At 45.2% G+C, this 123637-nt stretch overlaps 1 protein-coding gene across 1 annotated transcript; it reads left to right on the top strand.

Moving 5' to 3' along the window:
* Window positions 1-261: 261 nt before the first annotated feature.
* On the top strand, window positions 262-86290 carry mmp17a (matrix metallopeptidase 17a). Its single transcript, XM_068055534.1, has 10 exons — window positions 262-546; window positions 35945-36077; window positions 45298-45427; window positions 49088-49371; window positions 55974-56150; window positions 58840-58939; window positions 62140-62222; window positions 78757-78909; window positions 82934-83191; window positions 85426-86290. Exons 1-10 carry the CDS (start codon window positions 463-465, stop codon window positions 85743-85745), a joined length of 1722 nt encoding a protein of 573 aa, XP_067911635.1. The 5' UTR covers window positions 262-462; the 3' UTR covers window positions 85746-86290.
* Window positions 86291-123637: the final 37347 nt, after the last annotated feature.

A 123637-nucleotide genomic window follows, 5' to 3' on the forward strand; every position in this document is an offset into this window, starting at 1 on the left:
TGCAGCACCGCTAACGGGGTTTCCTCATTCGATGCTCCACTCCACACCAACCCAGTCGTGTTGTTAATTCAATTTGCTCCTAATCTAATGAGTGAGTGGCATTGTGTTCAGCCCCTGGCCGGTGACATCGCTTTGGGTCTGTGTGCAGTTTACAAAGGATTTGTACAGCCGCTGGCCAGCAGACTGCATGGAGGGAGAATAGAAACTAAAGTTTATTTGCCTATTTTTTTTTTCAGATGCAATGGGTTTATTTAGGGGTTTTTTTTTGCATGAAATCTAGTGGACTTTGCTGGCTGTGAGAAGGTCGGAGATTGAATCGTGGAATTTTGCAGCTGGCCGTTAATTTGGGAGAGGAAGAGGTTTCAACATCTGGGGAAATGAGCAGACACTGAGAAAACAGCAGCCGGGGACAGCATCGCCTTTCCAGCCCGGAGACCTGTTGGATTTTTACTGGCGTTGGACATGTTGCTCATGATTGTGCTAACGCTTTATTTACCTGGAGGGGACTCGGTGCCAGTGTCCAGAGAAGAAATAAACAGTGGAATTGTAAGTATCGCTTTACAAAGGTGGGGAAAAGACGGGATACAGGTTAGCAAACAAAAAACATCCGCTTACAGTTGCGCTTTGACAATGTACGAGTGGGATTATTACCGAGAGACATCTGCTCAGTCAGATGTTTTCCACAACCCTTTGTGGTTTCATGCGTTTTCTGATGCAGAAATAACTGGTGAAAATACAACAATGCAATGCCCAATCCTCAATAGAGAGGCTGAATGGAAAGGGATTTTAAAACAAACTTAATTGAGATTTGTCAGATCCAGGCAGGCTGTATCCGATCTGATTCACTGCAAACCCCCCTCCCCTCCTTCCCCCCGCTTTATTGAAAATGCAACATGCACCGATTTGCTGTGCCAACTTTTAGATTTATAGATATATAACTCAGGCTCCTGGATTAAATTGACTCGGTGTATTTACTGCGGGAGGGTCAATGCGAACAGCTGCTGTCAAATCTCTCTGCTGAAAGCGGCATGTTTCAGGGACTCAAACCTCCCCCCTTGCCCCACTGCCCTGTTCTGTGTCTGTGCTGAGAATCTGCAGTTACCCCGGGAGCTGGAATGAAGTGTTCCTTTTCTGGAGAGCTGGCAGGTTGGCAACACAAACACACACACACACACACACCGAGGTAGCAATAAACTGGGCTTCTCGCCATCTAATCACTCAGTGCCTTTTGAAGATGCAGGGGTGATGGGGAGTTGGGAAGGAAGATCTGCTCCAAGTGACAGCTTGGGGCGTGCTATTAGTTAATTCTCCCCACCCCAGTATTTGCATGAATTGGAATATTTCTGGTACCTATTTGGAAAACCATAATTTGAAAATGCAACCTCTGTTTTTAAAAAGAAAGCACTTGAGCCTTTTTCAAAAACCACAACTAAAAAAGAGTTCTGAAAATACAAGGGCATCCAAAGAGAGTGTGAAACACCTTCTAAATGACAAGCCCACCCACCCAAGCTACTCTTCATCATTTGGGACAGAACATCCCTCCATATAAACAAACCTCCTTCATTATTGTTTTATTTTTCTGACCCATTTTGAAAGATGCTTTCTTTAAAGCTGAAGGTATTAGTGTGTGTAAAAGTGGTCCAAATGTTAGCAGCAGCTGGTGACAAGAATAAGAAGGACCTTAAAAACACGAACAGTTATAAGGAAACATCTGTAACTGGCACAAATAACTGCTGTCTGTCATCATGTTTATTAAAAATGAATATATCTGATATCTCTTTCCACAGAAGCGTAATTATTTTTAATCAATCCAAGAAGATTGTTGGAGGGCTCCCCCTGATGGCTCCTTGTCTAATGGTAATAGTGGACTTCACCTGAACAGCACAGACCCCCTACACCCCCCACTCCTGCCCTCCCCAGAGTCTGTGAATTGCAGTGAGGTTGTTACACTGGCCAGTACGTCACCAGCGATGGAACATTTGGCCGTCCCTCGTCAAACAGCCAGCTGACACTTATTGTTGTGACATACAGGGGGCTCCTAGTATCCATGAAACTGCAGCCTAGTGAATTGGTGTCTTTGAGATGGAGGGAGGGAAGGTTAGAAAACTTAAGGGAGAATGGATTATACATATATAGTATATAGTCTTTATGGGCTATACATATGTAATATAGACTTTATAAATAAAACCCCTTCAGAATTTAGGAAGCTCGTTGCTATTCATTGAGTTTCTCGGTGACTTGCTCTTAGAGTTCAGCTTCTTAGTTCCAATAAAATGTGCATTCGCTTTTATTTGGACTTTGATCACCTACAAATATAGACAGAATATTTAATGTATTAGATGTAGTGTTAAATCTTTTTGGAAGTTGCCGCAATGACTGGGTGTGTAGGTGATCAATCCATGAGTTTGTCATGCTTCAGAATGTCAGGGCTTCCATTTTCAATTTAGCCTGATCCATTTTGGAAATGAGACAGCAGTTAAATTACCATAAGCTGTGTCCCAATGAGTCTTTCTTCTGAGTCGGGAGGTTATGAGTCCAGGCCCCACTCCAGAAACTTGAACACATAATCGAGGCTGGCACTCCCAGTGTAATACTGAGGGAGTGCTGCACTGTCAGAGATGACACATATTGAATAGACATTAAACCGAGGCCCTGTCTGCCCTCTCAGGTGGATATGAAAGATCCCATGGCGACTATATGAAAAAGAGTGGGGGAGTTCTCTCTGGTGTCCAAGCAAATATTTGTCCCTCAAGCAGCATATCTTTTTAAAAAATCAGATTATCCAGGCATTTCTCTCATTGGTGTTTATGGGATCTTGCTGTTCACAATTTGGCTGCTGCATTTTCTACAACAGTGACTACAGTAAAAGTGCATCATTGGTTGTAAGGGGTTTGGCACATCCTGCGTTTGTGAATGGTGCTGTATAAATACAAATTCTTTCCTTCCCTAATTTAAATAGGTAACATCAAAACTTATTTTAACTTATAAAGTCGTGCGTTTCAAACCATAACTGTCTCTTCTACTGATTTACTGCTTCTTCAAACCCTCAATGCTGTTGTACCATCCCCTGTGGCTCACTGCCCCCATGTACTGCATGTAAACTGTACATTTTGGGAAAATGCACTCTCAGGTTTATTAACTGCGAAAATTATGCTTCAATAGCACCTCCCAGTGGCAACAGAGAAATAACAGCAAACCACTTGCATATTTTTACAATGCTGTTCTGAGACAGTGTTCTTTAGATGTGGCAGTGTGGTAATATTGGTTAAATGGACCTTTCACATGCACCTAAACAGGTAGATGGGCTGTGGTTTGACGTCTCATCTGAAAACAGTATCTCCAACAGTGCACTCAGTACTGCACTGGGAGGATCAGGTTAGAGTATGCCCTCAATTCTCTGGAGTGAATCTTGAACACAGACCCAGAGGTGAGTCCTTCCCAGTGAGCCAAGCTGACAGAAATAAGTGATTTGCGCTAAAAGAAAAGCTTAATGAATTTCCCTTTCTTGCAAATACTTTAATACATCAGCTTGCTCTTCAATACAATAAAGAATAAAATGATTAAGCTTGCTGCTTTCGAGACCTAAACATAAATCTGCCATCGACGGGGTAAAGCAGGGCAGAGGAGTAAATAATTGTATTATTGTGTTCTGAAGCCAGTCCCTGATGCAAGATCCAAAGTTGGAAGTCTAACGTTACTACGTTACATGACACTGGTGATAAAGACTATTCTTACCAGTGTTTCTTGATGTTACTTTAATCTTAAGAGTGATTTTGTACTTAATGTCACCCAGAGATTTAGTTCATAAGTACTACAGACATCTGGCTCAATCAACAGGGCAGACTGTTGTGTTCCATTTCTGTAACTGTGCAGCACTCCTCTTCCTTCCAAAAGCTCACTGGAGTTTGTGAGGAACTTTGAACACATATTGCTGTGCTTCATATTGAAGTTTTTTTTTCTGACTGCGCTCCACTCGATCAATAATTGTGAATGATGTGCAAGGGAGATTTGGAAAATTGAACAGCATTTTCAAACTGCAGAAATATGATCTCAATCTAATTAATTAGGAAACCTGAACTGCGCAAACTAGTACTGCAGCCCCAACTTCACCCTCACTCCTGTCGAGTTCCGAAAAGGATGGTTTGTATCCCTGCTTTCTATTACAACACATGGATTATGCTGCTGCTAAACCTTAAGCAGCTTCTGAGCAGACAAATGCAAAGCCAGTGCAAAACTCTGTAGACCCTTGCAAACAGCTGGATCTCAACTATTTTGAAGGAGATTGTGAGAAAAACCCCTGGATCTGTGAATCACTGCAGCCTTTAAACAAAGTGTTACACCTATGATTGTATCCAAATATAGAAGTATTGTTTCATGAGCATAAACAGGATGGTTTTCAATCCTGGAGAGAATTGTTCATTGCTCAACAAGGACACGTTCCTGCCACTGGTATCTTTTCATTAAAATTTTGTCTCATTCCTTCCCTCAATCCATCTATCCATCACCGTCTTCAGTAGGAGAGCTTGATGCTACAGCCTACAGACCTCCATCTATGCTGATCCTTAGTTGATCCCCGTGGGCTGGACAGCGATTGGTTTCCTCTCTCTCATCCTCCTTGACCGAGTATATTGAAAGGTTGGCCTTTCTTCATTTTAAAGTAAGGTTACGCCTTGTCCACACCTCAGGTGATCAGACTGCTTTGTCTTGGCTGATTTATCGAAAAAAGGTGAGCAAAGTTCCCGAGGAATTTCCCAGAGGTTTTCCTTGATTAATCGTAGTTTTTACTCTCTTACCTCTTCCTGGGAGGTGGATGGCAGTGTGCCAGTTTACACCATTTGACTAGATTGAGAGGTGCTTACTGGTCCAGTTGTCAGCTGTGGCTCAGTCTCCCGCCTCTGAGTCGGAAGGTCATGGCTTAAGTCCCACTCCAGAGATTTCAGCACACAATCCAGGCTGACATTCCCTGTGAGGGAGTGCTGTATTGTTGGAGGTGCCACCTTTCAGATGTGATGTTAAACTGAGACCCTCTCAGATAGGTGTAAACGATCCCATGGCACTATTCAGGGCAGTTCTCCCTGGTGTCCTGGCCAATATTTATCCATGAACTGGCATTACTTTAAAAAAAAGGAACATCTGGCCATTGTCACATTGCTGTTTGTGGGAGCTTGCTGTGTGCAAATCTGCTGTGTTTGCTACATTAGAACAGTGACTACACCTCAAAGGCACTTCATTGGCTGTGAAGCACTTTGAGATGTCCTGAGGTTGTGAAAGGTGCTATATAAATGCAAGTCTTTCTTCTGGTCATATCTCACTCTATCTGTTACGGCTTTTTCTCCTCTTCAAAATTGTCGCATTCTCTTTATCTGTAAGTTTGTTGACGCTTCTTCATTTACTCTGCAGTTCCTGCTTAATATCAGTTGGCAATGCAACAGATAATCTTACTTTTTTTAGTATGTTTCTAACTCATCACAAGACCATAATCTCTCAGCACGAGGGATTAAAGGACATCGCTTATTAATCTTCCAATCTCTCTTTTAATCTGTAATCACATCTGACTGATTAGAGCCAGTATTTTCACTTCAAACAGACCCGGAAAGTGTTGCAGTTTAATGTGTGTGCATGTGTGTGTTGCTGTTGCCATCTGTATAACTTCCTCCAGCCCTACAACCCTCCAAGATTTCTGTGCACCCCTGATCCTGGCCTGTTGTGCATCACTGATTTCCTTCGCTCCACCATTGGCGGCTGTGCTTTCTGTTGCCTGGGCCCTAAGCTCTGGAATTCCCTCCCTAAACCTCTCCGCCTCTCTACCTCTCTCTCCTCCTTTAAGATGCTCCTTAAAACATTTGACCAAGCTTTTGGTCACCTGTTGTAACATCGTCTTATGTAGCTCAGTGTCAAATTTTTGTTGACACTCCTGTGAAGTACCTTGGGATGCTTTGCTATATTTAAGGCACTATATAAATGAAAGTTGTTGTTGCCATTGGTGTATTCAAGATAAACAATTTCTTTCACAGTGAGGTGTGGGGGAGGAGATTCTTCCCACTTTTATAGCTAGTTGTTGATTGGTTTGCACATGAATCACACTATTCCCATGATGGACTTACAAAAATAGAATGAATGCAATGTCTCACTCAGCAGCCCCTGGTCCCTGTTGAATGGACTGGGTAATGTGAGACTTGGATGGTGATTTATTGGACTATCTGTGTAATAGATGCAATCAAACAGCTTGGGTGTGAAGTGCTGTCTTAAATGTCTGAGACCTAGATAAACCAACTCTGCCCTTTGACAATCATTCAGTTACTTGATTTTTTTTCCTCCCCTGAAAGGTTAATTTCGTTTTGCTTCAGGTCCCAACCTATTTCCCCAGTCATCTGTTAGCACACAGAGAAGATGCATGAGCGTGGCTCAGGATTGGCTTACCCTGAGGATTCATGTATATAGTGTAGAAAATGGATAATAGGTGTTCTTCACTATGGGGAATGCCCAGTCACATTGACTTACTGTGTGGGGAAATATTCACTTCTGTTTAACACCGCAACAACAACAACTTGAATTTAGATAGTGCCTTCAGCACGGTAGGTGAGAGGCTAGAAACTGTGGAGGAGCAAAGGGATTTAGGTGCAAAAATCAATCAAAACGGCTGATGGAATGTTGACCTTTACCTTACGGAGCCCGGAATGCAAAGGGGACTAAGTTATGCTTCAGCTGCACGGAGCCTTGGTCAGACCCCATCTGGTGTTCAGTTCTGGGCACCACATCTCAGGAAGGAGATATTGGCCTTGGAGTGGGTGCAGTGCAGATTCACCAGAATGATACTGGGGTTTAGAGGGTTAAATTCTGAGGACTGGTTGCATTGAGTTGTATTCTCTTCAGTTTAGAAGATTGAGGATGTGTTCTGATCAAAGTGTTCCATTACCCTGCTGAATCTTTGTTGGTTAAAGGTATCAAGGAACATGGAGCCACTGTGGGTAAATGGAGGTACAGATCAGCCATAATCTAATTGAATGATAGAACAGGCTTGAAGGGCTGAATGGCCTCCTACTGTTCCAATGTCCCATGGGGCTTCAGTCCTCTAATTTCCTGTTCTATGATTTGCTTTAGAAAATGTTTCGTTTCTCCTTCCTCCAAAGTCATTCATTTTGAGTTTCCCACACATCTTGTCATTCCTGTCTCTCCTGCCACCCCCTCAGTTGTCTAACTGGAGGGCACTGAGCCAGGCTGTGTTACAGTTTTATAAGTCTGGTACCACATTCATCATTTGTGATCATATCACTGCACACTTTGCAACACGAGTCACTAGATAGCTTATGAGCCAGATTGTGACTTACTCTGTTAACTGTCGCAGGCCTACTCCGATAGGCCGAGATCTGTTAACAGTGCAAAATATTGACAAAATCTGAGACATTTTCAGATTGACACAGCTCAGGTGGTGCTTTTGAAGACTTAAATGTTTTCTAACAGACTATTGAGAAGAATTAAACCATCATATTTGTCCTCTTTGATGGTCTCTGTTCCCAATTTAATATTGACTGAATCTTTTGTGAATTGAGCTCCTTTCTACTGATAACTCGACTGTGACCATTCTGAACATTCAGCTTCAGGCTGGGGCTGTAATCTGACCTTCACCTATCCATTAGCTGAAACCATCTTTAATGGCTCTAATATTCTTAAACCTAATTAACCACTTAACTTTAACAAGTATGCTAATTGGTTGAATTACAAATTTTGAATTAATTTCTCCCCTGCCCCGATTCTTCATGAACTAATTAACCAATTGCTCTGCCTAACCACATCCTGTGGCCAGGCTACTGTTCAGCTGTGTAAAGGGAGCGAGAGGTCAGTATGTGTCTAGATGTCAGCTGTGGTTCAGTGGGTAGCATGTCTAATTTCTAAGGCAAGAGGTTGTGGGTTCACAGTTCCAATCAGAGTCAAGACCTCATACATCTAGACTGATATTCCCATTGTCGGCGTGCTGCACTGTTGGAGATGAGATCATGAAGTGAGGTTACCCTCGCCCTCTCAGGTGGTTGTAAAAGATCCCATGCAGCTATTTGAAGAAGAGCAGGGGTGTTCTTCCCCTATGTCCTAGCCAATATCTATCTCTCATTCAATGTCACTAAACCAGATTATCTGGCCGCTATCAAATTGCTGTTTGTGGGAGCTTGCTGTGCACAAATTGGCTGTCATGTTTTCCCACATTTCAACAGCAACTAGACTTCAAAACATACTTTGTTGGCTGTAAAATGCTTCAGGATGTCCTGAGGTTGTGGAAGGCATTATAGAAATTCAAGTCTTTCATCTGGGGAGACCAAACATAGATTGGGTGACCACTTTGTGGAACACCTCCATTCAGTCCACAAGCATGACCCCGAGCTTCTGGTTGCTTGCATTTTAATTCACCACCCTGCTCTCACGCCCACATTTGTGTCCTCGGCCTGCCGCAGCATTACAGTGAAGCTCAACGCAAGCTTGAGGAACAGCATCTCATCTTCTGATTAGGCACTATACAACCCTCTGGACTCAACATTGAGTTCAACAACTTCAGAGCATGACTGCCATTTTGATGGGGTTTTTTAACCATGTGCCTGTCTTAAACTTGTTTTACACGTTTTTGCTTTTGGACAGAGCCGTTCATTATTCTGCCATTAACACTCTGGTGAAATGTTTTGTCTTTTACAACAACTGTTAGCACTCCCTTTGCCTTTTGTTCCATTACAACTTTGTCATTTAATTTCTCCCACCCTCTGCCCTATCACACATCTTCCCTTTTGTTCTCCCCCCCCCACCCCCCACCACCACGTCACGCCTATGACATTTCTAATCTTGGCCAGTTCTGATGAAGGGTCACAGACCTGAAAGGTTAACTCTGTTTCTCTCTCCACAGATGCTGCCAGACCTGCTGAGTATTTCCAGCACTTTCTGTTTTATTTCAGATTTCCAACATCCTCAGTATTTTTCTTGACTATCAGTAGATGTTTGTTGGGTAAGGAGGGTATTGAGGGATATGGGGCTAAGGTGGGTAAATGGAGTTGAGGTGCGGATCAGCCATGATCTCATTGCATGGCAGTACAGATTTGAAGGGTTGAATGGCCTCCTGCTGTTGCAGTGTTCCTGGAATTCACCAGGCTCTTGAAATTTATCTTGTTGAGTTTGTCCCTTCAGTGTTAGACTGGCCAGTATTGAGTCTTTGTTTGGCCAGATATCAGCTTCTTTGTTATCTGTTAATCAAGTTCTCAATTATTGTCTCTATCCCTGAATAAGTGTGTCTTAATTGGTTGAAATGAAAGAAAAATTGATTGGAAAAAGAGCTTCTCTCAGAACTTTTAATGGGCATAGAGTCTAGGTTTCACATAAAAGCCTTGGGAAAACTGATTGTATTGCTCTTAGAACAGCATCAATCTGTCAAAGGAAACCTTTTTAAATTGGTACTTCCGTGCGTTATTACATACTAAGCTTCAAATAAAAGGAATTGTATTGTAAGAAAATAAGGCATCAAATCTCTGAGTACACTATAAATTTGCATTCATATCAATGGCCAGGCATTATATTCAGGGCAGATTTGGATTATAGAACTCAGTCTTGACTAGCTGCGTGTTCTGAATTTTCAAGGTTTTGGATGCTAACGTTAATGTTGATTTTTCCAGCATTCATGAGTCCCATCGCTGTGCTTTACTGCTAACCCATTCAGTTCCTCTCCTGCTATAGGAACATGGGAACAGGAGATGGGTTGACGACATTTTGCTTCTTGAAGCTGTTCTGCTGTTCAGTTAGATCATGGATGATCTGTACCTCATCTTCATTTATCCACATTGTCCATGATGCCTGACCCAACAAGAATGTATCTGTCTTGAACATTTCCATTGCCCCTCAGTACCCACAGACTCTTGTGAGAGCTGATAACCATTACGCCTTCCTCTTTAATGATGCTTTTGCCTGCCCACAGCTGCTACACTGCACACCTTTTGCAACTTTTCTGACTGTTGGGACCAACTGCATTCAAGCAATCAAGCTCACTGATCTATGGTTTCTCCGGGAACATGGATGCAATCTCCTGGCCATCTACTCGACTACCATCTTCCATAAATTTCAGCTCATCCACAACTCTGCTGCCTGTACCCTAACTCGTACCAAGTCCCGTTCCCCTATCACCCCTGTGCTCATTCACCTACACTGGCTCCCGGTCGGGCAACGCCTCGATTTTAAAATTCTCATCCTTGTTTTCAAATCCCTCCATGGCCTTGTCCCTCCCTATCTCTGTAACCTCTTCCAGTCCCCTACAACCCTCCCTATCTCTGTAATCTCCTCCAGCCCTACAACCCTCCCTATCTCTGTAATCTCCTCCAGCCCACAACCCTCCCTATCTCTTTAACCTCCTCCAGCCCTACAACCCTCCATATCTCTGTACCTCCTCCAGCCCTACAACCCTCCCTATCTCTATAATCTCCTCCAGCCCCTACACCCCTCCCTATCTCTTTAACCTCCTCCAGTCCCTACAACCCTCCCTATCTCTGTAATCTCCTCCAGCCCTACATCCCTCCCTATCTCTGTAACCTCCTCCAGCCCCTACAACCCTCCCTATCTCTGCAATCTCCTCCAGCCCCTACAACCCTCCCTATCTCTGTAATCTCTCCAGCCCCTACAACACTCCCTATCTCTGTAATCTCCTCCAGCCCCTACAACCCTCCCTATCTCTGTATCCTCCTCCAGCCCCTACAACCCTCCCTATCTCTGTAATCTCCTCCAGCCCTACAACTCTCCCTATCTCTGTAACCTCCTTCAGCCCCTACAACCCTCCCTATCTCTGTAATCTCCTCCAGCCCCTACACCCCTCCCTATCTCTTTAACCTCCTCCAGTCCCTATCACCCTCCCCATCTCTGTAATTTCCTCCAGCCCTACAACCCTCCCTATCTCTGTAACCTCCTCCAGCCCCTACAACCCTCCCTATCTCTGCAATCTCCTCCAGCCCCTACATCCCTCCCTATCTCTGTAATATCTCCAGCCCCTACAACCCTCCCTATCTCTGTAATCTCCTCCAGCCCGACAACCCTCCCTATCTCTGTAATCTCCCCCAGCCCCACAACCCTCCCTATCTCTGTAATCTCCTCCAGCCCTACAACCCTCCCTATCTCTGTACCTCCTCCAGCCCCTACAACCCTCCCTATCTCTGCAATCTCCTCCAGCCCCTACACCCCTCCCTATCTCTTTAACCTCCTCCAGTCCCTACAACCCTCCCTATCTCTGTAATCTCCTCCAGCCCCTACAACCCTCCCTATCTCTGCAATCTCCTCCAGTCCCTACAACCCTCCCTATCTCTGCAATCTCCTCCAGCCCTACAACCCTCCCTATCTCTGTAATCTCCTCCAGCCCTACAACCCTCTGAGATCTCTGTGCTCCTTCAATTCTGGCCTCTTGTGCATCCCTGATTTTAATCACTCCACCATTGGCAGCCATGCCTTCAGCTACCTGGACCCTAAGCTCTGGAATTCCCTCCCTAAACCTCTCCGACTGTTTACCTCTCTCCTCCTTCAATATTGTCTTTCAAACCTACCTCTTTGGCCAGGCTTTTGGTCACTAGTCCCAATATCGCGATGTGGCTTTGATGTCAAATGCTGCCAGATAACACTTCTGTGAGGCACCTTGGGATGTTTCATTGCATTAAAGGCGCTAAATAAATGCAAATTGTTGCAGTTGTAGTAGTTGTTCAATCCATTAGACACTGGTTTAAAAATCGCAGAACATCATGAAATAAAAATCGAATCTTGCCTCCTTCAGTCAACAGTGACCCTAGCCCATGACCTATTGTATGTGTGTGTTAGTTTAGTTTGATTGTGTCTGAGTGAGAAGTTTGTGGGGTTTGAGTCATACTGTGATCTTGGGTGCATAATCAAGGCTGACACTTCAGTGTGTGACTGGGATAGGATTGCCAATGCGCTTTAAAGTAATCCTGGAAGATTCATCACATGACCTCCTGCCTTCAGCCTCCCTGCCCAGTCAAATCACTTTCTTTTGCCATCTCCACATTCATAGCCCTATGATTTTTGTCCCTGTTGTTGGTAACAACAGTGACCTGAAAATTAATCTGTAGTTCCTGGAGACTCTGGATCAAACCTGAGGGTGAACTGAGGGAGTGAGGGAGTGCTGCACTGCCAAAGATGCTGTTTCTCAGAGGAGATATTAAGCTGAGACCCCATCAGCCCTCTCAGGTGGACATTAATAATCCCACTATTCAAAGAATTATGCAGCACAGAAGGAGGCCATTTGCTCCCTGTGTCTGTGCTGGCTCTTTGAAAGAGCTATCCAATTAGACCAACAGCTCAGCTCTTTCCCCAGAGCTCTTCCTTTTCAAGAAGAGCTCCCCTTGTGTCCTGATCAATACTGATCCCTCAACCAACACCCCAGAAATCTAATCCTTCCTTCTTCTCAGGCAGTCCCTCGGGAACGAGGATGACTTTCTTCCACTCCAGGGTTGTGGGTCCTTAGGTGACTGAATATCCAATTCTGGATCCTCACACTCTGCCACAGGTGGTGTTTGGTGAGGCAAGTGAATGGGATGCTTGAAATTCCGAACGCTCCTTCCACTGTTTGCACTTGGTCGCTGCGTGGGCATGTCGGCGTTGTTCGAACTGGCTGGCACCTTCGCGGATGTTTCTTCTCCATTTTGGGAAGTCTCGGGCAAGAGATTCCCACGAATCGGTGGAGATGTCACATTTTTTCAGGGAGGCTTTAAGGACATTCTTGGAGCATTTCCTCTGTCCTCCTGGTAGCCTCTTGCCGTGACGGAGCTCGGAGTAGAAAGCTTGTTTTGGGAGTCTTGTGCCAGGCATGCGGACGATGTCGCACACCCAAAGTAACTGACTAACCATGACCAGTGTCTCGACACTGGGGGATGTTGGCCTGACAGAGGACACTGATATTGGAGTGCCTGTCCTGCCACTGAATTTGCAGGATCTTGTGGAGGCACTGCTGATGATATTTCTCCAGGGTTTTGAGATGTCTGCTGTCCAGTGTCCATGTTTCCGACGCATACAGGAGGGCAGATAATTCTGCGGCCCTGTAGACCATGAGCTTGGTGCCAGGTTTGAGGTCTTTGTTGTTGAACACTCTTTTCCTCAGATGACCGAAGGCTGTGCTGACACACTGGAGGCGATGCTGAGTTTCATCATTGATGTCTGCCTTTGCTGAGAGGAGGCTCCCAACGTATGAGAAGTGATTCACTGGTTCGCTGTGGATCTTGATAGTCGGGGTTAGTGTTGCACTGCAGGAGCAGACTGGTAGAGGACCTTTGTCTTCTGGACATTCAGCTTAAGGCCCATTCTTTCATGCGCCTCCGTAAAAGCATCAACGAGGGTTTGAAGCTCGGCCTGTGACTATGCGCATGCACAAGCGTCATCAGCATACTGCAGCTCAATGACAGAGATTGGAGTGGCCTTGGTTCTGGACTGGAGGCGACGTAGGTTAAATAGTTTGCCGCTCAACCTGTAGAGTAGATCTACTCCGGTAGGGAACTTCATGGAGATGAGCTGGGGGGTGGAGTGTTGCAGCGAGGAAGATGAAAAAGAGCATTGGTGCGATGACACAGCCTTGCTTGACCCCAGTTTGCACTTGGATTGGGTCAGTGGCAGATCCGTTGGCAAGTATTACAGCTTGCATGTCGTCATGCAGCAGAAGGAGGATGGTGACGACTTTCTCCAGGCAGCCAAATTTGAGGAGGATGTTCCGTAATCCCTCCCGGTTGATAGAATCGAAGGCCTTGTGAGGTCAAAGAAGGTCATGTATAAAGGTTGCTGCTGCTCCCTACATTTTTCTTGGAGTTGTCTTGCTGTGAAGATCATGTCCACTGTGCCCCTTGATAGACGGAATCCACACTGTGATTCCAGTAGGAGCTCTTCAGCCACTGGAGGGAGGCAGTTGAGAAGGACTCTTGCGATGACCTTCCCTGTGGCGGACAGTAGGGATACTGATTGGTCTTGTCGCCTTTTTTGAATATGGTCATTTGCTGAGTGTCGATACCTGCTTTGCACGTACTAGCGGAAATGTTTGCCAGGTGACTGCACTTGAAGTGTAATTATTGGTCATGAGGTTCCTTGGGTTATCCTGACGATATGATAACATGCTATATAAATGCAAGCTCTTTCAATTAGTATTTTTCCCTACGAATATCCTTTGTGCTTGAAAATGTTGAAGACATTCCAACGTGTCGTTTTATTATAGCAGATCAAAAATGTGCTTATCTTTTTTTCTGTGCAGTTTCTGTTCCACAAGTCTCTCGTGATTTATTACAAAGGAGCATTAAACGTACAAACAGAACGCAGAAAGCTTTCTCAGGTCATAATTTCATACCATGCATATAGACATCCTTGAGTGTTTATTTGGCAATCTCAAGAGTGTAATCATAAATATTCATAGTAATAATAAATGAACAGTTTGACTAAACTATTGGTTCCTCTCGGGAATAAACATTTGCTGCTTTTTAAGTCTTGGGGGTGATGTTGTGAAGGATATAATCATTTAAAGCTTTGTACAGCACTGTGAAATGAACTCTTCTGTCCTTAAATCTTACTCCCAGTTCTGTATTGTGTAATTATAACTGGAGGTTTTTAGTAAGTCTTTAAAATATTTGAATTTTATAAAAGAAAGAACTTGTATTTCTAATTGCACCTTTTCTAACTTCAGGACATCCCAAAGCGCTTTACAGCTAATGAAGTACTTTTGGAGTGCAGTTACTGTTGCAATGTAGGAAACGCGGCAGCCAATTTGCACAGCAAGCTCCCACAATCAGCATTGTGACAATGACCAAATAATTTGTTAGTTGAGGGCTAAATATCTCCAGGCGCGTATCCATTGTCTCTCGAGATAAGGAGGCCCAAAAGAAAGAAGAAAGAAGAAGAAATATTGGCTCCAGGAGACTGGGGAGAGCTCCCTGCTGTTCTTTGAAATAGTGTCATGAAATTGTTTGCATCCATCTGAGAGGGCAGATAGGGCATCGGTTTACTGATTCATCTGAAAGACGGCACCTCTGACAGTGCAGCACTCCCTCAGTACTGCACTGGGAATGTCAGCCTAGATTCTTTGCTCAAGTCACTGAAGTGGAACTTGAACACACAACCTTCTAACTCAGAGGCAAGAATTTTACCTGCTCAGTCTCAGTGTGGAGAAATTAAAGAGCTGATTTTAAAAGCCCCACTAGCTCGGGAGTGGTTTGTGATGTGTTCCCATCTTCCACTATTATTACTTTCTTGAATTCAGGGAGCAGTGTCGCATTCCGATGACATTCCCATGGGTTCCTGATGATGACAACAGCAACAACTTTCATTTATATAGTGCCTTTAATGTAGTAAAATGTTCCAAGGGGCTTCACAAGTGCGACTATCAAACAAAACTTGACATTGATCCACATAAGGAGATATTGGGACAGGTGACCAAAACCTTGGTCAAAGAGGTAGATCTCAAGGAGCATCTTGAAGGAGATGAGTGAGGTAGAGAGTTGGAGAGACTTAGAGAGGGAATTTCAGAGCTTAGGGCTTCAGCAGATGAAGACACAGCTGCCAACCGTCAAATGATTAAAATCAGAGGTGTGCAAGAAGCCAGACTTGGAGGAGCAGATATCTCGGAGGGATGCAGGGCAGAAGGTGGTTCCAGAGATAGGTAACAGCCTGATCTCCACAGGCTTTGGTGGGAGTCAATGTTGGGACCTGTATGTGAGTTAAAAATCTCCCAGGCATGACTCACACTCACTGCTTTTTTAGTTCCCATATTTCCTGATTCCCGCCCCGAGTCAGAATAGGGCCTAAAGTTTTTTTTTGCACACACAGTCAGTGTTGAACACTTCAAGTGAGGTATTGCTCTGGCTGGAACAGCAGGAGATATATCCACTCAGCACTATTTATATCTGTGCCTAAACTGTCCTGAGAACAGCACCAATGTTGTTTTCATTCCTCTCTCTCTGTCTCCCCCCCCTCTCTCTCTCCCCTCTCTCTCTCTCTCTCTCTCTTTCTCTCTCACTCTCTCTCTCTCTCTCAGGCTTCCTGTCTGGTCTCGTACCCACTAGTTACTGAGTTGATACTGTTTACATTATTTTGTGCAGAACAATTATAGATGGCATTGCATAATATTTACAGCACAGGGATAGGCATTTCAGCTCAACTAGTCTATACTGGTGATGATGCTTCACACGAGCTTCCTCTCACTTCTTTCATCTTACCCCGTCAGCATATCACACTGTTCCTTTCTCCTCTTTTTTATTATCCGTTCCTAGGATGTGAACGTCCCTGGCTAGGACAGCATTTATTGCCCATCCCTAATTGCCCTTGAGAAGGTGGTGGTGAGCTGCTTTCTTGAACCACTGCAGTCCATGTGGGGTAGGTACACCCACAGTGCAGTTAGGAAGGGAGTTCCAGGATTTTGACCCAGCGACCGTGAAGGAACGGCGATATAGTTCCAAGTCAGGATGGTGTGTGGCTTGGAGGGGAACTTGCAGGTGGTGGTATTCCCATGCATCTGCTGCCCTGTCCTTCTAGGTGGAAGAGATTGTGAGTTTGAAAGGAGCCTTGGCAAGTTGCTGCAGTGCATCTTGTAGATGATACACACTGCTGCCACTGTGCACTGGTGGTGGAGGGAGTGAATGTTTAAGGTGGTGGATGGGGTGCCAGTCAAGCGGGCTGCTTTATCCTGGATGGTGTCGAGATTCTTGAGTTAAAACTGCATTCAGCCAGGTAAGTGGAGAGCATTCCGTACACTCCTGACTTCTGCCTTGTAGATGATGGAAAGGCATTGGGGAGACAGGAGGTGAGTTACTTGCAGTAGAATTCCCAGCCTCTGACCTACTCTTGTAGCCACAGTATTTATATGGCTGGTTCAGATAAGTTTCTGGTCAATGGTAACCCCCAGGATGTTGATGGAGGGGGGGAATTCAGCGATGGTAATGCCATTGAATGCCAAGGTGAGATGGTTAGATTCTCTCTTGTTTGAGATGGACATTGCCTGCCACTTGTGTGGTGCCAATGTTACTTGCCACTTACCAGCCCAAGCCTGAATATTGTCCAGGACTTGCTGCATGCAGGCACAGACTGCATCAGTGTATGAGGAGTTGTAAATGGTACTGAACATTGTGCAATCATCAGCGAACATCTCCACTTCTGACCTTATGATGGAGGGAAGGTCATTGATGAAGCACCTGAAGATGGTTGGACCTAGGACACAACCCTGAGGAACACCTGCAGCAATATCCTGGGGCTGAGATGATTGACCTCCAGTAACCACAACCATCTTCCTTTGTACTTTTTTTTTCCTTAAATGCATCGATACTATTTGTCTCACCCACTCCCTCTGATAATGAGTTTCACATTCATCAGTCCCTGGGTAAAGAAATTTCTTCTGAATTCCTTGTTGGATTTATTAGTGTCTATCTTATATTTATAGTCTCTAGTTCTGGTTTCCCCTACAAGTGAAAACAATTTATCTACATTTATTCTATCAAACCCTTTCATAATTTTAAAGACTTCTATCACGCCTCAGCCTTCTCTTAACCTTCAAATGCTTCATGTAATATGTACAAATGTCTTAGCTTTCATTTTTATCTTTTTTCTTTACTTGTATGTTCTCCTTGCTGTGTAAAATCTTGAGTGCCAGAAACATTCCTGACTCGTATCTTAAATCTAGTTCCATCGCTGGTCTGAGTACTGCATTAGCTTTACATGAACTGATTAATATTAAATACTACCTTTCATGGTTGTGGAGTTTTTGCAAACCCCTTGGCACGTTCTCAAGATTCATGGATGTCTCCACCGTCTAGCTGTGCTTTGCTCCCTGTTTGACTAATTTATTAGAGTGCTTTGAGGATGTAACAAGCAACAAGGATAAAGGAGAACCTGTAGATGTGGTGTACTTGGATTTCCAAAAGGCATTTGATAAGGTGCCACATCAAATAAGAGCTCATGGTGTAGAGGGTAGTATATTAGCATGGATAGAGGATTGGTTGGCTAACAGGAAGCAGAGAGTAGGGATAAATGGTTCATTTTCTGATTGACAAGCTGTAACAGGGATCAATGCTGGGGCTTCAACTATTTACAATCTATATCAATGACTTGGATGAAGGGACTGAATGTATGGTTACTAAATTTGCTGATGACATAAAGATAGGTAGGGGAGTAAGTTGTGAAGAGGAGATAAAGAGTCTGCAAAGGGATATAGATAGGTTAAGTGAATGGGCAAAAATTTGGCCAATGGAGTATAATGTGGGAAAATGAACTTGTCCACTTTGGCAGGAAGAATAGAAAAGCAGAATATTATTTAAATGGAGAAAGAGTGGAGAACTCTATGGTACAGAGGGATCTGGGTGTTCTGGTACATGAATCACAAAAAGTTAGTATGCAGGTACAGCAAGTGATTAAGAAGGCAAATGGAATGTTATTGTTTATTGCAAGGGGAATGGAATATAAAAGTAGGGATGTTTTGCTACAGTTGTACAGGGCATTGGTGAGACCACATCTGGGATACTGTGTACAGTTTCGGTCTCCTTACTTAAGAAAGGATATAATTGCATTAGAAGCAGTTCAGAGAAGGTTCACTCGACTGATTCCTGGGATGAAGGGGTTATCTTATGAGGAAAGGTTGGACAGGTTGGGCCTGTAACCATTGGAGTTTAGAAGAATGAGAGATGATCTTATTGAAACATATAAGATCCTGAGCAGACTTAACAGGTTGGATGTTGAAAGGATGTTTCCCTTTATGGCAGAGACTAGAACTAGACTAGAAACTAGTCTAGTTTAAAAATAAGGGGTCTCCCATTTAAGACTGAGATGAGGAGAAATGTTTTCTCTCACAGGGTTATTAGTCTGTGGAATTGTCTTCCCTAGAGAGCAGTGGAGGCAGGGGTATTGAATATTTTTAAGGCTGAGCTGGATAGATTCTTGATTGACAAGGGAGTCAAAGGTTATAGTTGAGGCCACCATCAGATCAGCCATGATCTTATCAAATGGCGAAGCAGGCTTGAGGGGTCAAATGGCCTGCTCCTAGTTCATAAGTTCGTATGTATGTTCCTACTCTACACCACAGATTTCGTCTGAAGCTAAGTACCTCTTACTTACAAATCATTTGGCCATAATTTGCTGTTAAATTAATGGCACTTGCCATTATTTATGTGTAAATGGCACAGGAACTCCAGGTCATGTAGAGACATGCAATTAAGTGCGGAAATCCAAAAGATGCTATCTGAGATGCTATCTTAGCTTTGTGAAAGCAGCATCTCGCTGTCTGGCTCCTGATTGAAACATTTTTTTTGTTAATTCACAGGATGTGAGTGTTGCTGGCAAGCCAATCCCAAATGGCCCCTGAGAAGGTTGTGAGCCGCCTTCCTGGACTGTTGCTGCCTGTTGTAGCAGTTTTGATACAATTGAGTGGCTTGCTAGGCCATTTCAGAGAGCATTTTAGAGCCAACCACATTGCTGTGGGCCTGGAGTTACAGGTAGGCCAAACTGGGTGAGGACAGTGGCTTTCCTTCCCTAAAGGACATTAGTGAACCAAATGGGTTTTTAACAACAATCTGGTAGTTTCATAGTTGCCATTACTGATACTAGATTTTTATTTCAGATTTAGTTTATTATTTGAACTCATGTCTCCAGTTCATTAGTCTAGATCTCCGGATTACTGATCCAGTAACATAACCATTTTACTACCATCTACCTAATGCTTTGAGTGTTGTGAATTTGCTGTATCTGTGTGGTAGATACAGACTAACTTAGCACAGAATGTAAAGGTTTGTCTATTTCAGTTTAAGTATCTTTTAATAATGTGTTAAGTTTTAGTGACTGTCAAGAATCCTCTTTGGTGCTGAAAATTATCTATTTAACTTTAACTAAGAGGTGGAGTGGAGCCTATTAGGGACAAGAAGGGTAATATATGCTTAGAGGCAGAGGGCAAGGCTAGAATACTTAATGAGTACTTTGTATCAGTATTTACTAAGGAAGAGGATGCTGACAAAATATTAGTAGAAGTGGGGATAGTAGAAGCAAAGGATAGGGTAAATATTGAGAAGAAGGAGCTACTGGAAAGGTTGGCTATGCTTAGAGTGGATAAGTCACCTGGTCCTGATGGCTTGCATCATAGGTTGCTAAAGGAAGTGGGGCTGGAGATAACGGAAGGGTTTGCCATAATCTTCCAATCTTCCCTGGATACAGGGGAGGTGCCAGAGGATTGGACAGTGGCAAATGTAACACCCTTATTCAAAAAAGGGTGTAAAGACAATCCTAGCAACTACAGGCCAGTTAGTTTAACGTCAGTGATGGAAAAGATTTTAGAAACAATAATCAGGGGAAATAATCAACAGGCATTTGGAGAAGTTTGAGTTAATTAAGGAGAACCAGAATGGATTTATAAAAGGCAGATCGTGCTTGACTAATTGAATTTTTGATGAAGTAATAGAGAAGGTTGATGAGGAGAATCTGGTGGATGTTGTCAACATGGATTTTAAGAAAGCCTTTGACAAAGTACCACAGGCTGGTTAACAAAATTGAAGCTCATAGGAGGGTCAGTGTCCAATTAGATAACAAAATTGCCTTAATGACAGAAAACAGCAAATCGTGGTAAATTGTTTTTCAGACTGGAGGATGGTAGTGGTGTTCCCCGAGGGTCAGTGCTAGGACCACTGCTTTTTTAATATACATAAATGACTTGGCTACTGGAATACAGAGTAATATATCAATATTTGCTGATGATACCAAACTTAGAGGAGTGGCAGATAGTGAGGATGATATGAATCGCCAGCAACAGGTCATAGATAGGCTAGCAGAATGGGCAGCGAGCTGGCAGATAGAATTTAGTAATGACAAGTTTGAGAAGATTTTGGCAAAAGGGATAGGGAGAGACTTAAAGGCACAGTTCTAAAGAGTGTGCAGGAACAGAGGGACCAAGGGGTGCATGTGAATCGATCTTTGAAGGTGTCCGGACATATTGAGTGAGTGGTTAGTAAAGCATATGGAATCTTAGGCTTCTTAAATAGCAGCCTTGAGTACAAAAGCAGGGAGATTATGCTGAACCTTTATAAAGCTCTGGTTAGGCTCCAACTAGAGTATTGCTTCCAGTTCTGGTCACTTTCAAAAGCCCTTTAGAAGCCCTTTAAAAATGGCGCTGGCCCCGGTGCGGTGACATCATCAGGGGGCGGGTGCTCCGCCCCTCCATGCTAATGAGCCGCCGGGTGTAATATTGTGGCAGCTCCGCGTGCACGTCTTGTGTGTGCACCGCGCACTTTTTCAAGCTCGCTGCCTATAATATAAACGAGAATGGTGGCGAGCTACTAAAATTCAGCCCCGTGAGTCCATTACAAGTATGGAGTCACATTCCTTCAGAATTTAACTGTTCGAGATTTCATAAATGTCAAATTTTAAACTAATTTAAAAAAAAATTCCTTACAGTCTTTTTTGCGCTTTCTCATAATCCAATCTTTCTTTCCCGTTTACACTACCCGCTTAGTCCTTGTGCTGTTAATTTTACAATCCTTCAATCCAATTAGTTACAGAGATACCCTGTTGGTGACCCTGTTCACTCTGGTCCGAGATGCCCTGTTTCCCTCGCTACGATGCTAGCCACTCGCACTTGCAACAACTTGCCACATAAAAAATTAAAAAGCCTAAACTTGCAAGTGCAAGCCTAATGACAGATGCTGTTAGATTTTACATCCAATTACATATAATATAAAGCACAGAAACAGGCCATTCAGCTCAACTAGGCTGTGCTGGTGTTTATAATCCACACAAGTCTCCTCCCATTCCATGTACTCAACCTTTCAGTGTATCTTTCTATCCCCTTTTCTCTCATATACTCATCTAGTTTTCTTTTGAAACCATCTAAGCTTTTTGCCTCAAACACGTCCTGTTGCGGTGAGTTCCATATTCTAACCACTCTCTGGATAAAGAAATTTCTCCATATTTCCCTATTGGATTTATTAGTAACTAACTTATATTTATGGCCCCTAGTTTTGGATTCTCCCACAAGTGGAAACGTTCTCTCCACATCTACCCTGTCCAACCCATTCAGAATTTTAAAGACCTCTATCAGGTCTCCTCTAAGTCTCTTTTCTAAAGAGGAAAGCCTCAACCTGGTCATTTTTTCTTGATAGCCTTGCCACAGTAAACTGTGTCCCATTGTATCTGGGTGCTGTGGCATGGTGTAGAGTCAAGACTTTATACAACTCTTTTTTATGGGTGCAGTATATCCCAATTCAATCTTAAATACCTTGGGAGCACACCCTCACCCAATGAAAATCTATTGAGCTCAGTCTTGAAAGCTCCAACGGCGAGCTGACTGACTAAAAGACAGAAAGCAGAGAGTGGGAGTAAAGGGTAGTTATTCTGAGTGGCAGAAGGTGGGAAGTGGTGTTCCACAAGGATCAGTGCACAGTGGTGTAGTGGTAATGTCACTGAACTAGGAATCCAGAGGCCCAGGCTAATGCCCTGGGGACATGGGTTCAAATCCCACCAAGGCAGCTGGTGGAATTTAAATTCAATTAATTAATAAAAAAATTTGGAATTGAAAGCTGGTCTCAGTAATGGTGCCATGAAACTATCATTGATTGTTGTAAAAACCCATCTGCTTCACTGGTGTCCTTTAGGGAAGGAAATCTGCCGTCCTTACCTGGTCTGGCCTACATGTGACTCCAAACCCACTGTAATCTGGTTGACTCTTAACTGCCCCCTGAAATGGCTGAGCAAGCCCTTAGTTGTCAAGGGCAATTAGGGATGGCAGCAAATGCTGACCTTGCCAGCAACGCCGACATCCCATGGTTGGCATCCTTTCATTTACAAAAGATGATGGACACGCAGCAAACAATCCATTTAGGTGGGGTGTCTTCTCTTGGTGCATCTTTGTTGATGGCTGTGAAGGCCAATCCTTGAGAGGAAGGTTCTGCCACAAGTGCTGCACGTGCAGCCACCATGTGACTCTGTGAGTTGTTGTTTTTGATGTTGGTGCCTGTTGCCAAGCTGCTGTAGCCACTGGTCATCATGCCAGTGCAATTTAACCAGTCCACAGGATGTGTTGCCATTTTCCTCTGTCACCAGCTAGTGACTCCCAGGTGCAATAGTCAACATTTAGGTCCTTCATGTCACACTTGCAAACATCCTTGAAGCGGAGCTTTGGGCACCACACTGGCCCCGGCTACCTCACCGTGCAGAAGTTCCTTGGGTATGTGACCGTCTTCCATCCTGTGGATGTGTCCAATCCACTATAGCCGTCTCTGTTTGATTAGTACCAACACACCTGGGAGCTCTGCCTTTGAGAGGACTGCCACATTTGTGATTTTGTCCTGCCGGGATATACCCATAATGCACTGCAGACAGTAAAGATGGAAATTATTGAGCTTCTTTTCCTGGTAGCTGTAAGTCACCCATGTTTCACAGCCATACAGCAAGGTGCTGAGAACACAGGCCTTATAAACCATCAGTGTGGTCCTAAGGGTCAGCTTGGTGTTATCCCGTGTGTGTTTTGTGAGTCAGCTAAAAGTGGTAGCTGCTTTCCCTATGTATGTATCGAGCTCTGCATCAAGGGACAGATTGTCACTCACCGTGGACCCAAGGTAGCAGAATTTGCTAACCACTTCCAGTGACGTGTTATTTAGTGTGATCAGAGGTGGAGATGCAACACCTTGTCCCATGACCACGGTTTTCTTGACGCTTATAGTCAAGGAGAACATGTTACATCCCATGAAAGAATAAAAAGAAGACTTGCATTTAATAGTATATCTTATCGTGACTCCAGGATGCCCCAAAATGCTTTACAATCAATGTTGTAATGTAGGAAACACAGATGCCAATTTGTGCAGTGCAAAATCAACACATGTAGAGCTTCAGATGTTGCCAAGGACAATTAAACGGTACTTGATATCACAGAAAATTTCCAGACTTAGGTTTTTAAACCTGAAATCCTGTCAGCCACAATCAGTAGCAAGCCAGATTGTAAAGCTAAAATCTTGACTTTGATCCATAGCGAAGCTACGTGGTTCCCGTTACAGTGGCTATTGTTCTTTTCACTCTGCCCCTCTCTCAGCTGCTAATGAGCCACAATTCATGGTGTCCCTGCAACCAGAACATTCTGGCCTTGGTTTATGCCTGCCTTGTCACTATCCTTCCATTCCCACGTCCTCTTATCTCACTCTCCTTATCTTGCACTCAGTACCTTCGCTCTCACGCTATCTCACTATTTCTCTTTCACCATATCTCACTCTCTGTCTGTCTGTCTCATTCTCCTTATCTCACTCTCTGTCTATCTCTCTGTCTGCTGCTTCTGTAACTGCGTTCTCTGAATACTCTGGAAAAAACTATAAGCTGCTCCTGGAACACACCTTGCATTTGGCATGAAAAACACAAACACCGATGAAGGGAGACAATATATAAGGGGACAGCCTTGTAATAGGGTTTTCACATCTGCTTAACTGAATGAATAAACCTGTAATGCAAAAATGCACATTGCTTACCAATGCCCAATTTCTAGTGAGCTTTTAAGAACCCCAGAAAGACGTGGGGAGCAGACAGAGAAGACATGGAGAAGACCAGTGTCATACAGACCCCCACCTGCCAAGAATGAGGCTTATTAATTTTGTCATATGAACATTAACTTTAAACAGTTGCTGGAGTGAAGAAATGACTTGTTAAAGAGATCACCAGACCTTTAACTGGAGTACATTTGCATACTAAGAGACGGTGGTTGTGGAGATAAAGCATTAACCCAATTAAATCCAATTAACCCAAATGGATTTTGATCACCAGACACTGAAGGTGTAAGGAAGTGCATTCCAGGGTCTGCTTAGATAATACAATCCACAAAGCCAGGACTGGTTAAACCAGCTGGTCACATGACTGATTGGCTGATCCAGGCTTTAGAACTAAACACAGGACAGTTTGAATTCAGACTGCAGAGGTTTTGCACCTGTAGCTGGAGCAAGGAAGCCTCTCTCCTGCCTGTCTCTCTCTCGCTTTCTCCCAAGCCACCAGACCCACAGAAGACACATAACCCTCAAGAGAGAAAAGACTGCTACATCAAAATAAGTTGAAGCGTGAACTGGGCCTCAATGAATGGCAAGCCTTATCGGACACCAAAGACTCCACATTGAACTGAAATTATAATCCAGATATTGCCTCAACCTTTTCGCCTTTATTCTTTTCTACTTTCTCTGTCTCTATCTGTGTGTGTGTTTATCGTGTGTGCTTGCTAGCGTGGTCGCATCGCATATTCATAGTCGTTAACCGGATTAGAGTTTAAGATTAATAAACTTCCATCTTTCTTGTTTAAATCTAAGGAAACCTGTCTGATTTCTTTGCCTTACAATTGGAGCAGTGAACAAGGATTCATTGAGGAGAAGCTAAAAACAAGGTGTTTCTAAAATTCAACCCTGTTACGGTTAAACCAGGCAAAGGCTGAGAGGGAACCCCGAGACCCCTTCTCACCTGGTCGTAACACCAGAAAGAGGGTTTTAAAATTCTGAATGGGTTGGACAGGGTAGATTTGGAGAGAATGTTTCCAGCTGTGGGAGAATCCAAAACTTGTCGGGGTCATAAATGCAAGATAGTCACTAATAAATCCAATAGAGAAATAAGGAGAAATTTCTTTATCCAAAGAGTGGTGAGAATGTGGAACTCACTACCACAGGAAGTGGTTGAGGCATATAACTTAGATGCTTTCAAAAGGAAGCTAGATGAGTATATGAGAGAAAAGGGAATAGAAAGATATGCTGAAATGAGGTAAATAGAATGGGAGGAGACTCGTGTGGATTATAAACACCAGCACAGACTAGAGTCATAGAGAGATACAGCACCAAAACAGGCCCTTCGGCCCAACGAGTCCACGCTGATCATCAACCACCTATTTGTACTAATCCAACATTAATCCTCACACATACCCACCTTCCCTCAATTCTCCTACCACCTACCTACATTTGGGGCAATTCTTACAATGGCCAATTTATCTATCAACCTGCAAGTCTTTGGCCGTGGGAGGAAACTGGAGCACCCGGCGAAAACCCACGCGGTCACAGGGAGAACTTGCAAACTCCGTACAGACAGTACCCAGAACTGAACCTGGATCGCTGGAGCTGTGAGGCTGCGGTGCAAGCCATTGTGCCACCCTACTAGTTGGGCTGATTGGCCTGTTTCTGTGCTGTTTATTCTATGTAAGCTCCTCTACTGTGCAGCAAAACTACCATAAAAAACTAGTTGCTACCACTAATTCCACCCGCAGTGCCAATGCATGTTCATTTTCTTAATAAAGATTTATGGAATATAATAAAGGCTGGTAAATTCACTTACGTCTGTGCTTGGACATTAAGTTCATTTATTTGCGTGTTTTTATTTATTTCGTTCATATTTTCTTTCATTTTCCCATTTCCTTTAACGAGTACACATTGATAAAGGAGATGACTATGACAGTGAACCATTCTGTGCTTTTATCAAGCTATTAATCTCTCATCTTTTAACAACATTTTCCTGTAAGTCGACATTATTCCCTCTGATCCAAAAGCTGCCTTTTTGTAATCTGTCGTTGTGGAGGAGAATGAGAGCTAGGCTATCTGCAGTAATTCGTGCACTAAATGATGAGACAGGATTAGGGAATATCAATTGCAGATCAGAGCATTCTCAGCCCAGGTTAACTCAATCTTATTTACAATTATATAAGGGAAAAAAGAAGCATAACACAATTCCGTTATGAACATGAGCATAAGAACAGACGTCAAATTGAGGCCCCGTCAGCCCTCTCAGGTGAATATAAAAGATCCCATGGCCCTGTTTCAAAGAAGAGCAGGGGAGTTTTTTTTGTTCATTCTTGGGATGTGGGCATTGCTGGCAAGTCCAGCATTTATTACCCATCCCTAATTGCCCTTGAGAAGGTAGTGGTGAGCTGTCTTCTTGAACCGCTGCAGTCTGTTTGGTGCAGGTACACCAACAGTGCTGTTAAGGAGGGAGTTCCTGGATTCCAGTGATAGTGAAGAAACAGCCGATTATATTTCCAAGTCAGGCTGGGTTCTCCCTGTTCTCCTGGCCAATATTTACCCCTCAGCCATCACCTATCTAGTCGCTATCACATTGCTGACTACACTGCAAAGGTATTTCATTGGCAGTAAAGAGCTTTGGGACGTGCTCAGGTTGTGAAAGGTGCTATAGAAATGCAATTTTGTTCTTTCCATGGGAAGAGCAGTTGAGATGGTTTCTTGTTGCCTTCCTCACAGTTTCTGTCTGTGGAGGACTTTTTCCTCGGTGAGCTGCACCCCAAGACTGAAGAGCACCACCTGTTTTTTTAAGATGGAGGATGGTGCATTGATTGGACACAAGACATTGGACATCAGACAGACTGGTCTGGAGTGGGGTCCTTACTAGGGGGTGGGAAGCCAGTGGTCATTCCATTCAGGAATCCCATGGGATTGCCAACCCAGCATTTAGGGACCATATTCCGGTCTCCGCTCACGGGGTTCTGTTGGGAATGGGATTCATAAAATACACTTTCTGACCCAGGAGTGCTGACTTGGGTTGCATTAGAGTGTTAATGTGGAAGTTTGGTGACTGAGGATAATTAAGGGTTAATTTTATCTTACGTCTAGTCTGTCTTTTATTTAGCAGATTAACTTAACAATTGCTGTTTGGGTTGGAGAAGGTGAGTTTTAGACCAGCTTTAAACAGAGTTCACTCAGGCTCTGCTTGCAGCTGCACCTTGTTAATTAGAGAATTGGCTTCAACCAGTTTTCAGGGGCTACAGTCAGTCAGTATAGAAGTGGGCCATCTTACAGTGCTGACCTTGTTTGCATTGGAGTGCTGACTTGGGTTGCATTAGAGTGTTAAAGTGGAAGTTTGATGACTGAGGAAGTTCGGTGAGGAGGGAGCGAGGAGCTCCTTTCATTTCCTACCTGTCCTCAGAGTGAGGGGAGCCGAGAGTTTCCAAAGAGCACAGCTGACTGGTGAGTAAGTCCTGGTGGGTATTTTTCAAAGTGGATTGAATTGTAAGTCATTGTTTTACCAGACTTAGTTGTTTTTTTAAATTATAATCTTCTAAAGTTTTAAATTTAAAGGGTTTAGTCATGGCAGGAGAGCTTGAAGCTGTGGTTTGCTCCTCTTGCTGCATGTGGGAATCAGGGAACATTTCCAGTCCCCGGGACCAGCATGTGTGCTGGAAGTGTGTCCAGCTGCAGCTCCTGGAAGCTTGGGTTTCAGAGCTGGAACGGTGGCTGGAAACACTGTGGAGCATCGGCTAGTCTGAGAGCATCGTGGATAGCACATATAGAGAGGTGGTCACACCGCAGCTGAAGGGACTTGAGGAAGGAAGGGAATGGGTGACCACCAGGCAGTCCAAGAGAATCAGGCAGGTAGTTCAGGAGCCCCCTGTGGTCCCGCTTGCAAATCGATATTTCATTTTGGAGGCTGATGAGGCTGGTTCCTCCAGGGAGTGCGGACAGAGCCAAGCTTCTGGCACCACCAGCAGCCTGTCTGCACAGGAAGGGGGAAAGAGAGGAAGAGCAATAGTAATGGGGGATTCTATTGTCAGGGGAACATATAGGCGCAACTGTGGCCGTCAACGTGACTCCAGGATGGTGTGTTGCCTCCCTGGTGCCAGGGTCCGGGATGTCACTGAACGGCTGTGGGGCACCCTGAAGGGGGAGGGTGATAAGGCAGAGGTCATGGCACATGTTGGTACCAATGACAAGGTAGAAAGAGGGATGAGGACTTGCATCAAGAATTCAGGGAGTTAGGCAATGGACTAAAAAGCAGGACCTCTCGGGTTGTAATCTCTGGATTACTCCCAGTGCCACGTGCTAGCGAGTATAGAAATAGGAGAATAGCACAGATGAATGCGTGGCTTAAGAGTTGGTGCAGGAGGGAGGATTTTAGATTCCTGGACCACTGAGACTGTTTCTGGGGAAAGTGGGACCTGTACAAGCGGGACGGTCTACATCTGAACCAGAGGGGGACTAACATCCTTGCTGGCGGGTTTGCTTGTGCTGTTGGGAGGAGTTTAAACTAATATGGCAGGGGGAGGGGACGCAGACTCCTAGCAGAATAGGGACACAGCTACACACAGGAAAACAAACAAGTCAGAGGGAATACAGCGGAAGTAGGTTTCAAGGGAGTAAGACCAGGATGGAAGACCTCTACTTTAATGCCAGGAGTATTGCAGGTAAAACGGATGAGTTAAGGGCAATGATTGACACGTGGAATTGTGATATAGTAGCCATCACGGAGACATGGTTGAGGGAGGGGCAGGATTGGCAGCTCAATATCCCGGGATATCGAATCTTCAGGCGAGACAGAGAAGGGGGCATTGCAATATTAGTTAAGGAGTCAGTTACTGCAGTAAGGAGAGATGATATCTTGGAAGGGGCATCAAATGAAGCTTTATGGGTAGAGTTTAGGAATAAAAAAGGGACAGCCACATTGCTCGCTGTTTATTATAGATCCCCAGATAGCAGGAAATTGAGCAAATATGTGCACAATTTGCAGAGGTGTGTAAAAATAATAGGGTAATTATATTAGGTGATTTCAACTTTCCCAACATTAATTGGGATAGTCATCGTGTTAAGGGCTTAGATGGAGTGGAGTTCTTAAAATGTATACAGCAGAACCTTTTAGCTCAATATGTAGAGGACCCAATAAGGGTGGGTGCAGTGCTGGACCTAATTCTGGGGAATGAAGCCGGACAGGTGGTTGATGTGTTGGTGGGGGCGCATTTTGGTGATAGCGACCACAACATGGTACAATTTAAGCTTGTCATGGAGAAAGAAATAGACAAGTTGCAAAAAAAGGTTTTGGATTGGGGGAGGGCGAATTTTAGTAAAATAAGGCAGGATCTGGCCAAGGTAGACTGGAAAGAGGTACTTGTCGGGAAATCTACAGAAGAGCAGTGGCGGGCACTCAAAAAGGAAATGGGGAGGGTACAGGCCCAACATGTTCCCTCTAGGGTAATAGGTAGGAGCAACAAGCCCAGAGAACCATGGATGACCAGAAACATTCAGGGTACGATGAGAAGGAAAAGAGAGACTTTTAGCAAATACAAGGAGAGCAAATCAACGGAAGCATTAGTGGAGTACAGAAAGTGTAGGATGGAGCTTAAGAAAGCAATTAGGAGAGCAAAGAGGGGATACGAGAAAGCTCTGGCTGGTAAAAGTAGGGAAAATCCCAAGATATTCTATAAGTATATCAATGGGAAGAGGATAACCAGGGAAAGAGTAACACCCATTAGGGACCAAGGGGGAAATTTGTGGGTGGAGCCAGAGGACATTGGTAGGGTGTTGAACGAATACTTCACATCTGTCTTCACCCAAGAGAATGAGGATGTAGATATGGAACTTAGAGAGAGAGACTGTGAGGTTCTTGAGCAAATTGTCATAGGGAGTGACAAGGTATTGGAGGTTTTGGAAGGCTTAAAAGTGGACAAATCTCCAGGTCTGGATGATTTGTGTCCCAGGATGCTGTGGGAGGCAAGGGTGGAGATTGCAGGGGCTCTGACCCTAATTTTTAATTCCTCTCTGGCCACGGGGGAGGTGCCAGAGGACTGGAGAACAGCGAATGTGGTCCCACTATTTAAGAAAGGTTGTAGAGGTAAGCCAGGGAACTACAGACCAGTGAGTCTCACGTCAGTGGTAGGGAAACTATTGGAGAAAATTCTGAAGGAGAGAATCTATCTCCACTTGGAGAGGCAAGATTTGATTAGGAATAGTCAGCATGGCTTTGTCAGAGGGAGGTCATGCCTAACAAATTTGATTGAATTTTTTGAGCATGTGACCAGGTGTGTAGATGAGGGTAGTGCAGTTGATGTAGTTTACATGGATTTCAGACAAGGTCCCACATGGGAGACTTATCACGAAAGCAAATGCACATGGGATACAAGGTAACTTGATAAGGTGGATTCAAAATTGGCTTAGCTGTAGGAGACAGAGAGTGATGACAGACGGCTGTTTTAGTGACTGGAAGCCAGTGTCCAGTGGCGTACCACCGGGATCTGTGCTGGGTCCCCTATTGTTTGTCATTTATATAAACGACATAGATGACTATGTGGGAGGCAGGATCAGTAAGTTTGCGGATGACACAAAGATTGGCCAAGTGGTTACCAGTGAGGTGGAGTGTCTTAGGTTACTGGATGATATAGACGGGATGGTCAAATGGGCAGAAAAGTGGCAGATGGAATTTAACCCTGAAAAGTGTGAGGCGATACTCTTTGAAAGGAGTAATATGACACGGAAGTATTCAATGAATGGTCTGACACTGGGAAGTTCTGAGGGGAACAAAGGGACCTTGGCGTGTTTGTCCATAGATCTCTGAAGGCAGAAGGGCAGGTTAACAGGGTGGTGAAAAAGGCATATGGGACACTTGCCTTTATCAATCGAGGCATAGATTACAAAAGCAGGGAGATCATGTTGGAGTTGTACAGAACTTTGGTAAGGCCACAGCTGGGGTACTGTGTGCAGTTCTGGTCGCCACATTATAGGAAGGATGTGATTGCATTGGAGGGGGTGCAGAGGCGATTCATCAGGATGTTTCCTGGGATGGAACATTTAAGCTATGAAGAGAGGTTGGATAGGCTTGGGCTGTTTTCACTGGAGCAGAGAAGATTGAGGGGTGACCTGATCGAGGTGTACAAGATTATGAGGGGCATGGACAGGGTGGATAGGGAGAAGCTGTTCCCCTTAGTTGAAGGGTCAGTTACGAGGGGTCACAAGTTTAAGGTGAGGGGCGGGAGGTTTAAGGGGGATTTGAAGAAGAACTTTTTTACCCAGAGGGTGGTGACGGTCTGGAATGCCCTGCCTGGGAGGGTGGTAGAGGCAGGTTGCCTCACATCCTTTAAAAAGTACCTGGATGAGCACTTGGCACGTCATAAAATTCAAGGCTATGGGCCAAGCGCTGGCAAATGGGATTAGGTAGACAGGTCAGGTGTTTTAATGCATCGACGCAGACTCGATGGGCCGAAAGGCCTCTTCTGCACTGTATTATTCAGTGATTCTGTGATTCTGTGACACGGCAGCTGCCACTGAGACTCCAGCTCCTGAATAAAATATATCGGGAAGGTTAATTTATCTTTTCAAATGATTTCTCCAGAACCACTGTGAAGGTTCTTTGTTTGGATAAGAGTTCTCAATAATTTCACGGCAATTCTTTTATTTCCTCTCTCTCTCTCTCTCACTCATAAATCTATTCTGTCATTTGGTCTGAAATCATCGCGCATGCAACGTTGATCACACATCAGAGCCTTTCTCCTAGCTCAAATCATAGAACTCAGAGATGAAGTACTGCCAATTCCTATTCTTATTCATTTAAAGGCCTTTGTAGTTGGGTTTCCAGCACACTGTACAAGATCAAACTTCCTCAATGCAATTAATAATTAAATTAGTTGCCGAGTTGAAACTTGACAAGATTATGTCCTGAAATTCTATTGCCAACTCTTTGTAGGTTTGTTTTTGTTTGAAATATAATAATCAGTTAATTAAAATGGTGCAGCTAAAATGAGAAACCTTAATTTCAACACACCAACTTTAGTTTTAAAAGGATACTCACAAAAATCTCACATTCATTGCAGCCTATCTTGTTATTTGAAGGATTGTTCAGTTGTTAGGTTGGTAGCTGTGTTGGGTACTGCTCAAGAAAACCAGGACTGCTTGTTCTGGTAATTTAATTAGACAATCCAACACTTTGAGGAATGTGGGGGGAAGATAAAAATAAAAAATACAAATTGACTATCTTTCAGCAGCTTGGACAGACAAAAATTAATTGATGTTGCTGAGGATTAGTGAGACATTAAACCAAGGCCGTGTCTGCTCTCTCAAATGGATCTAAATGATCACATAGCACTATTTTGAAGAAGAGCAGGGGAGTTTTCCCCGGTGTCCTGGCCAATATTTATTCCTCAACCAACATTACTAAAATCAATTTATCTGGTCATTAGTACAAAGCTGTTTGTGGGATCTTGCTGTGTGCAAATTGGCTGCCGCGTTTCCTACATTGCAACAGTGACTACACTTCAAAAGTATTTAATTAGCTGTAAAGCGCTTTGGGACACCCCCAATGCCATGAAAGGCGCTATATAGATGCACCTCTGTCCATCTGTCAGCTGTCTGTCTGTTTGTTTTTCCCTTTTCATTTTTTGCACACAGTTCTACATAAGAACAGATGAACATAAAATTAGGAGCAGGAGTAGGCCGTACAGCCCCTTGAGCCTGCTCCGCCATTCAATATAATCTAATCTGATCTTGGCTTCAACTCCACTATGCTGTCTGTTACACAGAACCCTTGACCCCCTCAGTTCAAAAATCTGTTGAATATATTCAATGACCCAGCCTCCACTGTTCTCTGGGGAAGAGAATTCCAAAACTTCACGACCCCCTGAGAGAAAAAATTCTTCCTCATCTCCATCTTAAATGGGCGGCTCCTTATTCTGAAACTATGCCCCCTAGTTCTAGATTCCCCAAAGAGGGGAAACATCCTCTCAGCATCTACCCTGTCAAACCCCCTCACAATCTTATACGTTTCAATAAGAATTACCTCTCATTCTTCTAAACTCCAATGAGTATAGGCCCAACCTGCTCAACCTTTCCTCATAAGACAACCCCTTCACTCCAGGAATCAACCTAGTGAACCTTCTCTGAACTGCCTCCAATGCAAGTATATCCATCCTTAAATAAGGTGACCAAAACTGTACACAGTACTCTAGGTGCAGTCTCACCAATGCCCTGTACAGTTGTAGCAAGACTTCCCTACGTTTACACTCCACCCTCCTTGCAATAAAGGCCAACATTACATTTGCCTTTCTAATTACTTGCTGTACCTGCATGCTGACTTTTTGTGATTCATATACAAAGACACCCAGGTCCCTCTGTATTGCAACATTCTACAGTCTCTTTCTGTTTAAATAATATTTTTCTTTCTATTTTTCCTACCAAAGTGGATAATCTCACATTTTCCCACATTATGCTCCATCTGCCAAATTTTTGCCCACTCACTTAACCTATCTATATCCCTATAGAGACACTTTGTTTCCTCCTCACAACTTGTTTTCCTACCTATCTTTGTATCATCAGCAAATTTGGCTACAACACACTCGGTCCCTTCATCCAAGTCAATAACATAGATCAAAAATAGTTGAGGCCCCAGCCTTGTGGCATCCCACTAGTTAGAGTTTACCAGCCTGAAACTGACCCATTTATCTCAACGCTCAGTTTCCCGTTAGTTAGCCAATCCCCCATCCATGCTAATATACCACCCACAACACCATGAGCTCTTATCTCGTGTAGTAACCTTTTATGTGGCACTTTATCAAATGCCTTTTGGAAATCCAAATAAACCTATTTACTGGCTCCCCTTTATCCACCCTGCTTGTTACATCCTCAAAGAACTCTAATAAATATGTCAAACACTATTTCCCTTCCATAAAACCATGTTAACTCTGCTTGATCGTGTAACAATTTTCTAAATTTCCTGCTACTACTTCCTTAATAATGGATTCTAGCATTTTCCCTATGACGGATGTTAGGCTAACTGGCCTATAGTTTCCTGCTTTCTGTCTCCCTCCTTTCTGTCTTCCTCCTTTCTCGAATGGCTTCTTGCAAAGTTCAATGATTTAATGATTGAGTCCGGTAATAAATTCCTTTCAAATCTGGGTGGAAAATGCCAGTTCCTGACTTAATTTTGAAGAGCTAAAGGTTGACATATTCAGAGCGGAATAATACATTTCACTCACAATACAGTTAAATGTACTCCACATGTGAGTATTTAATGAAAAACATCTACCATCATTCAGTAACGGGGGATACAGTAATCACAATGGGCTGGGTTTTCCTATCCCTTTAGAGATGGACTGGAAGGCAGGTAATATGGGGGGGGGGAAAAGGGTTGTGATGGGACCCCAATATCTAGCAATTGCCCTGGCATAATGCCAGCAGCAGGAACCTCAGCGTTGTGGCCACCGTCCAGGCGGTCAATTCAGCCACTTAAGGGCCCAGTTAAGGGCTACTTCCCATGCCAGCTTGCATTTTGCCTTCATCGGGAGGGCCCGCTGCCACACGGGGAGACTGCCAGGTAAATCCTGGCGGCCTCCCAGAGGGATTCCGGGGGGTGGGTGGGGCATCCTCCTTGATGGGCACTCCATGGCTCATGGAGGGGTTCCCCAGTGGCAATGGCCATCCCTGCACCTAAGTCGACACCACTAGAATAATTCCGCCCCCCCCCCCCGCCACCAATCACCTGGCCTGCCTGCCTGGCCCCGGCTTCCTCAACAAATCGTACATGTCATCAACGGTGTCTCAGCATTGAGACACCCTCTCCCTCATCTTGCAGTCTCAGCAGCGATGGTTCTGCCGAGGCTGCTGAGCTGTCAGCACTTTGAGCATCTCTGAGGTGGGGGCGGTGGGCTGCTGTCCTCAATTAGATGGTAAAATGCCACCCCAGGGTCTCGCTACCCACCAGAGCAGAGTCAGCTCCTGCTTTCGGCTCCAGCAACGAGACCTAATCCCCGGTGGCAAAATTCAGCCCAGTGATTACGAGACACTCACACTCACTGCGATTCTTGCCCATTTACCAACAAACTCACGGAAAGGTTAAAGGTTACACGTACACATTGAGGCCACATGACCAACGACTATGTCAATTACTCACTTTTTATTTACTGATCAGAAATATCATTCACTAAATCTGGATCCCCAGTTGAGCACATGTGGCTAGTGGCTGGTGTATTGGGACAAGCATTGGTTCAGTCTGTATGGATATTCTTGTTTCTCAAGCTTTCAGTCTTATCACACGATACTCCATGGGATACAAAATAAATGTTTGGACTGTAAGAGTAATTTTATCTCTCTGCTGCTAATGGATTTTTGCCATTTCTGACAGTGTGCTGAATGTAAAGTATTGGATGAATTGCTAATCATAACTTCAAGATAATGGAACTTCAGATCTCATTTGTATTAAATTGTCGCCTTCTTTTATTGCACAGGAATGGTTGACTAAATTTGGATACCTGCCTCCCCCAGACCCTGTTACTGGACAACTTCAAACACAAGAAGCATTAACAAAGGCCATTAAAGCCATGCAGAAATTTGGGGGCCTTGAAATTAATGGAGTAATAGGTATGTGCAATTATTTTCAAAGTGTAGAAGCCAAATTAACATTTCAAAGAGATGTTTTTTTACTTACATTTTTCAACCAGTAACGTTGACTCAGTCCCAGCAGCACACTGAGTGAGCTGTGCAGTTGAATAGCAATCACAGACTAGCCGCAGGTATGACAACAGTTACACTGTTTTAATTACATAAAATTATTTTAGCCGAAAATGCCTCACACCCAATACAGATAAATGTACTACGAACAAGCAATCCCTACCATTCAGTAATTAAGAAAGTAAAACACTCATAACAATCAAAATACACCCATCCTTTCCTTTTACCATCTTACCATCAAACACAAAAATACAGGTATAATTCTTTGTAACTTCTTTCATAGAGTGTGATCTCTGCTTTTGAAGAAATCCTGACAGTGTTTGGGCCATTAATCACTACAGAAACTCACAGAAATTATGCCTGCAACCATGGGAGGTCATTAAAACCAGACATCTAGAGAAACTGCTCTGTATAAACAGGAGAAACGTCTTCACACAGGGGTCGGGGGAATGTGGCTGTGGAATGCATTTTCCGGGTTAATGATTGAGGCAGAAACTATGGTTAGATTGGAGAGATGAATGAAGGAAAATGGTTTGAAGATTTGAAGAGATGAAGGGTGGAATTTTACTGGATCCTGTGTGGCAGGCTAGAAGGTGGTGGGGGAGTGGGGGGATGCTGGTAAAATGCCCGGAAGCTGCAACGGGAAGCTTCGCTGACATACTCCTGCCGGGGAAGTTTCCCAGCGGTGGGAATGGCAGCTCAGTTGCAGGGAAACAAACAGGGAATTCAGGAGAAACTTCTCTATCCAGAGAGTGGTGAGAATGTGGAACTCAGCTACCAAAGGGAGTAGTTGAGGTGAATAGCAGAAATACATTTAAGGGGAAGCTGGATTAACACATGAGGGAGAAAGGATTAGAAGGAGATGGTGATAGGTTGAGATGTGGAAGGATTGGAGGAGGCTCGAGTGAGGAATAAACACTGGCTTGGACTGTTTGGGGCAAATGGACTGATTCTGTGCTGTGAATTCTATATAATTCTGTGTAAATTAAATCAGGATTACTTGATTGCTTGGAGATTAAATGACAACATGGACTGGTTGGTCCGAATGGCCTGTTTCTGTGTTTAACTTTTGTGTATAATTCCTCATTCATGTGCTGATAGATAGAAATGTCTAATTTTTATTGAAGAGTATAGAGACAAAGTTCATGCAGAACAAGGCTTGAAACTAAACCCTGATGGTAGATTCAACCTGGCAAAAATCAAATCTGGGTGATAAAGATCGATGAAGACATGGGGGTAAAACCATGGAATCATTGACGATCGGGTTATAATGAGGGCCTGAAGTGTTTTTCAGTATGCGTCACCTCGGATGGAGCAAATCAGGTTTTTGTTTTAAGTTCATTCATGGGATGTGGATGTCACTGGCATTTATTGCCTTGAGAAGGTGGTGGTGAGTTGCTTCTTCATAGCCACATGGCTTGCTCGGTGATTTCTGAGACCGTTAGAGTTAACCACATGTAGGCAGACCAGGTAAAGACGGGACATTGCATTGCCTAAAGGGATGGGTTTCTACAACAATCTAATAGTTTAATGGAGCAGAATTTTGCCTCCAGGGTGGAGAAACCGACGTCGGGACTGTTTCCGGGTCCCAACCCTACCCTGGGTTTTGGTGGTGGGGAAGTTGTCACAACCAATGTTTTTTGCAGAGCTGTGCTGTTAATTGGCTGGAGAGTGAGTTGTGTGGCCAATTAGTGGTAGCAGGCGCAGGAATGGAGATGGGATTAAAGAAGTGCAGCCCCCATTTAAATACATCACGGCAGGCATTACTGTGACTGCTGTTTGCAGGAGAAGGTGCAAGCACCACGGATCAAGGAACAGGGGCAGAGGACTGGCACCCAGGGCAGGGCTGCCCCTCGATTCTCCAACACTGACCTCGAGGTCCTTCTGGAGGCAGTGAGGGAGAGGATGGAGGCCCTCTTCCCAGAAGATGGAAAGAGAAGGCAACCCTCCGAAAACAAAAGAGGCATGGATTGAGGTTGTTGAGAATGTTAGCAGACGAAGTGTGGTCTGGAGGAACAGGGTCCAGTGCTGGAAAAGGCTCAATGACCTTATTCGCTCTGGCAAGGTGAGTGTAACTCCAGACCTTGATGATAGGTCTCAGGGTATTCAACCTCCAGCAGACAGTCCAGCGGAGGAGCCTGAGGGCGCCATGCTGCTCCTGAACCTGGGAGGAATGTGTGCCCAGGGTACTTACTGGCTCTTCAGCAAGGCTCAGAGCAATAGTGCTACTGAGGACTTGGCATCATTGATACACATAGCTTCCTATGTCAATGAGCCGCTGGCATTGGGCACAGGGGCCAGCGGTAACTTATCCCTCTCTTTTGTCCTTGCAGGAGAAAAGGGCACATAATACCCGGGGAAAGGCTCTGGCAGGAGGAGGAGCAGCCCATCTCCACATAGTGACTGCCGCAGAGGAGGAAGCCATGGAGGTTGCCAGGGTAGGTCCTCCAGGAACAAGTCAGGGAAGGAGAGATGGACATTCCTGGTGGAGAAGGTGAAAAGATATTGCAATGTGTAGATAAAGGGGGTGAAGTGCACTCCTCCCCATCTGACAGCATGTCAAAGCCTCAGCTGCATTGGGAAGCTTCAGCACTGCAGAGGCTTCTAGTCTCCAAGGCCCGTTCTCATGATGTCTTCTTGTGTCTCCCACAGGTTCTGATGTGGAGGGAGAAGGACAGATTCCTGTGTCTGCACTGGACCAAGCGTTGCCAGCAGAGACATCAAAGCCTGCACTGTCACATCATAAAAGCACACCCTCCATCTGTGCAGATACAATCACATTGGTGGATCCTCACGGGTGATTAGATAGGGTGGCACTGGGTGAAGAGCATGTCACTAGTGAGCAGGAGGAGGTGAGAGAGGCAGAGGCAGATGTGGACAGTCCCTCTCGGGGGGATGGAGGACAGACGTAGCCATGATCAGCTGGGCACAGATGCAGGGCGTTGGGAGTCACAAGAAAGGGGCCTCTATTTAGAGCAGTAGCAACAGATGTGGACCCACATGAGGTGGCGCAGGGTTATGGGCTCATGTGTGCCACCATGGCTCAGGGCTTTGAATGCATGAGCTCTTCCATTGAGAGAGTGGCCAACCTCATGGAGAGCCATAAGCGGCAGCACTCGGAGTGCATGTAGGAGCTGCACACTGACATGCAGAGACAGCATGCCACACTCTGTAGCATGGACCGGTCAGTGGTACTGATCGCGCAGGGATGTTTGGAGGGGGTGCTTGGTGTTCCCTAGCTGGTGCTCCCCTCCAGCCATCTGGAGCACTAGCCTAGGGCTGAGGCAGTCACTGAGGAGGATGAGGGAGCCTCCCCTCACAGGGCACCATCATCATCATCTGCCTCCTTGGTCTCCCTGACTGAGGGAACATCTGTGCAGCAGGGCCCAGTGATGGAGGCTGCTCCTGCATTGATGCCTGTGCAGCAGTTTCTGGAGGTTCCCCCACTGACACCTCCTTGACAAGGACAACCACCAGGTGCTTCTCAACCAGATGGGCGGCACAGTGGCGCAGTGGTTAGCACCGCAGCCTCACAGCTCCAGCGACCCGGGTTCAATTCTGGGTACTGCCTGTGTGGAGTTTGCAAGTTCTCCCTGTGTCTGCGTGGGTTTCCTCCGGGTGCTCCGGTTTCCTCCCACATGCCAAAGACTTGCAGGTTAATAGGTAAATTGGACATTAGCAATTGCCCCTAGTATAGGTAGGTGGTAGGGAAATATAGGGACAGGTGGGGATGTGGTAGGAATATGGGATTAGTGTAGGATTAGTATAAATGGGTGGTTGATGGTCGGCACAGACTCGGTGGGCCGAAGGGCCTGTTTCAGTGCTGTATCTCTAAACTAAACTAAACTAAACATGCAAAAACAAGCGAGCAGGCCTCCTCCACCTCATCTGAAGCCACAAGGGAAGCACCGCGTAAAAGTGGCCAAGAGTGTAGGCCACCACATCGGGCAGAGCACTGAGTGAGTCACTGGGGTTTGCCTCATCTGTACATGTGCACTTTTTCACTTTTTGAACACAATGTAAAGATTGACACATGACGACAGATGTGTGAGCTTCCATTCTGTAATGGTGAGACCGGAAAAGAGGGAAGAGGCAGTGAAGGGAAAATAGTGAAACCTCTGGACAGATGTGCATTATTCATTGCTGCTAAGAGTGGATCTATTCAAGGCTGCGTCTTCAATGGAGGTGTTCTCACAGGTAGCTCAAAGTGACTTCCAGACCATGCGGTCCTCCTGGGTTAGGAGGGCTTGGCTGAAACATGCCTGGATCAGGTGATTCCGATGTTGACCTTCCTGTCCAGCCTGTGCACTTATGTATGCTGCATCTTCCTCCAGCTCCTCCTCTTTCTCCGACAAGCTGTGTCCATATAACACTTCACCCTCTTCAAGGTCCACACCTCTCTGGAAGGCCATGTTAAGGAGAGTGGAGCAGACCACCACAATGCATGAGTCCCTTGCAGGAGTATATTGTAGGGCGCCATCCACATGGAAAAACTACCAGAATGGTATGTTCCGAAGTCTGATAGCCTGCTTGATGGTGGTCCTTGTGAGCAGATGGTTGCAGTTGTAGCACCTCTGTGGCTCTGTCTCATGTAAAAGGGCAAGAAACCATCTCTTCGATGGATAACCCTTGTTCCCTACAACCAATCCATGGAGTTTGGGGGTTGGAGTGAATAGCTGCAGCAGCTTGGACTGCCAGAGGATGAAGGAGTCATGGCAGCTGCCAGAAAAGCGAGTGTACACATGCAGGAAGCTCTTGTTGTGATCACAGACCAGGTGAACGTTGGGGGAGTGGAAGCCCTTTCTGTTGATGAATCTTACTGGCTGCTCATTTGGTGCCTTGCTTGCCACCTGGGTGCAGTCAATGATGCCCTGCACCTGGAGGAATCCAGTGATGGAGGTGAAACCCACTGCCCTTTGTCCCTGCGAGACCCCATCTGCCTGGGATTGAACGTACCGACCAGCTGCATCAGTGACCTGCAAGAAACACTGAGCGACCGTTTGCGAGACGCCACCAATGTCCACAGCTGATACTTGGTTCGAGCCAGAGGTGAAGAGGTTCAAGGCAACAGTGACTCTGACTACTGGCAGGGCATGGCGAGCAGTTCTGTGAGGTGTGAGGTCTTCCACCACAAGAACACAGATGGCAGTGACCATCTGCCTGGAGAATCGCAGTCTCCTGTGGCACTGGTTCTTCGACATCTCCAGGTAGCTCCATCTTTGGCAGTAGCCCCAATGCTGAGGGTATGGCTTGCATTGCCTTCCTACCCCTTGTCCTTCTCCTTTGCCCTCCTCATGCCCAGGGCCATGCCTCTGCTGCTGAAGATGTTGATCCTCATCGCCACGAGACTTAATATCTGAGAATCGTTGTCCCATTACCATCTGTTAATTTACTTGTGCTCAGCTGGACTCCCAATAACATCTGGAACCCTTACCCCCTCGTCTATTGCCCCCGCAATGCCAGGAGGGTCACGACCCACTGCATTACCTGAGCACATACAGACTACTCTCCCGGCAACCTCTACACACCTGATGGCAGCTGTGTGCCCATGACTGAGTGCCCCTCTCAGCCATGCTCCTTTTTATGGGCCCACCTAATATCCTGGTGTGGCCATGACTGGTCCCCTGCTGCGTTGCTGCCTCCATGCACCTGGTCGGTCCCTGATCCAGAGTGCAAACCCGTATGCCTCCACCGCAATCCCAAACTGAACCTCAGAGAGCTGACAATGAGCTTGATAACTGGATTAATTGCCAAATGGGATGGGATGCCAGATGCTGCCTTTCCCTGTCCTCAGGAAATTCGCAGGCGATGGAAAACCGGCATGCCGGCCTGCGCTGCTATTTTTTGTGCCCGCCCACCTCCATCTGGACCTAAAAATCTTGCCCATGGTCACCATTACTGACACTAGCTTTTTATTTCAGATTTAGTTAATTAACTCAATTCAATTTCTCCATTTGCTGTGATGGGATTTGAACTGATTTCTCTGGACCATTAGTCCAGGCCTCTGGATTATAAATTCAGTAACATAATTGCTATGCTCATCTTCATCTCTTACAGCTATTGGAAAAAAATGAACAACTTGGGGCCTTTTTCGTCAGAAAGGAGACGACTTAGAGGAGTCCTGATAGAGGCCTTTAAAATTATGATTGAGTTGGACAGGGAAGATGTGGAGAAAATGTTTCACTTGTGGGAGAATCTAAAACTAGTGGCCATAAATACAAAATAGTTATTAATAAATTCAATAGGAAAATAAGGAGAAATTTCTTTATCCAGAGAGTGGTTAGAATATGGAACTTGCGACCACAGGAAGTGGTTGAGGCAAATAACTTAGATACTTTCAAAAGGAAACTAGACGAGTACATGAGAGAAAAGGGAATAGAAAGATTTGCTGAAAGGCTGAGATGAGGAAGATGGAATGGGAGGAGACTCGTGCGGATTATGAACACCAGCATGGACTAGTTAGGCCGAATGGCCTGTTTCTGTGCTGTATATTCTGTGTAATTCTCTACATCTATCTTGAGAAGTTGGGAGTTTGATGGACAGATGAGAGATGATAGGGACGGTACTCCCTTTTTCACCTTTCGACTGACCGAAGAGAATGTGACTTTTTTTTTTAAAAGGTGTTTTTTAATCCCTCAGTGCTTTAATTATCAAAAACAGAAAAATGACAGGTTTTCTTGTAAGTTTAAAAGAAAGATAAATGTTTATGATCCAACACCCGAAATATGCAACAACACCCACTTTCAATCATAAGGTCAGAAGTGGGGATGTTCGCTGATGATTGCACAATGTTCAGCACCATTCGCCACTCCTCAGATACTGAAGCAGTCACTGTAGAAATGCAGCAAGACCCGGACAACATCCAGGCTTGGGCTGATAAATGGCAAATAACATTTGCGCCACACTAGTGCCAGGCAATGATCATCTCCAACAAGAGAGAATCTAACCATCTCCCCTTGACATTCAATGGCATTGTGATTGCTGAATCCCCCACTATAAACACCCTGGGGGTTACTATTGACCAAAAACTGAACTGGAGTAGCCATATAAATACTGTGGCTACAAGAGCAGGTCAGAGGCTAGGAATCCTCTGAGTAACTCACCTCCTGATTCCCCAAAGCCTGGCCACCATCTACAAGGCAGAAGTCAGGAGTGTGATGGAATACTCTCCACTTGCCTGGATGAGTGCAGCTCCAACAACACTCAAGAAGCTCGACACCATCCAGGACAAAGCAGCCCGCTTGATTGGCATCCCATCTACAAATGTTCACTCCCTCCACCACCGACGCAGAGTGGCAGCAGTGTGTACCATCTACAAATGCACTGCAGCAAAGCACCAAGGCTCCTTAGACAGCACCTTCCAAACCCTCAACCTCTACCACCTAGAAGGACAAAGGCAGCAGATGCATGGGAACACCACCACCTGCAAGTTCCCCTCCAAGCCACACAACATCCTGACTTGGAACTATATCGCAGTTTCTTCACTGTCGCTGGGTCAAAATCCTGGAACTCCCTTCCTAACAGCACTGTGGGTGTAGTTACCCCACATGGACTGCAGTGGTACAAGAAGGCAGCTCAACACCACCTTCTCAAGGGCAATTAGGGATGGGCAATAAATGTTGGCCTGGCCAGTGATGCCTACATCCCATGAACAAATAAATAAAATGCTCATACAGATACACACACACTCAAGATAGAAGTTATAAAGATAACATGAGTTAGGTCTGATGATTTGTAAAGAGCTCTCTGTTAAATTTGCTTTTCCCTGGGGTAAAGACTTGAAACGGTGCAGGCATGTAATCTTTTCCCTTGTTCACTGAAGAAAGATTTGGTAGGTTTAGGAAGATGGATGCGCTGTTGCAGACTGCTCTTGTTATATTGCAGCCAAAGGCCAATGGTGAAGTCCTGGTTCGATTTCTCAGGGAGGGAGTTCAACGCTAACTCCAGTCGCTGCCTACATATAGTTCAAAGCTGGTAATCTTAGGCAGGATCCTTTCCTTCGATGGCATGGATGGATTTCCTTTGTCTGGCCAGAATATACCTTTATTAAAACTCCTTATCAGAAACCTAATTTCTGTCATGTGACCATAGTTTTTCTTTCCATTGTCCTCATAAATGGTGTCTGATGGTGAGGCCATTGTTAGTCAATAGAGTCCAGGTGCATTCATCCTCATCTCACCTTGATAAAGTAGGGCTTTTCATACCCATTCTTTGGAATTTGAGTTTGGAGTCCAAAGGTATGCGACAGTATTGTCAATCCAGTCAGTTGGAGAGAAGTAATCAGTACCACAAAAGGGGTCATTTACATTTTAATAATTTCTCAGGGATGTGTCCAGAAAGGTCGTTTGTATTTTAATGACTTCTCCAAGACTTGTCCATACATGAAAATTAGCTTGGGGTTCCTGTAGTTCTACATGTACTGGCAGGAAAGGAAAGGTCACCTGACCTTTTGCTCCATTTTGTTTTACAAGAAAAATGTCCGTTTCAGGTTTACTTTATAAATTCATTTTATAGTTCATAGGTTTGGATTGCGTGGGCGTGACAGGTGTCATGGCTTTATTGCTGCATAGAACCTGATGGTGCAACTTTTTAAAAATCAGGCTCTGCTGCATATCTGTATTCATAGCATTTTAAATGATTCACTCAGTCCATTTTGCAGGGTGATTCTCAGTGTTTCCCAAGTTTACAATACTCAACTGCAAAGTTTACCACAGCCTTTCTATTGAGAGGATGTTTTCCATCGCTGCTTTCAATATCCATGTTTAATTAATAGTACACGTCAAAGCAGTAGATGTATATAAAAATCTTGTGTTTTAGCATGTTTCAGAAACCAATGTGCCTTTCCTTGTTTTTGTCGCATTTTCTTCCCATTCCCTTTTCTCCTTGCTTTCATTTCTCTGTCCCCTTTATTCCCGTTGCCCCTTCCCCCTTCATTTTTCTCATCCTTTTCTACATAGACTCTTGCAGCATAGAAGGAGGCCATTTGGCCCATCGTGCCTGTGCCATAATTCTTCTTCCTTTCTGTTAGTGGAAACATTTAATGAAGAACTTGGTGCAAAAAAAGTTCACTCACCCTGTTCATTTATTTCATTGCTGTGTGAAGAAGCATCTTGACTTGTTTGGATTGTAGATGCAGCCACACTGATGCTAATGAAAACACCTCGTTGCTCACTGCCTGATATTGCTGAACCAGAAATAATCAGGAGGAAGCGATCTCTTCAACTCGGGACTAAATGGAATAAGAGAAATATATCCTGGAGGTAATCGTCAACCTTTTAATTGCATCCCTATGTTTGAGGTTATTGATGGCTAGTTTTGAAAAGATAAAAACTACTTCAGTTAATCAGATGAAAAATTTATTGGTGAATGCACTTTAGGAACAAGGCTACTTGCTGGCAGAAATGTAATATTGTGATGAGTAATTTCACTCTTATTACAAATGACATTTGTCCAGTTACCTGCTTTGTTTTTCTTCCATTGTTCATGTCACTTAACCCGATCTCTATTTTCCACCCAAGTCATTTGGAAGCAAAAATTTAAGGTCCTCTGTCCAGAGATGGGTCCTGGTAGGGTGTGAAATGTCTTTGCTCTGATCCCCACGTTTCCCAGATTTGGTTGTCCCATCCGGAGATGGTTAGCCTTTTCCTCGCAAGGATTCAGGACAGTAGTGAGTCATTGCGGCTACTTTCTTCAAACAGCAAAAACACTTCTTGCAGAAGCCTAGTAGCCGAGGATGTCTAGCCACGTGCCTGTGGAATTGGGAGTTTTCGCAGGGAAACTTTAAAAAAGAAAGAATTTTTGAAAAAGGCGTAGAGATAGAATTTAAGTAGATGAATGCCAGTTTGAGCTATGTAATGTCAGCTGTGGCTCAGTGGATAGCACACTTGACTTTGAATCACAAGTTTGTGGGTCTAGCCCCCACTCCAGAGACTTAAGCACCTAATCTAGGCTGTCACTCCAGTGCAGTACTGAGGGAGTACTGCACTGTTGGAGGTGCTATCTTCCAGATGAGTTGTTAAACTGAGGCCTTGTCTGCCCCCTCAGGTGGGTGTTAAAAGATCCTTTGGCCACTATTTGAAGAAGAGCAGGGGCGTTCAATACTTATTATTAAATCAGCATCACAGAAACAGATTATCTGGTCATCATCACGTTGCTGTTTGTGGGATCTTGCTGTGTGCAAATTGGCAGTTGCATTTCCTACATTTCAACAGCGGCTGCACTTGAAATGTATTTCATCAGCTGTAAGGTGCTTGGAGACATCCTGAGGCCTTGAAAGGTGCTGTATAAATGTATGTCTTTCTTTATCAGGTACTTATCTGGTTTCCTAACAATAACAATTTGCACTTATATAGCACCTTTAATATAGTCATCAAACAAAGTTTGACAATGAGCCACATAAGGGAATATGACAGGTGACCAAAAGCTTGGTAGAGAGTTATGTTTTGGAGGAATGGGAGAGGGAGAGAGAGAGGTTTAGGGAGGGAAATTCAGAGCTTAGGGCCAAGGCAGCTGAAGGCACGGCCACCAATGGTGGAGCAATGAAAATCGGGGATGCTCAAGAGGCCAGAATTGGAGAGAGTGCAGAGATCTCAGAGGCTTGTAGAGCTGGAGGAAGTTAGAGATCTATGCTGCATGAATATTACAACTTTCAGAAAGTTTAATCTGGCAACCCAATCCCACTCATATTACAGCTGCCATTGGTATGTCCTTGTTTTATTTGCTTACTGGTAAAATATGGCACACATCTAATTTCCACATTCCTCAAAAGAAAGGAGGGTCATTATGGGATATATGGCTTGAGATCAGGATGCTGGAACCCATAGTGTGCTACACCATTCTTTGATACAATATGTATTACTCTGAAGAGTGAGGTACATCGAGCTTCATTGCACCAAATATTGATAATTGTCTGCTTTTTAACATAAACAGGGAATTGCCTTTTTTTTTACTGATTAAACTTCCAGTGATGATTTCACCAGATGCTAATTCCCTTCTGTGAATGTCAAGATATTGGAGTAGACTGACTACTGAACCTTCTTTATAAGAGATGAGGAAAGACATAATCAAAGTTTTCCACACTCTTCAGCCTGGATTTTGAGCCAATATTAGGATTATTTTCCAACACAATAGGAACATGAAAAGGCCATTCAGCCCCTCGAGGCTGTTCTATCATTCAATTAGAACATGCCTGATCTGTACCTGGAGTCTATTTACCTGCCTTTTCTCAATATCCTTTGACTTTAATCAACAAAAATCTATCAACTCAAGCCATGTCAATTGACCCCCAGCCTCAACAGTTTTTAGGGGAGAGATTTCTAGACTTCCCCTCCCCTCTGTGTGAAGAAGTGTTGCCTGACATCACCCCTGAATGGCCTGGCTCCAATTTTAAGATTATGCCCTTTTGTTCTGGATTCCCCCACCAGAGGAAATAGTTTCTCTGTGTCTGCCCTATTGATAGAACATTGTCTTCTTGTTCTATTTAACATTGTGGTGTGGCTCAATTTATATAATCTGAAAATATTTCCAGTTCTGCCTTTTTGAACCTGACTCATATAATGGCCAATGTGTCCTCGAGTGCTGGGAACTCCTCGGTACCTTAACCAAAGACACAGTCTTCATGCAATGGAATGCACTGCCTGAGAGTATGGTGGAGGCAGATTCAATCGTGGCTTTCAAAAGGGAATCGGATAATTACCTGAAGAGAAAAGATTAGCAGGGATACAGGGAAAAGGCAGGGGAATGAGGCTAGCTGAGTTGCTCTTGCAGAGAGCTAGCACGGACACGATGGGCCACATGGACTCTCTCTCTGTGCTGTGGCCATTCTGTGACTCTATGCGTGTGTTCCCAGGAAAGCTACTGAAGCACAGGATCACAGATAAACACAAACTGTCCTCACCTGATGCCCAGACTTAAGCCTCTTCCCCCACTTGCACAGACCACATCATGGAAACATGGACAGCAAAGCCCCAGCTGCTGCCCTGATAGAGATTGGTGAATTCTTCACTGGTAAGGGATAATACTGAGTTCTCCCCACCCCAAATTATCCATTGAGCCATAGTATAGAATAATACAGCATAGAAGGAGGCCATTTGCCCCATCATGTCTGTGCTGGCTCTTTGAAAGAGCTATCCAATTAATCCCACTCCCCCTGCTCATTCCCCATAGCGCTACAGATTTTCCCGTTTCAAGTATTTATCCAAGTCCCTTTTGAAAGTCACCATTGAATCTACTTCCACCGCCCTTTCAGGCAGCGCGTTCCAGATCACAACAACTCGCTGCGTCAAAAAAAGTCTCATCTTCTCTCCAGTTCTTTCGCCAATTATCGTAAATCTGTGCCCTCTGGTTACGGATCCTCCTGCCAGTGGAAACAGATTCTCCTTATTTACTCAATCAAAACACTTCATGATTTTGAACACCTCAATTAAGTCTCCCCTTAATCTCCTCTGCTTTAAGGAGAACAATCCCAGCTTCTCCTGACTCTCCACATTAATTGAAGTCTCTCATCCCTGGCATAATTCTGATAAATCTCCTCTGCACCCTCTCTAAGGCCCCTTTTGATGTTTCTAATGCAGTGAAATAAATTGGGACAGACTGCCAGGGGTCCTTGCCATGATTCTTTGACTTGGTTTTTAAAAATTTTGCTCATTGATGCTGTCAAGAACAGGTTATTGTATGTGTTGATAAATGGTCAGTGTCAGCATGCCTGCTTTCAATCAATGCAACCCTATAATCAGTTACTGCCATTTTAATCTTAATCCAAATATCGGTTTCTAAAAGCATTATCATTTTTCAGCTGAAGCTTAAAAGACCAAAGTATCATACTGTCTTTCCAATAATGTTAACAAGTGATTCATTACATTCTTGTTACTAATTAGCAGTAATGAGGCTCGAGGCTGATGACTTGCTATTATTATCTGCAGAGTCAGAACATTTCCGAAGGACTCCCATTTGGGCCATGACACAGTCCGTGCTCTCATGTATTACGCCCTGAAGGTTTGGAGTGATGTCGCTCCACTCAACTTCCATGAGGTGGCTGGGGACAATGCAGATATTCTCATTGACTTCTCAAAGTCCTACCACAACGACCGTTACCCCTTTGATGGGCCAGGGGGTGCAGTCGCCCATGCCTTCTTCCCAGGGGACAATCCGATTGCCGGAGATGTGCATTTCGATGAGGAGGAGGCTTGGACATTCCGATCTTCAGGTATTGTCAATTATTAGAGCTGGTGGCACAAGGAAACTTTTATTTGTCAGTCCGTGGCACAGTGGGTAGCAATCTCACCTCTGACTCAGGGGTTCATGGGGCCACGTCTCCACTTCAGAGACCTGAGCAAAAAATCCAGGCTGATACACTCAGTGCCAGTACGGAGGGAATGCTGCACTTTTGGAGGCTCAGTACTGAGGGAGTGCTGCACTGTCAGAAGGGCAGTACTGAGGGAGTGCTGCACTGTCAGAGGGTCAGTACTGAGGGAGTGCTGCAGTGTCGGAGGGTCAGTACTGAGGGAGTGCTGCACTGTCGGAGGGTCAGTACTGAGGGAGTGCTGCACTGTCAGAGGGTCAGTACTGAGGGAGTGCTGCACTGTCAGAGGGGCAGTTCTGAGGGAGTGCTACACTGTCAGAAGGGCAGTTCTGAGGCAGTGCTGCACTGTCAGAAGGGCAGTTCTGAGGCAGTGCTGCACTGTCAGAAGGGCAGTACTGAGGGAGTGCTGCACTGTCAGAAGGGCAGTACTGAGGGAGTGCTGCACTGTCAGAGGGTCAGTACTGAGGGAGTGCTGCACTGTCGGAGGGTCAGTACTGAGGGAGTGCTGCACTGTCGGAGGGTCAGTACTGAGGGAGTGCTGCACTGTCGGAGGCTCAGTACTGAGGGAGCACTGCAATGTCAGAGGGGCAGTACTGAGGGAGCGCTACACTGTCGGAGGGTCAGTACTGAGGGAGTGCTGCACTTTCGGAGGGTCAGTACTGAGGGAGTGCTGCACTTTCAGAGGGGCAGTACTGAGGGGGTGCTGCACTGTCGGAGGGTCAGTACTGAGGGAGTGCTGCACTGTCAGAGGCTCTGTACTGAGGGAGCACTGCAATGTCAGAGGGGCAGTACTGAGGGAGCGCTGCGCTTTCAGAGGGGCAGTATTGAGGGAGTGCTGCACTGTCGGAGAGGCAGTACTGAGGGAGTGCTGCACTGTCAGAGGAGCAGTACTGAGAGAGCGCTGCACTCTCAGAGGGTCAGTACTGAGGGAGTGCTGCACTGTCAGAGGCTCTGTACTGAGGGAGCACTGCAATGTCAGAGGGGCAGTACTGAGGGAGCGCTGCGCTTTCAGAGGGGCAGTATTGAGGGAGTGCTGCACTGTCGGAGAGGCAGTACTGAGGGAGTGCTGCACTGTCAGAGGAGCAGTACTGAGAGAGCGCTGCACTTTCAGAGGGTCAGTACTGAGGGAATGCTGCACTTTCGGAGGGTCAGTACTGAGGGAGTGTTGCACTGTGTGAGGGGCAATACTGAGAGAGTGCTGCAAGGACAAACCCAGCAGAGGTGGCGGGACAGTGGTATACAGTCAGGAGGGAGTTGCCCTGGGAGTCCTCAACATCGACTCCGGACCCAATGAAGTCTCATGGCATCAGGTCAAACATGGACAAGGAAACCTCCTGCTGATTACCACCTACCACCCTCCCTCAGCTGATGAGTCAGTACTCCTCCATGTTGAACACCACTTGCAGGAAGCACTGAGGGTGTAAGGGCACAGAATGTACTCTGGGTTGGGGGACTTCAATGTCCATCACCAAGACTGGCTCGGTAGCACCACTACTGACCGAGCTGGCCAAGTCCTAAAGGACATAGCTGCTAGACTGGGTCTGCCGCAGGTGATGAGGGAACCAACAAGAGGGAAAAACATACTTGACCTTGTCCTCACCAATCTGCCTGCCGCAGATGCATCTGTCCATGACGGTATTGGTAGAAGTGACCACCACATAGTCCTTGCGTAGACGAATTCCCGCCTTCACATTGAGGATACCCTCCATCGTGTTGTGTGGCACTATCACCATGCTAAATGGTAGATTTCAAACAGATCTAGCAATACAAAACTGGGCATCCATGAGGCGCTGTGGGCCATCAGCAGCAGCAGAATTGTACTCAACCACAATCTGTAACCTCATGTCCCGGCATATCCCCCACTCTACCATTACCATCAAGCCAGGAGACCAACCCTGGTTCAACGAAGAGTGCAAGAGGGCATGCTAGGAGCAGCAACAAGCATACCTCTAAATGAGGTGTCAACATTTGGTGAAGCTACAACTCAGGACTACTTTTGTGCCAAACTGCATAAGCAGCGTGCGATAGACAGAACTAAGCGATCCCATAACCAACAGATCAGATCTAAGCTCTGCAGTCCTGCCACATCCAGCCGTGAATGGTGGTGGACAATTAAACAACTAACTGGAGGAGGTGGCTGCACAAACATCCCCATCCTCAATGATGGGGGAGCCCAGCACATGAGTGCGAAAGATAAGGCAGAAGCATTTGCAACAGTCTTCAGCCAAAAGCGCCGAGTTGATGATCCATCTCGGCCTCCTCCTGAAGTCCCCAGCACAGATGCCAGTCTTCAGCCAATTCGATTCACTCTGCGTGATATTAAGAAACAACTGAAGGCACTGGATACTGCAAAGGCTATGGGACCTGACAATATTCCGGCAATAGTACTGATGACCTGTGTTCCAGAATGTGCCGCGCCCCTAGCCAAGCTGTTCCAGTACAGCTACAACACTGGCATCTACCCTGCAATGTGGAAAATTGCCCAGGTATGTCCTGTACACAAAAAGCAGGGCAAGTCCAACCCGGCCAATTACCGCCCCATCAGCCTGCTCTCAATCGTCAGTAAAGTGATGGAAGGTGTCATCAACAGTGCCATCAAGTGGCACTTGCTTCGCAATAACCTGCTCAGTGATGCTTAGTTTGGGTTCCGCCAGGGCCACTCAGCTCCTGACCTCATTACAGCCTTAGTTCAAACATGGACAAAAGAGCTGAACTCAAAAGGTGAGGTGAGAGTGACTGCTCTTGACATCAAGGCAGCATTTGACCGAGTATGGCATCAAGGAGCCCTAGCAAAACTGAGGTCAATGGGAATCAGGGGGAAAACTTTCTGCTGGTTGGAGTCATACCTAGCGCAAAGGAAGATGGTTGTGGTTGTTGGAGGTCAATCATCTGAGCTCCAGGACATCACAGCAGGAGTTCCTCAGGGTAGTGTCCTAGGCCCAACCATCTTCAGCTGCTTCATCAATGACCTTCCTTCAATCATAAGGTCAGAAGTGGGGATGTTCACTGATGATTGCACAATGTTCAGCACCATTCGCAACTCGTCAGATACTGAAGCAGTCTGTGTCGAAATGCAGGAAGACCTGGACAATATCCAGGCTTGGGCTGATAAGTGGCAAGTAACATTTGCACCACACAAGTGCCAGGTAATGACCATCTCCAACAAGAGAGAATCTAACCATCTCCCCTTGACATTCAATGGCATTACCATCACTGAATCCCCCACTATCAACATCCTAGGCACTCCCATTGACCAGAAACTGAACTGGAGTAGCCATATAAATACCGTGGCTACAAGAGCAGGTCAGAGGCTAGGAATCCTGAGGCGAGTAACTCACCTCCTGACTCCCCAAAGCCTGTCCACCATCTATAAGGCACAAGTCAGGAGTGTGATAGAATACTCTCCACTTGCCTGGATGGGTGCAGCTCCAACAACACTCAAGAAGCTCGACACCATCCAGGACAAAGCAGCCTGCTTGATTGGCACCCCATCCACGAACATTCACTCCCTCCACCTCCGGCGCACACTGGCAGCAGTGTGTACCATCCATAAGATGCACTGCAGCAATGCACCAAGTCTCCTTAGACAGCACCTTCCAAACCCGTGACCTCTACCAACTAGAAGAACAAGGGCAGCAAATGCATGGGAACTCAACCACTTGCAAGTTCCCCTCCAAGCCACACACCATCCTGACTTGGAACTGTAAAGCTGTTCCTTCACTGTCGCTGGATCAAAATCCTGGAACTCTCTTCCTAACAGCACTGTGGGTGTACCTACCCCACATGGACTGCAGCAGTTCAAGAAGGCAGCTCACCACCACCTTCTCAAGGGCAATTAGGGATGGGCAATAAATGCTGGCCTGGCCAGTGATGCCCACATCCCATGAATGAATAAAAAAAGGTCAGTCTTTCAGATGAGATATTAAACTGAGTCCCTGTCTTTCAAAGTATGCATTATCTAGCTGCCTCCTGTGTGTATCATTTTATGATTCTCATTCTGTAATCACTACACTACCCCAGCGACCTTTCTGATATCTTTAATATTGGCAGTTTGAATTATTTTATCTGTGAAAGGTTAAATATCAAAAAATGGCTGAATACAGGGCTACATCAACTGTTAGTTATCAAAGTGCCATCAATAATGATTACTGGAGCAATGTCTCGACTGTAATCTAGTAATAGATTTATTGAGTCATTACGGCAAGGAAGGAGGCCATTCGGCCTATCATACCTGTGCTGGCTCTTTGAAAGAGCTATCCAATTAGTCCCACTCTCCCCTGCTCTTTCCCCAGAGTCCTGAAAATTTTTCGTTTGCGCATTATCCAATTCCCTTTTGAATGTTACTGTTGAATCTGCTTCCACCGCCCTTTCAGGCAGCACGTTCCAGATCACAACAACTTGCTGTGTTTAAAAAAATAAATATTTCTCCTCATCTCCTGCTGATGCATTTGCCAGAAAGAACAGTTGATGCAGTCGCTGTATTTGGGTAATTCTTCATATCGAACCTTTCACAGATGAAATGGTCCAAATTGTCAAAAATAGATTGATGCCAGAAACATATTGATGCATTGACTGCATAAGCACACTGTACAAGCAGGAGAGAGCTTTACTTGAATCTCTGAGCAAATCTGCACAGATACATGTGTCTCTTTTGTTGAAAGGCATTGCCAGCAAAATGAGGAAAAACATTAAATACACATAAAATCCGTCTGCTTAGCCCCCAGCTAAAGGAGGCATTTAAAGATACCAAACAAAGATAGGTGTTTAACAGGGTCCTACTGCCTTGTGCTGGGAGTGTGATTTACAGTTCAGTTATATTATTTTCTTGTTTATCTGTTTGCATCTGTTCTCCCGTGTAACAGTTATGAACCTTGTAAAAGGTGGTTGGGGCGTCGTGGGGGGGAGGGTCGACATGAATGGGGCATGCGGAGGGGACGGGCGCGGGGAAGGGGTTAAAATGGGCACAGCGTCCTGCTCCGAGGGTCAGTGCTGCCCTCGTGCCTGTCTCAATGTTTACTCCCAGGTTTCAGGAGGTGCATAAGGCCCCTCAAAGTAATCAAAAGGCTAATGGAATGTTAGTCTTTATAACTGGAGGGCTGGAATATAAAGAGGAGGATGTTTTGCTACATCTACACAAAGCCCTGGTTAGACCACATCTGGAGAATGATGTCCAGTTCCAGGCACAGCACCTTAGAAAGGATATATTGACCTTGGAAGGAGTGCAGTGCAGATTCACCTGAATGTTACCAGGGCTCCAAGGGTTAGATTGTGAGGAGAGAATACATAAACTGGTCTTGTATTCCCTGGAATATAGAAGGGTAAGGGGTTATTTGATTGAGATTTTTAGGATTTTGAACGAAGTTGAGAGGGTCGATAGAGAGAAATTTTTTCTGCTGGTGGGGGAGTTGAGGACAAGGGGATATAACCTTCAAATCAGAGTCAGGCCACTCAGAAGAAGGAGAAACATTAGGAAATACTTCTTCACACAAAGGCTGGTTGAAGTGTGGAGCTCTGTCCCACAAAAAGTGGTAGATGCTGGAACTCAATTAATCATTTTAAATCAGCCAAGGGTATTAAAGGATATGCAGCCAAGGCGGGTGGATGCAGTTAAGGTACAGATCATCCATAATCCTCAATGAATGGTGGAACAGGCTCGAGGGGCTGAATGGCCTCGTCCTCTTCCCGTTTCCTTCACCACGGCAGCAGTTGAAGGCCTCTTTAAAATACAGAGGTCATGGTCTGATGACCTCATTCAGACTCAGAAGCTATTTTAACTCTGAGCCACTCATTTGCTGCCCAGTGTGGCCTCACCAGGAACTTGGGACACCAAGGAGCTGGCAATCTGGAAGAGGGGCGAGAAGATGAGAGGATTTTGTTTCCTAAGGTTTCCCTCATGGGCCGGGAATGAGCAGCCCAGTAACATTAGCACCACACTACCATACCCATATCATAGCAATAATCATTAAATAGACACAGCAATCTCAACATCTCTAGCAACATTCTCGCAAATTGTATTGAAGTCTTTGTTTGAGAGTCTGTAGAACATCTTGGAATTTATTTGCAGTAACAACAACAACTTGCATTTATAGAGCATCTTTCAAGAAATAAAATGTCCCAAGTGTTGTGCAGGAGCGTTATCAAACAAAATTTGACACTGAGCCATGTAAGAAAATATTAGGACAGGTTTTACAAAGAAGCAGGTTTTAAGGAGCATCTTAAAGCAGTAGAGAGAGAGGTGGAGAGGCGGAGAGGTTTAGGGAGGGAATTCCAGAGCATGAGGTCGAGGCAGCTGAAGGTAAGGCCGCCAATGATGGAGCGATTAATATCAGGAACATGCAAGATGCTAGAATTGGAGGAGCACAGAGATCTTGGAGGGTTGCGAGGCTGCAGGAGGTTACATAGATAGGGAGGGAAGGCCTTGGAGGAATTTGAAAACAAGGATGAGAATGAACATGATGAATGATGATCTATCAGCCAGTTTCAGAAGGTGTCTTTCTTTCTTGCAGATTCTCGTGAGATGGATTTGTTTGCCGTGGCTGTCCATGAATTTGGGCACGCCATTGGACTGTCCCATTCCTCAGCCAATGAATCCATCATGAGACCTTATTACCAGGGCCCTGTGGGCGATCCTCTCCAGTATCACCTGCCTTATGATGACCGATTGAGAATCTGGCAGATATACGGTTCGGACTTTCTCATTTCACATCCTTCTTCCATTTATTCTCTCGGGATCCAATGGAAGCAGAGTATTGATTCACTCAAATATAAATCCAATAGATTTCTTTCAGAAATAACATTTTGTGATTCAGTATGTGAGTAATTTGTGACCTGACGTGTGGTGAGTGGAGCGTGCTTGGGAGGGCCTATGGTTCACAAAGCTCTCCATCACTGGGGGTTTTCCTTATTTCATCTCTGGGTCTGTTGTAGACTCATTGATAGAGATTGATCGCTGTGATTGGCCAACAACCCCCATTATCATTGTATCATGTGACTGTCAGGCTGGTCGAAGGTGAACGAGAGGGTCCTGGGTCTTTTGTCGTCTGGTGATTCCTGTGTTCCTAGTTTGAGGTTTGAGATACGTTGGGTCACACGCAGACTTCAGCAGAACTGACTGAATAAAAAACAGCATATTTAGTTTATTTCGAGAGACAGCACTGAAACAGGCCCTTCGGCCCACTGAGTCTGTGCCGACCATCAACCACCCATTTTATACTAATCCTACACTAATCCCATATTCCTACCACATCCCACCTGTCCCTATATTTCCCTACCACCTACCTATACTAGGGGCAATTTATAATGGCCAATTTACCTACCAACCTGCAAGTCTTTTGGCTGTGGGAGGAAACCGGAGCACCCGGAGAAAACCCACGCAGACACAGGGAGAACTTGCAAACTCCACACAGGCAGTACCCAGAATTGAACCCGGGTCGCTGGAGCTGTGAGGCTGCGGTGCTAACCACTGCGCCACTGTGCAACTAAATTCCAAGTAAAAATGTTCTCAACACCATTTTCTTCCTGTCCCTGTTGCCATTTATTTCAGGGTGAGTTTGAACTTGATGTACTCGACTAGCTGAGTACTTAAATGAAAGGATTTATGACTTCTCTTTGCCAATCAATCATTGTGAGAATTTAATCAAAATCAAACTGTCTGGAAGATTGTATTTGACTTCCAGCTGTATTTGTGATATGAGCAACCTTCACATTTTCCTAACACGAATATATTACTTGTGACCACCTCTGATATTAAAAGCTGAGATTTAAACCTCTCTTTATTGTTTTGTTTTGAATAGAGATGAATCGTGATGAATCTGTCTGGATTAAAGTATTTGTACCCCTCACAGATCCTGGTCACAGATCAGGTGCCTGTGACCACAGGAGGTGCAAATAATGTTTTATTAAAAACTAGTGGGCCTATTTTAACACATGGTGGAAATTGGAGAGGGGGGCGCGGGTGAAAATCAAACCGTCCAACCCCCGGCGGAGTGCGAGGCTGCGGAGATTTTAATTCACTTGCCCTGACAATGACTTCTGGCCGAAGCTGGTGAGAATAGTGTCATCGCTGGGAGTAGGAGTCAGTCTTGGTGAGATGGGTCAGACCTCACAGGACCTACAGTCCCGGAAAGCAGAAGTGCAGGTGGGGGCTGGTTCACGAAGGGAGAGAGGAGGGGTGGCCCATATTATCCTGCTCCTCCTGGATCCTTCTACCACATGGACTGTAGCGGTTCAAGAACTACAACTTGCATTTATATAGCACCTTCAACACAATAAAACATCCCAAGGTGCTTCACAGGAGCATTATAAAACAAAGTATGACACCGAGCCACATAAGTAGATGTTAGGCTGGAAAGGGTTTTGGGACGTTCTGTGGATGCTCTAGAGATACAAGAAAATGCGTGCATTACATCCCAATTTCCACCTTAAGTACTCAGGATATCCCAAATCATTTCACATCCAATAAGTGTATTTTTCTGAAGTATGGTCACTGTTGTTATGTAGGCAAATATGGCAGGCAGATTTTACACAGTATGGTCACACCGAAAGCAATGAAATGTGCCCAATTCTTCTGATCTGGTGCTTTTGGTTGAGGGATGAATATTGGCCAGGATGCTGCAGAGATCTCCCCTGCTCTTTGTCCAGTAGTGGCCACAGGATCTTTTACGTCCACCTGAGAGGGCAGACAAGGCCTCAGTTTAATATTTTATCTGAAAGAGGGCACCTCCAACAGTGCAGCCTTCCCTCAGTACTGCCCTGGAGGGTCAGCTTGGACTTTGTGCTCAAGTCCTGGAGTTGGACTTGAACCCACAATCTTCAGACTGATAGCGAGTTAAAATACAATCAAATTAAACGAACAGGTTAAAGTGCTTTCCAAAGAATAGCAAAAGGCATGTGTTAAATTATTTCAAAGCAGTTCAGTCAGCTGTTACCAAATCTTGCTTGTGCCACTCTCTCTGATGTGCACTTGACAAACTACAAACTGATAGTGAAAGCTGTAGTAAATTCCCTGGGCATAAAAGAGTAAATGGGATAGTCACTGAACTGGAAAGGATATTGCTAATTAGAAATGTCACTCGTTGATTTAATACACATGCAGAATGAAGAAGATTGCGCAAATCTAAATGAGAAACCAACCTCCTTTGCAGCGGGACTGAAAGATTGCATTTGTAGCCTTCTGGAGCTCCTGATTGTTCTAAACCACTCACATGAGCCAAGGGATACCAAGGGGGATGAAATTAAAGCCTGTTACAGGAGAATTTACGTGACCGCACTTTCAAACTTGATTTGTTTTTTATTTAATTCAGTTTTAGGCAAGGTAGAGGTTGGCTGTGTTGTTTGTTTAATATATTTTTTTGTCTTTTTCTCTGTATCGAGGTGTCAGAGAGCTGTTGTTCCCCACCAGCCAAGCCAAAGTGGAAAATTCGTCAGACTATCCAGTGCTCCCAGAACCTCCACGGAAGCGGCCAACTGCTCAGTGAGTAATGGTTGTTAGCCATGGGGGGCTGGGGGGTGGGGTACGGTTTAGACAATCACTTTCTCTCCTGCCCTTCTCTCTCCTTGTAGTCACTTGTATTAAAAGATGGGAAAAGTGTGAAACCAACATCTTTCAACTTTACACTCAGAGGCATCAACTTACTTGTTTTTAGAATATGAATTCTCGGTTTGTGGGTGTGGATGGATTGGGAATACATTACCTCCTCCCTTAAACAGACAGATGTTTGGGTGCTATTGTTACTGCTGGGACACTGAGGTTTGATGTGAATGAACAGAGTGTTTCTTGCTCAGGTACTTTCTGTCCATTGATGTAATCAGTTCCAAGTTGCTGCTTGCCAGTTGGGCCTACTCCATCGAGTCTAACTAATTATAAAGATAGCAAAGTGTTCGCTATTCTGTTTGTAATATGTGCAAAAATCAGCCCTGCATTTTTTTAATGGATTCTATTGGACGTGGACGTCAATTTTTAGGCCAGCAATTATTTCCCATCCCTAATTGCCCTTGAGAAGGTGGTGGTGAGCTGCCTTCTTGAACCGCTGCAGTCCATTTGGGGTCGGTACACCCACAGTGCTGTTAGGAAGGGAGTTCCAGGATTTTGACCCAGTGACAGTGAAGGAATGGCGATATAGTTCCAAGTCAGGATGGTGTGTGACTTGGAGGGGAACTTGCAGGTGGTGGTATTCCCATGTATTTGCTGCCCCTGTCCTAGGTGGAAGAGGTTGTGGGTTTAATTATGGGTTAAATTATAAGCAGAGGTTGCAAAGACAAAGCTTGTATTCCCCTGAGTTTAGTAGGTTGAGGGCTGACCTAATCAAAGTATTTAAAATGATAAAAGAATTCAACAGGGCAGATATAAAGAAAAAATTGCAACAACTAAAAGGCTGACAGAAAATAAAAGCACTGAAAATTTTCATTTCCTTCAGTACTCTTCGATTTCTTACTCTGTCATCTTTTGCCTGATATTTTTAACCTTTAATTCTTAACTGTGTCAGCTGCGACTCAGTTGGTAGCACTCTTAGCTCTGACTCAGAAGGTTGTGGGTTCGAGCTCCGCTCCAGATACGAACACAAAATTCAGACTGACACTCCCAGTGCAATACTGAGGGAGTGCTGCATTGTCAGAGGGTCAGTACTGAGAGAGTGCTGCATTGTCAGAGTGTCAATACTGAGGGAGTGCTGCATTGTCAGAGTGTCAATACTGAGGGAGTGCTGCAATGTCAGAGGGTCAGTACTGAGAGAGTGCTGCATTGTCAGAGTGTCAATACTGAGGGAGTGCTGCAATGTCAGAGGGTCAGTACTGAGGGAGCGCTGCATTGTCAGAGGGTCAGTACTGAGGGAGCGCTGTACTGTCAGAGGGTCAGTACTGAGGGAGTGCTGCATTGTCGGAGGGTCTGTACTAAGGGAGTGCTGCACTGTTGGAGGGTCAGTACTGAGGGACCGCTGCATTGTGGGAGGGTCAGTACTGAGGGAGTGCTGCATTGTCAGAGGGTCTGTACTAAGGGAGTGCTGCAATGTCAGAGGGTCAGTACTGAGGGAGTGCTGCATTGTCAGAGGGTCAGTACTGAGGGAGCGCTGTACTGTCAGAGGGTCTGTACTAAGGGAGTGCTGCACTGTTGGAGGGTCAGTACTGAGGGACCGCTGCATTGTGGGTCAGTACTGAGGGAGTGCTGCATTGTCAGAGGAGCTGTCTTTCTGATGAGATATTAAACCAAGCCCCGTCTGCCCTCTCAAGGTACATGTAAGAGATCCTGTGATTCTGTTGCAAAGAAGAACAGGAGAGTTCTGACCAATATTTATCCTTCAAACCACATCATTAAAGAGAGATTATCTGTTCACACTGCTGTCAGTGGGACATTGCGATATGCCTATTGACTGCTACATTTGCCTATATAACTACACTCATAAAAACAGAAAGTACCAGAAATACTCAACTGGCCAACTTGCAAACGGAACTCTGTTTCTCACTCCACAGTTGCTGCCAGACTTTCTCCGATTTTATTTCGGATTTCCAGCATCTGCAGTATTTTGCTTTTTAGTGTCTGCAGATCATTCATTGGCTTTTAAGCATTTTAAAATGTTATGAGCACCTGAAAGAAATTACATAAACGCAATTATTTTCTCTCTCGTACAACTTTTCACTGCCAGGATTGTTGGCATTCATGAAGTGAAACTTAATTATATAAAATAAGTCATTGCAATTGGCCATGGACTGATTGAGTTGACTTTTGATCTACAAGGAAGTCAAGGGTAGGTACACCCACAGTGCTGTTAGGGAGGGAGTTCCAGGATTTTGATCCAGCAACAGTGAAGGAACGGTGATATAGTTCCAAGTCAGGATGGTGTGTGACTTGGAGGGGAACTTGCAGGTGGTGGTGATCCCATGCATCTGCTGCCCTTGTCCTTCTAGGTGGTAGAGGTCGCGGGTTTGGAAGGTGCTGTCAAAGAAGTAGCCATTTATAATAGCAACCTTTGTTTTACGTACAATTACTTCATGTTGATTGAGATTTGGCAAGTAAAGCACAGTTACTTTTCACTTACTAGTTTAAAAGAGCCTTGAAGTCCAGCAATCAAGGAGAGTGAAAGACTGGGTTAATGGTTCAGGTTTAATGACCTATCGTTAGAACTGCTCTGATGTTAACCGTTTCTTCATCTCAACAGTAGTGTTGCCAACTCTGGCTGGTTGTATTCCTGGATGTTTCGTCACATGACTTCCTCCCATGAGCTGCCCCGCCCCCAGGCTCTGGCCATTGGTTGCCCAACATGTCCATCCTCACAATGCCTCTCCTTCCTACAGCCAATTGGAAAACGAACGGACTCTTCAGTAAATTGATTGGATGATCCTTGACTGTTGGCCAAACAGCCTTTTCTTTCCCATCGCCAACATTTTTGCAATTACGAAGCAGAAGTGTTCAAAGAAAATTATTTTTTATAATGCCGCTCTGACTTTCCTCCCCGGAATTTGTTCCAGTAGTTTTTGAAGATTAATCTCCTGGAGACTCCATGCCAATCCTGGAGAGTTGGCAACCCCTATGCCACAGATGCTGCAAGACCTACTGAGTGTTTTCCAGCACTTTTTGTTTTAATTAGAGATGAATGTATTACAGAGTTCTGCACTGTTACAGGTTGGTGTATGTGTGTATGAAGAAAGATATATTTCTGATCTGACTCCTTTCGCTTGCAGGCCTAGAACAGATGTTCCTGACAGATGTAATACCAACTTTGATGCTGTGGCTCAGATCAGAGGAGAAGCTTTCTTTTTTAAAGGTACATGTTGTAATTCTGTATTTATGTTCCTCGTGCTGCAAGATTATATGAGTAATTACCACAAGTTCTGAGTACTGCTCCCATTACCTGCTGACTATAGTGGTCTTTGGGTGCTGATTAATATTTCCCCTCTCCTCCCCTCTCCAGTTCTAGTCAGAGCAACCACTGTGTCTCTGTGTCCGCTTGTATCAGAACCACCTTGAACCATGTGTCCATTTCTGGTTGGAGCCACTTTGAGCTTTGTGTTCAGTTCCAGTCACTGAGACAGAAGAACAACATTGAAATCCCTGCGTCAGTGGGCTTTGGAGGCTCAGTCACTGAGTATGGTTAGCACTGCAGCCTCACAGCTCCATGGACCCGGGTTCAGTTCTGGGTACTGCCTGTGCGGAATTTGCAAGTTCTCCCTGCGACCGCGTGGGTTTTCGCCGGGTGCTCCGGTTTCCTCCCACAGCCAAAAAAAACTTGCGGGTTGATAGGTAAATTGGCCATTGTAAATTGTCCCTAGTATAGGTAGGTGGTAGGGGAATATAGAGAAGGTGGGGATGTGGTAGGAATATGGGATTAGTGTAGGATTAGTATAAATGGGTGGTTGATGGTCGGCACAGACTTGGTGGGCCGAAGGGCCTGTTCCAGTGCTGTATCTCTAAATAAATAAATAAGACTGATATCGATAGATTTCTACATATTAAAAACATTAAGGGTTACAGGGATAGTGCAGGAAAATGGTGTTGAAGTAGAAGATCAGCCATGATCTCAATGAGTGGTGGAGCGGGCTCGAAGCGCTGAATGGCCTACTCCTGCTCCTATTTCTTGTGTTCTTGTGACGTGCTGCATTGAAAAGACTGACCTGACGTGTGAGTAGAGTAAATTATGATGAAATACTGGAGAAATTGGGTTCTCAGTCTCAGAAGGGATCTTGTGGAGGTTGATAAAATAGACAACAGATCAAAAAAAACATAACTTTGATCTCTACACCAAACTAGGTTGTGCCAATAGGATGAGGGGAATGAGTTCCAACTTACAAAAGACAAATCTAGGCCCTGATGTCATCCAAATAGCGAATCGGCACGTGAAATGTAGAGCAGTCGAGGCAAAAGACTCGGAATCATTTCAGGAACAGTTGGTGGTAGTAACGATGAGGGGGAAAGTTATTTCTGTCTTGCACTGAGCGATGCTGTCTCAGTTCGATATCCCATCATGTTTGGGCTCGTTACAAGCACATCGAATCACGCAATTTGCAGTTTGAACATTGCAACGCCTTGACAAACGCTCAGGGCGAGACCTGCATCTAACACTGCATTCTGTTAGCCTTCAGGCATAATTTACTCCTTTCAAGTTGTGAAAACAGGCAGCTGTCTCCAATTTCCCTTGTCTATTTATGTGAATGTTGACAGTGGCGATAGCTGATGGAATGGTCAGGACTTTAACTGTGTGACAATGAGGGATTCAGATTGTAGTTATATAAAAATACCAGAGCTGGGCTGCAGGTGGCAATGGACCTCATTGTACGAACTGGAGCCTCACAATACAAGACCTGTCAGTCCACTTCCAGCTAAATTGCTGAAGGATTATTTGTGTTGGAGACTGAAAGAAAAGAAAATATTGGCTCTGTTGAGCCATGCAATTTAGAGAAAGAAATTATAAATGTGATGCATGCCTTCCTCATTTACTTTCCCAACTTTCTATCTTTAATAAATCATAGGGCAGTATTTAATGGCCCCTGGGAGATGGGCTAGGAAGTGGGAGGGGGCCATAGAATTGCGATGGAAGGCGGAGAAGGTGTGGCGTGGTGCCCATCACACCGCCAATTGTGACCCTTAAGGCCTGTTCCTGCCGCCACTGGAATTACACCAGTGGTGGGGGGGCGCGCGGGGGGAGGTCGTCCAGTGAGATAAGGCAGCCTCCATGTGGACTTGGGGGACGGGCTCTCCACAGGGCAATCTGTGGCCCCCAGCGGCAAAGGCTGCACCTCCGTTAAAACCCTCCTCCCACACTCAACATCCACCCTCCCCTCCACCCTCACCAGGGCCTGCCGGACTGGCCGCAGCGACCCCACCATACTTACCTGGGGTCCGGGGCTACAGTGCTGGACCTGGTCCTGGGCCTGGTGTAGTACCCTCTGATTGGCCGGTAGCTCCATGAGACGGTATCCCCTTCTTTAAAGGATTGGGGATCCCGACGGCGGGCACTTAAGTGCCTGAGCACCGTTGAGTTTTGCCGGGGGTGAGGTGGGGGTACTCCAAAAGGCCGGGGCGGTGTCCCCTCACCTTTACGGCCTAGTGCAAGGAGCACCGCAAACTCAACTAAATTCAGCCTGTAGCATTATGCAGCACAGAACGAGGCCATTCGTCCCATCGTGCCTGTACCAACTCTCCAAGAGTTATCCAATTAATCCCATTCCCCTGCTTTTTCCCCATAGCCCTGCAATTTTTTCCTTTTCAAGTATTTATCCAGTTCCCTTTTGAAAGTTATTAGTGAATCTGCTTCCACCGCCCTTTCAGGCAGCGCGTTCCAGATCACAACAACTCACTGTGTAAAAAAGAATTCCTCCTCTCCCCCTGGTTCTTCTGTCAATTACATTAAATCTGTGTATAAAAGCAAAATACTGCGGATGCTGGAAATCTGAAACAAAAACAAGAAATGCTGGATTCACTCAGCAGGTCTGGCAGCATCTGTGGAAAGAGAAGCAGAGTTAACGTTTCGGGTCAGTGACCCTTCTTCGGAACTGACAAATATTAGAAAAGTCACAGATTATAAACAAGTGAGGTGGGGGTTGGGCAAGAGATAACAAAGGAGAAGGTGCAGATTGGACCAGGCCACATAGCTGACCAAAAGGTCACGGAGCAAAGGCAAACAATATGTTAATGGTGTTTTGAAAGACAAAGCATTAGTACAGATTAGGTGGTGAATATACTGAATATAGAACATCAGCAAGTGCAAACCTGAAGAAAAACAACCTGAAAAAAACAGTGGGTAAGCAAACTGAACAAACTAAGATGAAATGAAATAAATGCAAAAAAGGATTGTAAAAAATGTAAAAAGGAATGCAAAAAAAAGGAAGAAAAAATAACTAAAAATGACTAAAAATGAAAGTAAAGTGGGGGGCTGTCATGCTCTGAAATTATTGAACTCAATGTTCAGTCCGGCAGGCTGTAGTGTGCCTAATCGGTAGATGAGATGCTGTTCCTCGAGCTTGCGTTGATGTTCACTGGAACACTGCAGCAATCCCAGGACAGAGATGTGAGCATGAGAGCAGGGGGGAGTGTTGAAATGGCAAGCAACCGGAAGCTCAGGGTCCTGCTTGCGGACTGAGCGGAGATGTTCCGCAAAGCGGTCACCCAGTCTGCGCTTGGTCTCCCCAATGTAGAGGAGACCACACTGTGAGCAGCGAATACAGTATACTACATTGAAAGAAGTACAAGTAAATCGCTGCTTCACCTGAAAGGAGTGTTTGGGGCCTGGGATAGTGAGGAGAGAGGAGGTAAATGGGCAGGTATTACACCTCCTGCGATTGCAAGGGAAGGTGCCCTGGGACGGGGACGAGGTGGTGGGGGTAATGGAGGAGTGGACCAGGGTGTCGCGGAGGGAACGATCCCTTCGGAATGCTGACAGGGGAAGGGAGGGGAAGATGCGACTGGTAGTGGCATCACACTGGAGGTGGCGAAAATGGCGGAGGATGATCCTTTGGATATGGAGGCTGGTGGGATGAAAAGTGAGGACAAGGGGAACCCTGTCACGGTTCTGGGAGGGAAGGGAAGGGGTGAGGGTAGAGGATTGCTGCAGTGTTCCAGTGAACATCAACGCAAGCTCGAGGAACAGCATCTCATCTACCGATTAGGCACACTACAGCCTGCCTGACTGAACATTGAGTTCAATAATTTCAGAGCATGACAGCCCCCCACTTTACTTTCATTTTTAGTCATTTTTAGTTATTTTTTCTTCCTTTTTTTTGCATTCCTTTTTACATTTTTTACAATCCTTTTTTGCATTTATTTCATTTCATCTTAGTTTGTTCAGTTTGCTTACCCACTGTTTTTTTCAGGTTGTTTTTCTTCAGGTTTGCACTTGCTGATGTTCTATATTCAGTATATTCACCACCTAATCTGTACTAATGCTTTGTCTTTCAAAACACCATTAACATATTGTTTGCCTTTGCTCCGTGACCTTTTGGTCAGCTATGTGGCCTGGTCCAATCTGCACCTTCTCCTTTGTTATCTCTTGCCCAACCCCCACCTCACTTGTTTATAATCTGTGACTTTTCTAATATTTGTCAGTTCCGAAGAAGGGTCACTGACCCGAAACGTTAACTCTGCTTCTCTTTCCACATTAAATCTGTGTCCTTTGGTAACCAATCCACTGTCACTGGAAACAGTTTCTCATTATTTAGTCCATCAAAATCCTTCAAGATTTTGAACACTTGTATTAAATAACATAGAATTTACATCACAGAAACCGGCCATTCGGCCCATCTGCTCCATGCTGGTGTTTATGCTCCACACGAACCTCCTCCCACCCTTCGTCTCACCCTGTCAGCATATCCTTCTATTCCCTTCACCCTCTTGTGTTTATCCAGATTCCTCTTAAAGGTATCGATTCCCTGTGGTAGCAAGTTCCACATTCTCGCCACTCTTTGGGTAAAGACTTTTCTACCCTTAACCTTCTGAGTTCTGAGGTGTACAAGCCCAGTTTCATCTCTCTCCACATAACTGAAGTCTCATCATTGGTACCATTCTGGTAAATTGTTTTTCTTGGGTCTTGTTTGTTCCACTGCACCGACAACTTATCCTATCAGACTCTCTCACTTCCAGCTGCTTCCTATTTCTCTTATTCATAGCAACAATAGCAACCTGCATTCAGGTAGCGCCCTTTAACATTTTAAAACACCCCAAGACACTTCACAGGAGCAGTTATCAAACAAAATTTAACACAGAGCCACATAGGGACAAGTGACCAAAAGCTTGGTCAAAGGTTGGTTTAAGGGGCAACTTAAAGGAGGAGAGAGAGGCGGAAAGTTTTAGGGAGGGAATTCCAGAGCTTAGGGTCCAGGCAGCTGAAAGCACGGCCACCAATGTGGGGCGATGGAAATCAGCAATGCACAAGAGGCCAGAATTGGTGGTGTGCAGAAATCAAACTGGTAGTTTTTTTTAATCTAGTGATTCTATTTTGTTAATCCTTCACTGTGGTCACATTAATCTGTTAATTGTGTGTTAATGGTTTGATTATATGCAGGTGAAGGGTATTATTTGAGGTTTTAGTCGAGTACTTATAAGCAGACACTCACTGAGACTGGTGGAGGGTTTTGAGTGAGGAGCTACGTGTTTGTAATCCTTTTACTCTGCACAATAAATGTGAAGCTGAGTAAAGATAGGCTCCAGCATTATCATTCCATAACAAGCTTTCTGGAATTTAACATGATAGCAGAGAATGGTTGCCGAAAGCTGGAGATTGGAAAATAGGAAAAAAAAATTTTGGATAGCAAACTAAAATCTCAAGGGCTTTGTGGAAAATATGGCAGAAAGTAAGTGTAAGTTGTCAGGGTATGATTACCCTCCGATGTTCTCAGAGTCTGAACCATATGACCAGTGGAAGAATGAAGTGGATATGTAGAAACAGGTTACATCTCTACCAAAGAGGAAACAAAGTATGGCCTTGGCGTTGTCACTTCCGACCAAAAGTAAAATCAGAAGTAAAATGTTTTATGAACTGGATGCTCATCAGTTGGATACTGATGAAGGGTTAGATCTTCTGTTAGAATTCTTGAATGAAATTTACAAGAAAGATGACGTATTGAATACATATGAGGCATGGTCAGACTTCAATAGATTTCGGAAAACAGATGGTTATTCTTCTTCTTTGGCCTCATTGTCTCGAGAGACAATGGGTAAGCGCCTGGAGGTGGTCAGTGGTTTGTGAAGCAGCACCTGGAGTGGCTATAAAGGCCAATTCTAGAGTGACAGACTCTTCCACAGGTGCTGCAGATAAAATTGGTTGTCGGAGCTGTTACATAGTTGGCTCCCCCCTTGCGCTTTTGTCTTTTCCTGCCAACTGCTAAGTCTCTCCGACTCGCCACTCTTTAGCCCCGCCTTTATCGCTGTCCGCCAGCTCTGGCGATCGCTGGCAACTGACTCCCACGACTTGTGTTCAATGTCACAGGACTTCATGTCACACTTGCAGACATCTTTAAAGTGGTGGGTCTGATACCAGTGACGAGCTCGCTGTACAATGTGTCCTTGGGGATCCTGCCATCTTCCATGCGGCTCACATGGCCAAGCCATCTCAAGCGCTGCTGGCTCAGTAGTGTGTATATGCTGGGGATGTTGGCCGCCTCGAGGACTTCTGTGTTGGAGATACGGTCCTGTCACCTGATGCCAAGAATTCTTCAGAGACAGCGAAGATGGAATGAATTGAGACGTTGTCCTTGCTGACATACGTTGTCCAGGCCTCGCTGCCATAGCGCAAGGTACTGAGGAAACAGGCTTGATACACTCGGACTTTTGTGTTCCGTGTCAGTGCGCCATTTTCCCACACTCTCTTGGCCAGTCTGGACATAGCAGCTGACGCCTTTCCCATGCACTTGTTGATTTCTGCATCGAGAGACAGGTTACTGGTGATAGTTGAGCCTCGGTAGGTGAACTCTTGAACCACTTCCAGAGCGTGGTCGCCGATATTGATGGATGGAGCATTTCTGGCAGCCTGCCCCATGATGCTCGTTTTCTTGAGGCTGATGGTTAGGTCAAATTCATTGCAGGCAGCCGCAATCCTGTCGATGAGTCTCTGCAGACACTCTTCAGTGTGAGATGTTAAAGCAGCATCGTCAGCAAAGAGGAGTTCCCTGATGAGGACTTTCCGTACTTTGGTCTTCGCTCTAAGACGGGCAAGGTTGAACAACCTGCCCCCTGATCTTGTGTGGAGGAAAATTTCTTCTTCTGAAGATTTGAACGCATGTGAGAGCAGCAGGGAGTAAAAGATCCCAAACAGTGTAGGTATGAGAACACAGCCCTGTTTCACGCCACTCAGGATAGGAAAGGGGTCTGATGAGGAGCCGCTATGCTGAATTGTGCCTTTCATATTGTCATGGAATGAGGCGATGATACTTAGTAGCTTTGGTGGACATCCGATCTTTTCTAGTAGTCTGAAGAGACCACGTCTGCTGACGAGGTCAGAGGCTTTGGTGAGATCAATGAAAGCAACGTAGAGGGGCATCTGTTGTTTGCGACATTTCTCCTGTAGCTGGCGAAGGGAGAACAGCATGTCAATGGTGGATCTCTCTGCTCAAAAGCTGCACTGTGCCTCAGGGTAGACACGCTCAGCCAGCTTCTGGAGCCTGTTTAAAACGACTCGAGCGAAGACTTTCCCCACTATGCTGAGCAGGGAGATTCCATGGTAGTTGTTGCAGTCACCGCGGTCACCCTTGTTCTTATAGAGAGTGATGATATTGGCATCGCGTATGTCCTGGGGTACTGCTCCCTCGTCCCAGCACAGGCAAAGCAGTTCATGGAGTGTTGAGAGTATAGCAGGCTTGGCACTCTTGATTATTTCAGGGGTAATGCCGTCCTTCCCAGGGGCTTTTCCACTGGCTGGAGAGTCAATGACATCACTAAATAGAGGAATATATCATGGACTTTAACGGACTGTATAGAAGATTGAGGAAATTCAATTTGGAGATCCCTGGTTCAGTGATAGCTTTTAAATTGCTAGATTGTGGTAGGGCGTCACATATGGACAGGCTCCTGGTTCTAACTGGGGTTGGGTTCTTGGACAAAGACTCCCTGTTGGACCAAATGTTTGTGGCCTTAAAAAAATTCCTGGAGAAACAGTCATTTCCTGCAGTCCTGGTAGAACAAGCAGGGCACTCTGCAGTAACACAAAGAATGGAGGACTCAATGTTTACTAGATTTAGAAATAATCCAGATACTGGAAGCAGGTATCAGTACAATGGAAGAGTTAAAGACAGGAGGAATGAGGATGAAAGTACCTTTAGCAGGTCTGAATATTACAGTGGAAGACAAGGTTGGAACAGCAGTCATAGGCGAATGAATCCCAGGAATGCCCAAGGAACAGTTAATAGGTGTTTCAGATGTGACAAAGTATCATTATGCAATGAACTGCCCTAAGCAGAGAGGCAGTCTTTGAAATAACACAGGATACAGCAAATTCTGAGGCAGAAGAGGAAGATACTTATGGATCTGAACAAATTGTACTAGTCACAAGGAGTTTCAGTCCTGTGATGAATGTGTTAGCTGTGGATTCGTTCAATTGTGCTGTATTGAATAGTGCTTGTACGTCGACAGTATGTGGAACTCATTGGGTACAGTGTTATCTGGATTCACTCAGTAGTAAGGATCGAAGCAAGGTTAGGGAATATAGAAGTACAACCAGCTTTAGGTTTAGTGATGACAACACATTGAAGTCACTGAAGAGAGTAGTAATTCCATGTAAAATAGCTGGGGTAAGCTACTTTATCAGTACTGATGTAGTCTCCAGTGAGATACCTTTACTGTTGAGTAAGCCTTCAATGAATCAGGCACAAATGAAACTTGATATAGAGCATGATAAGGCAATTGTTTTTGGGAAGCCAGTGAATTTGCAATTTACCCAGCCAGGGCATTATTGTATCCCCTTAACAAAACCTGATATTTCTAGTCAGAGTGTTAGAGAAATGTTAATGGCATCGGGTGTTAAGAATCAGAGAGTTAAAAAGCAAATTGTCTTAAAGTTCACAGACAATTTGCTCACTCTTCTTGTCAGAGATTAAAAACCCTATTAAAAGATGCAGGTGTGATTGAAGAGTATACGAGGATAATAGAAGAGATTAGTGAAAAGTGTGAAATCTGTAAAAAGTATCGGAGGACACCATCACGTCCTATTGTCAGCCTTCCATTGGCACGTGACTTTAACAAGGTAGTTGCTATGGATTTAAATATATGGGACAAAGACAAGAATATTTTCATTCTACATTTTATAGACTTAGTAACTAGATTTATTCTTTCTACAATAATAAATAGCAAGGACAAAAGGGTGATTATAGACAAACGTATGGAGAAATGGATAGGGACTAGGCTTGGGACACCAGCTACGTTTCTGACTGATAATGGAGGGGAATTGCCATTGACGAGTTCAGAGATATGTGTGAAAACATGAACATTATAGTTATGAATACTGCAGCTGGAAGTTCTTTCAGCAATGGGCTTTGTGAAAGGAATCACACAGTGGTTGATGGAATATTACATAAAATCTTAGCTGACCAGCCAAACTGCAAGTTGACAACTGCCCTGACATGGGCGGTTCATGCGGAGAATTCACTTCAGATGGTTGGAGGATATTGTCCCTATCAATTGGTCTATGGGTGGAATCCCAAATTGCCTTCTGTACTGTGCGACAGTCCTCCTGCTCTAGAAGATACTACAATTAGTTCCATTTTTTCGACACAGTTGAATGCTTTACATGCGGGGCAACGGGCTTTCATCAAGGCTGAGGTCTCTGAGAAAATTTGCAGAGCTCTGAGGCATCGTATCAGGTCATCTGAGGTGGAATTTAGTTCAGGAGAATTGGTCTATCATAAAAGAGAGGGTCATAGGAAATGGAAGGGCCCTGGTAAGGTAATCGGTCGTGATGGTAAGACAGTAGTTATCAAGCATGGAAATCAAACTGTGAAGGTTCATGATTAATCAGGGTTGATTACAAAATCTCAGAATCTGAGCAGGTGATAGAGGGAACAGAGGAACATTGTACCTCAAATACTCATGTCATTTGTGATGAAGGTTCTGAGGCACAGGTAGATCAAGAGTTGGATAGTAATGTCAAGGCTATGGGCCAAGTGCTGGCAAATGGAATTAGGTAGACAGGTCAGGTGTCTTTAATGCATTGGTGCAGACTCAATGGGCCGAAGGGCCTCTTCTGCACTGTATTATTCTGTGATTCTGTGATTCTGTGAATGTAACCGATTATGATGCTCAGGAAAGAGTTATCACATCCAAAGGCCAATTACCCCGAGTAGGTATTTGGGTGACATATATTCCAGAGGGGGTCTAATAAATGGAGGAATGCAGCAATTGTGGGACATGCAGGAAAATCTACAGGTAAATTTAAATATTGGTTAAACGTTCAAGATGATGGATAAGAAGCCAAAGCCATGAACTGGCAGAGTGGGGTGAAAGAGTGGAGGGTAAGAAAGCACAGTGCAAGTTTTGATAGTGGATCAGGAAGTGACTCTTGTGTAAGGAAGCAATCACATACTGGAGAAAAAGCCTACGATAAAGTACGAGGGAAATCTTCTAGCAGTAGTTCCAAAAGGCATCAACGTGCTAATAGAGGCCGTAATCTGTATGAACAGATTACACAATGAAATGAAGGCTGGAGGGCAGTCTCGGAAAAGAATTAGAAGCAGAAGTCGTCATAGTGGTGAAGCTTTAGTGGCTGCCAATAAACTTGAGGATAAACTAAGAGAAGCAAAACAGAAGTAATGAGAAAGTTGGAAAGAGTTTGGAGTCTATTCTGAAGTACCAGACAGGGGACAGCCAGCCTTGTCACATAGATGGATTTGTACTGAAAAAGTCATAGAGTTCTACCTTCCCAATGGAACTTATAAGGCTAAAGCCAGGTTAGTTACGAGGAGTTTTGAAGAGCGGTTGGGCAATACCGATGTTACAGTGGACTCTCCTACAGCTGGAAAAGTGATCTTGAAGATCTTTTTGGCTCTTTTGGCCACATATTCATGGGAGTGTAGATCCATTGACATAAAAGCGGCATTTCTGCAAGGTGATACTTTTCAGAGAGAAGTGTATCTGAAACCACCGAAAGAGGAAACAGATGCAGAAAGAAAACTATGGAAACTGAACAAATGCGTCTGTGGTTTTAATGCAGCTTCCAGGGTGTGGTATTTCTCAGTGAGATCTGCTTTGTTGAAAATTGGTTGTGTTCAACTAAAAGCAGATCCTGCAATGTTTTATTGGTCCCATAAAGGGAAACTTTCAGACATCTTCATGATGCATGTTGATGATTTCTTATGGGGTGCTACTGCAGATTTTGAGAAATATGTTATTAAGATTAAGGCAGAATTTGAGATTGGGAGTCAGTCTTTAAATATATTGGTTTAGATATTAAGCAAACAAAATCTGGAATAATAATAAAAAGCAAAATACTACAGATGCTGGAAATCTGAAATAAAAACAAGAAGTGCTGGAAATACTCAGCAGGTCTGGCAGCATCCATGGAGAGAGAAACAGAGTTCTGATGAAAGGTCACTGACCCAAAACGTTAACTCTGCTTCTCTCTCCACAGATGCTGCCAGACTTGCTGTGTATTTCCAGCATTTCTTGTTTTTAAGTCTGGAATAAGTTTGAATCAACAATCCTATTTAGAGAGTGTTACTCCCATCCCGGTTAATCGTGTTCGCTCATCACAGAAAGATGATCTATCTAAAGCAGAGATTGAGCAATTGCAAAGCCTGGTGGGTCAATTAAACTGGTTGTGCTCTCAGACTAGGCCTGATGTTAGGTTTGATGTGCTGGAGTTAAGCACGGTGATGAACATCCAAAAGTTGAGAATGTTTTAAGGGCAAATAAAACGTTGAAAAAACTAAATCTGGAGAAATGTGTACTGAAGTTCCCATCCTTAGGTGGTCCAAAGAACATGAAGCTAATAATTTTTAGTGATGCTTTACATGCTAATCTTGCTGATGGGTATTCGAGTGCAGTTGGCTTCATGATATTTCTCATGGGTGAAAATGGGAAATGTTGTCCTTTAGTTTGGGAGGCTAAGAAAATAAAATGGGTTGCTAAAAGCACTTTAGCTGCGGAAACACTGGGACGTGTGGAAGCAGTGGTAATGGGGTTCCATTTGTCAAATATTTTGGGTGAAATTCTGAACAAGGGACATCCTGAAGATAGGATACCCATTGAATGTTATGTGGATAATCGTTCTTTGTGGGACAATGTACCCAATATGGAATTTATTTTGAATTGTTGTTTGAGCACGTTAATCCAAGTTATATTGTAAAAGATAGAAGGGAATCTGTTAATCTGTTAATTGTGTGTCAAGTGAAGGGTGTTAATTGGGGTCTTACTTGAGCACCTATAAGCAGACACTCACTGAGACTGGTGCAGGGTTTTAGTGAGGAGCTACGTGTTTGTAATCCTTTTATTCTGCACAATAAATGTGAAGCTGAGTAAATATAGGCTCCAGCGTTATCCTTCCATAACAAGTTTTCTGGAATTTCACAGTCACTCTCTTCCCCATTGTGTTACCTGACTCCATAGCAGTTATTTTACATAAAATGTACAGCACAGGAACAGGCCATTCGGCCAATTGGATTGACGCTGGTGCTTACACTCTACATGAGCCTGCTTCCACCCTACCTCATCTCACCCCATCCTTGTGATAGGGAGTGCTAGAGGCGAATAACATAGATGCATTTAAGAGGAAGCTGGATAAACACATGAGGGAGAAAGGATGAGAAGGATATGCTGATAGGGTGAGAGGGAGTCAGGTGGGAGGAGGCTTGTGTGGAGCAGAAACACCAGCACGGACCAGTTGGGTCCTGTTGGATTCCCGTGCTGTAAATTGTATGTTCTTTCTTCTTTGGCCTCCTTATCTCGAGAGACAATGGGTAAGCGCCTGGAGGTGGTCAGTGGTTTGTGAAGCAGCGCCTGGAGTGGCTATGAAGGCCAATTCTACAGTGACAGGCTCTTCCACAGGTGCTGCAGAGAAATTTATTTGTCAGGGCTGTCACACAGTTGGCTCTCCCCTTGCGCCTCTGTCTTTTTTCCTGCCAACTACTAAGTCTCTTCGACTCGCCACACTTTAGCCCCGCCTTTATGGCTGCCCGCCAGCTCTGGCGAACGCTGGCAACTGACTCCCACGACTTGTGATCAATGTCACAGGATTTCATGTCGCGTTTGCAGATGTCTTTAAAGCGGAGACGTGGACGGCCGGTGGGTCTGATACCAGTGGCGAGCTCGCTGTACAATGTGTCTTTGGGGATCCTGCCATCTGCCATGTGGCTCACATGGCCAAGCCATCTCAAGCGCCGCTGACTCAGTAGTGTGTATAAGCTGGGGATGTTGGCCGCCTCGAGGACTTCTGTGTTGGAGATACGGTCCTGCCACCTGATGCCAAGTATTCTCCGGAGGCAGCGAAGATGGAATGAATTGAGACGTCGCTCCTGGCTGGCATACGTTGTCCAGGCCTCGCTGCCATAGAGCAAGGTACTGAGGACACAGGCTTGATACACTCGGACTTTTGTGTTCCGTGTCAGTGCGCCATTTTCCCACACTCTCTTGGCCAGTCTGGACATAGCAGTGGAAGCCTTTCCCATGCGCTTGTTGATTTCTGCATCTAGAGACAGGTTACTGGTGATAGTTGAGCCTCGGTAGGTGAACTCTTGAACCACTTCCAGAGCATGGCTGCCAATATTGATGGATGGAGCATTTCTGACGTCCTGCCCCATGATGTTCATTTTCTTGAGGCTGATGGTTAGGCCAAATTCATTGCAGACAGCTGCAAACCTGTCGATGAGACTCTGCAGGCACTCTTCAGTGTGAGATGTTAAAGCAGCATCGTCAGCAAAGAGGAGTTCCCTGATGAGGACTTTCCGTACTTTGGACTTCGCTCTTAGACGGGCAAGGTTGAACAACCTGCCCCCTGATCTTGTGTGGAGGAAAATTCCTTCTTCAGAGGACTTGAACGCATGTGAAAGCAGCAGGGAGAAGAAAATCCCAAAAAGTGTGGGTGCGAGAACACAGCCCTGTTTCACGCCACTCAGGATAGGAAAGGGGTCTGATGAGGAGCCACCATGTTGAATTGTGCCTTTCATATTGTCATGGAATGAGGTGATGATACTTAGTAGCTTTGGTGGGCATCCAATCTTTTCTAGTAGTCTGAAGAGACCACGTCTGCTGGCGAGGTCAGAGGCTTTGGTGAGATCAATGAAAGCAATGTAGAGGGGCATCTGTTGTTCGCGGCATTTCTCCTGTATCTGACGAAGGGAGAACAGCATGTCAACGGTCGATCTCTCTGCACGAAAGCCACACTGTGCCTCAGGGTAGACGCGCTCGGCCAGTTTCTGGAGCCTGTTCAGTAACACTTTGTAAAAGGCAGGGAATGAGGATGAAATGATACATTTGTCATGGCAAACAAAATGGCAGAGCAGGCTCTGATAAAGAAAGAAAGACTTGCATTTATATAGAGCCTTTTACAACCACCAGATGTCTCAAAGCAATTTATAACCAATGAAGTACGTTTGAAGTGTAGCCACTCTTGTAATGTAGGAAACGTGACAGCCAATTTGCACCACTTTGATGGGCTGAATGGCCTACTCCTCTTCCTGTGTGTGTGTGTGTGTGTGTGTTCCTATTCTCTCAATCTTTTCACACCACATCCAAGGCAAGCTCGCAAATCACTTCTCTTAAGTGGATTACAATTCATATCCTGTGAAATACAGATGTTTTTATGCACAGCCCCAAAGGAATAATCCTGAGGTGAAGCAATACTGTGAAACTATTATTGAAACATTTGACAAATGGCTGGAATAGGAAGCTATTTTACAGTGTGGGAGAGTTGTAATGAATTGGATGAAGCTGCTATCCGTGCAGTGTTTGCCTGATTGAAGTGCAGTCTGTTTGGTGCAGTAGCCCCATCTGCTGGAGTAGACAATAACTGCAGGAACCAAGCAAGTGTTTCTGCTCCTTTTTGTCGGACTGCAGACAATTCTCTTGCTCCAGATATTTACTCCGTAGAATTTACAGCACAGAAACAGGCCATTTGGCCCATCTGCTCTATGCTGGTGTTTATGCCCCACATGAACCTCCTCTTACCCCCTGCACCTCACCCTATCAACATATCCATCTAATCCTTTCTCCCCATGTGTTTATCCAGCTTTCCCTTAAATGCATCTGTTTTATTCACTTCAACCACTCCCTGTGGTAGCGAGTTCCACATTCTCACCACTCTCTGGATAAAGAAGTTTCTCCTGAATTCCTTCTTGGATTTATGGCCCCTAGTTCTGGTCTCCCTCACAAGTGGAGACACTTTCTCTATGTCTACCCTATCGAAGCCCTTTCATAATCTTAAAGACCTCCATCAGGTCACCCCTCAACCTTCTCTTTTCTAGGGACAAGAGCCCCAATCTTTCTTGATTGTTGTAACCACTCGGTTATGGTATCACCTTTATAGATCTTTTTTGCACCTTCTTCGGTTCCAGTGCCTCTATATCCTTTTAATAATATGGAGAGCTGACCTGTTCATGATACTCCAAATGAGGTCTGATCATGGTTTTAATGGAAATCTTACCGGAAATCTTATGAAGACATCGGGCTTGAGACAGTTGGGGTTCAGGAACAGGCATGCGAGAGTTTTGGGCCCTATTTTTCCCTCTTTCTGAATCAGAATAGATCAGCTCCAAAGGAAATTGATTTTGCCTCCAGCACAGGGATAATTTGATTGAGAAGTTTGTTTGGGTGGGTTTACAAAACCTACTGATCCCTGCGCCCAAACCACTCCAAGAAATTGTTCCCCGGGTCATGTCTAAATGATCACCCTGAGCTCTTGCAGCCTGTCACACCTCCACAGGCAGCTAGCCTGGCAACAGAACCCAATCCACCACCCGGCTTTAGAGTGGTGAGGAATAGGTCAATGGGAGGGGAAACAGCTGTCGGAAATCAATTCCTTCTGTTACAATGGAGGGCATGGGGATAATAAACAACAACAACTTGCATTTATATAGTGCCTCTAATGCAGTAAAAATGTCCCAAGGTGCTTCACCAGTGTGTTATTAGACAGAATTTGGCACTGAGCCACATAATGAGCTATTAGGACAGGTGATGAAGAACTTGGTCAAAGAAGTCGGTTTTAGTTTAGTTTAGAGATACAGCACTGAAACAGGCCCTTCGGCCCACCGAGTCTGTGCTGACCATCATCCACCCATTTAAACTAATCCCACGCTAATTCCATATTCCTACCACATCCCCACCTGTCCCTATATTTCCCTACCACCTACCTATACTAGGGGCAATTTCTAATGGCCAATTAACCTATCAACCTGCAAGTCTTTGGCATGTGGGAGGAAACCGGAGCACCCGGAGGAAACCCACGCAGTCACAGGGAGAACTTACAAACTCCACACAGGCAGCACCCAGAATTGAACCCGGGTCGCTGGAGCTGTGAGGCTGCGGTGCTAACCACTGCGCCACTGTGCCGCCCTAAGTCGGTTTTAGGGAGCATCTTAAAGGAGGAGGAAGAGGTGGAGAGGTATAGGGAGGGAATTTCAGAGTTTAGGGCCCAGGCAACTGAAGGCACGGCCACCAATGGTGGAGCGATTAAAATCGGGGATGCTCAAGAAGCCAGAATTGGAGGAGTGCAGAGATTGCGGAGGGTTGTAGGGGCTGGAGGAGGAGGTTACAGAGATAGGGAAGGGGCGAAGGCGTGGAGGGATTTGAGCACAATTTGAGCCATATCGCCATACACTGAGAAGCCGCGCACTTATCTTTCTGCACTTGCTTTCTGTTCCCTCAGTAACTTGTTACGTTTGCTCCAATAGGGAAGTATTTCTGGAGGTTGACCCGCAGCAGGCACTTGGTCTCCTTTCAACCAGCAGAGATCCAGCGCTTCTGGCGTGGGTTGCCCAGCAACATGGATGGCGTAGACTCTGTGTATGAGCGAACTGCAGACCACAAAATAGTATTTTTCAAAGGTAAGTGTTGGGCTGCATCATCCAGCTTGTTGGCAGGTTCACTTTCCTGCCTCGATACATCCAAGTGCAGTCTCCAACACTTAAAATATCGCCTCTAAAATCGGGCAGTCGGTTGTATCCTTTAGAAAGGGACAACCATTAACCATTTGCAATAACACAGTCTCAAAAATGCTGATTGCAGCGTCTTCAGCACTCCTTTTATTTTGTCCAGAAATAGCTGTGCTTACCCACCAGCTCACACCATGTCTCAGAGCTTTGAAGAAAGAACAATCGCAACAAATGATTTCAGTAAAGCTACAATGGTCACGTTGCATGCAGTCACATTTGTTATTTTCACTAGTGACCTACAGTATATTAAATAAAAATGTGAAAAGACTTCATAGAATCTTACAGCACAGAAGGAGGCCATTCGGCCCATTGTGCCTGTGCTGGCTCTTTGAACGAGCTAGCCAATTAATCCCACTCCCCATGCTCTTTCCCCATAGACTTGCAATTATCTCCCCTTCAAGTATTTCTTCAATTCCCTTTTGAAAGTTACTATTGAATCTGCTTCCACTGCCCTTTCAGGCAGCACACAAGAAGTCAGCGCATAATTTTTTTTTCCTCATGTCACCTCTGGTTCTTTTGTCAATCACTCTAAATCTGTGTCGTTTGGTTATTGACCCCTTCTGCCATTGGAAACCGTTTCTCCTTATTTATTCTATCAAAACCCTTCAAGATTTTGGACACCTCAATTAAATTTCCCCTTAACCTTCCCATTCACTTGAGTCTGCCACGGGAATCACAATCTCCCCACTCGCTTTTACAATCTCCTGTATTATGAACTGTTCATAATCCCTATGAAACTGTGTCTATGAAGATGAGATAGAGACAGGTTAAGTGAGTCAGCAACACGGTGGAATATAACGTGGAGAAGTGTGAGGTTATTCACTTTGGTAATAAAAATAGAAATGCAGAATATTTTTTAAAAGTTGATGTTCAGAGAAACTGGGGTGCACTTGTACATGGAACACAGAAAGTTAGCATGTAGATACAGCAGACATAAAGGAAGGCAAATGGTATATCGGTTTTTAATGCAAGGGGATTGGAGTACAGGAATAAGGAAGTCTTGCTGCAATTGTACAGGACTTAGGTGAGCCCACACCTGGAGTACTGTGTGCAGCTTTGGTCTCCATATTTAAGGAAGGATATCCTCACACTGGAGGCATTACAGCAAAAGTTCACTAGATTGGTCCCTGGGATGAGAGGGTTGTCCTATGATGAGAGGCTGAGTAAATTGAGCCTATATTCTCTGGAGTTTAGAAGAATGAGAGGTGATCTCATTGGAACATACAGGATTCTGAAAGGGCTTGATAGGGTAGACACTGAGCTGGAATTTATACTCCCGCCGAACAGGGCAGGTCGCATGTCGCAGAGTCACTGTGATATTAAGTGCGACGGCTCATTTAAATAGCCGGGACAGACTGCGCCATCACCCACCCCCCCCCCCCCCCCCGCCCCGCCATTACACCAATGATATTACTTTGACCCCGCTCCCCCCCTTCCCGCACTGAGAAACTTACCTCTTCCCCTGCCGCCCTCCCCACCAGTGTTCCACCTCGGTTCCCCGGATGGGGATCCGAAGGCGCGGGAGTGCCGGCCAGCGGCACGATGATCACACCGGGACAAATGGCAGGAACATAGGGCTCATTAATTAATTGATTTTAATTGATTTAAATATTTAAATGGCGGTCCTGTTGCTGAGCGGCAGAGGGGCCACCACGAGGCCTCGTTGCCGCCGGCAATAGAAGGCTGGGTCTTCCTGGCGTCAGGGTGCGTGGTGGCACTCTCCCGAAGGCATTTTCTGGCCCCTCCTACCACAACCCCCAACATCGGGGGGGGAGGGGGGGGTTGGTGTCTGTGAAATTCAGCCCACTGAGTGGTTGTTTCCCCTGACTGGCGAATCTAGAACATGGGGGCACAGTCTCAGGATAAGGGGATAATCATTTAGGACTGAGATGAGGAGAGACTTCTTCACTCAGAGATTCCACAAACTGGTCTTGTATTCCCTGGAATATAGAAGGATAAGGGGTGATTTGATTGAGGGTATTAGGATTTTGAAAGGAATTGAGAGGGTCGATGGAGAGAAATGATTTACGCTGGTCAGGGAGTCGAGGACAAGGGGACATAACCTTAAAGTCAGAGCCTGGCCACTCAGGAGAGACATTAGGAAACACTTCTTCACACAGAGGCTGGTTGAAGTGTGGAACTCTGTCTCACAAAAAGCAGTAGATGCTGGAACTCAATTAATCATTTCAGATCTGAGATTGATAGATTTTTGCTAGCCCAGGGTATTAAGGGATTTGGAGACAAGGCAGGTGGCCAGAGCTGGGATACAGATCAGCCAATGATCTCATTGAGTGACAGAACAGACTCGAGAGGCTGAATGGCCTCGTCCAGTTTCTATGTTTTAAAAAAGTGGAAATAAACAGTTGGGTATTATAGGTTGGCCAGTACGGCAATCAGCTGTACAGACCTGGAAAAGCGTCACTTGCAATCGTTGTCCTGTGCTGGGTTTGTTTAATCTGAGTTGGAGTATCACACTGGAAGTGACAGCTAGATTATGACCTTAAATCTCTATGGTTTAGCTACAATAGATTCTCTCGAAATACTGATTCCAGCAACTCTGCAGCTTTGTAATGCAGCTTTCAGAAGTCATTGATGTGTAAGTATTTTACAGTGCTTACCCTCAGTGTCACACTGTGAAGTCAATACAAAGAGCAGCAGTGAATCTCAAAGCAGTGTTGATGTTCTTTGATAATAAACTGCCCATTTCATGGTTAACAGCCTTAGATCTCAATCTACAAGACCCTGAAAAATTAAACATTAAAGTGCTTAATGTAGAAAAATTTCGCCTAAAATAAACCTTATGGAGCATGTTTACAGAACCATTTCTGCCTCCAAGCTTAGTTATATTGTGTACAGCACAGAAACAGGCCATTCAGCCCTCAGTTCTATACTGGTGCTTATGCTCCACATGAGCTTCCTCCATCCCTCTTCCATCCTATCAAAATATCCTTCTATTCTTTCCTCCCTCAGGTGTTTATCCAGCTTCCCCATAAATGTATCGATATAATACACCTCAAACATTCCCGGTGGTAGCAAGTTCCACATTATAGAATCATAGAACATTGCAACACAGAAAGAGGCCATTCAGACCATCTTGGCTGTGCCAGCTCTTTAGTAGTTCTATCCAATTAATCCCACTCCCCTTGCTCTTTCCCCATTGCCCTATATTTAATTTTCTTTCTGGTATTTATCCAGTTCACTTTTGAAAGTTGCAATTAAATCTGCTTCCACCATCTTTTCAGGCAGTGCATTCTAGATCACCACAACTACATTCTCACCACTTTCTGGGTAGAGAAGTTTCTCATAAATTTCCAATTGGATATATTAGTGACTACCTTCCATTTATGGCCCCAAGTTTTGGTCTCCCCAACAAATCTTTCTTGTGTCTACCCTTTCAAATCGTTTCATAACTTTAAAGGCCTCTACAAGGTCATCCTCATTCCTCCCTTTCCCAGAGAAAAGAGCCCCAGACCTGTCCAGCCTTCCTTTTAGTTCATGGATATTGGGACTGAAATTGTTCCTCATTGCATTAACAGCAACAAGCAGGGCCCAAAGTTCCCCTTTCAGAGTGAAAATGCCCCCCGCCTGATCTGTGCCTGCATCGTGCACATCACCATATTGGTAAACAGCACCTTGGCAGGCATCCCAGATCACTGCCTAAAACAGGCATTAAGCCCCTTCCATCTGTAAATGAGGGGCCTAACGATTGACATTAGACTCGCCAAAACTGGTTGGCGATCTGACATAAGGAAAGCGTTTCCGCTTGCTAGCACAGGTGTAATGGGCCAATTGGTCTCCTTCTGTACCATTCTATATTTGGGAGTTATTGAAAAAAATGGTAAATTAACCAAATAGAAGGCACAGTTTTCTTGTACCTGTCTTAATTCTTAACACATCTCTCCAATCTGTTTGACAGGAGAGAGGTACTGGCTGTTCAAAGATAACAATGTGGAGGAGAGTTACCCACGCTTCATCACCGACTTTGGTCTATCTGTGAGGAGTATTGATGCAGCCTTTGTCTGTCCCCACAATGATAAAACCTATTTCTTTAAGGACAACCAGTACTGGAGATATGATGACCACCTACGGAAAATGGACCCAGGCTATCCGAAGGACATGGTCCTGTGGAAGGGTTTGCCCAGCCAGATTGATGATGCGACGAAATGGTCCGATGGTACGTTTGTGTCACGTTGGGAATGAATGTGGGTGTTAGTCAAGGTGAGGTGTTGAAGGGTTGAAGCGAGCCAAGCTACCTCCACTCTCTCCCACTAACATATGTTAATCTCGTCCTTACTGAGCCAGTGGGCAGGAATATTTCAATTTCCCATCCTTGCAACCTCTGTGACCTTGCCAATCTGCAGTGGAAACCTGGATCCCCCTCCCCCAAAGGGCTGTGGATGTTGGGGAACAATTGGAGAGTTCAGGACTGAGATTAATAGATTTTTGTTGAGTAGGGGTATCACGGGATATGGAGCAAAGGTGGAGTTGAGGTACAGATCAACCAAGATCTAATTGAATTGCAGAACAAGATTGAGGGGCTGAATGGCCTCTTCCTGTTTCTATGATCCTAATTTAATGCCAGTGTATTCTGTGTTTCTAACAGTTTAGTGCTATGGTCAGGTGCTAAAATGAGTTTGTTAATTTCCTTTTATTTAGAACTCTTGCATCCATTGAGAGGAATCCATTGTTCTGATTTTATGATCCACACACACACAGCATGGGGTTTTCACCAGTGGTGTCGACTCTCACAAAATCGTCTCTGAAAAACATCTGTGTGTTCAAATCTATCCATGGCCTCACCATCCGCTCCCCCCCCCAACCCCCACCCCCCCCCATCCCTGTAATCTCCTCCATCCCTACAACCCTCCAGAATCTCTGCGCTCCTCTAATTCCGGCCTCTTGAGTATCCCCAATTTTAATCTCTCCACCATTGGCAGCCATGCCTTCAGCTGCCTGGGCCCCAAGCTCTGGAATTCCCTCCCTAAACCTCTCCACCTCTCTCCTCCTTTAAGATGCTCCTTAAAAACTACCTCTTTGACCATGCTTTTGCTTATATGTCCTAATATCTCGGTATGTGATTCAGTGTCATATTTTGATTGATAACACCCCCCTGTGAAGCACCTTGGGACATTTTGAAATGTTAAAGGTGCTATATAAATGCAAGTTGCTGTTGAAAAGTGTTTCCCACAAACATTCCTTCCCCGTTAATTCGATTGCTTATCAATTGTCACTTCCCATTCTTCTATATGCAATGTGTATAATGGAAAATAAAGCTGTGACACTTCAATAAATATTCAAACTAAGAGATCATTGTTAGTACCAGCTGATCTCCTGGAGCAGCGCCCAAGGTGGTCTGCAGTCTTAGGTGTGATTTTGATGTTTAGCTCATAAGGTGGAACTGTGTTTAACACAGTCTGTCTAAAGAGGCACAACCTAAACTCAATTGGAGGCTAATTGCTGTTGTTGCTATGAAAGCTTTCTCCAGGTTGGCATCTACTTGTTAACTCCTGTGTTCAGGGAGCAAAGAGAAAAGATTGTTTCTTTTTCACTGTTTTAAACCTTTTTTTAAAAGAAAAGTCTTGTGATTCATTGCTGATTTAGCAATATGACTTGAACCAATCAGGTGCAAATATGACAAAAATTGAAAAAACTTGCATTTATATAGCACCTTTCACGACCTCCAATTAAGTATTTTTGCTGCAGTCACTGTTGTAATGTAAGAAACACGACAGCCAATTTGCATATAGCAAGCTCCCACAAACAGCAATGTGATAATGATCAGATAATCAGAATTTAGTGATGTTGGTTGAGGGATAATTATTGACCAGGCCACCAGGCAGAACACCCCTGGTCTTCTTTGAAATAGTGTTGTCGCAACTTTTTTTTACACATCCCTGAGAGGGCAGACGGGGCCTCGGTTTAACATCTCATCCAAAAGATGGCCCCTCTGACGGTGCAGCACTGCCTAAATACTGACCCTCCGATAGTGCGGTGCTGCCTCAGTACTGACCCTCTGATAGTGCAACACTCCCTCGTTACTGACCCTCCAATAGTGCAGCACTCCCTCGTTAATGACCCTCCGACAGTGCAGCACTCCCTCTGTACTCTCCCACTCGCAGTGTGGCACTCCCTCAGTACTGATCCTCTGACAATGCAGCACTCCCTCAGTATTGATCCTCCGACAGTGCAGCACTCCCTCAGTACTGCACTGGAAGTGTCAGCTTGGATTAAGTGCTTGTGTCTCCCAAGTGTGATAGATAAGTAAAATGCATAACATATGACACTTTCAAGTGTGACAGTTTGAGGCTTAACAGGTACACAAGACATTGGATATAAAACATGAATAAATAAAATTTATAATGTACAGAAAGTTTATTTTCTATTCTCACATTTTGCACTCCCTATTAGGAGCTGCCTATTTCTTCAAGGGAAAGCATTACTGGAAAGTGACACACAGTAACATGGAAGTGGACCCCGGGTACCCGAAGTCAGTGGCCAGGGACTGGCTGGTGTGCAGCGAGATGCAGGCAGACGCGTCGATTTCAGACCGAGCCCATTCCAGACCCCAAACGGGTCAAGACCATCACGACGAGACCAGGTCAGGGAATGGGAAAAGGAACTGCTCCTGCACGTCTGCAGCCGAGACGTCCAGACTCACAGCCACGTTGAGGCCGAAAACGAACCTAGCTGTTATCTTTGTCGTGTCACTATGGCTTGGATTGGATTAATGGACATCATCAATATTTATACCGATCGCTTCATGATGCAGCAATGGCTTTGTAAAAATAAATCCTCACTGCCTTGCCAGGAAGAGTTTAAAGATAGAGAGCAGCCATTATTGAAATGAAGAGCTGGGCCAAGTCTGACTGAAAAATTTAACACTGGTGGAATCACAATGAATCAACATTTTTGAAAAAAAAACAAAATGAAGGAAGTGTTCTTCATCATTAAGGAGATTTCAGACAATTTATTTTTTTAATACAAAATGGCAGTAGAGTCCGAGGACCAATTTATGGCTATGATCATGAAGAATTTACAGGCATTCCTTTCACTCAATGCCATGAAATGGGATGTTAATCACTCACATTAAAACACATAGATTATTTATTTATATATACTTTTCACTCGCTGGGCAATGCATTGCTTTTCTGTTGGTACTTGAGGTAGAGGCTGTGTTTGGGCAATGTTGTTTGAGTCAAATATTGTCAGCAAGTGACATCCTCTTTCCATAGCAACCCAGAGATGGCTGGAGTGACAGGCATTGTGGACAGATTCCACCATCAGGAAGCTTTGATGAACATCCTAACAGAGACCAAGCCCTGTTCACCCATCACCCCCCTCCCACCCCCGCCCCCCCCCCCCCCCCCCCCACAATGCTCGCTAACCTATATTGGCTCCCAGTCTCGGAACACCTCAATTTAAGAGCATAAGAATTAGAAGCAGGAGTAGGCCATTCGGCCCATCGAGCCTGCTCCGCCATTCATTAAGATCATGGCTGATCTGATCTTGGTCTGAACTCCACGTAACTCTTAACTCCCCTATAGTTCAAAAATATGTCTCACTCAGCCTTGAATATATTCAATGACCCAGCCTTCACTGCATTCTGGGGAAGAGAATTCCAAACACTAACGACCCTCTGAGAGAAGAAATTCCTCCTCATCTCAGTCTTAAATAGGAGACCCCTTTTTCTGAAACTGTGCCCCCTATTTCTAGATTTCCTCATGAGGGGAAACATCCTCTCAGCATCTCCCTGTCGAGCTCCCTCAGAATCTTATATGTTTCAGTAAGATCACCTCTCATTCTTCTAAACTCCAAGGAGCATAGGCCCAACCTGCTCAACCTTTCATCATATGAAGACCCCCTTATCCCAGGAATCAGCCTAGTGAACCTTCTCTGAACTACTTCCAATGCAAGTATGTCCTTCCTTAAGTAAGGAGACCAAAACTGTACACAGTCCTCTCGGTATGGTCTCACCAACTGCCCTATGCAGTTGTAGCAAAACGCCCCTACTTTTAAACTCCATCCCCCTTGCAATAAAGGCCATCATTCCATTTGCCTTCCTAATTACCTGCTGTACCTGCATGCTGACTTTTTGTTTTTCATGTACAAGGACACCCAGGTCCCTCTGTCGGGCAGCATTCTATAGTCTCTCTCCATTTAAATAATATTTTGCTTTTCTATTTTCCCTACCAAAGTGGACAACCTCACATTTTCCCACATTATACGCTATCTGCTAAATTTTTCCCACTCACTTAACCTATCCATATACTTTTGCAGACTTTTTGTGAATGCCTCACAACTTGCTTTCCTAGCTATTTCTGTATCACCGGCAAATTTGGCTACAATACACTCTGTCACTTCATCCAAGTCAGATGTTTGATTACTCTCGGTCAAGTCGGCATAAGGAGGGAGGAAGTGTTGGGTATTCTAAAAGGCATTAAGGTGGACAAGTCCCCAGGTCCGGATGGGATCTATCCCAGGTTACTGTGGGAAGCGAGAGAGGAAATAGTTGGGGCCTTGACAGATATCTTTGCAACATCCTTAAACACGGGTGAGGTCCCGGAGGACTGGAGAATTGCTAATGTTGTCCCCTTGCTTAAGAAGGGTAGCAGGGAAAATCCAGGTAATTATAGACCGGTGAGCCTGACGTCAGTGGTAGGGAAGCTGCTGGAGAAGATACTGAGGGATAGGATCTATTCCCATTTGGAAGAAAATGGGCTTATCAGTGATAGGCAACATGGTTTTGTGCAGGGAAGGTCATGTCTTACCAACTTAATAGAATTCTTTGAGGAAGTGTCAAAGTTGATTGATGAGGGAAGGGCTGTAGATGTCATATACATGGACTTCAGTAAGGTGTTTGATAAGGTTCCCCATGGTAGGCTGATCGAGAAAATGAAGGCGCATGGGGTCCAAGGTGTACTAGCTAGATGGATAAAGAACTGGCTGGGCAACAGGAGACAGAGAGTAGCAGTGGAAGGGAGTTTCTCAAAATGGAGACGTGTGACCAGTGGTGTTCCACAGGGATCCGTGCTGGGACCACTGTTGTTTGTGATATACATAAATGATTTGGAGGAAAGTATAGGTGGTCTGATTAGCAAGTTTGCAGACGACACTAAGATTGGTGGAGTAGCAGATACTGAAGGGGACTGTCAGAGAATACAGCAGAATATAAATAGACTGGAGAGTTGGGCAGAGAAATGGCAGATGGAGTTCAATCAGGGCAAATGCGAGGTGATGCATTTTGGAAGATCCAATTCAAGAGTGAACTATACAGTAAATGGAAAAGTCCTGGGGAAAATTGATGTACAGAGAGATTTGGGTGTTCGGGTCCATTGTTCCCTGAAGGTGGCAACGCAGGTCAATAGAGTGGTCAAGAAGGCATACGGCATGCTTTCCTTCATCGGACGGGGTACTGAGTACAAGAGTTGGCAGGTCATGTTACAGTTGTATAGGACTTTGGTTCGGCCACATTTGGAATACTGCGTGCAGTTCTGGTCGCCACATTACCAAAAGGATGTGGATGCTTTGGAGAGGGTGCAGAGGAGGTTCACCAGGATGTTGCCTGGTATGGAGGGCGCTAGCTATGAAGAGAGGTTGAGTAGATTAGGATTATTTTCATTAGAAAGACGGAGGTTGAGGGGGGACCTGATTGAGGTGTACAAAATCATGAGAGGTATAGACAGGGTGGATAGCAAGAAGCTTTTTCCCAGAGTGGGGGATTCAATTACAAGGGGACACGAGTTCAAAGTGAAAGGGGAAAAGTTTAGGGGGGATATGCGTGGAAAGTTCTTTACGCAGAGGGTGGTGGATGCATGGAACGCATTACCAGCGGAGGTGGTAGACGCGGGCACGATAGCGTCTTTTAAGATGTATCTAGACAGATACATGAATGGGCAGGAAGTAAAGAGATACAGACCCTTAGAAAATAGGCGACAGGTTTAGATAGAGGATTTGGATCGGCGTGGACTTGGAGGGCCGAAGGGCCTGTTCCTGTGCTGTAATTTTCTTTGTTCTTTGTTCTTTGTTATTAATATAGATTGTAAATAGTTGAGGCCCCAGCACTGATTCCTGTGACACTCCACTAGTTACAGTTTGCCAACCTGAAAATGCCCCATTTATCCCGATTCTGTTTCCTGTTAGTTAGCCAATCTTCTATCCATGCTAATATACTACCCACAAGACCATGAGCTGTTATCTTGTACAGTAACATAAGAACTAGAGCAGGAGTAGGCAATTCAGCCCCTCGAGCCTGCTCCGCCATTCGATACGATCATGGCTGATCTCATCTCGGCCTCAACTCCACTTTCCTGCCCATTCACCATAAACCTTCAACTCATTACAAATGAAAGATCTGTCTATCTCCTCCTTAAATTTACTCAATGTCCTGGCATCTACCGCACTCTGGGGTAGTGAATTCCACAGACTCATGACCCTTTGAGAGAAGTAATTTCTCATCTCTGTTTTAAATCTGCTACCCCTTATCCTAAAACTATGACCTCTCGTTCTAGATTGCCCCACCAGAGGAAACATCCTCTCTATGTCTACTTTGTCAATCCCCTTAATCATCTTATATACCTCAATTAGATCTCCCCTCATTCTTCTAAACTCTAGAGAGTAAAGGCCTAAACTGCTCAATCTCTCTTCATAAGACAAACCCTCATATCTGGAATCGATCTAGTGAACCTCCTCTGAACTGCCTCCAAAGCAACTACATCCCTCCTCAAGTAAGGGGACCAAAACTGTACGCAATACTCCAGGTGCAGTCTCACTAATGCCTTGTACAGTTGCAGCAACACTTCCCTACTTTTATACTCTATTCCTTTAGCAATAAATGCCAAAATTCCATTTGCCTTCCTTATTACCTGTCGTACCTGCATACTAGTTTTCTGCGATTCATGCACGAGGACACCCAGATCCCTCTGCACCGAAGCACTCTGAAGTTTCTCTCCATTTAGATAATAATTTGCCTTTCTATTCTTCCGACCAAAATGAATAACCTTTTATGTTTATCGACTGCCTTTTGGAAATCCAAATACGCTACATCTACTGGTTCTCCTTTATCCACCCTGCTTGTTACATCCTCAAAGAACTCTTAGTAATTTGTCAAGCATGATTTCCCTTTCATAAAACCATGTTGACTCTGCTTGATTGTATTAAGATTTTCTAAATGACCTGTCACTACTTCCTTCATAATGGATTACAGCATTTTCCCAATGACAGATGTTAGGCTAACTGGCCTATAGTTTCCTGATCTCTGTCTCACTCCTTTCTTGAATAGAACGTTCCATCCGCTGGGACCTTTCCAGAATCTAGGGAATTTTGCAAGATTACAACCAATGCATCCATTATCTTGGCAGTCACTTCTTTTAAGATCCTAGGATGCAGGCCATCAGATCCAGGGGACTTGTCAGCGTTTATTCCAATTAGTTTTCCTAGTACTTTTTCTTTTTTGATTGTGTTGTTTTATGTTCTTCCCTCCCTTTTTGCCCCCTGATTTTCTACCACTATTGGGATGCTTTTAGTATCTTCTACTGTGAAGATAAAAATATTTGTTTAAAGTCTCTGCCATTTCCTTTTCTTCTATTATTAATTCCCCAGTCTCATGCTCTAAGGGACAAACAATTACTTTAGCTACTCTCTTCCTTTTAATATACTTGTAGAAGCTCTTACTGTCTGTTTTTATGTTTCTTGCTCGTTTACTTCCATAATCTGTTTTCTCCCTCTATTTTTTTTAGTCATCCTCTGCTGGGTTCTAAAATTTTCCCAATCTTCTGACCTACCATTAATCTTTGCAATATCGTATGCCTTTTCTCTCAATTTGATACCATCCTTAACTCGATTATAAACTAAATTGATTTATAATAATTTGTGATAATCGATCACTGCTGCTTATTCCTGATGTGGGTCAAAAATGAATAATGGGGGATAGTTGAGAGTCTGGATAAAATTCCCAAGCAGCTTTTTTATAAAATTGATTCTCAAGATGTGGATGTCAGCATATTCATTGCTCATCCCGAGTTACCCTGAGAAGGTGGTGGTGAGAATGCTCCTTGAATCACTGCAGTCCTTGTACTGCTCTTTGTGGCTTTATTTATTGTGTCAGCTGTGGCTCAGTTGGTAGCATTCTTGCTCCTATATCATCAGGTTCAAGTCCTCATCTCGAACTTATGCACAAAAATCAAGGCTGATGCTCCGGTTGAGTACTGCATTGTTAGAGGTGCTGTCTTTTGGATGAGATTCAAACTGAGGCCCTATCTGCCTCAAAGATCCCATGATGCTTGTTCGAAGAAGAGCATGGGAGTTCTTCCTGTTGTCCTGGGCCAGTATTTATTCCTCAAATAAACATCGCAAAAACAGATCATCTGGTCATCATCACATTGCTGTCTGTGGGAGCTTGCTGTGCACAATTTGGCTGCTGCATTTCCTGCAACAGTGATTGCACTTCAAAAGTACTTCATTGGCTGTAAAGCGCTTTGAGATATCTATTGGTCATGAAAAATACGATAGAAATGCAAGTCTTTCTTTTTCTTTGTCGCAGTCTGGGCATAAATGGGGCATTTTCAAGTTGGCAGGCAGTGAATAATGAGGTGCCGCAAGGATCAGTGATGGGGCCTCAGCTTTTTACACTCTATATTAATGACTTGGAAGAAGCGACAGAGAGTAATGTATCTAAGTTTGCTGATGATACTAAGCTCAGTGGAAAGGTAAGCTGCGGGCAAGATGTAGAGAGGCTGCAAAGAGATATAGACAGGTTAAGTGAGTGGGCAACAAGATGGCAAATGGAGTACAATGTAGGGAAATGTGAAGTTGTTCACTTTGGTCGTAAAAATAGAAAAGCAGAATATTTTTTAAAAGGTGTGAAACTGGTAAGTGTTGATGTTCAGAGAGATTTGGGTGTGCTTGTACAAGGAACACACAAAGTTAACATACAGGTGCAGCAGGCTATTAAGAAGGCAAATGGCATGTTGGCCTTTATTGCAAGAGGATTGGAGTACAGGAATAAAGAAATCTTACTAAAATTATACAGAGCTTTCATGAGACCGCACCTGGAATACTGTGTGCGGTTTTGGTCTCCACATTTAAGAAAGGATATACTTGCACTGGAGGCAGTGCAGTGAAGATTTATTAAATTGGTCCCTGGGATGAGGGGATTGTGCTATGATGAGAGGCTGAGTAAATTGGGCCGATATTCTCTGGAGTTTAAAAGAATGAGAGGCGATCTAATTGAGATTCTGAAAGGGTTTGATAGGGTAGAAGCTGAGAGATTGTTCCCACTGGTCGGGGAATCTAGAACACAGGGACACTGTCTCAGGATAAGGAGTCAATCATTCCGGACTGAGATGAGGAGAAATTACTTCACTCAAAGGGTTGTGAATCTTTGGAATTCTCTACCCCAGAGGGTTGTGGATGCTCCATCGTTGAATATATTTAAGGCTGGGATAGATAGATTTTTGGTGTTGCAGGGGATCAAGGGATATGGGGAGCGGGCAGGAAAGTGGAGATGAATCCTAAGATCAGCCATGATCGCATTGAATGGTGGAACAGGCTCGATGGGCCATTTGGTCTACTTCTGCTCCAATTTCTTGTGTTCTTGTGTTCTTGATGGCTAGAGGGAAGCTAAGTGTTCACCATGTTGGCATGGGACTGGAGTCACATATAGGCTAGACTTAATGGAGCACTGTTTTCCTTTTCAGGACATTAGGGAACCCGTTGGGGTTTTTTTAATTCAAATTCTCCAGTCATCCATGGTGGAATTTGAATTTGCATTGAACTGCATAACCACTACATAACTACTGCTGTACCTTGGCTGAGTTTGTGGTGCATTGTTAGCTTTGATATTAGTAGATGAGACACAAAGAGGGGATGAAACATTTTGAAGAGGGCGCAGAGTGGGAATGATGCCGCTTGACTTTGAGCTAGCCATAGGTATAAAACTAGAAGAATCACAGGATTCGAGTCATTTGAAAGATCTTTTGTGTTGCAAAGGTTATTACAATATAACAATTGCAACATCTGCCTTGATCCTCCCTAATCAAGAGATTTTAATCTCAAATGCTGAATTTAGAAGGAAATTATTTGCACAGAATCTGCTCCAATAGAGTTAGACCCTCCTATAAATCATCTTGAGTCTTTTGAGTGATTATATTTCTACAGAATTGAGTGAAGATTCTAAAACACTCCTTTTAAAATTCACATCTGAGCTTTTAATGTTGTTGGGCTATCTGAGTCAGTGAGACATCACTCACTCGTGACCTTGTCTGGGTTTGCCAGAGCCTCCAGGAACATGTCTCCAGTCATTCAAAAGTGTATATCAGACACAACTGGTTTATAGTGAGCAGTTTGAGTCTGCTTTGGGCCTGAATCCCTGTAGTGTTCCTGATATCCAATTACTTCTCTTTTCCAAAAATATACATTATTCATAAAAATTTGCAAAACATACATAACAAAACAGTTCAAAACAGTTCAAATTTCCGAAAGTACAATAGAAATCAGATTCCTTTGATACAGAACATGAGTTGCCTCACAACCCTTGCTGTTCCATTTTATATGTAATGTACGTTTGCATTACATAGCAAACTATTTTGGTGCATACAACCCGAGGGGTTTTACACGGGTTCCAGCCCCTCGGTATACGATGGCGGGAGGGCCTGAAACAGTGGCCTTTCCCCATTGAGCCTTTGCGGCGGCTGCCCCAAGCTTTAGTGCGTCCCTCAGCACGTAGTCCTGGACCTTGGAATGTGCCAGTCTGCAACACTCGGTCGTGGACAACTGTTTGCGCTGGAAGTCCAGCAAGTTTCGGGCAGACCAAAGAGCGTCTTTCACCAAGTTGATGGTCCTCCAGCAACAGTTGATATTTATCTCGGTGTGTGTCCCTGGGAACAGCCCATAGAGCACACTAGGTGATCAACTGCCCATTATACTCCTCCTCAGTAAAACAGCTCCCACAGCTGTCTGTCCCCTGACACTAACATTACGCTAACATTTCATCACTCAATCAGTTCATTCAAGCCAATGCTGTGTCACATTGTAACCTGCTCTTAAGGGTTTGGGGGATGGGGGTTCTCTACAACAGTGACTGACTCTCCTGCTTCCCTCATGGCTGGTTTTTAATTGATGCCTGGAGAGGCTTCAGTTGATATTGGAAAGGCAGCAGGAGAAAAGTTGTGCAGTTGAATTTGTCTTCCAACCACTCCACATTTGTTTGGCTTTTCCTCTCTCTCTCTCCTGCACCCTTAAAAAAAAGTCACAGAAATTCTTGTTTTCCAAAGGTTGTAGTATGAAGAAAGCAAAGAAGCTTGTTTGAATCCTTTACTGCAGTACTGAGAGGCCTCAGCAGTACAGAACGTGACAGCTGTCAGGTGAGAGGTTCCGCCTGGTCTGATGCTCTAGGTACCAGTTACTAAATCCCACAGCATTATTCCAACCAACAACACCAGAAACAGATGAACTTGTTGCTGTTTGTGGGATCTTGCTTTGTGCCAAGTGGCACTTACCTGCAGTGACTGCCCTACAGAGTAATTCATTGTATGTGAAGTATTTTAGAATGTGTTTGAGAGATGTCATTAAAGTGCTTGATAAAAGCAAACATTTCTTTTTCTGAAGTCTGCATTCCTTTGACTTGATTGATTTTTACTTGGACTCTCTGGCCACAGGACAGTGACTCTGGCTGGGCTATAGCTGTACATGTGCCACTAACCCTCTGCTACCTTGGCCATTCATAGCACGTTGATATTGAACCTCGTTCTGCTCATTTTCCAGCCAGAAAACTGGTGCAGAGGGCCAATTTAGGAGGCCAAGCTTCCTGCTTCCAAACCGTCAGAAACACGCCTGACAGCATATTGGTTTGGGCGTTGTAGAGAGGTTCCGAGGGGCTGTCCAAAACAGGTATTATGACCCTTAAATATGGGAACATAGGAATATAGGAGCAGGTGTAGGCCATTCAGCCCATTGGGCCTGACCCGCCATTCAGTACATTCATGGCTGATCATCCACTTCAATGCCTTTTTCCCACACTATCCTCATATCCCTTTATGTCATTTGTATTTAGAAATCTGTCAATCTCTGCTTTAATCATACTCAATGACTGAGCTTGCACAGCCCTCTGGGGTAGAGAATTCCAAAGATTCACAACCCTCTGAGTAAAGAAATTTCTCCTCATCTCTGTCCTAAGTGGCTTCCCCCTTATTTTGAAATTGTGTCCCCTGGTTCTACACTCCCCAAGCTGGGGAAACATCTTAGCTGCATCTACCCTGTCTAGCCCTTTAAGTATTTTGTAGGTTTCAATGAGATCACCTCTCATTCTTCGAAACTCTAGAGAATATAGGCCCAGTTTCCCCAATCTCTCTTCATAGGTCAGTCCCGCCATCCTGGGAACAAGTCTGGTGAACCTTCATTGCACTCCCTCTATGGCAATAATATCCTTCCTAAGGTAAGGGGACGAAAACTGCACACAGTACTCCAGGTGTGATCTAACCAAGGTTCTATACAATTGAAGCAAAACTTCACAACTCCTGTACTCAAATCCTCTTGCGATAAAGGCTAACATACCTTTGGACTTCCTAATTGCTTGTGGCACCTGCATGTTAGCTTTCAGTGACTTATCGACGAGGACACCCAGGACCCTTTGTACTTTCTAATCTCTTACCATTTAAGAAATACTCTGCACATCTATTCCTCCCACCAAAGTGGATAACCTCACATTTTTCCACATTATATTCCATCTGCCATGTTCTTGCCCACTCACTAAGTCTTTCCAAAGCCCCTTGAAGCCACTTTGCATCTTCCTCACAACACACATTCCCATCCAAATCATTGATATATATTGTGAACAGCTGGGGCCCAAGCACTGATCCCTGCGGTACCTGTCTAGTCACAGCCTGCCAACGTGAGAATGACCCATTTATTCCTACTCTCTGCTTTCTGCCTGTTAACCAATCTTTAATCCATGCTAGTATATCATCTCCTGTACTATGTGTTTTAATTTTGCCTCCTCTGGGGGACTTTATTAAAAGCCTTCTGAAAATCCAAGTATATCATGTCCCCCTTTACCAATTCTGTTAGTAACTTCCCCAAAAAAACTCCAACAGGTTTGACAAACATGATTTCCCATTCATAAATCCATGTTGACTATGACCAATCAAATCATTTCTTTCCAATTGTCCATTTATCACATCCTTTAGGATAGATTCTAGCATTTTCCCTACTATGGATGTAAGACTAACAGGTCTGTAATTCCCTGTTTTCTCTCTTAAATAGTGGGGTGACATTTGTGACCTTCCGATCTGCAGGAACCGTTCCAGAATCTGTAGAATTTTGGAAGATGATCACCAATGTATCAACTATCTCCATAGCTATCTCTTTCAACACTCTGGGATATAGAATATCAGGTCCTGGGGATTAATCAACCTTCAGCCCCATTAATTTCTTAATATCTTAATAAGGGGCCTGTTTTGGAGCTCAAACCAGATATTGGTTTGCCCTGAGCACCGTCCCTACTGAGTCTGGGATTGCCCGGTCTACATGAAGCCTAATCAGCACTCCTTAAAGTAATTATAGATTCTTGTCAGTGGTGGAGCTGCAGCACCTCCACTGGTCAGATTGTATAACTGCAGCGTGACACATTTACATAGTTAGTTTTCATTACAATTGTAGACATAGGAACCTATAATAGGAAAAGTTGACAGGATGTGTGGACAGATGTAATTTTATATATGTATATATATGTATATATTTCTTCTCGATTTAAAAAAAACACGCATTCAATTCCTGTCACAGTCAATCTGAATTCCGGCAGGAATCTAAATTTGAACCTCAGTGATCCAGGAATTGCTTAGCGTGTGATCCCCTGTGGGGCAAAGAAGCCTTGGTTTAATCCTTCCATAAAATAAAAGCATAACGATCAGAAGTGGCAGATGCACAGAGCATTAGGATTTGCTGGAGCATGAAGCTTGTCACTAATTAATAAAAGGAAAAATTTTCAGGGCTATGGGGAAAGGGCAGAGGGGATAGGGGAAGATTAGGACTAATTGGATAACCCCTGTCAAAAAGACAGCACATGGCACGTTGGAGTGAATGGGCTCCTTCTGTGCTGTAAGCGTCAATGATTTACCAACCTGTACATGCACAATTGCTATTGCACTTGCTCTGTGAAATTGGTGGAAACTTTAATTGACTAATACAATGGCACTGTTTAAAAAAGTATTTAATTGGAAAATGGTTGTAGTTTATAATAGATAGATTATTGATGCAATTAAGCATTAAATTCTGCCTAAATTTCTAAAGGAATGCCAAACAGTTTGAAAAATCATGTACTTTCATGAAACAAAGACTGGCAATAGTTTTCTATTTGACTCTGCTCAATTTTAGCTCTTTTTTTGGAGACACACTGAGTCTCGCTGGGGTCCGTTCTTTGGGCACAGCTTCACCCTTGTGACTATTCCTCGTATTGAGGCCTAGGCCACTCCCTAAATATTAGGCTGTCAGTCTGGAAATGGGGGTTGCCAACCCTCCAGGAATGGCCAGGAGTCTCCAGGGATTGAAGATCAATCTCCAGGACAGTGCTGAAAACAAAAAACACAGGAGAAACATCACAGGGGTGTTAAAATGTATGTTTCTGTTTTTATTTTCTTTGCACACTTTTGTGCATTGTGAAAATATTGGAGATGGGAAGAACAGTTTTCATTTGTTCATGGGATGTGGGTGGTCAGGCCAACATTTATTGCCCATCCCTAATTGCCCTTGAGAAGGTGGTGGTGAGCTGCCTTCTTGAACCGCTGCAGTCCATGTGGTGTAGGTATATCCACAGTGCTGTTAGGAAGGGAGTTCCAGGATTTTGGCCCAGTGACAGTGAAGGAACGGCGATATAGTTCCAAGTCAGATGGTGATGTTCCCATCCATCTGCTGTCTTTGTCCTTCTAGGTGGTAGAGGTCACGGGTTTGGAAGATGCTGTCTAAGGAGCCTTGGTGAGTTGCTGTAGTGCATCTTGTATATGGTACACACTGCTGCAACTGTGCGTTGGTGATGGAGAGAGTAAATGTTTAAGGTGGTGGATGGGGTGCCAATCAAGTGAGCTGCTTTGTCCTGGATGGTGTTGAGCTTTCTGAGTGTTGTTGGAACTGCACCCATCCAGGCAAGTACAGAGTATTGCATCACACTCCTGATTTGTGCCTTGTAGATGATGGACAGGGGAGACAGGAGGTGAGTTACCCGCTGCAGAATTCCCAGCCTCTGACCTGCTCTTGTAGTCGCAGTATTTATATGGCTGGTCCAGTTCAGTTTCTGGTCAATGGTGAGCTCCAGGATGTTGATGGTGTGGGATTAAACCATGAGAGTCAAGAATTATCCAATTGCAACCAATGACGGAAGTGTGGGGTACAGGGCAGTTGAAGGTCATGTCATGAGAACCCCAGGGATATGTCTACCCAGAGTTGGCAACCCCTAGCTGGAAGGTGGTGGTGGGGGTCAGGGGGAGTTGGGGGTTGGGGGTGGTGGGGGACGAGTCTGATCTCAGGTGTAAAAGGGGACCCTATGAGACCCGGTTGATTTTTGTGGGTCAACTGTGCTGCTCCCTGTCCCAGTGAAAAACAGTAAAATGTGACCCGTGGGCTCCTCATTGGTTCGAGTGTGGGCAGAGTCTAGGTGGAATAAACATAGGGTGAGTTTCACCCAGTGCTGACCTAGAAATGGCAATCAGGGTCTGATGTGTGGTATATTGGGTATCAACCATGGCTCAGTGGGTAGTACTCTCGCCCCTGAGTTAGAACATTGTATGTTCAAGCTGCAATCCAGGACTTAAGCTCATAATCCAGACTGACACTCCAGTGTAGTACTGTGGGAGTGCTTACCCAGTGCAGGTGCTGATTTTCAGATGAGATGTTAAACTGCTTCTCTCTCAGGTGAACATAAAAGATCCCATGGAGACTGTTTTGAAGAGCATGGGAATTCTTCCCCATGTGCTGGGCCAATATTTATCCCTCAACTAATTTCACTGAAGCAAATTATTTAATCATTATCTCATTGCTGTTTGTGGGAGCTTGTTGTGTGTCAATTACCTATCACTTTTCCGACATGACTTGAAAGTACTTCATTGGCTGTAAAGCACTATGGGACATCTTGAGGTCGTGAAAGACGCTATCGAAATAACACAGGTATGAATTTAAATCAAACTCCAGAGAGATTTAGCTCAAGCAGACTAACATCCCAGTCGCAAAATCCACTGTTCAGAATAATCAAAATATTCATTGGTCAGAGAATATGATCTGATACAGCAAGGCCCTGGCTGGGGAATGAGCTAGTGTTGAGTTTTGTGAATTTCTGGGATCTTTCCAATCGCTGTTTGATGCATTCACCACTAAATAGCACCAAAGGCATCAGGGCTCTAACTTTGTAATTACGTATCAGCTGTAAATGTCCCTGTGAATGGAGAAGAGGCCATTCAACCCATCAAGCCTTCTCTTTGAACACAGAGCAAGTGCAATCTATTAGCCTTCAGCAACCCCATTCTCTTCACTGCACCATTGGTGGCCACAAGCTCTGGCATTCCCTCCCTAAACCTCTGCATTTCTCTTTCCTCCTTTAAGATGGTCCTTAAAACCGACACCTTTGACCAAGATTTTGGTCACCTGTCCTAATATCTCCTTATGTGGCTTGGCGCCAAATTTTGTTTGATGATTGCTCCTAAGAAGCGCCTTGGGACATTTTATGACATTAAAGGTGCTATATAAATATAAGTTGTTGTTGTTGTATCACATATCATGCACACTGCCTCACCCTGAGGGAAAGTGAAAGAACTTGCATTTCTATAGCACCTTACCACCGCCTGGTAAATTACTTTAGAAGGATAGTCACTGCTGTTGTATTGGCAAAAGCAACAGCCAAAGCTGGATTTTATGCAGCCGGCGGGGGTCCCGGAACCTCGCAGGGAGAACCCCGCCTCGGCCTTTTCAAGCCCCCACCCCCACCCCGCCGCTATCCTCCATTGTTCCGGAGGCAAAGTCTCTGGCGCTGGGATTACAGTCCCCTTTAAAGATAGGGATCCCGCCTCCAAGAGCTGCTTGGCCAATCAGAGGGCCACAGCTCAGCAATATCAGCAATGCCCACTGCCGGTACTGCAGAGCACTTAGACCCAGGCCCAACGCTGGAACCCTGGACCTCAGATAAGTGAGGCAGGGTTGTCGGGGCCAGTCTGGAAGGCCCCGGCGAGTTGGGATGGGAGGAGGGCGTGAAGTGCAGGGGGAGGGCGGTCCATGGAGGTGCTTTTTTGCTGGTGGGTGTCCTCCATGAGCAATCTGTGGCCTATGGAGGAGGGACTCTCCTCCAAGGCTGCAGGGAGGGTTCCTCATTTTATTGGGCAACCTTCCCGCAAGAAAGAGGTCCCCCCTGTTGTATGATTGATTTTAAGAGTGATGCCCCTTTAAGATCTTAGTATGCGAATGAGCTAAGCACTAGGATGCAGTCATGTGACTCGGAACCAGAGTCATTCTGTAACTGTAACATCTGGAGGCAGGTTTTTTTCCATTCGTTCCTGGGATGTGGGCGTCGCTGGCTAGGCCAGCATTTATTGCCCATCCCTAATTGCCCTTCAGAAAGTGATGGTGAACTGCCTTCTTGAACCACTGCGGTCCATGTGGGGTAGGTACACACACAGTGCTGTTAGGAAGGGAGTTCCAGGATTTTGACCCAGTTCTGCTGAAAGGTCACGGACCTGAAACGCTAACACTGCTTCTCTCTCCATAGCTGCTGCCAGAGCTGCTGAGTATTTCCAGCACTTTCTGTTTATATTTCAGATTTCCAGTATCTGCAGTATTTTGCTTTTGTTATTGATCTGTACTGTATAATAGCTGTAATAAACCTGTTTGAGATCTTCAACAACCTGGACTCCACACATCTCAATAATGTTGCATCAGACAACATAAAAAAAAATCATTATATGGTGGCAGCTGTGGTGAGAAGATCTAAGATTGAAGACCACAGAGAAAACAGCTTTAAAAACTACCTTCCTACTGCTAAAAGAGAGAAAGTTAAAAAGAAACATTAGCCCAAACAATGTAAAGAAAAAGAAACTTACCTCCAACTACAGAAGACAGAGCTGAACAACAGGCTGCAAATCAATCACTGTGATTGGGTGAGTCATTATTCTGACTATCGAGAGATCCAAATTTAAAAAAAACAGCTTTAAAGTGCTTTAAAAGTTGATTTTTCTCAAGGGCTCTGTAGAAAAAAAAAGGGGAAACGCAATCCGTCCCCCAGTCTGATCGAAGTCCACACCATTACAGGAAATGTCTGACAGCAAAAAGAACAGGAATCCACCATTCAGGCAGCTTGCACCTAAAGCTTTAAAAAAAATCATCAAACCACTCGAGCGTGAAGACCTTTCATTCACTCAGCCGGAGTTTAAAAAAAGAATTGCCTATTGAATGGCTGTAGGAACAAACTTTAGCAGAGAGAAAAAAAACACTTGAAATGCCTATTGCACAATTGTGTAAACAGACAGACTAGAGTGCTGGAAGCTAGATAAACAGACAAGCACTGCTAAACACCTGCTCCTGTCAATCAAAGCAGCCTAGAGAGTTTTTTTTAATGGGAAGGCAGTACAGAACCACTAAACCAAGTTTTAAAGCAAAAGAACAGCAGGAATATGGATACTAAGTTTCCCACATGAACTGGAAGACCTTTGATATCCTATCCAAGTTCCAACTGTTCAAACAAACAATGCAGTTATGCTTCACAGACCAAGCAATGGTAAAACCAGAGAAACAGGCTGTGAAGATACTGATAGCAATTGGAAATGAGAGGTTGCACAGAATCAATACCTCTGGTTTATCTAACAATGACCAGAAAGATCCTGTAAAGATATGGAAAGTGCTGGAAGATCAACTCAGATTAAGAGTGAATTTTAGAATTCACTGCCTAGAATTGATGTCCTACAGGCAACAGTCACAGAAATCAATAGACCAGTTCGTCAGTAGATGCTGTAGCAAGGGCGAGTGTGATTTTTCAGAAGTTGAGCTGTCAGACTGGATAATGGAGCTGGTGATTGTATCAACACCCATTGAAGCATTTCAGAAGGACCTCTAGGGGAAAAAGAAAGGTCACAGCATTGATGCGCTGCTGGAAGATGGCAGGAAATATGAAGCCATTGTAACTGGACAACAGCACCTGCAAACACTAGCTGCAACCAACACTATCGGCACCATAACCAGGTTGAAAATAACAAGCAAGCTGTGTGATAAGTGTGGTTGGTCCCACTCACAGTAAGGTTGTCCTGCATTTTGAGACGGGTGCAAGGTGTGCACTACAAAAAGACACCGGGCCTGCCTATGCAAGAAATCTGGCTCCAAAGACACAGCCAGAAGTCTCAGTAGAACACACGCAAACAGAAAACAGGGCAACAGCAGCAAGGAAAGCACGAGAGACCTGCATAATCACAAGCCAATACATGAGGTCCACAGCAAAACAGACCTGAGACAAGACCCAGAGAGGAGGTAATTTTCAGCCAAAAGACCAGCCAGCATTCCACAACATCATAACTATCCATGAGGTCAGCAAGGTATCCAATACAGCAGAAGAGACGAAGGGGAACTCTCCAAGGACCGGAATCCGCTCACAGACTCTGGCCTGCATCAAACGGTGCAGTCTGGAAACCCAGCAACAGCACAACTATGCCGCGCCTTCACATCTGCTCTCTAGAGAACCGCCAGCACCATAACGAGCCAGAACTGACAGGTCTCTCCATGAGAACCAAGTACTCTTCCCCTACAAGTCCTCAACTGTAGCCCCGAGCCTTCAGACATGGATGATGAGGAGAGGCAATACCCCGAAGAGGCAGAGGAGAATGAGTTGAAGCATTGTCTGTTCGCTCTTCGAGATGAGGTGTCGGAACTTCCCAAGAATGACAAGACCTCAAAAGTGGTCATCCTGAGAAAAGCAACAGAGTATGTTAGCAGGCTGAAGGCAGAGCAACAGAAACTGAATGCAGAAAGGGAGAAACTTCAGAAAAAACAGCAACAAATGAGACACAAACTCCCCGCGCAAGAGTTGTCAAAACCACCGAGACGATATAAGGACTTTTCGGCCTCTATTCTTGTAAATTTTATAATCTACATTCCGTCTAAACAATTTTGATGTTTTCTGATGTGATGTGTTTTTACTTTTAGCATATGAGACTTATCTTTGCAAAGAAAGCAGATGTTGTACGATTGCCTTTAAGAGTGATGTCCCTTTAAGATCTTAGTATGCTGACGAGCTAAGTAACAGGACATGGTCATGTGACTACTTGCCAGATTCACTCTGCTACTGTAACACCTAGAGGCAAGTCTGTAAATAGTTTGCTCTGTACTCTATAATAGTCTAGCTGTAATAAACCTGTTTGAAGTCTTCAACAACCTGGACTCCACGCATCTCATTTATGTTGCATCAGACAACATAAAAAGAACTTATTACACCCCTCACTGCTGGTTTAATCCCAGCAGTGGGGGGAAGAGGCCCTTAAATGGGTGTTAATAGGCCACTTAAGGGCCTCAATGGGCCTCTGGGTGTGAAGGCTGTTGTCGGCCTATCCCACCCCCGACAAAATCGCTTAGAGACGGGGAGGAGGCGATGGGCCCTTCGCTCCCCTGCCTCCCGTCACAATTCTATGGGCCTCCCGCTTCTGACCTCGCCTTAGGGGGGCCCATAAAATCCAGTCCCCAGTGTGCAAACAGCAAGGCCCCACAACAGTAAGTGAGAGAAATGATCAGGTAATCCTTCTCCGGGGTGGTGGTTGAGGGAGAAATGTTGGCCAGGCCACCAGGAGAAGTCCTCAGTCAACATCACCACACCAGATTATCTGGTCATTACCACATTGCTGTTTGTGGGATCTTGCTGTGTGCAAATTGGCTGCTATGTTTCCGACATTATAACAGTGACTACACTTCAAAAATACTTCATTGGCTGTAAAGCACTCTGGGATGGATATTCTAAGGTCCTCAAATGTGTAATACAAAGGTGCAAGTTATTTCCTTTCTCCTAACAGGGAATAATAACTGCTTTCATCTGAGCATATTGGGCAAATACAAATGAATATTAATTAACCTCTGTCTTTGTTCTGATTTTATCTCATTTGACTTGAGAAAACTTGGGTGATGTGGCTGATGTTTAGGCTATCAAAATCTGAGGCATTTTTAACAAACTTATTATCCACATTAGTTTAAGAACATAAGAAATAGGAGCCAGGAGGAGGCCACTCGGCCCCTTGAGCCTGCTCCATCATTCAATAAGATCCTGGCTGATCTGCTACGGCAACTCCAGTTTCCCATCTGATCCCCATATCCCTTGATTCACTTAGGCCAAAATTATACGGTGGGCAGAGGGGAGCTGTCCACCGACCGAAAAGTCGGTGGTGATCCCACCTCCGCTGGGCCTGGGGATCCAGACTGGATTTTACAGTCCCCAGACCTTTAATTGGTCCGGGAGCGGTGGCTACTGCTAGGACTGCAACTCAGCTGAAGAATGAAAATGTTTGGGAGCAATGGAGAACGGGTATGTTTTTGGAGCCTCGCCGGGGGTGATCGGTCGGGCCCAAGTGAGGCAAGGGGGTTGTCGGTTGGGGGGGGCCGGGGTGGCTATTTTGAGTATTGGGGATGATTGGGGCATTGGGGGAAGCCCCCCGCAGGTCACCGGAAGGCCGCCTACTTTTATCAGGTGGCTTTTCTCAGGCCTGGGCCGTCCTCCTGCCAACCGTAAAATCCCTGTGGCAGTGGGCGGAGGCCCTTAAGTAGCCACTAATTGGCCTGGGGATGGCGGGCTGTTTCTCGCCACAGCCCCCCCCCCAACGTAAATTGGTGGCGGAGGTGGGAGCGGGTTGGGAAGGGCCCCCTCAAGCCTCCCACTCCATTTTACCCTCCCCCCCAGCCACCAGCCCACTCTTTGGGGTGGGGTGTAAAATTCTTGGACATCCTCAACGACTGAGCATCCACAGCTCTCTGGGGTAGAGAATTCCAAAGATTCACAACCCTCTGTGTGATGAAATTTCTCCTCATCTCAGTCCTAAATGGCCGTCCCTTATCCTAGTTCTAGACTCTCCAGCCAGGGGGAAACAGCCTCTCAGTATCTACCCTGCCACGCCTTTTAAGAACTTTATATGTTTCAATCAGATCACCTCTCATTCTTCTAAACAGTATGGGCAATCTCTCCACACAGGACAACACTTTCATCCCAGAAATCAAATTTGTCTTCATTGACAGTTTCAGCTCATTTAATTCAAATTTACAAAGTATTCCAAAATACTTACAGCATAGAAACAGGCCATTCGGCCCAACTGGTCTAAGCCAGTGTTTATGCTCCAGACGAGCCTCCTCCCACCCCTCTTCATCTCTCCCTATCAACATATCCTGTTCCTTTCTCCCTCATGTGTTTATCCAACTTCCCCTTAAATGTATCTACACTATTCACCTGTGGTAGTGAGTTCCACATTTTCACCACTCTCTGGGTAAAGAACTTTCTTCTGAATTCCCTATTGGATTTATTAATGACTATCATATATTTATGGCCCCTAGTTTTGGTCTTGTCCGCAAGCAGAAACATCTTCTACATCTACCCTATCAAACCCCTTCATAACCTTAAAGATCTCTATCAGGTCACCCCTCAGTCTTCTTTTTACTAGAGAAAAGAGCCCCAGACTGTTCAATCTCTCCTAATAGGTATAACCTCCCAGTTTATGGCTGGAACTTTACGGCCCCCAATGAGCGGGCTGGTGGCGGGGTTGAGGGGGGTCGTAAAATTGAGTGGGAGGCAGGGGGGGCGTTCCTGATGCCTTCCTGCCCTCACTGCAATTTTACCAGAGGCGATGGCGGCGAGAAATGTCCCGGGCCAATCAAGGCCCTTAAGTGGCCAATTAACTGCCAATTAAGGGCTTCCTCTTGTCGCTGTAGACGGACTTCTTGCGGGCTGGTGGGAGGGGGTGGGGGCCTCCTGATTGGACACTCTGTGCCCCACGGAGGGCTGCCCCCAAAGTCCCAACCACCCCCAATGCACAGCACATCAACACCCCCACCCCAAAAACCGACCCCCACCACCCCCCCCCTCCCCCCCTTGCCTTGACGGGGCCTGGCCGATTGTCCAATGGTTGGGTGTAGTCCCAGCTGTGGCCACCCAGTGGCACTGCTGGGACTAAGAGCTGCCGGCCCGCTGATTGGCCAGCAGCTCCATTAGGCAGGACTTCCTGCCTCAATCAGGTGAAGTCGCGCCCAAGACCAGTTAAGGGTCGAGGGAGTGAAAAATTTGACAAGTTGCCACATAAAAGGTTATTACACAAAGTAGGAGCTCATGGTGCAAAGGGTAACATATTAGCATGGAGAGAAAATTGGCTGGCAGAAAACAGAAATTATGCATAAACAGGTCCTTTTCTGATTGGCAGGATGTGACGAGTGGAGTCCCGCAGGGGTCAGTACGGGGGCCTCAACGCTTTAGAATTTATTTCAATGACTTAGATGAGGGGAGCGATGGCATGGGAGATACATTTGCAGATGACACAAAGATAGGTAGGAAAGTATGTTGTGAAGAGGACATAAGGAGGTTGCGGACCGATATAGGTAGGTTGAGTGAATGGGCAAAAATCCGGCAGATGGAGCATAATGTGGGAAAATGTGAGGTTGTTCACTTTGGCAGGAAAAATAAAAAAGCAGAGTATTACTTAAATGGAGAATGACTGCAGAATTCCAAAGTGCAGAGGGATCGAGGTGTTCTGGTGCAGGAGTCACAAAAGGTTATTATGCAGGTTCTTCTTCTTCTTTGGCCTCCTTGTCTCGGGAGACAATGGGTAAGCGCCTGGAGGTGGTCAGTGGTTTGTGGAGCAGTGCCTGGAGTGACTATAAAGGCCAATTCTAGAGTGACAGACTCTTCCACAGGTGCTGCAGATAAAATTGGTTGTCGGGGCTGTTACACAGTTGGCTCTCTCCTTGCACTACTGTCTTTTTTCTGCCAACTGCTAAGTCTCTTCGACTCGCCACACTTTAGCCCCGTCTTTATGGCTGCCCGCAAGCTCTGGCGATCACTGGCAACTGACTCCCACAACTTGTGAGCAATGTCACAGGACTTCATATCACGTTTGCAGATGTCTTTAAAGCGGAGACATGGACGGCCGGTGGGTCTGATACAACTGACGAGCTCGCTGTACAATGTGTCCTTGGGGATCCTGCCATCTTCCATGCGGCTCACATGGCCAAGCCATCTCAAGCGCCGCTGACTCAGTAGGGTGTATATGCTGGGGATGTTGGCCGCCTTGAGGACTTCTGTGTTGGAGATACGGTCCTGCCACCTGATGCCAAGGATTCTCCAGACGCAGCGAAGATGGAATGAATTGAGACGTCGCTCTTGGCTGACATACATTGTCCAGGCCTTGCTGCCGTAGAGCAAGGTACTGAGGACACAGGCCTGATACACTCGTACTTTTGTGTTCCGTGTCAGTGCGCCATTTTCCCACACTCTCTTGGCCAGTCTGGACATAGCAGTGGAAGCCTTTCCCATGCGTTTGTTGATTTCTGCATCTAGAGACAGGTTACTGGTGATAGTTGAGCCTCGGTAGGTGAACTCTTGAACCACTTCCAGAGCGTGGTCGCCAATACTGATGGATGGAGCATTTCTGACGTCCTGTCCCATGATGTTCATTTTCTTGAGGCTGATGGTTAGGCCAAATTCGTTGTAGGCAGCCGCAAACCTGTCGATGAGACTCTGCAGACACTCTTCAGTGTGAGATGTTAAAGCAGCATCGTCAGCAAAGAGGAGTTCCCTGATGAGGACTTTCCGTACTTTGGACTACGCTCTTAGACGGGCAGGGTTGAACAACCTGCCCCCTGATCTTGTGTGGAGGAAAATTCCTTCTTCTGAAGACTTGAACGCATGTGAAAGCAGCAGGGAGAAGAAAATCCCAAAAAGTGTGGGTGCGAGAACACAGCCCTGTTTCACGCCACTCAGGATAGGAAAGGGGTCTGATGAGGTGCCGCTATGTTGAATTGTGCCTTTCATATTGTCATGGAATGAAGTGATGATACTTAGTAGCTTTGGTGGACATCCAATCTTTTCTAGTAGTCTGAAGAGACCACGTCTGCTGATGAGGTCGAAGGCTTTGGTGAGATCAATGAAAGCAACGTAGAGGGGCATCTGTTGTTCACGGCATTTCTCCTGTATCTGACGCAGGGAGAACAGCATGTCAATGGTCGATCTCTCTGCTCGACAGCCACACTGTGCCTCAGGGTTGACGTGCTCGGCCAGCTTCTGGAGCCTGTTTAAAGCGACTCGAGCAAAGACTTTCCCCACTATGCTGAGCAGGGAGATTGCACGGTAGTTGTTGCAGTCACCGCGGTCACCTTTGTTTTTATAGAGGGTGATGATATTGGCATCGCGTGTGTCCTGAGGTACTGCTCCCTCGTCCCAGCACAGGCAAAGCAGTTCATGTAGTGCTGAGAGTATAGCAGGCTTGGCACTCTTGATTATTTCAGGGGTAATGCTGTCCTTCCCTGGGGCTTTTCCGCTGGCTAGAGAATCAATGGCATCACTAGTTCCGATTTTGTTGGCTGTATGTCCAGCTCATCCATGACTGGTAGAGGCTGGGCTGCATTGAGGGCCGTCTCAGTGACAACATTCTCCCTGGAGTACAGTTCTAGGTAGTGCTCAACCCAGCGGTCCATTTGCTTGCGTTGGTCAGTGATTATGTCCCCTGATTTAGATTTGAGGGGGGCGATCTTCTTGATGGTTGGCCCAAGAGCTCTCTTAATGCCATCATACATTCCTCTGATGTTTCCGGTGTCAGAGGCCAGCTGAATATGACTGCATAGGTGTTGACAGTAGTCATTTGCGCAGTGCCTGGCTGTTCTTTGTGCAGCGCTTCTGGCTGCTTTAAGTGCTTCAGATGTTAACTCGCTGGGGGCTTTATTGTAGTTCAACAGTGCAATGCGCTTAGCGGCTATGACAGGTTCCAGCTCTTCATTATGAGATTGAAACCAGTCTGCATTTCTCTTCACACGTTTGCCGTAGGTGGTCAAAGCTGACTCATAGATGGCATCTCTGATGTGGGCCCACTTGGTCTCAGCATCCCCTGTGGGAGTGTTTTGAAGGGCTGTTACAAGTGAATTTAGAAATTTTTGTAACAGCTGTGGATAAGAAATTCTGCTCGTGTTGATGCGTGGGTGGCCGTTCTGCTTGGAATGATGCAACATCTTTGGTTTGAGTCTAACCTTGCTGCACACCAGGGAGTGGTCGATGTCGCAGTCCGCACTGTGGAAGCTGCGTGTGATTTGAACGCTGTTTAAGGAGGCTCGCCTTGTGACGATGAGGTCCAGCTGGTGCCAACGACACGATCTTGGGTGCCTCCATGAAACCTGGTGACAGGGTTTCGTGTGAAAGAACGAGTTGGTGATGCAGAGGTTATGATAGGTACACAACTCAAGCAGTCTCTGTCCATTCTGATTCATCCTTCCAATGCCATAGCGCCCAAGGCAGGAGGGCCATGAGTCATGGTCGGCCCCAACCCTGGCATTAAAATTTCCCAGCAGGAACAGGTGTTCGATGTTGGGGATGCTGCTAATGCTGTTATGGAGTTCCTCATAGAACTGATCTTTAGCTTCAGGTGGGGAGCAGAGTGTTGGAGCATGGATGCTGAGTAGGTGTACTGGACCAGAGGCGGTGAACAGATGGATAGACAGTATGCGTTCTGAGCCATTTGAGGGAGGCTCTATCATGCTGAGCAAGGAGTTTCTGATGGCGAAGCCCACTCCATGCTGTCTTGGTTCTTCAGGATCCCTGCCCTGCCAGAAGAAGGTGTAGTCTTGCTCTGCTAGAGATCCACACGCGGGGAGGCGAGTCTCCTGAAGTGCTGCAATGTCTACATTGAGTCTACTGAGCTTGTTGTTAATGATGGTGGTCTTCCGAGAATCGTTGATTTGTGTAAGGTCTTCCGACAGGCCAGGACACATAGTTCTGACGTTCCAGCTTGCAAAGCGAAGGGCTGGTACCTTCTTTCCTTTTATCATGTTGTTTGGTGCGGTGTTGCAGTCCATTTTGCGGGCAATGACCCTGAGCTCCAAGCACCCATTGAAGCAGGTGGACTGTGGCGGGACAGAACCTTATTGACCGGGGGCTGCCCGGTTTGAGGCGGGCGGTAGCTGTCCAGTGAGGTGCGATGACCTCTCCCACCAACAAAGGCAACCCATGGCGCCCAATCTCTACACCAATTGAGCTGGACTGATAACCCGTAACTGCTGCCTTCCGCGTTGTTTCAGTCGCTATGAGGCGACTATGGAGTGACCTCTCCATGGCGCATGCCTGGGCGAATGTATGGAGGTTGAAAGTTGCCCAAGCGTCAAAACCCCCATCTCGGCCTTTCTGGTGGGGTCCAAAGGAGTGCAGAGCACAACGTTTGGCACCGGCATGGCTGCAGGAACTGCCGGAAACATGCCAAAGGTGACACATGACCACCTATGGCGTTCCGCTCCGGGTTTTCTGTTAGGGTTTACTCCCTTAGCCTTGGTCTCTCCCGAGACGCGCACAAGGCAGTGGGGTTGTTAGGGCCCCTGCACAGGTGTAGGAGGATGCCGGTGGGAGGAGGGGGTACGAGGGGGAGGGGTGGAGGGAAGGGGGTGCGAGGGGGAGCTGGGAAGGGGGCTGTAAGGGGGTAGGGGGGTGCAGGGGAAGGGGGTTCAGGGGGAAGATGGTGCGAGGGGGGCGCTGGGAAGGGATTGTGAGGGGGAAGGGGGGTGTGATGGGGGGTGAGCTGAGACAGTGGAGCTGGGAAGGGGAAGGGGGGGTGGAAGGGGAAGGGGGGGAAAGGGGATGCAGGTAATAAGCCATTTCCTCAGTTCCCACCATCGACGCCTGGAAGTCTCGTCCGTGTCCTTCGGGAGGTGAGCGACATCCTCGGGCGCCAGTACCAGCATTGCCGACAGTGCGCTGCAGATGCTCTCCGAGCCATCTCCCGCGGGCGCTTTGAAGTTGCGGCCGAGGAGCCGTTCGAGGCATTTTGCGTGTTCGGGGCTTCCCCTCTGTGATAGACTTATTTCCCTAGGGTCCCGCTGCTCCTTCTTCTCTTCAATGGACTTACCGCACGCCGTGGCCGCGGACACTCCGGACGGTGCAGACAGCAGGATCGGAGATCAAAGTATCACCAGCTGTACTTTGCAGTTTCGTCCGGACTGCGATCAATTTCATTGAGAAAACAAAGGGCAGGTTTGGCTGGGGGAGGGCAGTGGATCCGGGTAACATAAACTAGCTGTTGGCTTGTAGTTAGGGCTAAAATGAACTGATTAAAGAGCCAGGGGAGTTTAAACAGTTTAAGAGGGTAGATTGGGGGAGAAAACACTAAGAATGGGAGCAGATGGCCATGGATAGAGTTGTGCAGCAAGGGAGCTTCCTCGGGAGCTTACAGCCCAGGAGCCATCTTGCAATTAATGTCTTTGGCCTCCTTATCTCGAGAGACAATGGGTAAGCGCCTGGAGGTGGACAGTGGTGTGTGGAGCAGCGCCTGGAGTGGCTATAAAGGCCAATTCTAGAGTGACAGGCTCTTCCACAGGTGCTGCAGAAAAATTTGTTTGTCGGGGCTGTTACACAGTTGGCTCTCCCCTTGCGCCTCTGTTTTTTTTCCTGCCAACTGCTAAGTCTCTTCGACTCACCACACTTTAGCCCCGTCTTTATGGCTGCCCGCCAGCTCTGGCGAATGCTGGCAACTAACTCCCACGACTTGTGATCAATGTCACAGGATTTCATGTCGCGTTTGCAGACATCTTTAAAGCGGAGACATGGACGGCCGGTGGGTCTAATACCAGTGGCGAGCTCGCTGTACAACGTGTCTTTGGGGATCCTGCCATCTTCCATGCGGCTCACATGGCCAAGCCATCTCAAGCGCCGCTGACTCAGTAGTGTGTATAAGCTGGGGATGTTGGCTGCCTCGAGGACTTCTGTGTTGGAGATACGGTCCTGCCACCTGATGCCAGGTATTCTCCGGAGGCAGTGAAGATGGAATGAATTGAGACGTCGCTCTTGGCTGACATACGTTGTCCAGGCCTCGCTGCCATAGAGCAAGGTACTGAGGACACAGGCTTGATACACTCGGACTTTTGTGTTCCGTGTCAGTGCGCCATTTTCCCACACTCTCTTGGCCATAGCAGTGGAAGCCTTTCCCATGCGCTTGTTGATTTCTGCATCTAGAGACAGGTTACTGGTGATAGTTGAGCCTAGGTAGGTGAACTCTTGAACCACTTCCAGAGCGTGGCCGCCAATATTGATGGATGGAGCATTTCTGACGTCCTGCCCCATGATGTTCGTTTTCTTGAGGCTGATGGTTAGGCCAAATTCATTGCAGGCAGCCGCAAACCTGTCGATGAGACTCTGCAGGCACTCTTCAGTGTGAGATGTTAAAGCAGCATCGTCAGCAAAGAGGAGTTCCCTGATGAGGACTTTCCGTACTTTGGACTTTGCTCTTAGACGGGCAGGGTTGAACAACCTGCCCCCTGATCTTGTGTGGAGGAAAATTCCTTCTTCAGAGGATTTGAACGCATGTGAAAGCAGCAGGGAGAAGAAAATCCCAAAAAGTGTGGGTGCGAGAACACAGCCCTGTTTCACACCACTCAGGATAGGAAAGGGCTCTGATGAGGAGCCACCATGTTGAATTGTGCCTTTCATATTGTCATGGAATGAGGTGATGATACTTAGTAGCTTTGGTGGGCATCCGATCTTTTCTAGTAGTCTGAAGAGACCACGTCTGCTGACGAGGTCAAAAGCTTTGGTGAGATCAATGAAAGCAATGTAGAGGGGCATCTGTTGTTGGCTCCGGCAGCAGCCCACCACGGAAGCCAATGCTTGGAGGGCCCGACCCAATCCTCCTGGTGGTGGCGATGCTCCGTGGTGGTCCCCCTGCCTGCTGGGTGACGGAACCTGGATGTAAATATTTAAATTACTGATATGAGTAAATGTAAATCAACTTGCCTTAAATCTTTCGGGGCCCACTGCGATCTTTTGCGCGGCAGCCGTCACTCCCGCATCTTCAGTTCCCTGTCCTCGGAAAGCCGGCGTGACACATGGTGGAGAAGGGGGAGGAGTTAAGATTATCAGTGTGGTGGGGGAAGACAGGGTCAAATAAACGTAATGGGTGCGGTGGATAGTGGGAAGGGGTGAATTTTAACTTTGTGCAGTCTGTGGGGAGAAGGTCAGATTTAAAAGGGAAATGTTTTTAGGGGGGAATGTTGATGTTATGACCAGGGGAGGCAGGGGTCTAGGGCTCCCCTTCGCTATTTCCTGGTTTGGCTGTAACAGGATTTAATTTTTAAAACACCGTCTTTTTAACTTTCCCTCAGTGATTCCTTGCTCACTGCTCTCTAACTGAAATTGCAAAGAAATCAACCAGACAGGTTTTCTCAGATTTAAACAAGAAAGGTGTAAGTTTATTAACCTTAAACCTCTAATTCAGTTAAACTACTAAAAGTACGCAACACGACCATGCTAGCATGCATACGTGATAAACACACACGCAAACAGAGACAGAGGAGGAGAAAGAAGGGGAAAGGTTTAAAATAATAGCTGGATTTCAGTTACTGGTTTTGGATTGGATGCAAAGTCTTTGATTGAAGTTAAGTCTCGCAGTTCTCGTTGGAGCCCAGTGCACACTTTCAAACTTGTTTCGCTGGTCTTCTTTCTTGAGGCTTAAGTTACTTCCGTGGGTCCCTGGAACTTTGCGTGAGAGAGAGAGAATGAGAGAGAGCTGCTCTCTTCTCAAAGTTCAGTTGCACTCTCTTCCCAAACTGTTCTGTAAGCATAATTCAGTTAACTCCAGGTTGGCCAGCAGGTTAGTCATGTGACTAGCTCCTTGTTTAGAGCGGCCTCGCCTGCGGGATTTGTGGATTCCTTCAATCTCGCCAGACACTCTCAGTAGTGGGGGGTGGTGGTGGGATGCTTGCTCAATCACTCTCAATGTCTCTTGATCATCACTATAGATAAAATCCATCTGGCTAATTGAATCAGGGAGCAGTCCCATTGTCTTCTTCACGCAACTGTCTTTTAGAATGCAAATGTGCAGCCATGTTTTCAGCCACTATTGTGGTCTTTTTAAACAAGTTATTTCAAGGCCAGTAACAGTTCAAAAATAATATGACGAAATTAATATTTCTCATTTTGGCGGGTGTGGTTTCCATCACATTAATGTAATTGTTATTAGGGGGTGGGAAAGGAACATCAGGAATTTATTTGAGAACTTTTGGGAGGGGTGTAGCTTTAAAAATTTAAATCTACCAGCAGGGCTGGCTGCCGTTTAAAAAGGACACCATGCTTGCGAACAGGCAGCTGGATCGGACAGCCCGCCCCTCCACATGATTGGGAGGGGGCAGGCCGCCCTGGCTATTTAAATGAGCCGCCGCATGGGAGATTGCGGAGGCTCTTTGGCGTGCGGTCCATGTGTGCGGGCCACCATTTTTTGAGCTCGACGGCGAGCTCTTAAAATCCAACCCACACGCACACGCACACACTGATCACACACACGGATAGAACAAAATAGTGCTGAGGGGGAGAACAGGAGATGATAAAACAGCAGAAGTGATCTGTGCAGGAGCCAAAAGGAGACATGTGTAGAGAAATCAGAGACATAAACAAAAGACTTGAGGGGTCATAAATTCATCGTGGGCAGGATGTAAGGTGGAAGGCTAATTCACTATTGCCCAAGGTAAACAGATAATCTGGCCGATTATTACATTGTGGGATCTTGCTATGCACAAAATGGCTTCCAGGTTTCCCTGCATGACAACAGTGACTATGCTTTGACAAGCAGATGCAATACAGCTTTAAGGAGCTTACTGGAGCGATTCAAATGCCTTTGTGTCTGAACAAAAAAAAACAGACTTTGCAGAAAACAAATCTGCTGCTGTGAAACTTTAACAGAACAGAAGGGAAAAGGAGGGGTCAGGGATAACAGGAAGCAAACACACTGGCCTGGAGAAGGATTAGTTTATATAAATAATGCTTCTATTACAGCATCTGTGTGAACTGGGACTGAGTGTCTGGGTGACTTCAGGTACATTCTGATCCTCAATCAACTCACAGTGACCCTTGCATACAGTGTGTGTGCGCTCTGACAGCAAATCTCAAGGCTCTGACAATGTCAGACACTGTACCGGGCTCAGTGTCTGACAATGTGCCACACCGATTGCATAATTGGCTTCTTCTCTTTTTTTAAGAACTTGCATTTCTATGGCGCCTTTCACGACCTTAGGATGTCCCAAACACTTTACAACCCATGAATTATTTTTGAAGTGTAGTCACTGTTGTAATGTGGGAAACGCAGCAGCCAATTTGCACACAGCAAGATCCCACAAACAGCAATGTGATGATGACCAGATGATCTGTTTTAGTGAAATAAAAGCAAAAAACTGCAGATGCTGTAAATCTGAAATAAAAACAAGAAATGCTGGAAACACTCAGCAGGTCTGGCAGCATCTGTGGAGTGAGAAACAGAATTAACGTTTCAGACCTGAAATGTTAATTCTGCTTCTCTTTCCAGTTTGTTTTTGTGATGTTGATTGAGAGATAAATATTGGCCTGGACACCAGGCAGAACTCCCCTGCTCTTCTTCATAATAGTTCCCCTGGAATATTTTTTTCAGCCACCTGAGAGGGTGGATGGAGACTCAGTTTGACGTCTCAGCTGAAAGATGATGATTAAAGAGATTAGACTTTGTGTCTGTGAAAGGGCGAGGCTGCTAAAACAGGATAGGAAATCTGATAGTTGGAAACAGGTGATGGGAAATCACTGCCCAGTTTACACTCCACACATGAACCTTTTTTTTCCAAAAATATACTTTATTCATAAAAATCTGTAAAAAATACATTACAACACAGTTCAAAACAGCACCAAGTTGACATTCCAAAGAGTGCAAAGGAAATCAGTTTTCTTCAATACAGAAGTGAGTTGCCTCACAGCCCTTCCGTTCCATTTTACATGCCATGTATATTTTACAGCAAACATGAACCAGGCAGAGGGTGAAACAGGCGTGAAATCGAGCTCGAGGGAGAATCAGTGCAGTGAGGTTACAGTCCTGTCTCTGATCCACATCCTTTTGGTGAAGTTACCCCTGTGGATGATAAATAATTATGCTGGAGGAAAGTCAGGTTCAATTTCACCGGACAATAGGTTTCCAAACCATAGCATTAAATTTTCGGGCAAATGCTTTAATGTGTTGAAGTGTTAGAAAGATTACATGAATGGATAGAACAACAACGAGGATAGTAACAGACTTCAGGAGGCATAGACACACTAGTGGAATGGGCAGACACATAGCAGATTAAATTTAACACAGAGAAATGGCAAGTAATGCATTTTGGTAGATAGAATGAAGAGAGGTGATATAAACAAAATGGTACAATTCTAGAGGGGGTGCAGGAGCAGAGGGACCTGTGGGTGTGCCCACACAAACCTTTGAAGGTGGCAGGACAAGTTGAGATGGCTGTTAAAAAGGTATATGAGATCCTGACCTTTATAAATAAAGGACATAAGCAAGGAAGTTATACCAAACCTTTATAAAACACTGTCTCGGCCCCAGCTGGAGTGTTGTGTCCAATTCTGGACACCGCACTTTTTTTTTTAGGAAGGATGTCGAGGCCTTAGAGATTTACTAAGATAGTTCCAGGGACTTCAGTTATGTGGAGAGACTGGAGAAGCTGGGATTGTTCCCTTTACAGCAGAGAAGGTTAAAATCAAAAAGGGTTTTGATAGAGTAAATAAGGAGAAACTGTTTCATAGACCAGGAGGGTTGGTAACCAGAGGAATCCATGTGTTACTTCTGATTACCAGTTTATTGACTTTTCTCAGTCACGTATGCAAGCGGCTTTTTCAGCACGGCGAAGGCTTACTGATATTTTTAGATAAGAATTTGACAGTTGGCAGGAATGTAATTGTAATTTAGTCTGCAACTTTATCAATTACTGACTGGGCTGTGGAATATTTTTGATTTTCTAACTGAGGTAATTTTAATTTCTCGGTGAATCTTTTTAGTCCCAGTTCTCCTGCCTGAGGTTCTAATCTAAAGTCGCTATTAATAGTATTCAGACTTTGTAGTAAACATCGTTTTCACTGCCCTTTCACCCCCTCACTGCCAGGGTGTCTGCTTTTGTTAGTTTCTATGAAAGTAGTTTGCCCACTCTATGTGTGCCTGCTTGTATATACTTGACTTACATAACAAGTCATGCATCACTTCTTCAAAGCAAATTAGTTTCCCTATGCATAATCCTTTCTGTTACCAAGTCCCAGGGAACCCCTTCCCGATCCTGTTTTGTCGGTTTCTTAATCTCTCCGCTCTTTTGCTCTTTCCTTTTCTTTTAACTTGCCGCACATTTTAATTGAAACTACCTTGAGGGCTTCAATCTCCATATATCTTGTTACTCCTGCCTTCTTATTTTTTTGCCTCTCTAGTTCTCTCTGTAAAGGCTGATTTTTGCAGTAGCAAGTTGTCAGCACTTTGGGTTTAACTGGGTGTGTACTGCTCCCAGCTGTAGTCACACATGGGTGTGGTTGTAACCCACTCTACATTCATTTTCAGTGTCCAGATATGATTCTGTCATCACTCTTAGTTTGCTCTCTAAATCTGCTCTGGAATAAGGCTGAACAATCCACAAGCCTCCTCCACCTGAGCACAGTGACAGCAGTGTGTACCATATACAAGATGCACTGCAGCAATTCACCAAGGTGACTCAGGCAGCACCTTCCAAACCCGCGATCTCTACCACCTCGAAGGACAAGGGCAGCAGATGCATGGGAACATCACCACCTGCAAGTTCCCTTCCAAGCCACACACCATCCTGACTTGGAACTAGATCGCCTTCACTGTCGCTGGATCAAAATCCTGCCACTCCCTTCCTAACAGCACTGTGGGTGTACCTACCTCACATGGGCTGCAGCGATTCAAGAAGGTGGCTTACCACCACCTTCTCAAGGGTAATTAGGGATGAGCAATAAATGTCAGCCTTGCAGGCGATGCCCACATCATGAGAATGAATTTAAAAAAATAGTCTTGGATTTCATGTGCATATTTGCTTGAGCATTGCTATTCTCAATGGATGCTATAGACCCATCTTTTTAATTATTTTGTTGCTCTTTTTCACATCCAGTGAACCATAGAGAGAGCTTGTATTTATATAGTAATTGATCAAACCTCTCAAGACATTCCAAAGCACTTCACAACAAGTGAATTGATATTAGGGATGCTTCTCTTCACCTCCCCTCTATCAGCTTTACCTTTCCTCTGTACTGCAGCCTCCAGTGCCACAGTCCTGCCAGGGGCCTGGTCCAACTATTAATCCAGACCCTGTAACTTTGATTGACCTGAAGCACCTTCTAACCTGGCCTCTAAACCCACTCTGCCTTTAGCAGTCTCTCTGGCCTCCAGTATTGCAGTCCTACCAGTCCTCTCCAATTACCTCCACTCATGCAGAAGCCTAGCGTCAGATTTGATTCCCTGGTTAATAATTTGATCTTGGCTGACAGCAGGACCTGGGCGATAGCGAATCAGCAACCTGCTTTGCACCTCGTCCAATTTTCTTTTCCGTTGGAGTGACCTCCACCAATTAAGACAGGATTTGATTTTTCACCTTTCCTGAGCTATGGGCACTGTTTACTTGTAGCACCACCCCAGCTGAGTTAAACCTACAGTCCAGGGAGAAAATCTAGGTCCTTCCGGCTTCACAGGGCTTTGCCCCCATGTTGGGTTTTAGTACCTGGGTCACTAAGGAAGCACCATGAAGTCAGGACCTCAGTTTAAATAAACCGAGAATCATGGAATGATACAGAACAGAAGGAGGCCATTCAGGCCAGTCAGAGGCTGGGAATTCTGCAGCGAGTAATTCACCTCCTGACACCCCAAAGCCATCTACAAGGCACAAGTCAGGAGGGTGATGGAATACTGTACACTTTCCTGGATGGGTGCAGCTCCAACAACACTCACGAAGATCGACACCATCCACGACAAAGCAGCCCACTTGATTGGCACCCCATCCCAAACATTCACTGCCTCCACCACCGACACATGGTGGCAGCAGTGTGTACCATCTACAAGATGCCCTGCAGCAATGCACCAAAGCTCCTTATACAGCACTTTCCAAACCCACGACTTCTACCACCTAGAAGGACAAGGGCAGCAGTTGCATGGGAACACCACCACCTGCAAGTTCCCCTCCAAACTACACACCATCCTGTCTTGGAACTATATCGCCGTTCCTTCACTATCTCTGGGTCAAAATCATTGAACTCCCTTCCTAACAGCACTGTGGGTGTACCTACCTCACATGGACTGCAGCGGTTCAGGAAGATGGCTTACCATCACCTTCTCAAGGGCAATTAGGGATGGGCATTAAAATGCTGGCCTAGCCAACGATGCCCGCATCCCATGAATGAATAAAAAAAGGACCCAATTAATCCCACGCCCTTGCTCTTTTCCCATAGCCCTGCAATCTTTTACCCTTCCAGTATTTATCCAACTCACTTTTGAAAGTTAATACTGAATCTGCTTCCACCACCCTTTTAGGCAGCGCATTCCAGATCACAACAATTCACTGCGTCAATGTTTCCTCATCTCCCCTCTGGTTCTTTTGCCCATCCCTTAAATCTGTGTCCTCTGGTTATCGACCTTCCTGTCACAAAAAACAGTAACTCCTTATTCATGATTTTGAACACCTCTATTGAATCTCCTCTTAACCTTCTCTGCTCTAAGGAGAACAACTCCAGCTTTTCCAGTCTCTCCACATCACTGAAGTCCCACAAACCTGGTTCCATTCTAATAAATCTGCACCCTCTCCAAGGCCTTGACATCCTTCTAAAGTGTGGTGCCCAGAATTGGACACAAAACCCCAGATGAAGCCTAACAACTTTTGAGGACTTCAGTGTTCTTTGCATGACAAAATAGATTGGTAGCTAACCTTAGCCAAAACAGTGTATGTTGTTGCATTTTCTTCATGATGATTTGAAGAGCCAGTCTAGGACGATGGCTTGCCACTTAAATGTGATAGCTTCCATAGTTCCTCCCTTAGCCACAAATTAAGTCATTGCTTCAAAATACAGGCTTCGGTAATTGGCATTTTCTGAACAAGTAGGTAAGTAAAATACTGCAGATGCTGGAAACCTTTAATAAAAACTGAAGATGCTGGAAACACTCAGCAGGTCTGGCAGCATCTGTGGAGAGAGAAGCAGAGTTAACATTTCAGGTCAGTGACCCTTCATCAGAACTGAATTAAATTTTCAGTTCTAATGAAGGATATCTAGCTGAAACATTAACTCTGTTTCTTTCTTCACAGATACTGCCAGACCTGCTGAGTGTTTCCAGCATCTTCAGTTTTTAAGGTAAATAGGTAATTCAGACAATCGGAAACCAGGTCCCTTAGGGAGTGAGAGTTCATTCGACATATGTAACTGAATCTCGTTAAAATGCACGGGGTTCTCAAGGAGCATCACAATGTTGGCATAGTATGGGCTTCCTCCACTCAGCAGCTCCTCCTGATCTAAACATCAGCAGTTAACATTCCTGTTTCAGCCCCGATCATCACGATATTAATTACATCAATTGCGATCCAAACCATCCACCCTTTGCAATTCTCGGTACACAACAATCCAATAAATGTCTGCTGCTATATTAAAATGTAATACTCCGTGCCAGCTTCCAGGCAATGTGGTATAAATAGGTACACCATGGGGAGTAGTGCTTTATAACAACAATTTGTATTTATATAGAGCCTTATAATAAAATCCCAAGGCGCTTCACAGGAACGCTATCAAACAAAATTTGACACCAAGTTGCATGAGGAGATGTTAATATAGTGGCTAAAAGCTTGGTCAAAGAGGCAGGTTCTTAGCTGGATAACACTTTTTTTGGCCAGTACAGACACGATGGGCTGAACGACCTCCTCCTGTGCCATAAATTTTCTATGTTTCAATGTTTCTTGCTTTAAGAAGCATCTTTAAGGAGGAAAGAGAGGTCAAGAAGCAGGGGGGTTTAGGAAGTATTTTCCAGAATCATAGAACCTAGACGGCTGAAGGCACAGCCACGAGTGGTGAGATGTGATGATGTGTGAGAGCACCCAGAGTTGGAGGAGCACAGAAGTCACAGAGGGCTGGAGGAAGTTACAGAGGTCGAGAGGGATGGGCCTTTACGAGGATAAATTGCTGTGTCCAATGTGTCCAGAACTGTTTTGCAAGGAAGAGAAGCAAAAATGCAAATGTTGGAAATCTGAAATGCAAACAGAAAATGCTGGAAGTGAAGAGCAGGCCAGATAACATCTGAAAAGAGAAAAGACAGATTAGTGTAATGTATGAGATAAGCAAGTTCCTTTCTACAGGGCTAAAGAAAATGAAGAGCAGAGCAGAGAAGAAGAAGGAAAGGTCAAGAGTCAAGAATGGTAACTGACAGCACAAAGGAGCAGTTAATGGAGTTTAACACGTGTGAACAGGGGTTTTAAGTAGCTGTCGACAGAGCTTCTTTGTAAAGAAAAGGTTGAAAATGTGCTGATGGTTTACAAAGATCACCTGATATTTCCCAATCAGGTAGTGAAGAGGTCGAACAGAAGGAGAGGGGATAAATCAATTCCAAATTGGAAGGCAATTAAATGGAGATGGGCAGGGGAGCACAAGGAACATGAGGAAAAGAGCGACAGGGTGATGTCAGTGTTCAGGCCAGAGGTGCCCCAGAGAACAAACACAACTTGTATTTATATAGTGCCTTTGATTAGATTAGATTAGATTAGAGATACAGCATTGAAACAGGCCCTTCGGCCCACCGAGTCTGTGCCGAACATCAACCACCCATTTATACTAATCCTACACTAATCCCATATTCCTACCAAACATCCCCACCTGTCCCTATATTTCCCTACCACTGGATTAATAAACCCTCATAAGGTTTTAGGGCACCACAGCCTCACAACTACAGCGACCCGGGTTCAGTTCTGAGTACTGCCTGTGACTCCGTGGGTTTCTGCCGGGTGCTCTGGTTTCCTCCCACAGCCAAAGACTTGCAGGTTGATCGGTAAATTGGCCATTGTAAATTGCCCCTAGTGTAGGTAGGTGGTAGGAGAATGGTTGGGATGTGGTAGGGAATATGGGATTAATGTAGGATTAGTATAAATGGGTGGTTGTTGGTCAGCACAGACTCAGTGGGCTGAAGGGCCTGTTTCAGTGCTGTATCTATAAATAAATAAAGGTGCTTTGCAGAGACATTATAAAGCAACATTTTTCACCAAGCCACATAAAGAGATATTAAGACAGATGGCCAAAAGCTTGGTCAAAGAGTTAGTGTTTATGGAACATCAAAAGAGGAATGAGGTGCAGAGGTTTAGGGAGGAAATCATAGAATGATATGTAAAAACAGAAAGTGCAGGAAATATTCAGCAGGTCTGCACCATCTGTGGAGAGAGAAGGAAAGTTAACTTGCAGGCCTGTGACCTTCATCAGAACACACAGAATCATACAATGGTTACAACACAGAAGGAGGCCATTCGGCCTGTCATGCCAGTACCAGCTCTCTGCAAGACCAATTCAGCTAGTCCCACTCTTCTGACCGTTCCCCTTAGCCCTGCACATTTTTTTCTCTTCAGATAATTATCCAATTCCCTTTTGAAGGCCACGATTGAATCTGCCTCCATCACACTCTCAGACAGTGCATTCCAGATCCTAACCACTCGCTGTGTAAAAAAGTTTTTCCTCATGTCGCCTTTGGTTCTTTTGCCATTCACCTTAAATCGGTGTCCTCTGGTTCTGGATCCTTCTGCCAATGGGAACAGTTTCTCTCTATCAACTCTGTCCAGACCCCTCATGATTTTGAACACCTCTATCAAATCTCCTCTTAACTTTCTCTTCTCCAAGGACAACAGCCCCAGCTTTTCCAATCTATCCACATAACTGAAGCCCCTCATCCCTGAAACCATTCTCAGAAATCTTTTCTGCACCCTCTCTAAAGCCTTCACATCCTTCCTAAAGTGTGGTGCCCAGAATTGGATACAATACTCCAGTTGAGCCCAAATTAATGTTTTATAAAGGTTCACCATAACTTCCTTGTTTTTGTACTCTACACCTCTATTTATAAGGCCCAGGATCCCATATGTCTTATTCACCACTTTCTTAACCTGCCCTGAAACATTCAATAATTTGTGCACATATTATTCCTCTGCTCCTGGCCCCTAGTTGTGTCCTCACCCCCACTCTGTTTGGCATCTTCTTCTCCATGCTCCTGACCTTCGCCTTCCCAGCAGATATGGAATGCACGCTAGGTCAGACAGCAAGCTGTACAATCTATCAAGGCTGAAAGTGAAGACAAAAACACATCGCGTCCTGAACTCTTCTACACTGAAGATGCTGTGCTAGTCGCAAACACGGAAACTCAGCTACAAAGACTCATGGACTGAATTTCCCACGCCTGTAACTTGTTTTCCTTGACGATAGGCATCAAGAAAACCGTGGTCATGGGACAAGGTGTTGCATCTCTGTCCCTGATCACACAAAATAAAACTGTACTGAAAGTGGTTACCAAATTCTAACTTGGGTCCACAGTGGCAGAATCTGTCCCTTGATGCAGAGCTCGATACACGCATAGGGAAAGCAGCTACCACCTTTGGCTGACTTGCAAAACACACA

The sequence above is a fragment of the Heterodontus francisci genome, chromosome 23 (genome assembly GCF_036365525.1).
Source record: "Heterodontus francisci isolate sHetFra1 chromosome 23, sHetFra1.hap1, whole genome shotgun sequence".
Classification (NCBI taxonomy): Eukaryota; Metazoa; Chordata; class Chondrichthyes; order Heterodontiformes; family Heterodontidae; genus Heterodontus; species Heterodontus francisci.

What these genes read in the sequence shown, in the direction of transcription:
- mmp17a (XM_068055534.1), top strand. Translation starts at nt 463, where the DNA reads ATGTTGCTCATGATTGTGCTAACGCTTTATTTACCTGGAGGGGACTCG. An exon ending in AAGAGAAATATATCCTGGAG is followed by an intron (nt 45,428 to 49,087) that starts GTAATCGTCAAC and finishes TATTATCTGCAG; the next exon opens with AGTCAGAACATTTCCGAAGG. An exon ending in CAAAATAGTATTTTTCAAAG is followed by an intron (nt 78,910 to 82,933) that starts GTAAGTGTTGGG and finishes TCTGTTTGACAG; the next exon opens with GAGAGAGGTACTGGCTGTTC.